This window comes from Tetrao urogallus, assembly GCF_951394365.1.
Source record: "Tetrao urogallus genome assembly, chromosome: 2".
Classification (NCBI taxonomy): Eukaryota; Metazoa; Chordata; class Aves; order Galliformes; family Phasianidae; genus Tetrao; species Tetrao urogallus.
In genome coordinates, this window is record NC_136814.1 from 587,744 (window position 1) to 731,922 (window position 144,179).

At 39.9% G+C, this 144,179-nt stretch overlaps 5 protein-coding genes across 5 annotated transcripts; 1 reads left to right on the forward strand and 4 right to left on the reverse strand.

The window, feature by feature from the left end:
• Positions 1-9,863: 9,863 nt before the first annotated feature.
• Positions 9,864-28,801, reverse strand: SANBR (SANT and BTB domain regulator of CSR; the record flags this gene model as incomplete). Its single annotated transcript, XM_079532700.1, has 20 exons — positions 9,864-9,900; positions 10,444-10,535; positions 10,921-11,009; positions 12,081-12,154; positions 12,252-12,280; positions 12,379-12,470; positions 13,393-13,492; positions 14,919-14,951; positions 16,004-16,103; positions 16,442-16,587; positions 17,015-17,167; positions 17,610-17,733; positions 19,465-19,575; positions 19,672-19,758; positions 20,655-20,815; positions 21,559-21,617; positions 22,438-22,676; positions 23,632-23,725; positions 27,594-27,780; positions 28,652-28,801. The coding sequence occupies 20 exons, from the start codon at positions 28,799-28,801 to the stop codon at positions 9,864-9,866; spliced, it is 2,157 nt and encodes a 718-aa protein (XP_079388826.1).
• A 7,724-nt stretch (positions 28,802-36,525) lies between these two features.
• Positions 36,526-40,798, reverse strand: PEX13 (peroxisomal biogenesis factor 13; the record flags this gene model as incomplete). The annotated part of the gene is made up of 4 exons (XM_079532777.1): positions 36,526-36,821; positions 37,393-37,518; positions 38,248-38,945; positions 40,725-40,798. The coding sequence occupies 4 exons, from the start codon at positions 40,796-40,798 to the stop codon at positions 36,526-36,528; spliced, it is 1,194 nt and encodes a 397-aa protein (XP_079388903.1).
• Positions 40,799-41,189: 391 nt separating this feature from the next.
• On the forward strand, positions 41,190-69,874 carry PUS10 (pseudouridine synthase 10; the record flags this gene model as incomplete). Its single annotated transcript, XM_079532776.1, has 17 exons — positions 41,190-41,315; positions 42,828-43,094; positions 44,746-44,832; positions 52,121-52,155; positions 53,680-53,791; positions 55,140-55,201; positions 57,664-57,709; positions 59,698-59,762; positions 60,812-60,897; positions 62,563-62,688; positions 65,336-65,392; positions 66,307-66,383; positions 66,489-66,544; positions 66,670-66,787; positions 67,951-68,093; positions 68,707-68,806; positions 69,836-69,874. 17 exons carry the CDS (start codon positions 41,190-41,192, stop codon positions 69,872-69,874), a joined length of 1,602 nt encoding a protein of 533 aa, XP_079388902.1.
• A 3,811-nt stretch (positions 69,875-73,685) lies between these two features.
• REL (REL proto-oncogene, NF-kB subunit) lies at positions 73,686-100,954 on the reverse strand (the record flags this gene model as incomplete). Its single annotated transcript, XM_079550500.1, has 9 exons — positions 100,817-100,954; positions 97,987-98,135; positions 93,595-93,686; positions 81,037-81,177; positions 76,245-76,349; positions 75,732-75,944; positions 75,302-75,370; positions 75,106-75,180; positions 73,686-74,488 (listed from the first exon to the last, which is right to left on the reverse strand). Exons 1-9 carry the CDS (start codon positions 100,907-100,909, stop codon positions 73,686-73,688), a joined length of 1,740 nt encoding a protein of 579 aa, XP_079406626.1. The 5' UTR covers positions 100,910-100,954.
• A 26,881-nt stretch (positions 100,955-127,835) lies between these two features.
• Positions 127,836-143,824, reverse strand: PAPOLG (poly(A) polymerase gamma; the record flags this gene model as incomplete). Its single annotated transcript, XM_079532455.1, has 21 exons — positions 127,836-127,934; positions 128,686-128,742; positions 130,048-130,271; positions 130,348-130,454; positions 131,272-131,438; positions 131,525-131,646; positions 133,362-133,471; positions 133,778-133,897; positions 135,190-135,243; positions 135,646-135,730; positions 136,024-136,144; positions 136,227-136,299; positions 136,461-136,599; positions 137,131-137,220; positions 137,856-137,967; positions 138,884-138,937; positions 140,935-141,044; positions 141,128-141,209; positions 141,836-141,902; positions 141,991-142,149; positions 143,808-143,824. 21 exons carry the CDS (start codon positions 143,822-143,824, stop codon positions 127,836-127,838), a joined length of 2,169 nt encoding a protein of 722 aa, XP_079388581.1.
• Positions 143,825-144,179: the final 355 nt, after the last annotated feature.

Here is a 144,179-nt window from a genome sequence, read left to right on the forward strand (position 1 = left end):
TGACAAAAGGTCCATGGCCTCGCAAAATGTTTTCTACTCTCAAGGAAGCTATAAACACAAATCTATTCACCACCAAATTGTTAAGCAATTCAGGCACATTGATTTGCCTGAATATATTCACTTGAGTTGGCATTTTAAAGTGTGATTTCATACAGAGTAGTAGCTTTCATGTTCTACACTACAACTCAGTGACATCCCTCTACATTTTCTCTCTATGATAAAAAGGGATGGTTTTTTGAGATTGTTTTTTTCTTTTTTCCTGTATCTACAAACATGCACAGAGAAGTCACACAGATTTTTCTCTTCCTTTCCTGAATAGAATTACTCAGCAAAGCCGCCAGAACACATCTGTTGCAGAGGCAATGCAACACACATCCATATTCTTACGGACATTTTTGATCTCACATGGCTTTGTATCGATGCCAAGAATGTCCCAGTCTTTTCCTTGTCATTCTCACTGCATATTCAAATTGGCAAAAGTAATAGTGAGCTAATTTTACATGTGAGGCTGATGTCTTTGTATTTGTCCCACCCTACAGAATCTCATTTATAAAGAAGCAGTGGAGAAATTTTTACACAAGTAACTCTTAAAAAATACTGCAGTGAACTGCTGCTGGTTATGCCTCCACCTCCAAGTATTCAAAAGTCTACTTGGGAAAAGAAGGTTCTGTATTATTGAAGAAGATTAGAAAGGCAGAAGCTTGAAATTGGCTTAAACATTACAGTAGAGTTCAATAGAGGAAATTAAATGATTAAACAAAACCTCTTGTTTTTCTTCTCCAAGAAGAAAAAAATTTGCTCAGATTTTCCTGGCAATTCTCTGGAGCCAGCAGAAACAAAGAATCATAGAATATCCTGAACGGAAAAGGACCCACAAGAATCATCAAGTCCAGCTCTTAACCAGCATAGAACAACCCCAAATCCAAAACCCTATGTCTGAGAACACTGTCCAAATGCTTCTTCAACTCTATGGCCACTGCCCTGGAGTGCTTGTAGTAGTGCACAACCACCTTCTTGGTGAAGGAGCTTTTCCAAATATGCAGCCTGAATTTCCCCTGCAGAGGGGAGGATGTTTCAGCACTTTCACTGTTGTGAAATTTCCAGAGAAAGTCTAGGACTAAAGAGTCCTAAAGTCCTTAGAAGGACTAAAATTATGCTTAGGTACCCCAATGCTCCTTCTATGCCCAGATTTATCTAGTGAATGACTGTTCTCAGTTTCTGGAAGAGAATTTCTAAAGAAGTCATTACCAGTACAAAGAAGATCAGACATGAAAATGGTAACTACTTCAACTAAATTAACAGAATAGCATAAAGAAATACAAGCAATCCCAACTTCAGATCTAAATGTTGCCATATCTATCTTCAGTCTAGAAATGTTACTCAGTGTCTGCTGCAGATACAAACTAAAAACTTAGGAGTTCAATGAGAACTGGTTAGAATTCAAGAGCAGTGGTTTTCAACACATGATTACAGAGCTTCTTTGTATCTATAGATCACCTCCATTGATACCAAGAAGATTGGTTGTTCAGATATTATTTTATCAGTCCAAAAAATAAATGAGTTTTAAACCCCAAGGATTGTAATTGATGTGAATGTAATAAGCTGTTCTATTTCATTAAAAGCAAGACTAGAACCAAAGACATTAATAAAAATGATATTACTTACTTTGTGCATCAAGACAGATGAACATAAGCCAACTAATCAATGCAAAACCCACAGATCCTGAATACGCCATGAGCGCTGCAGAAAAAATACACTACCACAGGCAAAAAAGATGGTTGTTTCTCATATGCAGTATTTTCAAAGATCTACTTCATAGTTTGCAGCTATCAACGAATACTCCAGTGATGAGGAAAGAAACGTGCCAAGCCTTTGATAAAAGTCCACAGACTATATAACCTGCTTATCATTTTCACCTCATGTGATCAAAGTCCATTTTGGGCAGTAAAAATAAACCAACAAGGAAATACTGTTGCGTTATAGCAAAAAAAAAAACAAAAAACAAAAAACAAAAACAAACCACCCAAAAAACATAAGCTATTTAAAAAATTATTATTTAACATACAGATGGAAATAAATAAATTAGTAACTTAGAACCTGTAAGATGTTCTGACCAACAGCAGAGAGATCTACATATTCTCTGGAAAGGAAAACTAAATGGAGTGTGAAAGAGCAAAGGAACCACGTTATCCCTTTTGATTCTATTATACTGAAAGAGTATCTTCTTACAACTCTGTTCCACAAGAAAGAAATACTAGTGTTGTAAGAACAATAGTTCCTATTTTTTGTGATGAGAACAGACACTCCTGAAATGTACCTAAGATTTTACAGCTGGTGTATGTTCAGAATAAGTTTAGCAGGCAGTTAAAACATTTTACTTCAGTGAAGGTACCTCCAAAAAAAGGACAGAAAGTTTGCAGAAGATTTTCAGGGATGACAAATGATTTCTCTGAGCATGAAGTTTGTTTGAAACACCCAGAGGTAACTGAAATCTAGAGGTTGTTTCTTTAATTGAAAGCAACAACCAATTACTCAGAAATGAAACAACTGCCAAAGGTTCATATCTGTTTGCATCAACACTTTTTTGTCACCACGGATACAAAAGTAATCCCTATAGCTTCAGTGAAAACACGAAACAATAAAACTGCACTTAACTGAATAGCAAATCATTATTACACTTTCCTAGCCTTAAGTAACTGAAATGGAAATGTGGGAACAATTCAATCAGGAGGGTTTAAAAGTATGAAAAGAAGTTTGATCTCTGTTACTCTTTTGAAGAAACGCCACATCCAACCATGATTGTCCATTTATTCAGTTATGTCATTACTAGAGCATATCAGAGTCATTTTTTTTCTTGCATGATTGCTACCTGCATCCACGATGACCAGGTCTTAGCAAGACTGTTTGGTGAACTTCACAATGCAGATCTGTGCACAGCATACTTCCTTGAAAGTGTAGGGAGGCAAAAAGACAGATGGAGAAAGAAGGCTAGAGATTTTTCAGTGAGATAAACTTCCTCTAGCTTCCAGTGAACAGCATAACATATATCTCAATGCCACAATACCACATCAGAGGCTATATAACCTCATGTTTATGTAAAAAAAAATTGTTCTAGCAACAAATCCTCCTGACCACCAGAAATATTTCAGTGCTGGAATCTTAACCCATTAATGAAGATCTACTGTTAGATATTCCAAGTCACAGCAAAGGCAGAGCAGCCTCAGTATTTTCTAGTAACTTCTGATAGAAAGGTCAATGATAAATCATACTAGACCATAAAGGGTTAAATTCCAGAAAGATCTCCCTCAGTATCTTCAGAGACAGCTATAAGCTATAGGAGGCAGGCCATTCTTGTACATAAACCCAGTGCAAAAAAAAAAAAAAAAAAAAGATAACTGAAGGTCACCTACACGTGGGCATAGAACTCAGGCCAAGAACATAGAACAAGTATAGCTCAGGCCTTTTCAGCAGCTTCTTAGCTGAGATGTTCCTAGTCCAAAGCTGACATATAAGATGCTTTCTTCCAGCTCAGTTACTCTTCTATGTGATCAGGGCTCTAAGGTCAGTCAAAGAGAGGCATCGTGACAGTCCCTGATGAAAAGAAGAATGAGAGCGAGAATATTCTCCTTGGCCTCTCAGAAAAACATGGTGTCAGAGCTGTGGGGATGGAGTGGGCACAGAATATTTGGTCCAACTTAGAAGGAGTCTCAGATCATATGAATTCCCTCCACAACGATGCCCATATGATGGAGGGGAATGGAAAAATAAATCATTCCAGGAGCTGCCCTTACTGCTGCCGTACAATTCTGTGAACGACAAACTCAAATTATTCAATAGCTGGAAAAGTTGGTTGAAAACCTTCAAGATCGACAGAAGTTTGTAGACAGAAGATCTTAGGGGGCAGTTAGAGGAAGGAAAACATTCAGCAGTCCTCTTCTAATGAGCCCTTAGAAAACAGTTGATAAATGAGATGGCATTCCCCAGGGATCCAAAAGAAAGCCTGGATAATGTGAGAGTCCAAACAAAGAAGTTAGAAAACTCAATGACCCCTCCACACCTTCTGATAAAAACTGAGTATAAGCATGGAGATGACAAAGATGATTATTACTAATGTTTGGTTCACAGACACATCTGCCCAACACAAAGGAAAAGTATGAAAATATCATGCTATGGTCCTAGAGATAAGGATCAATTTCATTAACGTCACTAAGGGATAGGGGAGTGCTCAGGTCAGGGAGTGCATTCCAGCATGAATCAGAGTCCACTGAACACGTGCAAATTTATACTGGTTGGTATGCTGTCCTCAAGTTTGCACAGTGTAGTTCCCTTTCTGGGAGCAAAACGATTGGAAAGTTAACTGTACCCTCATAGGGCAGAAGGATAAATGGCAAGAGATTCTTGCTATTGCCAAACACGGTCTATTTTCTGTGTGTGAGTCACATCCCACCCAGATAACAGGATTCCAGCGAGTCACTGAAACAATATGGCAGACAAACTAGCCAGGATTTCCCCCTCAAGACAGAGAGAACCAGATGGTGACAACTAGGAGAGACTTGTGGAAAGGGGGCATAGCAGTGCTCACAATCTGCATTGGGAGGGCCAAGCTCAAGGCTGGTCCGTTAGCAGGGAGAAATGTCACACTTGCATTTCTGCTTGTGAACTGTGCTGCACCTGCTCAGACAAACATCCCTTACAGGAAGCCCTTCTCCACTTAAGGGAAGGAAAGCACCTATGGGAGATGTGGCAGGCTGATTATATTGGTCCTTTTCATAAATCTGAAGGCAAACAACATTAACAAGTCTAAGCAGAAATAGTCTCTGGCCTACTACAGGCCAAACCTTTCGCTTGAGCAACATGGGAAAACACTGTTAAGGCCCTTAAGAATCCTCCCAAAACCCAATTCAGTACCATCAGACAATGGTTCTCATTTCACCTCAGGGACAGTATAGGAATGGGCACAGGAGGAAGGTATTTGATGGGTTTTTCACATCTTTTTACCCACAGGTACTGTGGAACAATTCAATGGTCTCCCCAAGAAGTTCCTAAAACTGGGGAAGCACAGTTGGGCTTCCTGACTGTCTGAGGCTGCTGCAATAGTCAGTGACCACTGAGGGGTACGTGAGTGTCCCAGTTTTAATGCCTTCTATCCCAATGTCCCTTTACTTTTGCCTGTAACTACGTTTGAGAGTTCATGTAACAGAACACAGCTACTCCTCAGGCCAACCAGTATTCATTAATCTGCCCAACATCAGGCCTGTCCCTTTGACCCTCACCGAACCTCTGCACAAATAAACTGGAAGGCTTGAGATCATTGAGGAAAATGTACAAAATTAAGCACTGCTGGATTTCACCTATACTCTATCCTTGGTTCCTCTGGGACCAGGAAGTTCTCTCTCTTTCGTTTTTCATATGCTAACAAATGCTGATTCTACCACCGTACCCCACAAGTTCCCTTCTCACCTTGTTCCTTTTTCTAAGATGCCTGTGGCATCGTCAATGCCACTATTCTGGGCAGACATCTTTGGATTGATATTTGTAATCACTTATGCTGATCCTTTTGTGCACATTGGGTAACTGTAGTCCCATTCCTGTGTCAGGTGTTCCAGAAGGATGGAACCAAATTCTAATTATAATGAAATGAAATTATAATGAAATGAAATATACTTTAAAAATGAATGTAGCTGGCACATGCTCTGAATACATGACTCCCCAGCTCCTGGGAAATGCAAGAACTAAAGATAGGATGTTGGTGAACAAAGGGTGCAACCATGAGAAAGTATCTCAAATCTCTGTGATTGATGTCAAAACAGGAGCAAGAGGTAGAAAAGTAACAGTGCCACAGAAAGGTGGGAGTGTTAGTACCACTTTACTTTAATGCAACCTGTTAATGTAGCTTGTCTCTGGCTAGCAGTGGTCTGGGACGATCACTTAAATTTAAAAATGTTATCAAACACAGAACAAGCGCCCTGCCTACATTGACTCCTCCCAGTCACCCCACTACTGAGTAGTAGAGGATGGGGAAAAGGCTTTGTCCTCACAGCATTATGAGATTGAAACATGCAAGCAGAAATAGAAGATAACAATGGATATTGTTTAACCCATCCTGGTCTCTTAAAAGGTCAAGTTGTTGATGAAAACCAGTATCGCAGCAATCAAACCAACCTGCTCACCATTTCTAAATGCATCCTGTGCAGCATGGCTAATGTGGCTACACAAGTGAGCACTTCCCCTGACTAAATGAGCGTGTGACTGGCATAACAGGAGCAGGACTAGGAGTAGTAAGTAGTACAGATACTGAAATGCTCATAAGTAAAGCACACCAACAAGTGACCTGCACGTATTACAGCACCGCTTGCAGTCTTCCCTATCAGCACTGGGAACCAACCAGAGGCTCTTATCTATTACCTCAAAGGGAGAGGACTCATATGAAAGACCAACAATTAATTGTAGATTCACTTGCCATAATCCAAGGAAATGTTTTTGTAGCTCTTAGTTATATCCAAGCTCAAATATGGATGCAATCTACAGTAGCAGCAATTGTAAGAGAAGGTGAAGGAGGTACTTCGCACACTGAAATTCAAAAGGTGATTTGGGTAACACAAATAAATTTGAAAGAGAATTTCAATCCTGGTGGCATCTATGGTGTTTTACTCATGATCCTGTTAAAAACCATGCTGCAGCCTTTGTCCGAATGATATGCAATGCTTCAGTATATACCATATACCCAATCGTTGTGTTGAAATTTATTCACAGTGGGGCTACACTCTGTCCATTAGAACACAGAGTATGGGCTCAACAAAATGGAAATGAATGGCAAACTGCTGATGTTGGTGCATGTGCTCTAAGGGAAAAACAAGGGTTTATTTGTGAGTTATACTGTCAAAGCTCAAGGCATTTGTCTCAACAAAGCTTATAAACAAGAGGGCGTACATCTGTGTATGGAGGAAGATACTGATAGGACAAGGGGAATGGTTTTAAACTGAGACAGGGGAGGTTTAGGTTGGATATTAGGAGGAAGTTTTTCCCCACAGAGGGTGGTGAGGCACTGGAACAGGTTGCCCAAGGAGGCTGTGGATGCTCCATCCCTGCAGGCATTCAAGGCCAGGCTGGATGTGGCTCTGGTCAGCCTGGGCTGCTGGTTGGTGACCTGAACACAGCAGGGGGTTGGAACTCGATGAGCATTGTGGTCTTTTGTAACCCAGGCCATTCTGTGATTCTATAACACTGAACATAATACCTGCCATTTTTAAGTGTATCCTGATGAGACTCCTGAAACTGTGCTTATCTACACTGGAAAATGATGTGTCCGTGCAAGAACCTCTTGTAATTTTATACTCATAGGTAATACTAATAAAGATCCAAGCAATTACTCAAATATTCATGTTTCAACTTTATCATGTAAAACATGCTCATACTATTCAGGTTTTATGATTGCTTACTGGGATAACTGTACATTCATGTTTCTTTTCTTCTACATCTTTTTTGTTCTGAAGCCATCTCTGTGGCTAAAATTAATATTCTGTCCCTTTCCCCAACATTTTGAGACATTAAGCAAACAGGCACAGCTCCACAGAACAGCAAGCAAGTTTAAACACACATGTATGTGACATGCTGTATTCTTTCCTATATACCAACTGCACATAAAATGGATCTACATCTCGCAATTTCTACAAACAAATAATGGAAAATAATCCTAATTCATGGATCTATCAGACTATTTAAATAGTAAGATCAGGACTGCAGCAGTGGGATGCAAAATTAAGGATGTTTTTAAGCATAGCTCAATCCGACATTTTGCTCACTTAAGCAATCTACTGGGCAGGTTGCTCCAGAACCAAAAACTTAATGCAGATAAGTATTTTCAGGTTCCTGTATATTTGGGATAGCTCAGCCTTCAATTATATCCTTTTCTTTACAGATGAACCATCCGTATCATGATGCTGCAACTAATCAAAAACACACAAGCATGACCAAAGTTGCAATATTTATGCACTTCTTACAAGTATCCATAGAATACCCACACATCTCTTAAATTAATTACTTTTATTTCCATTAACCAAGACAATTTCAAAATTAATACAAAATTAAAAACAAAACAAAACCAATGTGGTTGGCAAGCAGGGAAAAAGGGCTGCACACAATGCATGTTGTTGTTATATGCTCAAAATACTTTTGAAAAAATGTAACAACATTGGCACATAAAACCAGCATTTTCCCTATACAACAAAACCAGCAGCATTTTCCCTCCATTTTTGGTTAGCTGTTCTAAGAAAAATAAGCATACATATACACACTCTTCCAGTGTTCACTACAAGTGTTTAAAGCTGCTTTACTACTCGCAAACAGACACAGCACAATAACAAGGCCTTGTTTATTTAATACAGATTGGAGCACACCTGCAAAGGTTCCTGCCCAAAAATCAAAGCCAGTGAAATCCACAGCTTTGCCTGTTAGTTTTATTGGGCTCTGAATTTGCATTGGACAAAATACAGAAATAAACAGAATTTACTCATTTTAAATTTTAATTAAAAATCTTCCATCTGGAAAGCAGTATTTTCAAGCACTGGTATCCCAGTCTTCTAATGCCCGCTGAAAACCCACAAAACACACAAAAAAGCCTGAATGGAGAGAAGAATGATTACAGTCACGTTCTCCCTCTCCTTGTTCCAGCCTGAACTCTGTGCCCCACTTCCCACTATCTTGCAGACCTAACTCCAAATTCACATTTTGCAGCTCTGGTCCAGAACAAACTTTCCCTGAGTGCTCTTACTATTTGTCTCAAAAAGGTCAGAATATGTTTACTGGAATTCAGCCACTATTACTGCCATCCTCTTTGCTAATACGTGAACTATTTTCTAGGCAAATTAGTTCATTTTGGTAGCCCTGGATTTTACATACACACAGACTTGTATTCTGTTGTTCCAATTACAGAATTTGAAAGTGCCTTCTAAACAGTACTGTTAAGGCAGGTTTCAGAAAAAAAAATTAGACCCGAAACATCTATATGGACAACTCTTCATAATGATGCCTTTCAACTGAAAGATGCCTAATTAATAGTATATCCTCCCAGTAATTTAGTGGTATGGCATTGAGAGTTGGAACAGCTGTGCCTGGGCATTAGAAGGGAACCAAACGCGGTACCATGCAAGAGGAAACAGATATGGTATGGGAGTAAGTGTGAACTTCACTTACAGGTAAATCCAGTGTTTCACATGCAAGATCTGAATCAGTGAGGCACTTAAATGATCTCTTAAGGTCTAGTTTCCATCTGTTAGCCACCTTCACATGAATGTGAGTTCTGTAGACGTATGGAAGGAAGCCTCAGAACTGCATTAAAACTCCGCATTAACTAGTCTAATTCACAGCTATTGTACTGTCACTGACTTCAAATGCAAATCCCTAGAGGACAGGCCTAAAATGTCCTATCAAATACAACATAACATATACATACATTCCACGTGACTTATGTTAACATTGCTGAATGCATTCAGAATTCAGTAGTCTTGCTTTTTCATTTCCAGTATCTCTCATACTGGAAGGCATATTTATGTCTTCCCCTATAGAAAGTTAGTTGAATAAGTTAACCGCGCAGGTTTATAAAATATTTTCTATGCGTCTCAAAACAACAGCCCAAAAAGCAACTAAACTTAAATTTAAGAAATAGTATATTTACAATTAAAATAAGTACAGACCTTATTGGACTTATGTTCATTTATCATACACAATAATGTACAAGGCTTAAAGACATAAGTGATTGCTTATCAAGTCAAGGCTTTTGGAGATGCATATTCTCCATATATCAAGAGTGCCATACAATTTCAGGAAGTAGTAATGTATTCTGGCTACAATTTTTTCATGAGTCTTTATGTTGGACGACCTTGACCAAAACGGGATTTTGACCTGGATTAAGAGCACAGAAAAAACATATGCAGGTTATCATACCTAGAATGCTTTACTTATTACAGAGTCAGCTCTCTGGTTTAGTACCTGTTAGAAACTACTTTCAGGCTAAAGTGTAATCTGAGAAAAAAAGAAAGGAAATCTCACAATTGTATTGAGAAAGCTGCATTTCTGTCAATGTACTTGCAGCCATAAACTGTACATTCATACAAAGGTATGCAATGAATCCAACAATTCAAAGAATTGTTATGTCAAATAACTTTTTATGAAATCATTAATTCTGCAGTAGTAGTCACATGCATGCTTTGAACATCCACAAGATATTTGAAGCACCCAATGTATTCTTAAAAGTTTGTCAGCATCTAGAGACTCACCTGCTGGCCACATAATTTTACAAAGGAAGCTTTCACATCATATATATTTAGCCTGCTAGAAGAGATATTGATGCAAGAAAGTGTATGAAATGAAGCATACTTAAATTAAAACAGTGTCCACCCCCAGCCCTCCCAGAAATTCATATCCTGCTTTTTCATTTTGTCTTACCTGGCATTCTTCTCAGTGCTGATTTGTCGTGCATTGACCTGTGCTGAGGCCTTTATTTGAGCTTCAAGTCTCGAATAAATACCTCCCGCATACTGAAATGCAAAAAAACAAAACAAAACAAAACCCCAAAAAACACAAGTTGTGACATTATTCCAATCTAATTGGTGTCCTTTCATGAAAATAATTAATATTCAGGAGAACCTATAGCATACTTTCTTTTCATTAGCACAACCCAGTACTGAAACATTTTTAAACCATCCTATTTTCCATGTTTAATTTTTAAAGGCAGTGAACTTCAATAATTGTTATTTAACTCCTTTACAAAAAAAAAAAAAAAAAAAAATCATGCTCAGAAGGAAATGAAGATTAAACTCAATTCTTTGTAAGTAATTGAAAGCATGCTGTTTTCACTTGTGTTACACATTTGTTACAAAGGCCTGCTTCAATTCAATAATCACTACATTATGACAGTCTTACTTCTTTGCTGTCTCTTGACTTGATTCGACCAAAGTCTCCCAGTCTGATTTTTATCAAGTGTCCTGTAATCTCAGACATTCTCCTCTGGTCTGCCAGAAAAAAATACTATTTTAGAACAGAGGTTTTTCATACTACTGAGTACAAAGAGATCGATACACAAAACACACTTTAGTTGCATCCTATTTGCAAGAAGTAATTTTTTGTTTCTCAGCTCATATAGAAGTCTTGAACAACAATGTATTCTGATGAATAATCTGGCTTCACAGCATTCTGGGCAGAGAGCAGAATCAGCCTAAGGAATTACACTGAGATAGAAAAAATATACGGAAACAGTTTTAAGGAAAAGACTTTCAAAACAGTAAAAACAGATAGAAATCTCAAAGATATAAAAAGCTGTATGAATTAATATAATTCTGAATATTAGAATTCTGAAGACAGGGAAGAAGATAAAAGTAAATGCATGTATCACTTTTTATACATCCAGGCGATAAATAACACAAGGATGCAAGAAAAAAATCTTTGCTTACTTGTATAATCATCAGAGGACAGAATTAGAATCTCTGCAGGTTATTGCAGACTTTCCAAATACAGAATGTAAATGATGCTAACACAATTTGAATGGAATATTTTTTTCTGTAAACTTGGAATTCCTTCCAAATATTTTCTTAGTCTGAGGGTCCAAAGATGCCCACTTCTATTTCAGCCTGTACGCAAGACTATAATGTAGTTTACAATAGGTTTTCTTTCCACCTTCCTGACACAGGTTTTTGAGTCCTGTAGAATAGATGAGATTGCTAATAAATGCCAATCAAATTCTGAACTAATATTTTCAGGAGCTCCCAGCTACATATACATCTATCTACACAGATATTTTATTTATTTATTTATTGTTATTTTTTTGAAGAATCTGAAATTGCTGTATGGCTTGGATAAAGCCGATTACTAACAAGTAGCTGAAATCTGTTTTCCTACATATGAGCACTACAATTTAGCTTGAGTTTTATCTCAGATAAAATGAAGTTTTTTCTTTATTGTTGTTTTCTTCATTATTTACAATGTTGTGAATTGTTGTATTTTTAAAAAAATAGCCATTTTAAATGTGAAATAATGATTTTCTTTGTATAGCATTAACATAACAGCTAGATCATGCAAGAACAGACCGTCTTCTCTTTGAGCATCTTGGTTGAATCTCAGTGACCTGGAGGCATCCCATTTGTTCTGCTGCACACTTACACTGATTAAAAAAGAAAGATACATGCAGTGTTGTCAGTAACCATTTGCGAGAAAGGATATACTACCACCTGTTATCAAGGACTTTGAAAATTACTTACGTGAACGGAGATGCATCCCGGGAACCTGGCTATAAAACAAATAAAAATATATTAAGTAAGACATGATCTTAAAACATAAAAAAAAACATTCTCACAGCACAGGCTGTGTTCACAGCTCTGGTTTTACCTTGTCAGATGGCTTCTCCTTTTTCTGAATACTAGGTGAAGAAGCCCCTTTCTTTGGGTGTTTATAGAACTTCTTTAGTTTCTCCTTTCTCCCTGCAAATTGAAGAAATATCTGACTGACACAATCACAGATACTCTGAATTTTACAACTACATAGCTACAAAAGGATTTCCCTCCCCTATTCCTTTACAGTAAAAATTAAATGAACAATTTGTTTTTAATTTGTTAGTACTGCAGGCAGGTTAAAACACATGGGTTACTCTTTTCCAGTAGAAGCATACATTAACTCTAATACACATTTAAAATATAAGATGATGACACAACCACACTTTCAATTTTAGATTGTAAATTTAAAATCAAGAGCACATACAACCTACATCTCTGACCACATTGCTTGCATCAACAATCTGAAGGATATCAGATCAAGTAAGTTTAAAGTCAGGCTGCAAAAAAGTTGGCACTTAAAAAAAAAACTAAATTTGCATTAAGATAAAAAAAGAATCCCTTCAAAGTATCAAAAACCAAAGTGCTCGAGTTCAAATGTTACTAGTATGTACAGGAGAGGTGGCCTTTTGCTTCGCACATTCCTAAACTTTCCAGTATAACAAGAAAAGAAACACAGAAATAATTTTAGAATATACAGCTAATTTTCAGTGCAGACAAAATTCCAGCCACGTCTATCAATCATGTAGTCACTACATTTTTTTCTTCCAAAATTTACCTAGGAAAAAACGTCAAGTCCTCTGACAATCTGCCCTACAAAATAAGCCCTGAATCAACTTTGAGGACATCCTGGATGAGAACAGTTGCCACTCTGCTTTTGCCAATGTTTTTGCATGACCCTAAGCAACTGGGTATTAATTTGTAGCTACACAAAGAAAACTGTGGAAATAAAATGGAAATTAAAGAAGTATTTCCTAACATCTAAAGCTTTCTTACAGAAGAAATCTACTACCTTGAGTCTTTATCTTTAAATTCCGTGGAGGACAACTACAATACCTTTGTATTGTTGTACCTGGTTTCCTGCATACTTCTTCTTCATCCCCCACTTCATCCTCAGTGACTTCAGAACCAGTGGTATACTCCTCTTCTTCAGATAACAATGACTGCTGTTTCTAATTGACAGAAGCAGAATGCCACATGTTATGTGAGGCTTGATTCCTACTTAGTAGTTCACTAAATCTGTCCCAAATGAGTTGCCTTCAAATCTTGCTTCACATCTTAGTGAGGTAACTCACTAATGTGTGTGAGAAGCTAAGTCTGAAAACCTAACTTTCTTAACTGTTCTCAAATGTTAAGAAAGTAATTTCAAATCTTTGTGTTTTGGCAAATACCTGTATTTAGATTTCTTCCAGAAAATATAACATCATAGCAGGTTGCCCAGAGAGGCTGTGGTCTCTCCATCTTCAGAGAAACCAAAGATTTGTCTGGATATGAGCAAAGTGTTAAACTTTGAAGTTGAATTTAACTTTAAGAGTGGGAGGAAATATCTGAGATGACTACCAGAGATCCCTTCCAGCCCGTATTATTGTATGAATCCACATTTATCATTCATCATATTGCTGGAAATATTAATTAATATATTAAGAAAAATAAGAAAGTTCAAGTTTCAATAGCGAAACTTTGAGCTAGCCATGTAAATCATAGAACAAACTACAGGGTTTACTGAGGGATGGCTCTCCCAAGATTTGCTCTATATTGCTAACTGTGTGATACTGCTGTCTCAGCAGTAATCAAGTAACACAGAACACACATCTATTTATTCACTATTTCTTAAAACATCTCTGCACATCATAACAAATCACTGACTCCAATACTGCAAGAGATGGCACCACAATGGCAAGAGGTACTAGTATCAGTACAGTATAAGAAATATATTAAGGAATGTGATGTTCACATTGTTTGGAAATAAACACACATTTTTAAGTGATCACGATTGCCTAGTAATGCATGAGAAACAACAAGGGCTGACATGACCTGCAAATTCAAAAAGATTATTGCAGGACAATAGGAACATGAGACTGCAGAACAGATCATCAGGAGTGACAGAAGTAAACTGCTATTTCTCAAGCATTTGCATATCAAAATAGACACGACTCACTATGACCAGTGCTATACGGCTGGAAGAGCAACTACACACCTTCTGTATCTGGCTAGTCATTCAACTCTGATAGAAGATTTTTTGTAACAAAGCAGCATCAAGCTGAAGCATCTCTGACAAGCCATGAGAGAGACAGGCAATCAAAAATCCGTTTTTAAGATCTGCATTACTGTCAGCCTAGTGAACTACGAGGAACACGTGTGCATTGCTGGTCTGTTGTTTGTTGTCATTTGTAAAAGTATTTTAAAGGACATTTTTATTTCTATTCAGACCAAATTAGCACTTCACACACACTTCATAGCTCCTCGTAAGAAAATTTTGCTACAATGCAACCTCCACATTGTAAAAGCAGATGAACTTCTGTCTAAATTACTCAGAAAACAAGACAAAAAAAAGATCAAGGTTAACTAGAGCAAACATGAACAAAACGTTTTACTGACCAGTTGTAAAGTCCAGTTCTTCAGAGAAAGAAACTAGTGAATAAGAGGAAGAAACGGAGAGACATAAAAATTAACAGCAATTATTAGAAGAGAAAAAAGTAAGTGGAATCCTAAAAACAGGAGTGGAATGCTAACATACAACAATCTACACTGGTAACTCCTAGAAGACCTACTCGCATTTTTTACTTACTTTTGATTTTCATGAAATGATAAATTAGGCAAACAGGTTGTGAACAACTAATCAATTAAATGCAGTCAATTTAGAGTCACATTTCCATTTGCTAAACTTTGCATTAAAAATATTTACAGGTCATTGTAACAAAAAGAAATAGTCTAGAGCTGAAAGGACAGTCCTGCGTCACAATGGTATAGAGTTAAGATTTAATAGCTTCCTGCATTTGCTGCTGGAAAGTTAGTTAACTTTGTTAACTGGAAAGTTAGAACACCATATAAAGGTTTCACACTCAGCATCATGCTACAATAAAGACTGCTGAGTTACCAGAAGTTCTACAATGAGTGCAGATCTTCAAAACCTTATCTTGGCATGAAAGGCTTCTTCAACTCAAGAGATATACAATCTACTTAAACTTGGCTTAGAAAACATCTCTATTGATCTGACATCAGCATGACAACAAATGGAATTATATTTCTGGAAGGTAAGATCATTCACATTTTTGAAACAAACAAACAAAAATCTCAGATTACTGCTAGTTTATGAGTTTATAAAAGCCACGTGGACATACTCAGATACCTCTGTAATAAACGAAGGTGGCAAATATTTAAATAACTTCTACCATGTGAGGTATATGACTGGTTCCTCAAATACAATCAGATTATAAAAGGGCTGTTACATAGGATAATTACTTCTGCTTTACAGAAATATTTCTGGTAACGCAGGTGAAGGTTTTGCCTTTTTGCCAAATAGGCATTTTATACGTCCACAAGCCAATGCCACTCTGCAATGCTCAGTACTGCATCTCTTCCTCCTGCAACGTACTTAAAGTTGTCTAATGAATCCTTCAAAGTACTCTTGTAGGATTCTTCATTATCAGTAAAAATGGGAAATAATATCAGCAGTCACTCACAGCATTGATTTCTCCAGTTTTGGGGCCCCACGGTGTATTTGGTTCTACGAGCACATCACATTCAATGCCTTTTTCATCACAGAGCCCAATACCAGAGTCACTTAGGGAAAGATGTGGGACAAAAATAACATTTTTTTTTCCATTTCACAATTTGGAATCAATCTGTTTTTACTCATTATGTACCAAAAGAAAAAAACCTCCAAGTAAGCCGCGTAACATTTTGATAACAATCCATTAAAATGCAAATAAGTAGAGGAATGAATGGTGAAGGAGGGTGAATGTAAAAAGCAACAGCATTTGTTCTTCCTTTTCCAAATAAAGTCACCTTTACCAAGCACCGTGTCACTCATTTAAAAAGAGAGAAACTTACTCAAGTGTACCATGAACACGTTAAGCTTTCAAGACGAAGTTATTTCAGTAACAATACAACACCCTTACCTACTCTCATCCTTAGTAAAAGGAACAACAATAACATCTCTGTGATGGAGCAGGTCATTCAATATTTTAGTGGTCTGAGATGGCAAAGAATCCCCATCTTCATTTCCAGAAGGTAAACTAGTCACGTGATCTCTCACCTTACAGCCCTGCAATATACATACAACATAAAAATGAATAAATGGCTATATTTGGGAATTACAGTAACGAAAATTAAGCTTTCTAGAAACATCTTATCTGAAAACTCAGAAGTTTTCTCATGGTATAAACCATACAGATGATCTTTTGATTCTATAGATGATACCAATTCTGTTCTTGCTGAAGTTAAGAGAAAATTATAGAAGAGATTCTGAGAAGCACTGTACTGTTTAGATAGGGCTAATAATATTTAGAGAACAGTTTCACTACCAATTTTAGCATTAAACATTGTAAAACTGTATGGAGACAGAATAGATGGTAACCCTTGCTTGCACTGATGACTTGCACTATGCACGCTGTTATTGCACTGGAAAATAAAAATGTCTTTCAGACATTACTCTCTTATGTTCTTTAAAAAGTGAACCAGTACTGACGTACCTTTGGGAGGGTAGTAGGATCAAATCGAAGTACTTTTTGGTTGCAACATGGATATACTCCTGTCCCAGTTGACCCCAGAGCACTTGCTACACCTGGATAAAGAACTGGCTGTGGATGGTACTGGCAATGGGAGAATTCAGTACACAGGAAAGACTGAACAAGAGTAAGAAGAGACATAATGAGAAGTGAGATGACCTCAGAAGTCAGTTTGGACCTACATTCTTTGTAGTGTAAACTTTATTGTCATGCACCCAGAAATGCAAAAACTCTATAATCATAGAATGTCTCAGTAGAACCTGAGAAATCAGAGGATATACATTCTAATTTAGTGTCATTTTGCTTTTAGTGGCTAGAACAAAAAGGAAAGAGCTAATGATGGGAAAAAGTAGTATTCTGAAGTAATGAATCAGGATCTATAATTCCCATAAAGTAACCACATCTCCCAGCAATAAAACAAAAATCACTGATCGTTATCTGGTGACAAAATTAGTGAAAGAGAAGGAAGCAATAACAGTTTTAATCTCTGACGCAGTCTCAAAGCTCACCCACAACAAACAAGTTACCAACAAACAAGTGAAAATGGAAAGATACTCACCTGGTTACATCTTGAGCAGGTCAACCAATTGACAGTCCCCCAGAGACGCCAATAAACATCCTGCCAAGATTTCAGTTCTTCGTGAAGGCCAATTAGGTATTCATGGACTTCCCAGGCTTTATCTCTGAAAAAGTACAGTGTCAGGTTGCACGCAGATAATAAAACTGTTTTGATTCAGCCACCAGGAAGGTGGGGTAGAAAAGGTGCAGAACAAAACGCCAACTAGTGAAAATTCTACATAAGAGTTTGGAACAGGAAGGACACACTGTGGGACAATCGTTACATTCAGATTACGACAAAAATGCCTGTGTTCTTTCACAACCTCCTAAGCTTACTAATAACAAGGAATTACAGCTTGTTTCATCTCAAGTGCTACATACAGCAAATCTGTATGCTAAGAGAAATATTGAGCCTTTTAGAAATCAAGAAAACCATAAAACAGAAGAAACTAAATATAGAGAGGAGAATAAGTCAAAACATGCACGTGCAAACAAGCCCAAGGATATTGCAGTTCTCTGCCTTTAAATAATGTTGTGCACTAGAAATGTAGTACTTCCATTCTATTTTAAGACATAGAATACACTTGCATACACAATGTGAGAGGAATCAGTTAAGAATTAAAGTTTGAAAATAGGAGATTTTAAAAAAAAAAAATGCAGCTGAGACTTCCAGACTTAAAAAATAGTGTGTATTATAGACATTGCTCCTTCCCAGTAATACAATGACAAATATAATTTATAATTTAAAAAGAAAAAACAACCAGCACTGGCATGTTATTTTCAGAAAGATCAGATATTGTTTTCGCACAGTTTTAAGTCCTGGCCAGAACCATTTTTTGTTATATATACACTCATCTAACCAAGACTAAGCAAGCAGTACTTCCAGCTGGATGTTATCTCTAGGTACCACTAGAGGACCCATTTTTAAAACCTTAAAGATGGGATTCTGTCTTAGGCTTGAGTTTATCAGTAGTGAGCTTTACTCATCTAAGGGTCAGTAGATGAATTTCTAATAGAAAATAAGTTGCATGTACCACAAGGCAAATAATTAGAATCTAAATAATCCTCTGAGTAACTTTTAAAATGTGTACTGTACCTGTGTGCTAGGAATTGCAGAGTGACTACATAGCATCAACTTAAGCAAAGTACTACAATTTTAACAGTCTAATTACCAAAGATCCTAATATGTGCCAGGGCATAAAGGTCACAAATTTGGTACTATTTGGACTGTTAGGTGGAACTCGAAATTGCTTATGGGAGATAAAACTAAATGAGTATGTTATGTAGAGAGCTGACAGTGAAACATTTTGGTTGTTCAGAAACAAATAGATAGGTTGAGAAAGATCTCCTGCTACTAATTTCCTACTATTTTACTTAAACAGCATATGTGGAGATGGAGGGAAGGAAAACTCTAGCTCATTATGCACTGATCTTCATTAAGAGACTCCAGCTGAAGGCTCAAACAGATGGAGTTAAATAATTGTGCCAAACAATCAAGGCACACTTACAGAACAGGTCCTGGACGCTCCTTTGATAAATGCTGTTTCAACAGGAAAACAATTGGCAACAATTACTTATGGTAGTCTTTTTGCAAGCTGAATATTTGATTGGACAGTAGAAAGCCAGTCTAGAATATAATCTTCAGCATTTCTTTGCTTTCACAGACTGGACTAGATGATCTTAGAGGTCTTTTCCAACCTTAAATATTCTATCCAGCATTCCACAATTAGTCTGTTCTACATGCAACTTTGACTTTCTTTTGTAACACAAATATCTGATCCTAAACATACAGTATTTGGTATAATCACTCAAAATAACACATATATATATTTATAGTCATTTTTTTTTCCCACTACCTTATATGAACATAGACAATATTCCCATGTTGATCTATGTTGATTTTTCCTGGTACACACGGAATTCTTCTTTCAGTTTCTTTAGTTAACAGCTTCTTACATAAACAACATCTATATTTAAAAATAAAATAAAATATTGGCTTAAGAGCAGGACTTCAAATAGCAGGTACTGTTCTTGCAATTGAAATAACAAAAGTAAGACCACACCTGTATAAGGTAGCTGCATTTCCTCGAGAATCTGGATTTATGTAGTCTGGATCAAACAGTCTCTCAATCTTCTTGCAGAAAAGTTTACTATTAGCGACAGCAACACAGATTACTCATTAGAAAAAAAACCTGAAAATTCTTTTATGCAGGGAGACTTACATTCTGATGATTTGCAAAAGTCTTCATGTTTCTTTCAGAATCCAGCTTTTAATGTGGTTTTCCTTTAAAATAATCTGTTTAAATAACTGCTCTGGTCATCTCTTATTTTTATGAAGATATGAGGAAACAGATCCCTTATTTTTTTTCCTTTATTAAGTTTTCTTGTCTTTATTTTTATTTTTATTTTTATTTTTTTTTTCCAATCTAAGCTACCAGCATCTACCCTGAACAGAAGATCTTTACTGTAAAACTACAGTTAACTTCAGTTCTGATAGATGTAAAGTTGAAAGTTGTTACTGATTAAAGTAAGTTTTTACTTCCATTTTGCTTGTCTGTCACTCTGCCCTCCAATAATTGGCCCTTTTCTTGACAGTGACTAGGCCAGAGTCCTTAGCATATGCTTTCTGAAAAGATACTCCATCACAGCTCTTCAAGATTCCAGCCATCCTAAGTTATATTTTCCTCAATAGAGATTGCAGGATGCTGAAACCAAATTACAGAATTGAGGACCATGCCATATGATAAAGGGCTCCTTACCCTAATCCTAGCTTCCATGTGAGAATTCATGAATGATTTATCCATTTCATACTCCTAGTGCAGCCTTTTCTTTTGCTTGTCTCCTACAAAAACTCTTTTCTTTTGCTCAGAATTTTTAATATTAAACTCTGAAGTCCCTTCTTCATATTCTGCGTTAAAGATACACACACACACAGAGATACATACTCTCATATATCACTCCAACTTCACACTGTCATAGATATTCTGGAAAAATGATTCAAAAGTACTATGGCACTTCAGTAGTGTATTTCAGAGCAAAAGGTTACCTTTTAAATTTATCTCTCTTGTCCTTCAGCTCTTCCAGTTCATTGTGAGTAAAGAGATCAGCAATATGTGCAACAAGATTAGCATTGATACAATTCATGTTACAAGGCGTGGCTACAATGGCATTCATATTTTTGTGACAATAATGAATACATTTTTCTACCTAGGAAAAACAGAAATGTTAAAAATAACATATGGAATTCTAAACAAAGATATCTCAACAGAAGTGCACTAATTACTTCAGGTTCTTCTTTCTTTCTTTTTTTTTTTTTATAGCATCTAGTATTTTAAACAACTATTTCAGTTACACCTAAAAAACTGAAAGCAAGTCTCAGATTCACCTTAAAGAGACTATGAATTAACTTGAGTGAGTCAGTTTTTGCATTCTCCTCCTAAAGATTTCTACAGAAATCTCTACAGATGTTTCATTTTCAGTAACAACTTTCACTTGCTTGCAAAGGAGAACCATAGTATGCATTATATATAGTATTGCCTGGATCTCAATTTAAATAGCTAGACTTGCTATGTATTTAATTGTAGGTCACCTTAATGACAGATCCTGACAGAAGTATTAACAAACAAGCCAACAGACAAATTACACAGAGCTGAAGCAGATTGTAAGTTGCAGAAGTGTCTTATTGTAAATCGGATTCTGATGTTGTTTCAATCAGCCATCAAAAGGGAAATCCAGGACTCCACTCCCACATTTGGAAAGTTTGCAGAAGTTATTTCTATGTTCTCACTGAGATTCTGCAAATATTAGATGTTTTAAATGAGAAAGGTGACAAAAATCTCAAAATGCTCTTACTGCATCTCTCATCATCTGTTTATACAACAGCAAGAGCACAGGTACTTGGATTTTACTTGCATCCTTAAGGCACAGAATCCTTCTTTCTTAATACTTACTAATGAATCCATCTTCAAAAACTCAGAAGAAATGAGAATTGATATGACATTTGCTGGTTCTAAAAGGCAACAAACAAAAAAGTTTCCTTTTTTTACATGAATTCTTTTGATGATATCACATCCCTCCCTTGGCATAGCTACAATTTATCTGTGAAGAGTTTTCTACCAATCAACCCATTATTACCTCTTCCAATTTGTAGAATGTTTCCCATCTTATGAAATAAATTTTTGTTTAACATCCAGGTGGCCAGAACACAACTATAACTGCAATTTACTAAGACTGCAAAAAGTGCATCACAAGGATACAGTGACTAAGCAATTAGACAGAAAGATTAACTTCCATCACTAGCCACCATATCCAGGTGAGATTTTGCTCTCTGTAACTGCATTTATTGCGACAATATTCCAGTTTTGTTCATAGTTCTTAAGAAATGTTAATGAAAGGTTTGTATATTAAAAACATGCCCAAAATTAATGCAGGAAAAATTATTCTACTGTTTTACCAGACTGCATTGAAAATTTAAAAAATACTGCAGCTGTACAACTGGGAAGCAGAAGGGAAAAAAAACAAAACCTAAGCAAACAATCATCTCTGTTGTAAGACTCCCACTCTGTTTTTTTTCAGAAGAGGTCTGAAGAGCCTTGATTAAAACCATCAGATCCCACACCACATCAGATCTTTTTCACCACTTCAGCCATCAGGATGTTTCCTCAAAAGTGTCAGCATTAAGGGCTGCTTTTGCAACATTTTTCTAATAACTGAAAAGTTCTGCTTGTTAGAAACAAGAGACTGTGTCTGAACTGCAGCAAAAACATTATGGTCTGCACTAATGGAAGATAAATGATTCTGTAACAAATGCTCTACATATTTTATTTTACCTAAAGCAGGGATTTCATAAGGTTCACCATCTTTGGTGTTTCTTTTAACATATCTTATCAACCAGTCAAAGATGTGAACGTCACAGTGCACTGAAATGTCCACTTCTTCCCAGCGCTGGGCATCCACTGATAGATATTCAGCAAAGTATTTCATTTCGGAAATCAAAAGATCTCGAGGACAAACAAAATCTTCTTTGAGGTTTTTTGCTTCATCACACACGTGTATCACCATATTTGGCCTCAAAAGGAAAGTAAGCCACAAAACAAATTAGGACCGTAAGACACGTAAGGACCAATTAGAAAGCTAAAACTCAAAAGACCTCACTTCCAAATCTGGATCACGCATTGCAATACTGATGTCACTGCTTTTATTAACAGATGGAATACAAATTGCAGTTATTAATTATTAATAGAAAGTACCGTCAGACACTAGGTGAAAAACAGAAACGTGTTCCCTGACATGTGATCCATTTAGCAGAGCCATTTAAAAGTTCAGGATCAGCAGAAAAAAGTTTGAGCTCAGTTCCCCTAATTTGTCTCTAGTTTGTTATAGGATGCTACTTGAATTATATGAAGAGTTTATTTGTTCTCACTTCTTTATTTTAGTGAAAAAATACACAGATAACACTAAAGCTGCTTTATTTTATATTAAAGTGACTATTATGGTAAAAGCTAGAATCAGTCTACGCTGCCTCCAGAAAAAGATGGCCATGCTTATGCATGACTCAAACATCTTACTCTTAAACATCTCATACAGTAAGGAAAATGGCTATTTGAATGGGTAGTAAAATTGTTCATTTGCATTTTTCAGTTACAGTTTTCTTCTCCATCTGTCCCATGAATAGGACAAACCCATGTTCACAGAATGTAACTATTTTCTGAATAAATGCCATTCAGCATCAATCTTTATTTACTGCTTTTTAAAAATCAGGTTGTTTCCTATTCTTACCACTGCAATGATCAATCATTTTCAGGCAAACACTGGGGACAAATTCATAAACAAGTCACCCCCCAGCACATAAGTGCTCAAGACAATCCCTAATGTTTCTGCTGCCAGAGAAAGCTTCAACATTTCTTACAGATCTTTCCAGGATGCTCCTAGTTATTTTCACTGTGATAGTAAAACAGAACTTTAGATAACTTTCTGTCAGCATTATAATCTTCCAAATAACAAATACACAAGGACCTTCTTACCCCTGGCTCTCATCAGTGCTTTCTTCACTCTTATGCACAGGACCTTTGTCAGATTCTGAAGAACAATTCCTTGTGGAGGTTGTGCTGGGCCTTCCTTAAGAGATAGGAGAAAAAGGCTGCATTAGATAAAAAATGCCTGACCTGCTTTTCAATATCTTGGAAATCCAATGTAAGTACAGCTTCCGTTGCAGAGCAATGTTAAGTACAGAGCAATAGATCTGTGCTACCACAGGGGTTACTAGATAATCCAAATCCCTCCTCTGAGCACTGTGAAACAGAAATCTAGATCAGCAGCATTGCTGGGATGCCCAGACACTTGGCTGTGAACTCAGATCAATCCTGTCTCAATGCTTCTTATGCATACTTATTTTTTTTTAAAGCTCTGAAAAAAAGCTGCTTCCAAACAAAAGCATAGAAGTCTCTGTAAATGTGTTTTTGGTAGGTTTCATAAATACGTGGATTAAAGCAACCAACAGGATAAAACAATGCTCATAAAAAGCTGAGCATTAAATCTCTCTCTTCCTAGAACGCCATTATGCAGCTTATAGCTGAGTTCTATTTCAAATGTTTTCCTCACAAACACACTCAGGCAACGTAACAGGTACAAAAAACTGAAGGCTAGCAGGTCTAGTCAATAATAATAAATGAATAAATAATAAATCAAGAGCTAAGATACCCCAGCTTCACACTTTGGATAACTTTTCCTACTGTGATAGCTTAGTTTGGACAGGACCTTAAAGATCATATGGTTCCAGAAGCATCTTCTCCCTCTCAAGTAATAGAGGAGGCCGAACTATTCTGAAGACTAAGATAGCTCTTCTTATCTCATGACTACATTACAACAGCAGAATGATAACACATGATTTCGAAGCTCTATGCAGTTCAGAATGCAACAGTTATACCTTCTGGAAAATTAGGTATCACACCAAATGGAGAACAAAGCTTTCTCCAAAGATATAGCCTACCATCTTGGACAGCCAAGCCTCAGTAAGGCCATAATCAAAGAAAGGTAGTCAATAAAGTGGCAAATTTATAGGACAGACCCTAGGAGAACCTTGGAAAAGTCAGCCACAGCCTTCAGTGTAGCCATTCAACTGCAGGCATGTGACCCATGCTAGCAGAAATACTGCCAAGGTAGAAGTCAGTATTTTGAACACAAGGTAAGATGAATATTTTAAAAGGAAAGGTCTGTGGAAAAAATTACATGGAAGAGTTTTGTCCATAAATATTAAGAAATTATTTCGGACACCGTGAAGTTATCTAATGAAGAAAAGGAAATAATGCTGTCAAGAATATGCAACAGTCAGATTAACTAAATTTCACTATGTGTTTCTACTTTGTTTTTTCTTCCCCATCTTCTCTCAGAGCTTATAGATGGCTCGAAGTTTGAAAGCTACTAACTTAGGCAAGTCTGTCCCATATGTTTACTGCCATTCAGAAGGACTTAGCAGCAATCTGCCTTGTAATTAGCAAGTAGTAAACAATGTTTTATCACTCAAACAAGAACAAAACCCAATTCAAAATGAATTTGGTTTGATTAATTTACTTGCTATTACCCACATCTACAAGCAAATCCAAACAGGTCCAAGATTTTTGTCCATATAAATATGTATATGTGAATACACAAGGAAGTAATTAAATGAAAAAACAATTTGCAAATGGACTTCTCTCAAATCCTTAATTCTGAAATATATGAGTACCCCACAAATATTAAGAAAGTGAATTCACTACAAACCTGTGAGAAAAAAATACCTTAATATTAAGAAGTTATATATAAACAAAAAATAATTTATTCCAGTCACAAAAAATGTGGTAGACAAAGCAATACAGAATCTCTCTCATGCTACTATTATCTTTCGATTAGGAAACTTTAGGGCACTTAACTACATTAATACTTAATAATAACTTAAACAGTTAAAAAGAAAATATGCACTAGATGTCTAAAGAGCTCTATGAGCAGAGTTAACTACCTATTGGGAAGCTAATAATCTTCTAAGCAGCCACCTGTAGGCGCAAGAATTTGTTCCAGGTATTGTGTTTAGCAAGTAAAAAGTTGAAAGCTGATAAAAGCAATCCTGGTCTATGTATTTTATTTATAGTTTTCATATGTCATCTCTATTAGCTATAATAAAAACATTTGTTCTCCAGCGAAGGTCAAACAGCTGCATTTCTTCTGCAAAAAAAAAAAAAAAAAAAAAAGTAACCAGAAACCAATGCTAAAAGACATTATAAGAGAGAGCGTTTTATTTGATACTTCACCAGTTTTTCAGCTTGCAACACAAAAATAGTTGACTCATTACTCCAGCAAAGCAAGTTTCTCCTGCAACACATTTGCCTGGTTCTAGAACATGCTGAAAACATCTAAAACATCTCAGAACACACCGAAATCCAGAGAATAACTATCGTATAGTTAATTACAGTAGAAATACTTAATGAGATATTTCAATAAGTGCATAACTATTATGAATGATATCCTCTTCTGTCAAAATATTACTGAGATACATAATTGACTAAGATACATTGTATGGCACTGCAAAACTATCCAGCATCAAAAAGTAATCAGACTATGTTCTTAACTCCTTCGTGTCCTTCTTGCCGTTAAGTACCATAGCAGGCACTAAAAAGGGCCTTTTGCTGGGAGAGTTTGACCTCAAGGGTCTTTGCAGCTTTTCTACACAAAGCTTTCAAGTTATTTTAATAACACAGCTTACTGTGATCACAAATGTTCGCAGAGTTAACAATGCACCACTGGGGATTCAAAACAAAATAAATCTTCCTTCTACCAAAAATCCTAAATAGAAAGGTTTAGCCAAAGGGTTTGATGGATGGACTGTTCAACGGATGAAGAACTGGCAGCAGTATTGAGTCCAGAGAGTAGTGGTCAATGGCTCAATATCTGGATGGAGATCAGTGATGAGCAGTGGGTCCCACAGGGGTCGGCGATGACCCATAATCTTTAATTTTTCGATCAACGACACTGACAATGGGGTTGAATGCACCCTCAGTCCAGAGAGCCAAAAATATCCTGGGCTGCATCAAAAGCAGCGTGGCGAGCAGGGTGATCCTGCCCCTCTGCTCTGTGCTGGTGAGGCCTCACCTGCAGTACTGAGTCTAGATGTGGAGTCCTCAGTACGAGAGAGACATAGACCTGTTGGACCATGTCCAGGAGGGCCACAAAAACGATCCAAGGGACAGAACAACTCTCCTACAAGGACAGGCTGACAGAGCTGGGGCTGTTCAGCCTGGAGAAGAAAGGCTGCAAGGTGACCTCTCAATATCTAAAGGGGACCCTACAGGAAAGAAGGGGACAGATTCTTCAGCAGGGTCTGTGGTGACAGAAATGGATTCAAGATTAAAGAGGGAAGATTTAGGTTAGATATAAGGAAAAAGTCTTTTACAGTGAAGGTGGTAAGGCACTGGAACATTATTAAAAATACTGTGAGATAACATAATAATATAATATATATAATATGTATATATTGATAGATTAGTATATTGTATTATATATATATATATATACACACACATACACACACACACATATATATATATATATAATAGAATAATAGAGATGGGGTTGATGTCCTGTCCCTAGAGACTTTCAAGGCAAGGATGGATCAGGGACTGGGTAACCTGATCTAGCTGTGCACGTCTCTATTCACTGCGGGGGAGCTGGGCTAGATAACCTTTAAAGGTCCCTTCCAACTCTAAGGATTCCGCGATTCCATCTTTTATGTGCTCCCACAAAAAATACCTTTCAGAAAGGCAAGCTATTGAAAATATCCACTGCCTCAATGTAAACTAACTGAAAGAGACTTTGAGTACACACTATTAATTATGCTTAACTTTTCTCTTTCTAAGACAAAGACTACTCCTGGGTGGACCTACCACTCAAGACAGAAAAGCATGCACACACTGACTATAACCCCAAGCCAATATATTTCAGAACAACTAAAACATACCAGTTATAGTAATGGAATCCTGCCCAATAGCAGTGTCCTGAAACTCTGTCTGTGTGTCGAGCAAGGAGGATTTGATGTACACAGCTAAAGTTTCCACAGGATTCTCACCAACAGCCATCAAGGGATTATACTGGTTGTCAACAGGTGAACTTCCAGTGCTTTTTAGTTCATCAAACCTTTTTGCACACTGTCACAAGATAAAATGATAGGACAACGAAGCAGTAGCTTTTGGTACATTTTTAATAATTCTAAATTGAGGCAGATACTGTATTTTGTATTACCTTGTGCACATGAACAGTTTGGTCATACTCTAACAGAAAAAAAAAATATATATGATGAAGCCTGTTCCAATCTTTATTTTTATAAGGCATACAATTTTAAGCCTAATCTTCAAAAGGGAGATTAAGGGAGTGCTTAAATTCTCTTTTTGAAGCTAGTTGGGTTGTTTTTTTTTTTGTTTTTTTTTTTTTTTTTCTTCATCAAAAGCATTGTGCATCAAAGCATTAATTAAAAGTAGCCATAATTTCTTCATAATTCCTATTATTTTACTTTATGATTTCCATCCAACCAAAGAATGAACAGTCCATATCTTCTAAGACCAAGCAAGAAAGACATCTGCACTCCTTCACAATAAGAACTCTTACCTAGAATTACAATGTCAATGAGAAATTCGTAACCCACAAGCTACAAGTTAGTAGGTACTGCCACCCTTTCCATGAAAATAATCTTAGCCAGGTACATTTAAATACATCATAAGTTTTCACTTGCTATTCCAATTTCAATTCCTACTTTCCAAAAATTTTTATTTTTATTCTGTACCAGCCTTAGTGAAAGAAAATGCAGAATGTACTTCTTAAACTCAGTGTTCTGTACAAACAGATTTTTTCTTCAATCTACTGCTCGAAGTTTTCAGTTCTCCTGATTACAAATTAATTAAAAAAAAACAAAAAAACAAAAACCCACCCTCCCTTAAATTCAATTTTCCTCCCTCCCAAAGAAGCTATCTTCTTCATCATATACTGCTTGAAGTATACAGACTCCTTTATTAGTAAATTCACCTCTTTGGATGTATATCCAGGAACTAGCCTTGCCACGCTGTCCCAGTTGATAGGCTGAGAAACACCAAGTAGGGAACACAGGATCATATCCAAAACCATTTGATTGTTGTCATACGGAAAGTTATTGTTTTCTGAAAAACCACGACTCATCTTTCGCTGCTTATACCTAGAAGAGAAAATGCTATTATCACATCTCATTGCAACGATTGCTAAAGATTAACTTTCAGAAGGTAATGGGAAGTGCAGAAGGTAATGCATGTTACTGTGGGAAACATCACAGTATTACAATCCTCATAGCAGTAACACTTGCCAGCGTTTCTGTCACAGTCTTATCTCTAGATCTGTATCCACAATAGGGAAACAGCAGTCCCCACAGGGCTTGAAAAAAGTTGAAAAAAGGGAGGAAAAGGGAATGAAAGGGAAACAATAACAGCAGTAATGATCCGAGGAGGAAAACAAACTTGGCTTACTAATTATAACAGCAAAAAAAAAAACAACCCAAAAACAAACAAACAAACAAAAACAACAACCAAGTTAATCAGGATTTAAGCTAATAAATCAAATAAATGAGAGAGTTTCTGAAAAGCAAGGTTCTTAGTTTGATCTTCCAGGGAGCAAAGAGAGCTAGTCTGGTGACATCAAGTCACCAGAGCTGTAGTACATCTGAGATTCCCAGTGCACTACACGATGTGATGATGGGGAATACTGCTAACAGAAATCATAAAACCATGACAATTTCATATCCGCATACTCAAATTCTATGAGGGAAAGGAGAGAAAGTGTACAACACATCAAATCAGACTCAGTTACAGCATGTCACTCCTTTGAATTGCTTCAACACAAAGGAACAGAAAAATCCACTTGTATGTAAATTTACGAAGCTTTATTTAAAGAAAAAAAAAAAGGGGGGGGGGGGGGGGAGGATGGAAAAGGAAGCCACAAACAGTTGCTCCAAGAGACAGATGTTCCTAGAAGCAACAGTTTTTAGAAGTGCAGACTAAATACAGTCTAGAAGAAAGTCTACTCTTGAATGAGATGCTGTAGAGTTTCTCTTTCCCTAACTTATGAATGGAAGTGCAAGTCAGAACAGGACAATAAGGAAAATACAGTGCAGTGTCAAGAGCTGCTGTTTCCAGGTCCAAGTTACTAACACATAGCAGAACCTGATCACCTCTTTGCTGAGCCAAGATAAAACTAAAGATTCCACAAAAGTATCCGCAACTGGAAAAAAACAAACAAACAAACAAACCAACCAACCTAAAACCACTGTGTAAAAGACCACACAATAACAACCTAGTCAATCAAAAATATTACTAGATTCCTTCTTTGGTCTCTTCCCTTCCTTGTATGCACACTAACTAGACCATTAGTCCTACTGACTTGCTGCTGTTGCTCTACCATTGTGCTCTAGCAAGCACACTATTTTATCCCAAGTGCTAGTCATACGCTTTGGCTAGATGCTTCTACTCCTACAGTCAACTACACAGAAGATGCCCATCCACCAACCACTGGACATCACAGTCCTATGTATTAGCATGAAATCATTACGAATGGTGGTTAAAAAACAACGTCCGCTCTAGTTAAAGAATGGTATGAATTATACGAACTTGTATTGTGTTGCATCTGCTCTCAAGATTGCATCTCTAACTCCGTCAAAACCTTGGAGCTATACAGCAGGTGTTGTATGAGCCAGAATGAAAAGAAACGCGTGTGAAATGCTTTGCTTCCCTCAGTTGCTAAATACTTGGAACAAAAGGACTCTATCAGAACTCTAAAATACGAATTTTTAATTCCCTCCCCTGAAGAAGGAACAGAAAATAAAGGATCCAGGGCCCAGATAGGTTCTCGAATCCAAAGGTGAGAATAATTTTCAGAGTACTACAGGCTCTGTAGTACTCTGTACAGGCTGTGCAAGGAATTGGTATTTAACTGTTCAGGATATACCCCCAAACTACCTCCCCTTTCAGCAGCTTGGAAGGGAACTACCCAGAGTCTATTTTCAGAGGGATTCATGACACTGAGCTCTTCAGTGCCTCCTGCAGGGCCTCCTTCAGTCTCAGAAGAAACAGCCTAAACTACAGAGGGGCTCTTTTATTTAAGTTTACTTGCACTTACATACACTTTCTCTGCCTTTCTCCAAACTTTCTATGTCGGCCTCCTCTTGCTCTGCTTTTTGTTTTATAAATCTGACTCCCATCTAATAGAGGTCAACTCAGGCATCCAGCTAAGGGGCAATTGCTAAAATTTCAGAACACGGCAACTAAGCGTCCCTCATCCTGAACACTTGAGTTTTGAGTTGTCCTAAAGCATTCACAACACCCAGTTATTGGGATTATTAGTGTTGAAGAACCTTGTTCTTCCAGTTTCAAGTTAAACAACAGATCAAACATCAGAACAAGCATAAGCACTGAATACTTCTAAAATGCAGACCAAGTAATTGGAAAACAAAACAAACAAAAAAAAACAACAACAAAAATTATTTAAACGCATTTTACATTTAAGAAAAGGGAACACAGTAGAAGTTCAAAGCACTTGCTTTAGTATACTCTGAGAAAACTGCTGGCATTAACCAACACTTCCATAATTAACTAGCACCCAGCCAGAGAGCTTAGTAAGGACCCGTATTTGGAGATTGCTTTAGACTTTTTCTGAAGTACCTTATGCAGATCACATAAATAGCAGAATCTAAAAGTCAGTTGAATTTTAATGTATGAAGCAAGGATCATAGAGTATTTCAGGGAAAATACATCTGGACCATAGCAGTCTTAACTAACTCCCTGTTACTAAAGGAATAATATAGGCATTTCTTTTGCATAGCTTTCTATCCATATAGCTAAAAGACAAGACAAATACATTAAAAAAGCACTAATTTTTTTTCTGACTGTAGAATCCATTCCAGAAGGTGTTTTTTGTTATTGCTATTACTAGAAACAAAATTTGCAGATAATTATAAGCCTTCATTCTCTCAAAAGGGCAGCGAAATGAAACAATCAAAAATTTGAAGAAATGAGAGCATGCTAAGATAATGCTTAGGTTCCCCATGTTCATGATATCTAAACAAAGCAAAAAAACAACACAAACTACAGCACCAGGTTGAAGGCCTTCCTTTTAGAAAGATAAGTCAAACAGATAAAAGTCACAGCAGCTTGGCAATTCCATCTAAATGAAATCTACTGCAAAGCATTTCAAACAGCTGAAGAATAAAGGCATACAAGCTCCAAATTCCAACTAATATAGATGCTGCTATGAAGTACAGGTAGATCAGTCCTCACATTTGAGTCCTTAAGCCCTTATCACGATGGCAGTATTAGATGATGCCACTACGGTAATTTGGAAACTCCTCTCCAGCACTGTACAGACACACAAAAATCAGAGTTAAGCCACTGAATATCTGCAATATCTGGTGTACGGAATTCAAGGCATGGACAGGTCTGCACCAGAGGTAAACTTCTGTGGTTATAGGACACAAAGCCCATTTCTTACACTGATTTCTGTGCATATTGCACCTGGTTTGCAAATCCATGGAAATGAATCAGTGATGGAGAACCAAGAACCCCCTGGTCTCGAGATACAGAATAAACTTGAGTAAAGGTACTAATAATACCAATATTGCATATACCACCTCTTCCTTCAACAGGATCATATGGGATAACCAAAAAGAGAAAAGCAGTTATTTTGCCATAGTGAGAGTTTATCATTTAAACGAACAAACACAGTAACTTTAAGCACTTTGCTGGTAACAAAATCACGTACACATCACTATGCAGTGATACGAATCACTCAGAAACATCATGAAACTCTCAAACCTAATCGCACTCCAAATAACGTTTTACCCACTCATTCCATACAGAATAACAGCAGCAGCGAGGAGCTCTGCGATAAAACCAAGGCATCTTTCCATGGATAACAACGAGGGTTCCGTCGGGGGCAGCCCGCCCGCTGACGGACCCGGCCCTCTCCGGCCGCGGTGGGGCACTGTTACCTGGGGGGCTCCCAGGCCGGCGCCAAGCAGCGGGGCAGTGGGCGCAAAGACGGAGAGCGGGCGGACGGAGCCGCTTCCCGAGGAGCTGGGAGGGGCAGCAGCGGCAGCAGCGGCAGCAGCGGCAGCAGCGGCGGCGGCGGCAGCAGCGGCGGCGGCGGCAGCGGCAGCAGCAGCAGCAGCAGCAGCAGCAGCCCGCGGCGCAATCAGCCGCAGAGCCGAGCCGTACGACGGCCACTTCAGACGCCAGCACCGCCCAGCGCCACCTTCTCAGAGCGAGGAGGCGGGGTGCGTCATGAGGGACAGCTCACAGCCAACCGGCGCCTGGCGGGTGATGAAACTCCGCTCCCCTCCGCCGGTGACGACCAATAGCGCGCCCGGGAGGAGCGCGGCAGGAGCTCTTCCCGCGATGTGTCGCGGCGGAGGAACCGCCCTTCCCGGCGGCCCCACCTTGTCGCAGTGCAGCGGCAGCGCCCTCTCCAACCCCGCGTCCAGTCGCCTGGCTACGCGCCCCCCAGGCCTTCTCGTCATCGACGCTGTCCCGCTTCCGCCCCGCAGCGCCGCCACGGGCTCAGCAGGGGCGGAACGGAGCAACGAAGCGGAAGGCGAGAGCTTCGCGGGGAGGAAGTTTTGTAGCGAGTACACGGCGCGCAAAACAGCAGAAGCAGCGTCAGGAGGCAAGCGGAAGGAGCGCACGTTATCGCTTGTGGACATAGCGACAACCCCACTGCCACAAGTGTTGGCAAAGCCCAACGCGCAGCCACACCAGCGCCTACGAAAATGGCTTAATGTCACTTATGTTGTGAAAAATGAAGCGTTCCTCTGCTGTCACCAACAAGAATTTCTAAGCAATGTTATGCATTTCTTTACAATGTTGATAGTGCATTCTGGAAATTGGTGTGGTTGTTTCTTGTTGGTGTGTTGATACCTCCTCTGGAAAATTTTCACTGAACAGGTTTATAAGAAACAATTTGCTCCGTATTTACCCAACTAGGACGTTTCAGCAAAATGACCAAATATGCCAACACAATCTTACTGGCTCAGATGTTCCACAGAAGACACAGTATTTGAACCTGTGCAAAAGGAGCAGAAAATTTTAGAAACTTACACTAGACGAGGAATATTTTTAATTTATTCTTCAGAAACCTGAGCAAAGCGGTTGAACATGTGCATATTCGCATCCTGCCAGCACCCAGAGAACTAGCCGAAACTGGCAACTGTCATTAGCTCATATAGTATTCAAGCATAAAATGGCTGGCATACTAAACTGAGTATCAATGACACTAAAGAAAGAATAAACTAAAATGATATATATGCAAATGTCATAGGTCTGTTACAGCCTTCTATGCCTATATGGTACAGGTATATAAACAATTTCAAAGAATAACATAAGAATAACATAGAATGTAGAGGTCTTAGGATCTAAGAATCAACTGCTTTCCCAATCTTCTCTTCCACCCACTCCTGTTGGAGCCACACCCGCTCCTTCCAGTCTGCTCACTTTGCTAAAGTTGGGCAAGTCGTGGGAGCATGGTTGACAGGCTGCTCTTTTTCAATCAGCATTCATTTAGATGATTTTTTTCTCTGGAGGTTGACATACAGCCAGATATGCAATGTCTGGGGGCTGTGTGGGATTGTACGACTCAGGCCTTTTCCTGACATTAGTTTGTACATGTAAAAAACAAAATTTAAATCTTGAAACAAACATGCACTTTACTTAATTTTAACAGCCTTCTGCACCTAAATAACTTAGTTCATTGCTTTATCTTTCTTTTCCCATTAATCATAAGACTGAAAGAATCAAAACCTCTGCCAACATTTAGCTGGTAGTTATGAGAACTAGTGATCGGTAGACAAAAGTTGAACTGTTGTACAGACAAATTATTAATAACCTATTTTTCTACTAACTGTTTTAAAATAGTATGTCTTACAATGTGAAAAATTGAATTTATCTTAGAATTAGTAGTTTGAAAGATTCTAACAAACACCAAAGCACTATCTACTAAACTTCCTGTGAACAAGTAAATAGAAGTCAACTTGAATGGACACTACAAAAAGTTTGGGTTGTTCATTTATGTAAACCCTTCCTCTGACTGAAATCTTACCCTGCCATGGAAGACTGATACCCCATTAAGCAAAACTTACAACAGTAAATAATTCCTCCCATGAATACACACTGTAAGCAAAACCGTGCACACTAACCCTTTCCCCTCCACCCCCCAACTTTTCTTGTCTATGTATTTCAGATGTTCTGTTTTAAATACAGTTTCACATTTGTTTTTTAAACTATTTCTTTCTCTCCACTTGAAGATCTAACAATCTAATAAAAATGGTATCTCCCAACACCTGACCACAGCCATTTATTCTTGCTATATCAAATAGGCACCCAGAGGTTACTTTAAAATCCGAGGATTCAGCATAAGATGCATCTTCTCAGTCACTCTACCTCAACAAAACTATGCTCTCCTCTCATGTCCATTTTGTTGATAATTCTAAGAAGGCCAGCAAATGCAATTAAAGTGTAAATACTGAAAGCTTTGCTTAAATACATAATGGCTGTTGAAGATCTTTACAGAAACAAACTGAAACTTCTGGATCAGCTAAGCAAATGCCTGTATCCTACCTTTTCTATCTTCGAAATAAAAACTGTTTTTTAACCATAAAAACAAGTTTTAATAAGTTTATCTACTCCTCTAACTTTTAGAATGGGTGTATATATATATATATTCTACAAGAAAAAAGTTTTCTCTCTCCTTCATTAAGAAAAATTGTATTTCAATACAGAATTCTCAAACATCAATATGAATAAAATACTACACACTCTGAACAGTCTTAATGCACTTATGGCTCTTGATAAATCAGAGCTCTCAAATTTATGGGCTGATGTAACATTTACCACCTGAATGGCAGTGTTCCTCCAAGAACTTAGCTAACTGGGACAACTAAGTACGAAACTTTACATTTTCTTTGCCGCTCAATGGAATTCTGTAAACTCCTGCCTCTCCACTGCATTACTATTATGCAAGATATTTTGACATTCTTTTAAAACAAATATAAACAAAAAAAAATGGAAATGAGATGTGGTAGTTGATAGGTGACTGACAGGCAGTTAATAGGCTGCAACACAAAATGGCTAGAGGTGATGCTAAATTAGCATACCATAGAAGGAAGTAAAAATAAACAACATGGGAAGTGCGTGACTAGATGATGCCCTTTACTCTAATGTTATTTTAATAAGCAAAGATGCATTGCTTTTTTTTTTTTTTTTTTTTTTTGAATTTCTATCTCCTTCCCTTACTGTACCCCCTTCTCTTTCTCATAAGTCACTATTTTTATGAGAAAGAGCAATCTAAGTCTTTATGACAGAAGCCCTACTTCTTACAAAAGCAAACAATTGAGAACTTGTAATGGTTTGACTGTGTCACCTAAATCTCTCACAATTCTTAGAGGGAAACAAAGTACTATTACTAGAGTATTGTCCTCAGCCTCCAGTTCCGGACAACCTTTCACAGAAATTTACTTTCTCTTTGCACATCAGCTGAAGTGGCATCCTGTCAAGCTGACATTCCAACGAAGACTGGACATTAATTCTAGACTTTATCAACAGTTTCTCTACTTAATCAGAACAGACCAGCACTTATTACTTTGTTTGTTTGCTTTGTTATAAACACCTCAATTCTTCCTGGCTCCAGATCTTATAGCTGCTGCAAGGTGGTTAGGTAATATGCGGCCTTAGGTAAATTAAAAAGAAATAATACAAATTTGAGCAAGAATTTCTCCATCTTTTTACCAGTCTGGTACAGGCCCATCAGTGTTCTACTACAACATAGATTTTAAACATACCCTAAGTTTTATCAATAAAACACCATTCAGTTGCTTTGTTGAGGAAAGTGCATTAGAGTTCCTGTTTCTCTCCACTAACTGCAGTGGAGTCAGATGCAACAGGAACTTTATTACTTCCTGCAAAAACAGAATCAAAAGCAGCTTCCTGTTCCTCCAAAGTCACAGCAGCAGTGGATCCTCTAGCAGGCATCCCAGTGAAAGATGGACGTTGCTCTGTAATCCTTTCCAGGTCCACTGTTTTCCTGCCTTTTCTTTTGCCCAGTATTCTGATATAATTAGCTGGTACAAGTCCTGTTGTTTGACCATCATAACTAGCCAGAAGCCAGCCACGGATTTTGGGTTGTTGGTCTGAAAAAGAAAACGCAAGAGCATTAGGTTACAAAGCAATTCAAAGTATTTTGCAGTTGAGGCACAAATACACAAGAAGGCAGAGCACAATTGATCACACAGAAAATAACTCTGTAATAAAAGGGAAATACAAATTACTACGCAAGAGAAATAACAAGGATCTGCATTGAAGAGGTGTTCTGAAGTGTACTATGAAGCTGAAATTGTTGACACCACCATACTGCAAACGCCTAAGGATCTTCACAGCTGGACAAGGAATATGAAAAAAGGATAGCCACAAAGGTAACCACAAAGTATACTCTGAGTAATACTTTTAGCCTGTGTTATGCTTCAGGGAAATTGAACAAAACTGTTTAGTAAGTTTTATTACAGTGCATATAATGAAAAATAATTAAAAAAAATAATCAGTAGGTCTGAGAAATTGCGTCAAAAAAGGTGTTTTGTTTTTACAATCTCACTTTCTCCCCGTGCTCCTTGCTCCCTTCTTTTCCCCCCTACACACAATTCAGACTCAAACTACACAACTTATTTCACATACAATTAGAAAACAAGTTGAAAGTTAAAAGCTTACCTTTGGGTGCTAATTTTAGAATGTCACCAGCACGGAAGGATATTTCCTCTTCTGAAAGAGCACTGAAGTCATATTCTGCTCTTCCAACTACATGATCATCTTCTCCACTTGCCCAGTTACTAGATACTGTTTCCAAAAAGAAATTAAGAAGTTACTTGCTTTGAATTTCAAGGATGAGAAGTTTTTGGTTGGTTGGTTTTGGTTTTTTAATAAAAGAAAAATGGAGAAGACACCTTAACTTTCTTGCTTCTCTAGCAGAGAACCAACAGGACTAACAAAGACAACATTTTTAACCTTTTAAGTTGAGGGAGGGGAGATTTAGGTTGGATGTCAGGGGGAAATTCTTTACAGAGAGAGTGGTGAGGTGCTGGAACAGCTGCCCAGAGAGGCTGTGGATGCCCTGTTCCTAGAGGTGTTCAAGGCCAGGTTGAATGGGGCCCTGGGCAGCCTGGGCTGCTAAGAAATGTGGAGGTTGGCGGCCCTGCATGTGGCAGGGGGTTGGAGATTCATGACCCTTGAGCTCCTTCCAACCCTGGCCATTCTGTGATTCTGCGATTTGGTGAGTAAACCTAACCAACAGCTTTTCCTTCTTCTCCACCTGCCACATTTAAATAGAAAGGAATCATGATTTTGCAATCACATAAAGTGTACCATGAAACTGAATCTCAGTTCAACAGCAGGCTATTTATACAAGCTATTACTTGTACCATACCACGTGCTTAAAATTCAGTGTTGTACCCCAGAATCTATAGATTTCCATTGCTGAAGTGTAAGGTTAATCTCTATACACGATAACTAAATGAACAATATCATCTGTACTTCTCATGATTCTCCCATGCTGCAGATCATCTTTACCTGATTCTTCATCACTGTATGTAGAAAGCAGTTTCCAAATCAGATATGGACCTCCCATAATAACAGCAAAGAACAAGAAAATAGGCCAGGATTTTGCCGAGTTAGCTGCCTTGTCTTCAAGACCAACACGAGCTACTGTCCCCTGACTTTCAGCCCACAAATCCTCATTCTCAGAGCTCTTCCGCAGACCCAGTAATCGCTGTAGACGTTGGTAGAGATATCTTATAGTTCTCACTAAAGCAAAAGCTGAAAACACCTTTGTGAAGTGTACTTTGAGGCGGGAGAAGTGGTTGGCTACATCCAACACAGCTCTGAAGCTGTTGTACACAGCTGAAAAGGTAGCATCCATCATCATGCTGACTGAGGCAAATGCATGCACGATACTTTCAATGGACTGAAATGCACCTCTGCTGCTTTCTTCAGCTTGTTGAACAAACCTGCTGGGAGGAATATCATCTGTACGAAAGCGGTTATAGCCCAAGCCACCATATCCATAACTGTAAGGACTGTAGCTTCCATAAAAAGAATTTCCATATGAACCATAGCCTGTAGTAAAAGAACTGCTATATGCTGGCCTTAAAATACTGAGACTACTGCTTCCTGTTTGCTGTGATGGTCTTGGCAAAACAGGTGGAGGTATTCGTGCAACTGTGGGTTGTCCAGGTCTGGTCAGCAAGTTGTCACTCAAGTCAGGAGACCTAAACAAATTCAGACAACCAAGATCAGTACTCAGAATGAGTTATGTTTTTATTTTCTCCAGCATTCTTGAATAGCTATCAATATGATCTTGTGTTTTGGCAGTGCCAGGTTGAGGAACCTGGTTGCCAAATACTTGTATTGTTGCACAGTGTTAGTAGGAAGTAAAAATTTCTGTCAAGAAATACAAGCCTTTCACTAAAAAAAAAAAAAAAAAAAAAAAAAAAAATCAGTGTAAGTGTTGAATTGCAGCATAACTGAAACATATATAAACTGTTTTTATCGTACAGACTAAAAGCACAAAATGCTATGGCTAGACCCATCCAACCTGATGCTCATTCAACTCCTAAGTCATTTGCATGTGCAAAAGAGCATCTCATACACACTACCAAGAATATTTTGCAATTTGAAAGCTTTAATTCCTGCATTTGTTCTCGTTTCTTCTAGATAATGGTATAGCCAATGGTACAGCAAGAAGGAAGGTAGACAGCTCCTCTGAAGTCACCCTGGGAGAAACCGCTGGTGGAACCTAACTGAAAATTCAAATGACTATACAGCACACACAAGAGAGTAGGGCTCCCTGCTTTCCCTTAGTGAACTGGGATTGAATCTAAAACTGTTAACACTTGGCAGAAAGAGCTCATTTACTTTTTTTTTTTTTTTAATTTAATGAACTTCTAGCCCTTTGCATTGCCTGTAAGTTTCAGCCAGTTTACCTATGCCCTTTCTAATAGGTCTCTGCAAGTTCTAGGTTGGCACCTGAATTCTATTAAGTAGCTGTCCAACATCTGCTGTTTTCCATATTGAAGCAATCTGCTATACTACTTACATATATGATAGGCAACAACTTTTCCCACAGCAAAACCTGTAGGTTTACTTAAAGCAAAGTATAATATTTGTATCTTGATACTGTTTGTTTCTTCCAATCTTGACTTCAAGTTAAAAGCAGATGTAAAAATAAGTTACTACTACAGAAGATGAGGACACCTGCCCAAAAGCCACCTTAGGACAGCTCACTTTTAAGATACTTGGAGTAAATTAAAATGAAGTAGATAACTTCACGAAAAAAACATTACACATCTTGCTCAGCAAGCTTCAGCCTATAGTGAAAACATGGTTTTTCTTGAAAGTTCAGTTTGCAGGTGACCTTTTACCCAGTTTCAGCTCACCATAATTGCAATCAACAGCACCAAGCGGAAGAACTAGGCTGATCTCCAGCCATCAAGCTTTCCTTGATTTCTGATTTAAATGAGCTCGCCAACCCTTTCTGCACGGCATCCTTCCCAGTGCGTATGCTGCTTTCTGGAGGAGCCCAGCCCCAGGTCAGCACAGCGGTAACAAACACACGTTCATCTTCTCCACCGCCAGGAATGCCCGCACACAGCCCCACTCCCACGGCGAGCACGGCTCCGCGGTGCCGCAACCCTCAGCTACGAACGGCAGCGCTTTTTCCACTCGTGGCAACACACCCAGCTTTGCTAACACGTCCGCCTCCACCTCGTTAAATCCTCGGCTTTCCACAGCCTGGCTTGGAGCCCACAACACCCTTCGTGCCGACGAAGGGTTCCCCCCACACCCCTACACACTCCCCACGAAGCGGGCTGAACGGCCGCCCAGCGCACAACCCGCCCTGCACCTCCCTGCCCGACCAAAGCCTTCGGGCCTCGCTGGGCCGGCGCCGCGCGGACGGGTAGGCCCGACCTTTGAGCTCGGCCGCCCGCAGGGAGCGAAGGCCGACCCCGCCGTGCGCGGAGAGACCCGGGCTCGGGGCTCACACTCACTGGAAGGCGGGCGCCACGCCACCTGCTAATCGCCGGTTCTCCCAGGGCTTGGGAGGCGGCGGCTGCGAAGTCATCTCCGCCTCGCCGCAGCCCCGCTCTAGCACCGACCCGCTCCGGCCCGCCGCGCTCCTCCGCCCGCCCCCGGCAGGCGGGACGCCGCAGCGCCGAGCGATCGAACCGGCGGCCTTCCGGCACCGCGTTCCACATTCCGCCCCTATCGACGCGCTCCGCCCCGCGCCGCAGTGGCTGCTTGGCGCGGCCCTGCGCGCAGTGCTGTGTGTGATTGAGGGCCGTGCGGCGGCCTGCGGTGCCGTGCCGGGATACCGGGTTCCCTGGCTCCTCTGGCACCACGGCTGCCTCCTTGGGAGGTGAATTAATTCTTTCATTGTTTGCTGAGTTGCGTTTATCGTTAGCCTCTTCCTTTTTATTTTATTTTTTTTTAAGTATATATTAGTGTTGTCTAGCATGCCTCCTCTAACAGAAAAGGACAGACCGATTGTTCAGCTGTTACTGGGCGCTGGCACGTGCCCACGATGTATTTTCAGGTTCTGCCGTGTGGGATCGCAGACGCTTTATAGACATCCATACAAGGTTTGTTTTTTGTTTTCCTAATTAGAACGTGCAACCGCATGAATGCAGTATTATTTGCACACTCCTTAGAGGAGAAGGATGTTGTTTGTATTCTTGGTCAAGAGAAGTGACTGCAGAACTGTGCAAATTTGAGAAATTACAGTAATGCTGTAGTATAAGAATTCCTATGATTTTGGCGTTAGGTTTATTAAGTTGCTGTGCGTTCCTCGAAAACCCCTGTAAACAGGACAGAGCAACTTCTGCACAGCATGGTTCTATCATTCTTGCAGTGTAGCTATGACAGTTCCCTCCTTTCATGCAGTAAGCAGCAAAGGGGCTATGGGTCACTGAAGCTGATTCAGGACCTTCCCTTTTTGCTTCATATTTCTTCCATCTTCCAGGAGAATTGGTTGAGGGATGTAGCTAAGAATGGTACAGGTGAAGGATAGGTCCTCCACTTTCATTCAAACAGTGCTGTTAGGCACTCTGTTTAGTTTCACCTTCCTGCTGAAATTCAGTGTTCTTAATTTTTTTTTCCCAGTTGTGCACAGTCTTCCTGTTTTCTTGTATTATGCACTTGTCAAATTGTTTTTGGCTATTTGTTCTTCCACCATGTTGATTTTTAGAGTTCTCATTGTGTAGGCCCATTATTTCTGTGTATTTGCCCTAACGTGTTGTCTTTATGTTTGTGTGTTACAGTGTTTGCCTTCATTATTTCACTTTCACTCAAGTTTAGACTCTCCAGAATTCTTCTTCCACATCTTTCTTCCTTATCCTTTTTTCATTTTTAATCAACTCTCTCTGTTGAGAAGTTGTATTGTTGTGTGTGGTTTATCATTCTTTTGCAGCTGTACCCAATTTTCATCTAAGTTGCAACAACACAGTAACTGCTGTTATTGAAGATGTTTTAATAAATCTTTTTTTTCTGACCAGTGTATTACCTCTACCTTTTATCCTTCTTAAATTTCAGATATATGGTTAGTTCTCTCTCCTCACCACCACACTTGGGAATATTCCTAAATTTCTCATTACATGAATGATTGAGACATGTACTTTGTCATGTGTGTTTAATTTCACCATCACATTTATCTGCTCTAATTTTCTTCTCATACTCTGGTAGCCAACTGTCTTCATTGTGTGGGCTAATCGTGTTGGAGGAGTTAAAGTCTTAGGTTATCTGAACGGCAAAAAGGAAATAAACATCTGTTTTCCTTGAGCAGTGATGAGGCTGAAGATAAATGCAGTTGTGCAAGTCAGTCTGTAAAATGTTTCCAGTGTTCTTGGACAGTAAAGTAGTCTGTTCAGCAAAAATCTTTTTTTTTTTTTTTTTTTTTTGTAACATTTTGACAGAAGTTTATTTTTTATTGTGATAGTGTCTTTTGGTATATTTTACAAGTTGTTAGTTACATACACAAAGACTAAAGCTACAGGTGGTTTCTTCTGTTTCTTTAAACCCGTGTTTGTTAGTGCTTTTTACAGCACTGAATTAAAGAGGAATAGTCAACAACAGTAAAATCCCTCTGTTTGTGTTAGGAGTTGATGAAGGATATGAAACAATTCCTGAAAGGTAATCAAGAAAAAGAAGATACAGCTTGCTTTGATGTAGCTGATCCGCCTTGTAAGCGATTCAGACGTGGACATGCAGAAGAAGGGCCTGATGATCTGAACCAGAATGGAGTGCTCAGTCAGATTCCTTTGGTTAATGATGATAATGCTGCTGTGGAGAACTCAGCTGAGGAGGTTTGCAATGTGTGTTTGGGAATTCTTCAAGAGTTCTGCGAGATCAACTTTGTTAAAAAGGTAAATTATCAGTTCTTAATCTAGGTACTTTTTAGGAGCTTTTGTACTTCAGGGTCTGCAGTATAGATCTGGTGATCAGAAACACTGTACAGTTAAACAATTGAGAGGGAGCAAACCAAACTGAAACATTTACTTGTGTTGAATATTTGAGTTGTAGATGGCGCCATTCAGCTACATACTGCTCACTGACATAGTGCTTGCATACCTATTTTGCAGCTGGAAAATAAAATTGTTTGTGTGACCGTGTTTTATCCAAGGTTTGTTATAATATAACTTCAGAAAGAGAAGTATAAGTGCAATGGAATGACAGACAGGAGCATATTCTTGTAATCAGTTTAGGAGCTTAGAGTACAAGTGAAACCTCACTGTAAATGATTCTCCCCTTTTTGCTATGTAAGGGCAAAATGAGGAGGCATCAAATGCTGTGCTATTCAGTTTAACTGTGTGTTTCTAATATAGGAGTGTTTCTTTACCATATGGGACTTTTTAGAAAGCCACAAAGGAAAAAATGTGTTTGGTGGTACAACAGATTGCAGATAATAAAGAAAAAAGGAGTTAAGAGAGAGCATGGACATAACGCATGTTGCAGATATCATCTCTGAGCAGTACAATTGCTTATGTGACAAACTAAAATATTAGCTAAAAATGCCACTTGCACTTGAGATGTTTGACTGAGTTTTTATAGAAACAGATTTGGTTTAGTGATGTTAATATATCTAAAAATAGGGCCATGGGAACATACTACATAGATTCTGTTGAATTGTTGGATGCTTCTTTCCTTTTGTCTCCATTGAAAGAGTATATATATTTTAATTGAACCTACTTTTAAGACTTGTTTCAGAGTTATGCTCTTTTGTAACAGTAGAAAATCACATAACATGCTCTTGCGCACAGGCACATTTATTAAGGCACCGCAAAATCTGATTCTCTCACAAGGAAATTTCCTTATCAGAGTTGCTGATTTCATCCTGGAACCTCATAATTGGTCTTTGTCCCTTCTGGTAGAAACAGCTAGCCATCAGCTTTCACTAACTTACTTTAAAACATTTGATGCATGTTTGGGTTCTTGCTGTAGTTCCAGTGACTAACATGGTTTTTATATCGAAGAACAGTAAAAGACTAGATGATATTTCTGCTTATTTGTAATAACTGTATACTAATCCTGAGAAAATTCTGTCATAAACTGAAAGATGAAATGTTCCATTGTCTTCTGTTATTTTGAAGATTGACTGAATTATTACTGTGAATACTTTTTTGTTACTTTCTTATGACAGGAACTTAAAAGTTTTTATTGTCATAGAATTGTATCTGTGCCATGAAGAAAAATATCACGAGTCAACTCTTCTAGCATGTGGTCTCTGTGGTATAATTTCCTGCATCAACATTTGTGTATATGATTTTGGCCTTAAAAGAATGTGTTTTCTTATTTCATAATGTCACACACCAGTAAGAATAGGAGTCATTAATAAGGTCTTTTTTCAGGCTTGTATTTCAGTAAGTTGTCAGGGGCTAATCTAGTTCGTATGTTTGGCATCTATCTGAATGTGTACTAATATGGATTTACAATGATTATGCTAGATAAAGAAAACCTAAAAAAATTATCAACTTAGTTCCATTGCTGTAGTTCAATATTAATGTTCTTTTTTTCCAGATGTGTGAAAAGGTTAATTCTTCTGACTACCAGTTCACCAGTTTTGTATTTTCTGTGTCACTACCACCACAGCTGTCTGTCAGGGAGGTGAGTTTTGCAGATACTCCTTCATAAATTAAACACGTATTAAAGAAGGTAACTGTGGAAGGTACAGACTGGAGGTAGTTTGATTTTTAATTGCTATCGTTCAAAAAAAAAAACAACCCCAAACCTTGCTGCAAGTGTAGTCTGCTTTCCCTTTCCTTTTTGCTAAGTACTGTCATAATTAGTAAGGTGTCTGAGTCACTTCAGTTTTCATTTAGCCTGGGAGCTACTTTACATCTGAAAAAGTAAAGAGGATCTTCTCAGAGAAGGAACAGCACAGCTGGTGCCTTTCCTGAAATAAATGATAATTGGTAGTTCAGAGTAGAAGTGAAGAAGTTTGAATTTAAGCTCTTTAACTTGGCAGCATTTTAAAAGCTGTAAAAAGACATCTTTTGGTAGTCACCTGTCTTGAGCGTTGCTGAAAGTCTGGATTTTTGCAGTTGTAGTCGCAAAACTACTTTTTTGATAGCAGTTCTTATCTTGAATTGTTAAGAATTGTTGACTTAAATTTAAAACTTAAATTATTTACATTTTAGTCATTTAATTACATAAGATAATGATAGCATGGACACAATATATATCTGATAATTCTTTTGAAGATCGAGGGAGAATATTAGGCATATTATAACTTGACCAGTAAAGTGACTATTATGTGATGTTTTACAATGTTGCCTTGTTTTCTAATGAAGTGATGAATTGATTCAAAAATTTTGTTGTAAAAAGCGACTTGTAACTCTTTAAGATAGGTGCCTCTGGATCTAGTATAAACTTGAGTGCATGTGGCAGAAAGTAGTATTGATCCTCTTGGATTTGTGTATGAATCTGTGACGAGGTTTGCTCTCATTCTGCAGTTTTTAGTGTTCAGTAGTATTATTAGTTCTTATATCTTCAGCAAATGCCAGTGTAGGAACGTGTGCTGATATATGCTCTAAGTCTGATTCCACATCAGACTACCTGCTTCCTATCCAAATCTAAGCCTAGTTGTGCTGGTCACTTCAGCTGCCACTGTGTCTAGTAAAATAATGCCAGAGCAAATTACTTTTTGCTTTGTGTCCGGATAAACACTTACTACTCTCCTTTCATTTTATGGTCATCCAAGAAATGAGATTTATTAAAAACAAAACCCCCAAAAATCCACCCAGAAACCCAACACTTTTAGGCCAGTTAAGTATATGGACATAGAATTCCAAATGTTGGTCAAAATTACCCCAGATTTGTGCTTAGAGTTAACCAAAGAAGTGTTACCTTTAAAATAAAAGAGGAGCCCTATTATATCCAGGGTGCCAGTGATAGAGGCTTTTCAATTGCCAGTTCCAGAAGGGAATTTCAATCTTTGTAGTGTCTGTGAGTGGAAAAGAAAATAATGAACTCAGTCTTTTGCCTTGAGTCTCAACTGCACTTCTCATGTTATCAAGTTTTTAATTCATTTTCATTATGCATATTTGGCTTGACAGTTATAGTTTATCTATCTTGAAGACATGTATTTTTCCTCATAGCTTATGTGTATAACTAAGAGGCGAGGCAAGAAAAATTTGCTGCTGCTGTGAAGCAACCTGTTTATGGGTCTTTACCATAATACCTCGGTAGGGGGTGTTCTTGCATTGCAGTTCTAGCTCACTGGTGTTCTCCTGCTGGTCTGAACAAGTAGGGCGATTCTGTCTGCTTTGAGGCAGTGGAAACAAAAAAGAATAATTTGCTTCAAAGAATTCCTCTTGGTGATTGAAATCTTGATGATGCCCTGAGATTATGGAATGGGAAAACTATCTTGGCAAATGTAGTTAGTAGATTTATTATTTTATAGTAACTGTCTTCTAAGTGCAGTAAATTATTAACTTGATAAAAAGAGTGAGATGATGCAATTCTTAACCTGTCCATCTGCTCCATCTGAGATTTCTGGTTGTTATGTTCAAGCAAACAAACATTACGTGCTTGGTACAACCGAGGCAATAAAAGATATGATTTGGGTCCAGAGGTGAGCAAGAGGAATGAGATGAATGAATGGGAAGCTCCAAAAATATGTATGTTCTCTTTGGAAACAGTTTTGATTCTTCTGGGACCTGCATTAGAAGGTTTCTACTGTCATTTCTATTCTACACCTTCAGTGCCAAATGCTAACTCAGCTGTTTGTAGAACTGTGCTCTAACTGAGGAGATGAAAATGATTGATAGTGGTGGTGAGAAAGAACTTGCTTAAAACCATGGGATTTTGTTTACCACTTCAAAAATTGTTGAAAACAGTTCCACTTTATAGTTACAGAAAAGCAGCAAGTGATAGAAGTGGGTGTATTTCGAGATGTTCTGTGTTGAGGTTATGATCTTTTGTTGAATCTTGCTTTTAATTTTTTAAGTTGCACTCCGCAAGAACATACATAATGTTATAATAAAAGGATAACCCAAAGACAGCCTTCCTTGTCCCAGTGACCTTTTGTATGACATGCAGATTTTCTCAGACTTACTTTAAAAAAAAAATCAGAAACTGTCTTTTAATATTACCTTCAACTGATTTTATTGTAACAGTTGTTATCCTGCTAATCCTAAAATGTAGGAATGAACTGAAGAAGAGGAAGACATAAAATTAACGTTTGCGTAGTATTTGTATCTGTAATGCACAGAAGCTGTCACCTCTTTCTAGAAGTAGGATATTTGATTGAAATAAATCATAAATGCAGCAGTTCCAAGTTTATATTAGGCAACGATATAATATGAAGCGAGTCATGCCCTTCAAAAATGTGACTATTAGCAGTGTCTGTAGTCTCTGTTGTGATCCATCATCCTGATACTTGCTATAAGGACGTTGATGCAAATAGCATGTATAGTCATTACTCCCTGTAGGGCTGTGTATACCTCATCATGGAATTCCCCATTTCTGAGCTCTAATACAGAGAAAAAGTGCGATGGCTGGAATTGCACGTGGTATTTCAACAGTTGCCACTGTGATTCCTCAGATAGCATTAGAATAATATCCTGCAGCTTGTAATCAATACAATGCCTGTGCTAGTGTATTTCAGAAATATGTTAGGTTTTAAGTATTGCCCTGCAGGCTTGAGCTCTGTAATGAGCATCTTTCATTTTCAAACCACTTCTCAAACATAGCGTAATTATGAAATAGAAGGGTCTGATCCCTTGCTTTGCATACAATTGGGAAAGGGCAGAGCTGGGGAATTAAGGCAAGAGTAGAGGGATTGTTTGAATCTGATTTATAATTTGGGGTCTTCTGACTTATGTGCTCACTACAGCCTAATCTACTGTTTCCTCTTAACTGAAGGGGAAAAGTAATTTAAAACCCCTTTAATTATCTTTAACTTTGCAGTCAGTAGAGAGAAGGTGAAATTTGTCCTGCGGACCTATTTTAGCAGTTAGTAACACACAGAAGTTTTCTCGAGTTTCTGATTCTACTCCCATAAAACAGGGAAAGGGGGTGAGATCGGCCACCCAACTGATTACCAAACATACAGTGTGCCTTAAATCAAGACATATGATTGTTTAAATTGGCACTTTTGGATGCAGACTTCTTTCTAGGCATGGTCATACACTCTAGTTTGGATGTGTGTTGAGTGTGTGTTCAAGGAAATTCAATTTGAAGCTAATTTTATTTATGATTTTATTTGGGTTATTATGCAAACAGGATTATAGTATACCTCAAGTATTTTGTGAAGGAGTCTTACTCATACTGTCTACATATGCAGTGTAATGAATCACTGAATTTGAGTAAACAGTATTCCGTCAATACAATTATATTTATTTTGGTCAGTAACGAGCTGATTTGTGTATTATGTATCTAACAAAGGCTGCATGGTTCCTTCACCATATCTCTTTCCCCCTACTACTTCTAGCACTGCTTTTAAGATTGCCTCATTCTTTTAGATGTACCAAAGGAAGACGAATTTTTGACTGAGTTCCTCTGTCAGCATATAAAAGTGATATATGGTATGTTTTGTTCTGATTTTAACCAAAAGATGATGCAACCGTGCCTGTGCTCTGAAAAGTTTGATACATGTTTTCCAACCTCTTCATTATTTCCTTGACAAAAGATATTATTATGACGTGATTTAGACTAGAGGAAGATCATTTGATGTCAGAGTTAGAATTTTGGTTAACTTCAGTTTAGTAAAGTGTGTTTTCAGTGTGATGCAGAGAACTCCTCGAGAGTAGCTCTGCTGAGAAGGACAAGGGAGTAGCTCTGCCGAGAAGGACAAGGTAGAGGAAAAAACTTGACGTGAGCCAGCAGCGTGCACTTGCAGCCTTGAAGACCAATGGTATGCTGGGTTCCATCAGAAGAGGCGGGGGGGCAGCAGGGTGAGGGATTGTCCCTCGTGAGGTCCCTCTCAGTACTGCATCTAGGTCTGGGTCCCTCAGCAGAGGAAAATTATAGAGGAGAACCGTGAAGATCATCACAGGACTGGAGCGCCTGCTCTGTGAAGAAAGGCTGAGGGAGCTGGGCTTGTTCACTGTGGAGGAGAGAAGGCTCCAGGGAGACCTCATTAACAGTATTTAAAGGAAAATTATAAATAGGAAGGAAATCAACTTTTTACATGACTAGATAGTAATAGGACAAGGGGAACGGTTTTAAACTAAAAGAGGGGTTTAGTTTAGATGTTGGGAAAGTTTTTCTCTGAGAGGGCGGTGAGATGCTGGAACAAGCTGCCCAGAGAGGTGGTGGATATTGAGTCCTTGGATTAGATGGGGCCCTGGGCAATGTGATATAGTGTTTGATCTAGTGGTTTGGCAACCCTGGCTGTGGCAGAGGGGTTGGATGGTCTTTGAGGTCCCTTTCAATCCAAGCCATTCTGTGAATGGCAGTAACTCTTAACGCATTGCAGAGTGAAAAACATAAAGCTTAAATCACTGTAAAATTACTAGAAAGAAGCAAGAGATCATCATATGGGATTAATATGTCGATACAAAGAGAAGTGATTGGGTCTGCAAAGGGATGCACCTTTAAAATGTCAAGCTTCCCAGAGCAAAGTTTTGGAAAGGTATGCTTTTGGAAGCTTTTGACATAAACAGTGTACACTAGAAGTCTTTGATTTCTTGGTCCCTTTAAATTTTGTTTAAATCTGATAGCATTGCACTGATATGAAGGCTGTGGCTTCTTGTGCTTTCTTTTGTGTTTTTCTGCTATCATTTTTTATCAGCAGTCATTTTAATTCTGCTTTTGACTTTTGTTACAACTAATATTAAATGTTGCACTGCTGAGTTCCACTTGTTGAGTTGATTGTGACACCTAAGTTCAGGATCTTCTATCTTGGGCACTATCATGTTAAAGAAGCCTGCCATATTATATTTCGTTAGCTATGTAAGGCTGCTGCAGGTGGGCAGCAGTGTATGATGAAGTATTTATAAAGGATGGACTGAAGACAATCAATCATTAGAGGAGGTTGCTCAAAGAAGTGGAGAAGTCTTCGTTACTGGAAGCTTTCAAGACCTAATTGGATAAGACCCCGAGCAATCTGGTTTCATAACTGTTCGTGCTTTAAGCACAAGGTTGGATAAAGACCTTGTGACATCCCTGAACTTTGTTATGGTCTCTCATGTAAATCAAATATTCATGGAACCTCCATTCAAAGTAGTGTATCTGGAGCTGCAGAAGCTGGTATTCACAAAGGATTTGTAAAAAACAACAGAGGGTCAGCTGGGAAATGAAGAGGAGAATATGAAGTTAAGTCTGCTCGAATAAGCAATTGTTAGTGAATTCCAGTGTTTGTACCAACAGCTCTTTCAGCTTTCTGATAGTATATTGTTCTGTTCTTTGCTTTTCCATATTCAGTGTGCGTTTCCTTAACTAAGTGGTGTAAATGAGTGGTTCATGATTACCCTAAGTATGTCTTCTAGTTAGTGTTTTTATTTATTATGGATGCCAACTCTGTTTTGTTGTTATTGTTTGTGTGTTTATTTTTTTAAAGTATGCCAGATCAATTTTCAAATACCATCTTAGACATTTGTTTTAATTTCTCTGTACGTGCTGGCTGCACTTGAATTAGGTTATCAGTTCTCCTAGTTATAGTGTTAATAGCAAGTTTGGAAGTGCTTTTATTGCAGCCTGATCTGTTTTTAAAGATAGATGAGATTCGAGGTGTCTTGGTTGTCCATTTGTAAACTGAAAATTTAATTTATAAACTTAGAAATTTATGCAGTTTATTGCAGAGATCTGGGACTTCCCATTGCCTTTTGTGTCATTTCCATGGTCTCTCTGGTAGCAGACTGAATGCTCATTAGTGCTTGGTAATACTAATTTGGTTTTCGTTTAGTCAGATGTGTGAGTATATTCAGTATCACTAGGAAAGTAAAAACTGAACTAGTGTTATCAGCAGGGGAAGCCTGATTTTTTTTTTTTTTGTCAGTGTGGAACAAAAATGATCCTTAGCTTTTCCTGTATTCGGGATTTAAACTTTTAGTGTCTATAGATACTGCAATCACAACTTCAACTTTGTCTGCTTATCTTCAGTTATTTCTGAAATGGAAGAGCTGTTCTGCAGTAAGTAAATAAATAAAAGTGGGCAGTTCTTTCGTATTTGACCTTGTAAGACACATGCACTTGTTCTTTCAAACTGTATCAGGAGTGATAAATGGAGACGTATAGGAAGGAGCGCATAAAAGTGAAAGCTTTTTCAAAGAGTTAGAGAACAGGGAGAATGTTATGACAGAACAGCTTTGAAAGGACTGTGTTGACTGACACTTTAAAAATCAGCAAGTGGAAGAGAAAAGCAGCAGAATATTCAAATATTAGTGAAATACGAAAATGTAGCTTAGCATAATGGGGAAAAAGAAATCATTTATCTTCAAGTCTTTTCCTTTGCTTTTTGTTGCCCCCAGTTCCACATATGTCAGATTGTCCTAGGAACTGATTTAAATTACTTAGGGTGTCCCATGTGGGGGTAGCACACTCTCTCTGCCATGTAATCAATTATTTGTTCTGCAAACGTGTTAAGCTTCCAATTGATGTGATGGAAAATTGATTAATTTTTCTGCTTCCCAAAAGCCTACCTATGTTTCTGTGAGTGCAGTGATGGGAGAATGAGCAATAAAGTAAGGAAGAGCTCACGCATGCAGAGTGAGTCTCTGAGGAAAAGAACAAACACTAATTCTGTCTTTTTACTCCTAAAGCAAAAGCTGACTTAAAATCCTAATGCTTCCTTACTGACGTGAGTTTTTTTTAAACTTTAAATTATTATTATTGTTATTGTTGTTGTTATTATTTTTCTTGCACTTTTTCAAACAGTTGAAGTTTTGACCTTTAATTTCACTTGCGTTTTTTTTCTCTCTTCTTCCTGGGCTTGGCTGATGACATATAGCATGCTGCTTGGCTGCTGGTAAAACAGGAAATGGGGTGAGTAGTTTATTTTGGCAGTTCTCACGTCATGTCTACTAAGTGTCCCGAAGAATTAGAGAAAGGAGAGATACTCTTACTACAACTTTTTTTTTTTTTCAGCATAGCTGAAATGAGACATCACTTAATGCAATGGACCTGCTGAGATATTTATTCAAGAAAAAATTTTGAGAAAGGAATTAATACCATATTTTCAAGATCAAAACAGTTACTTTCATTTAAAGGTGCTTCAACTAACAGTTGTGGAATATGTAGAATTGCTTTCCTATGAAAGAGTCGGAGTAAAAGATAAATCACTTCTTATTTTGAGACTAATTTTAAAGCCATTGTTTCATTAATTTGCTTCAGAGAAGATTAACCTGTATAGAGCAGATATTGTCATTGGGTCTGTTCATGCAGAAGGACGTATGCTTTGCTCTGCAGGTTCCCTAATGAGGGGTTTGAAATCATGTGCTGGCATTCTTACTGGCAACTGCTCCTTTTAACTCTTCTCTGCATAGGCAAGACATAGGAATCAAAGCTTGGTCTTGTACCTACAGAGTCAGTTGAGCTCTCCCAGCAAGGTCAACTGAGATTGTTATCTGGACTTTTCCCCTCTGGAAATTGTCTGTTGAAGTTCATGTCCTTCCTTTAATGAAGGAGTGAATCATTCCTTTAACAACAGGAAAATGTCTTACATTAGTGTTGTGGCTTTGTTTGTTTTGCTTTAAAACAAAGGATTTTTTCTGACAGTCTCTAACCTCTTCTCCATGTAGACTCTGAAAAGGTTTTGGTAACTTTTGATCTACCATGAAACTATAGTGCGTTCTCTTGCACAGGAAAGAAAAGAACCTGTTCTTAAGCTGTTAATTAAAGAAACATTAGCAAATAGAAACAGGACAAAACGTGGTATTATCTTATCTGGAACCTTTATGAGAGGATACTGTGCAAGTGGCTAGGGTGCTGAGAACAACAAGATCTAGATAGAAAATTTTTACTGAAGTTGAACTTGAATCTTGAAGTTGATTTAAGAAGGATGTTGATATAATAAGGATCCCAGCTCCATCTGCATGTACCTTCTGTCTTTCTTGTATTAACATAAATACTTTTATGTGACCACCCACCCATAGAGCTGATCATCTCACTGGTCTGTCTGGAGGAAAAAACAGTAACTGTTCCTTTTAATGGATTTAGATTTACCCTAAATGGGATCAGTGTATTGGTATGATTTATCATGCTGAGTGGTGTCAGCATGCACACGAGTATTTGTTTACTGGAAAGCATCTTACCTGAAATCCTGGTCCGGCGTTAATGCTTCCTCAACACCTTTTTTGCTGATTCAAAACAAAGATTCATTGCAATTATAAGAACACTTGCAACAGCCTTTCTTTCATGCTGTGCTCTGTATGCTTAGCACGTTTGTCCTTTTTATTTGTGCAGTGCTTGTTCACCTGCAACTAGTTACTTAAGTTTGTCTTGAAATATCGTATGGTATCTATCTTTGACTCCTGTGCAAGTTATTATTTCTTTACATATATTATTCAGAAAACTGGGCCTTTCCTTGGCAAAGGATGACATTGTTCAGCTGAAAGAAGCTTATAAGTGGATTATTCATCCCCAGTTGTCAGAGGAGTTGGGTGTTCCCACTGATGGAAAGGTATTGTGTTGTATAAATAAGAAAATACTTCTTTCCTGTGTGTTTTTTTTGTTTGTTTGTTTTCACATATGCGTATATAGATGTGAGATAAATCGTATAGGTTATTAGCATGTTAAGTTCACTGGATAGAATATATTTCTGAAACATTCTGAAGGAGGAAAAACTAGTGTTTGTTCATTGTAATGACTGCTAGAGATAGGCACGTGGGAACTTGTAGTGCTAGTGAACAACCAGTAGGACATAATTTTTTTCAAACCCTAGTTTAACTTTTGAATTCTGCCAAACATTTCTGAAATGCATTGACTGGATGGAACATTGAGAAGTTGTCAGACAAATCCAGAAATGCTATCATCTTGACTGTAATCAATCTCTGCAAACATGGCTAAAAGTCCTGCTGCGGGCAAAGCAGTCTGTAGTTATTTTCATCAGCTATAGGACTGATGCCACGACTATACTCATTCAGTCTTTAAGTTGATTTGTCAACTTCCAGAGTAGTTACAGATTGTCTTTTCCCAGGAGTACTAATTGAAAGCATCCGTTTTGTCTTAGTGAAGCAAGAATCATGCAGTCACTCTGAAGGTAATCCAAAAAGAAACAAACTTCTTATGTACCAAGTTAGCAAACACCCTGCAGGGCTTAGGCACTAAACACTTCAGACTCCATTGTACCGTAAAAGTTACTTTTCTAGTGCTCTTTATCTACAAGCCACTTGAATATTAGCCAATCTTTCCAATAGCCCTCTTGAGATATACTGGTATCTGAAGAACAGAAGTAATGAGTGTTGTTTGCCCAAGGCCAAAGAGGGAATTGGGGATAGAATTGAGATTACAGTGGTTTCTAGTCTAGCTGTTAGTCCACTAGGACATGTTGCCTTTCTTTGCCCCAAGGCCATCCAGTCACTGCAAACGAAGCCCCTGACAAAATTCTACAGTGATGAGCGCTACAGGGTTTTTATCTTTATTCCACACTAAGCACTGCTTTCCCAGAAGGTGTGTTAAGTTTAGTGACCATAATAGGCTTTGAGTATATACTGTCTCTGACTCAGTTCTCCCTGTACAGAATGGGGCCACTATCTATGATGTATAGGTCACTCATGCCTTTGAAGTGTTCTGAGATCATCTTTGAGTACTTCAGAAATGCAAATAGTGTCACGGCTCAAGTTTTAATGTATTTCTTTGTATTATATTGTAGAATATATATTCGGAATATATTATATTGTAGAATAAGTGTATTACTTCCTCTTTTGTCTGCCTCTTTACTGTTTTCCTATCATTACAGTATATGGGAATATCCTCCTGGCTTGTTTAACAGAGTATTATACCCCATCCATTTTTTTTTTTTCATCTAGAGTTTGTTTGAAGTTAGCGTGGTCTTTGCTCACCCAGAAACAGATGAGGAGTGCCATTTCCTGTAAGTTTCGATGTAAATAACATAAGATCTTTTATCTAAATATTGTACAACTTCATTGGTTTGGATTTGCTACAGATGAGAATATGCAGTGTTTGTAAGCTAGCATGGTGTTTAAACTTCCTTGTATTTAGATAAAGCTGCAGAGCTTAAAGTTACTCCATTTCTTCTGGTTAATTCTGTGCTTTAAATCTGCTGAAGAAAATAATTCTGAATTTTGATTCGAGCTGGAAGGAGAACGTTCAAACCAGCTGTTGAATTTCAGCCCTTTTCAAACTCATTACCCTTTTCAGTTTAGCTTGTATCATTTGAAAATAAATAAATTCAAATCAGATCATTTAGGGCAAGGGCATCTTTTGAGGTCATGCCTAGGTTTTCCTGCTCTCATCCTTCTCATGGATGGATAGGAAGAAACAGAAATTTCCTGGCCACTTCACAGTCTGTTGGCTCACTCTGTGGAGTATCTGCTATATAAATCTTTTTTTAACACAAAGAAGCAAAATATTTCTGTGAATTTAGTTAAACATTTAGTCTGATTTCTCAAAATCTAGCAGTTGTTATATTCTGGATAATTAGATTCAATCTTCCTGTTTGCTAATGCTTCCTGGAAAATTTGTGTTTCCACTCTTGTGCTCCTAGAGCAAGTTAAACCTAGCATAGAAGGAGGCTCCCCTTCAGATTTCTGCGTTGCATAGTGACTTCATCTCTGGAAACCAGGAATTTCCTTTGCAGTATTTAATAGATTTGCCTGGTTTTATCTCATCCAGCAACTCGTGAATGCCTGATCTGCCACCTTCTTGGTTTTCAGCAACTGCATCCTTCTTATCTGTTGTGTAGGGGCACGGTGATGAGGTAATGCATGCTTGATGACCTGGTACTAGGAAGAAATGATTATCAGCATTTGCTGAACTTCTTTCCCTTCCAGCATCTTCAAGACAAGGCAGAAATGAGATAAAGTGGTGTGGCTGAACTACCATTTTACCTGCAGTCCTGTAAAAACTCCACGTTTTCTGAATTGATCATACTTCTGTTCTTATTTATTTCACTTTATTTGATTAATTCTGGTTTCCTTCAGTGGTCTTCCTTCCTCTGAAACCTGGCAGCTCTTATTTTCAACTCATCCTTTCACTACCATTTTGTGGCAGTTCAAAAATGTTGATGCCAAGCCTGTTATAGTGCCAAAGTTGGTGCACCTGTAGAGTAGAAAACTGTAAAGAAGTACTCAGATCTGTTCTGTGTGACTTGACAATATCCCTGTATTTGCTTTCTCTTTCTGGGATAATTAGTTAATGATCAGACATTTTTCTGAAGTAACAGCATATTGCCTAGCTTACTTACCTGATAATTTCTCAGGCATTCTCCGTATGTGGAAGTATTTCTGAGGTTTTATTTAAGGTTTAATGTAAATAAGGAAATTTGGCAGTTATCAGGATGTTAGTAATGACAGTCATATGGAAGCAAAGTAAGGGGTTGTCCGAACTTGGAAAAGTCTCCCATACTCCAGGTATGGTTTTGAATGGGATTTCCAGGTATGGCATCTGCAGTTTCTCTTCTCTCAAGCCCTTTTTACATAGTTGTGCACAGGTGGATGTGCTAAAATAACCCTTGGTGTGATATGGAAGATCGATTGGCTTTTGATATATTGTTTATATTTGTTTATGTTTTGTTATATATGTTTATATTTGGAAATTTGTATTTAAATTCTGGAAGAAGGGATTTGTGTCCCAAACTGCCCAGGAAGTTGTTTGTATAAAAACTGCAAGAGGACAGACCTACGTCTTTACGGTCTGCTATAGTATATAGAATTGTTAAACTGTGTTGCAGGCTAGAAATCATCTCTAACTGTATACATAGAAATCCACTAATAGGAGCAGCAACTTCCTCTACAGTACTCAGGAAAAAAAGTTTAACTGAGTTGGCTTTCACCTTTGTGAAACAGCCAAGAAATTCCTTTTGAAGCAGCAAAGCACAAATGGTACCAAACAGCGAGGGATTTTTTTTTTCCATAGTAAGTTGAATTTTCCTATCCAGAAGCACCAACTTGAGTCTCTAATTTTGAAATGCCTAATTTACAGTGTGCATTTCAAGATGTCAGCATACCTTGTGCGGAACATTAATCGTAACCTTTACTGAGAAGGACTGCAAAGGACTGAAGATAAACTTAGGTGCTTTTCCATTCTATTTCAAAAGTGAAATGCATTTGGTTCAGTCAGAGCAGAAAAGGCTTACAATGCTTTATGATTTATCTCTAGATCAAGCAATGCGCAGTTTCCCCCATTTGTGGTTTAGTATAAAATTGATTTAGAAATCTGCTCTTTGCTAAGCTGTGGAAGTGAGGTGTTGGATATATTGGTAAAAAGGCCATTAAGTGTTATGCTTCTAAGTATGACTGTCTCTGTTTTTTGTTTTGTTTGTTTTTTGCATTTTCTGTAAGATTATCAGCTAATTTTCATTTCTGTATTTAGAGCCACAGTCTGTCCAGATTGTTTCAAGCCAGCAAAGAACAAACAGGTAGGATCTCATCACTGCTGTATTTCCTTTTTGACATTCAGATTCTCACACTAAAAGCTACAACAAAAAACTTCCATGGCTATTTTTCATCACTGTTTAATGTCTGCTTTTCCTGCATCAGAAATCTCTCAGAATTTTTACTGATCTGAAAATAGTCATCTCATTTTACTCACTAAACATTTCTCTGCTTAGGAAAATGATGAACTCAGTGCTTTTTTTTAGCTCATTTGTTTTCCAGATTGTCCAAACGAATACTTTAAGGAACGTTCTCTATAAATACAGCCTTTAAGAGGAAGAATTTGAGTGTCTTGCATTAAAAGTAACACATAAAACATGATCTCCAGTTTCTCTGTGAATGAAACAATTCAGATAAGCTGCACTCTGAAAAGGAGACTCTGCAGCTGAAGGAGAATGATGTGACAGATTCATGTAACATCATTCATACAGATGTTACAGATTTCATGTCCTGTGATCCAAATGAAAGGCACAATACCTCCAGGATGATTTTATCCTGTCCACTTCTGGAGTGGGGAAAAAAGAAAAGAGACCTTGCCACTTGCTGCAGACCCTGAACGCACACGTAATCATTATGAGAAAAGAGGGTGTTTAAGAATAAAAAACAGTTGGAGATAAACTGATGTGACCAGGACAGTAGGTGTGCTCAGAGGGAGAAAAGTAATTTCTGTCTGTAGGAGACCTGTTGTTCTTTCTCATGAATGGTCTTAGCAACATTTGGTATGACCCTTGAATTTTGTATACTGTACTCCACTGCACAAATAAATACAAACTTTTTTATTTTTTTTTTTTTAGAAGCTTTGTACTGTGATAACCTGCTGGTTGCTGCACTGCTTTCATGTAAAAGTGGGGAAATCTCCCGTAAAAAGCTAAACCAGCAGGGCCTGTTGAAACCACACAGGCAACAAGATGTAACAAAATGTAAAGGAAGAAATACAGTTTATGAATCAGAGGCTCTTCCTTAAAGAGAAGCTGTGCTTGAAGTTAGTATCAAGGGCTGTGTTAATCAGAAGTGGAGTAAAAGCTGGATTCTGAGTAAAAATGTCTGAAGCCTATTGCTAGTTTAAGGGTTTTCCATCTCATATTCCTATGAGTCTGTCCTGGGATCCCTGCTATGTTGCATCTTTGTCAGAAGCCTGGAGGAGCGTGTGGAGACCATTCTCAACAAGTGTGCTGATGACAACAAATTGTAAGGGCCAGTAGGTACGCTTGAGGGAAGAGCTGCCATGCAGAGTGATCTAGGAAGGCTGAAGGAATGGCTGGATGGGAACCGTGTGAAATTTGGCTGCAATGAATACACAATAGTTGGACACCTGAGAAGGAATAATGTCTGGCAGTAACGTGGTCTGAGGACTGCCAGGCTGGGAAGCAGTTTTTTTAAAGACGCCCTGGGAGTTGTGGCAGGCGGACAGCAAGCTGAGAAAGAGCACTGATCTCTGGCAGCAGTGGAGGCCAGCAGCATCCTGGCCTTTAATAATGGAAATGTATCATGTAGACTGAGAGACAATATTATATTCCTCAGCTGTATGGAGATCACATCCAGGTTTAGGCCCTCAGTGGAAAAAAGACATCATTAAATTGGGAATCCAGCAGAGGACCTAGAAAGATAGAGTTGGAATACCTGCCCTGTGAGGAGAGGCTGAGGAACTTGGTCTTGTTCAGCCTGAAGAAGGCGTTTGAGAGAGCTCGACAGAAGCGCCCCTGGTACTACAGAGATGTTGAGGGAACTAGGCTTTTCACTGCACTGCTTTTAGAAAGATAGACAATGGGCATGAGTTGAAATGATAAGCTTCAGAGAAGATATAAGAACAAAGGAGGAGTTAAAATCCTATCCTGCTGAACTGGTAGTAGGTATAAGAAAACACAGAACGTAAGTGAAAAAACTGTATTGTGAGAAGTGCGTGGTGTATATGTTTTAAGATTTTCTTTCTTTTTTAGCTTATCTTCCTGACTTTTTTTATTTCGCTGTGCAGTCTGTTTTCACTAGAATGGCAGTTATAAAAGCCCTAGAGAAGATAAAAGAAGAAGATTTTCTCAAGTAAGTATACACTGAAACTATTTATTAATATTGTTTTTTTGTAAAGAATTAGGATGGGCAGGTCAGTAGTAGAAAGGAATCTAAAAAAAAAAAAGTAGTTTTAATTCTGCTAGTTTGTTAGTTAAAACATGTTGCATTTTAGGCTTCTGATGCTAACGTACATTCTATTTTTTTAATTTAAAGAGTAATGTTAGAATGGAAAATTAGACATGATGCAAATAATGGTCTTTTTCCTATTAGGAAAAGTGCTTCATTGGTTTATTATGCCAGGAGCACTGCAGAGGAGAAACTGCAGGTAAGAGATCTGCAGTCCTGCTCTGCAGTCCCAGCAGCATGTCACTGCAGGTCTCTGGGCTGGCACAGGGTTTATAATGGTCAGAAGTGAAAACAATTTATTGTAGCATTGCCAATCACGTACATTAAAAAGTCTTCATGTATATCCTCAAAACCACAGGAGAGATTTAGAAATCATGCAACTTTCATACGAATTTTGAACCTTAGAATTTGTAAGGCAAACTCCTCTTTACATGAATTTTTTCCCCCGTATTTCCAAATATTAGGAGTTGAGTTTTAAGAAAACACCAAGCACTGTAAAGTGGTAGAAAAAAAGATCACTGTCAGGGGGAAGATATAAGCAGACTTTTTCTCACTAGTGCACTATGTTTAATTGCACTAAATCTTTGCAGCTCTTTTTCTGGATTCCCAGCAAAGATTTAGTGATGGATAGTGAAGCTGGTTTTCACTCAGTGTTTGGTTTCATTATTTCTATATCTGTGATATGGTATCTCTTATTAGCACACTTTGGAGTGTTACACATTCATAATGATGGATGATAGATTAACAGAAGTATATTTTGCAATACACTTTTCTTGATTTTCTTAGTGTTTATTCATTTCTTTGTGTTCTAGTTGTTAAAGTGAATATTTTATATTTATATTGTGGGTGTGTGTTTTTCTAACTGAAGCCATTGTCTTTCATGTCATTGTTGCTATGGTGATACTCTGTTATATCTTGATATTCCTAGTTTTTTCTCATCTTTTCTTATACAGGCATTTTCCATGTCCCCCAAGTTCACCGAAGAACCTCTGTGTTGCTCTGGAAATTCAGTGCAATAATGGTGCAGTTTTTGTGGCTGGTAAAGTGATCTGTTTATTTCTGCTGCTGTGTTCTCTTAACCATAAACGTACATTTTCACAGACTGGAGATATGCAGTGCTTTTTAGCATTTTCCAAACACGCTGCTTTATTTCAGCTTACTTTGTTGCATGGTGATTTAATTTTGTTTCTGTGATTCACAGTTTATAGATTGAGATGAATGTTCTTGTATGACTGTATGTTGTCTTTAGTTTATGAAGAATTAAATCCAGAAGAATTTCTTCAATGCAGTGCAGTTTGTTTGCCATTACAGAAGTTTAATCAGGATCTTAATTTTTTAATCACAGTTTTAGTTTTTACTGCCCCCTTGACCTTATTGCTGGTGCTTACTGATCCCTTCTCCATGGGACTCATTTTTTATTGTTTAATAATAAAAAGATATATATTTAGGTATTCAAGAGAAGCTGTCAAACTGAGAAACACTAGTTTTGCTTTTAGATCCCTCTTGTTCAAATCAAAAGCTAAAATTACAGAATGGGAGTTGAAAGAAAAAGAAGAAAGTATTATTTTCCTATTTCTGTTTTATGAAAAGAGAATTAAGCAGTATGAAGCTGACTTCTCAATGGTTATTCATAGTACTTTCATGATCTGCCCCAGTGAAACAATGTTAGTCAATTTCCCCATCTTTTTATGTGGTTTTTTTTTTTTTGGCAGATCAAAATGCAGGAAGAAAACGTGGCTAGATATAGGAAAATATGATACTGAAAGTTAAAAAAAAAAAAAAAAAAAAAAAGGTGACAGAGATACAGGTACAAGTACAATATGCACAGCTACTTTGAAAGCCTTTTTAAATTTAATAAATGCACGGTTTCAGTTATTTGGTAGCATAGGTTACTCATTGTTCTTTATGAGTAAGCTCCCTATTTTGCGAACATTTTCACTTGTTATAAAACCTATCAGTAGGAGAGCTCTTGTTCACCTGTGTCAGACTGGTTCTTGGTTGAGGTAGTCCTTGGGTCATGAGAGATTGCGTAATAGCATGACACAATATGAGGTTTGACAAATTGATCAGAGGATGGCAATCTCGTTACATAGCAACTTGTCAGAGTTTCTAAAATATGCAATAGTTTATTCTTGAGAGATTGTGCGAGCATGATTTTCCTTGTGATAAGCCAAAGCATTCTGATTCGGGTTTCTTTTGTTAAACATTCGTGCAGTGGCAGAACTTGGGATTGAAGCCTGAACTACTTGATACAAGGGTGTATGAGAACTTCTTTACTTAGGAGATGTAAGTTGGTGGGCAGGCATAAATATAGCAGAAGTTTGGTGTAGGGGAGACTGGCTTGATGCCATGTTCTGGTTCCACGAATAATTCCTCAACTTAGTTTACTCAGCCTGGGTACATGGGCCTCTTCTTTTTCATTCCAAGTTGTGTCAGGCTTCATACAGTTTTCTTTGTGTGGTTTTACCTGAAGGTTTGACTACAGTAGTAGGCTCTCCAAGTCTCCTTTCAAGCTGGCTATCTTGGATACTGAAACTCTTGTAGGTCCAGGAGCATGAATTTGGTGTAGAACAAGTATGAGCAAGTATAAGTATGTTTATTTTCATGAGGCTCCTATGAAAGTTAAATGAGTTATGATATGGAAGGCTGAAGCTTTCATCCATTGCTTCAGAACAATTATAGGTACCACACTTGCTGTTTACAGGAAGGTACAATAAATATTCAAGGAATTTACCTCAAACTCCCTGGATTATTGATGGAGAGCGGAAGCTGGAATCTTCAGTGGAAGAACTGATTTCAGAGCATCTAATGGCAGAATTTAAAGCAGATAGTAAGTATCCAGGAGATCTTTTGCTGTATATATTTTTAATTGCTACTCAGTTAATACAGCAGTGTAACAGAAAATGTTTTGTTTCTTTTTTCCTCTTTTACCCATCTAAGTCAAAGCGTCTACACAGTTGTGCTCTGTGAGAAGTCATATAACTTTGGTTTATACAGTATTTTTTATCATTGTAAAGTATCTCCTCAGCTGAGCTGATGTAAACATGGTTTTATGCAGTAGTATTTTTGCCTAGCCATACTCCACAACAGTTGGTAATTCATTAAATGCCTCCTAATGCTGATGGTTTTTGCCGTCGGCATTCCATAATACTTGCTTAGTTTTCAGCCATTTCATGTTTCTTACCTTGATTAATTTTATTTTCTGCAGTGTGTAGAGTTCTAAATGCTTATCCAGGGATTATCCAGATGAAATAATCATTTGTTGTATACTACGCTTGAAATTACAGACATAGAAATCCGAAGGGCAAACTACATTACATATTGGTTTAGAACTACTTTCCCCTCCTTTTCTTTCTTGCTTAAGTTGGTATGTTAGCTTGAATACTGGAAAAATCCTCAAACTTTTTCTTCAATATAAGAACTGATTTCAGCGTGCAGAATTATGACAAGTGAATATGAGAAATATATGTAAATAATGTTGAGAAGCATTATAACCATACAGGACAGGCATATCCAACCCACAGCCTGCAGGCCACATGCAGCCCAACGTGGCTCACAGTGCAGCCCACCACCATCACCACCACACTGTAAAGGCAATGGCTCTTCTCCCCAGAGTGGCCCATGCATGGCTCAGCAGCAGCCAAACCTCAGCACAGTATTAACCGTGTGTTGACTGAAAGCAAGGCTCAGGAGGGCAGTGCTGTGCAGCGCTAACTGAAGTGATGGCAAACAGCTGTATGCCTTGTGATGCATTGGCTAAACGCAGGGCTCTGAAAAGTGGAGAACACACAGCCGTGCTTTCTGTTTTGATGAAAGAGTTGGAAAATAAAATAATAGAATCCTTAGAGAGAGTGGGAAGGGATCTTTAAAGGTCATCTTGTCCAACTCCCTTGCAATGAACAAGGACATCCACAGCTAGATCAGGTTGCTCAGAGTCCCATCCAGCCTGACTTGAATGTCTCCAGGGAGGGGGCTTCCGCCACATCTCTGGGCAACCTGAGCCAGTGTCTCACCACCCTCACTGTAAAAGACTTATTCCTTATATCTAACCTAAATCTCCCATCTTTAAATTTGAAAGCATTTCCCCTTGTCCCATCACAACAGACCCATAAAGAATCTGTCCCCTTCCTTCTTAAAGCCTCCATTTAGATACTGAAAGGCTGCTCTGAGGTCTTGTTGGAGCCTTCTCTTCTCCAGGCTGAACAGCCCTAGCTCTTAGCCTGTCCTTATAGTGGAGGTACTCCATCCTTTGGATGGCTCTCCTCTGGATGTGCTCCAATAGGTCCACATCTCTCCTGTACTGAGGATTCCACATCTGGTCAAGGTACTCCAGGTGAGGTTTCACAACACAGAGCTGAAGGGCAGGATCTGCTCTCTTGCCCTGTTGGCCACGCTGCTTTGGTTGCAGCCCAGGATACAGTTGGCTTTCTGGGATTCGAGAGCACCCTGCTGGCTCATGTCAAGCTTCTCATCCACAAGTACTCCCAAGTCCTTTTTGACAGTGCTGTGCTTCATCCTTTCATCTCCCAGCTTCTATTAATAGTGAGGTTTGCCTTGACCCAGGTGCTATAGACCTTCCCCTTGGCTTTGCTGAACCTCATGAGGTTCACTTGGGCCTACTGCTCACGCCTGTCTAGCTCTCTCTGGATGGCATCCCATCCATAATTAAGGGTCTGGAACATGTTTTGTACAAGAAAGTCCCAACTCAGAAAATTCTGCTAGTGTTACAGACGTAACCAAGAGCATGGGAGAATTTTCTCACTGTTGTTTCATTGCCACAGCGTGATTGGAGAAGTGAGGGATAACAAAAAATAGGAGATCTTCATGTGCTCTTGTATGTTCCGTGTGGGGGAAAGAAGTGAAACAGGTTTTCAAAGACCCTTTGGAGCAGAGCTGCGAAGCTACTTTCTAGTTCAGAGTTTGGTGTTCCCCTTCACTCCTTCAGGCAAAGCTTAAAGGTAGAAGGGATTTGACAAAGGAAACTAAATATGCAGCAATTCATAGATTGAATACGGGAAAGAAATACACAGAGGTTATCTTTCTGTCTGAGTTTTCTTCTGTCCAGGTGCATATGACTAGCAGAAATTTCTCTGAAACCCATGGGTGTATTTAGGATAAAAAGTTGTGTTTTGGATGAAGACAGCTTAGTTTGATTTTATTCATAGAGTTGAAGTATCTGGGTTAGACACGAACAAAATTAGTTAGTAAGTGGAACTCCTTTAGGATGGTCCTGCTTTGTTGGGCGGATTCAGGTTTGTCACATTCAGGCCAAAGAATTAGGAGTTCTTCAAGAAATTTGTGAACCTGAAGAAATAAACAGTAACTGTTCCCTGATTTGTTCTAATACAGTACAGGCTTCATTTTATTAACGTAACTATTTCTAGTATATTTTAAAGTAGTTTAGAATATCTCACCTTTTCAAAGCTGTGGTGGGTATTAAAATGTAAAATAAACTTCCCTGTTCAAATCTGTTATAGGCTTTAATTTTTCTTCCTCTGGAAGAGAAGACGTGGATGTGAGAACACTAGGCAATGGTAAGGCTAGAAACATCCTCAGTAGAGCACGCCAACAAACAAAATGGTTAACTGAATTAACTTAATAGACCTTGCTGAAGGCTAAGTGCTTAAGTTGACTAGACATACTTTGAAATTTTATCTTGGATACATTTTAGTGATGTTTATGTATTTGTTCCTAATGACTGAACCGTTTCACAAAAAGAACTGAAAAAGTAGACCTTTTTCACTGTCCTGGCTACACAGATGCATGGAAAAGCACAACTGGTTAGAAGTATTTTATTTGCTTCCTATTTCTATATCTTTTGTGTCAGACAGATTCCTGTCTTGTTTTCTGTTGAGCCCCTGTACTTTGCTTCACTGTCACTGGGGAAGACTCTATTTTTTTGAACTTGGCTGCTTTTCTAAAGGTTGGTATTGAAAAATATGCTGAATCTACAATCCAGAGGAGAGAAGAAAAAGTGAAGACTAACAATGATGTGTTCTAGTTGCTGACTGATTTGTAGTGCAGTTGTTGGCACTGCTTATAGTGGGGATCATCCCTGGCCCTGAGCATAGAAAGTGCAGCTCTTGCAACAGATGTTTAGCTGAGGGAGTGGGATTTAACATCATCTTGTGCCTGGGCATTGCTATAGGTGACAGAAAATAAGCTAATTAACTTTTTTTCTTATTTTATTTTTTAATTAGCACAGACTTCTACAAGATGCCTTCTGGGAAGTAGTAATTTGCACTTATTGCTGATACTATGGTTTAATAGCCAAAAAAGTCCCTTAGTTTCTTTCCTTCCATCTGATGCTACATCCCTAAACCCACAAGTTCTTATCCCTCTTTGCATAACAGCAGACAATTTTCACACCTTCTGACCTTACTGCATAAATTCAAACATTAATTTAGAACAATATGTTTTTATATTTTATGATTGTGCATGTTTCCAGGAAGGCCTTTTGCAATTGAGCTTGTGAATCCTCATAGAATACATTTTACTGCTGAGGAAATGAAGGGACTTCAGCAGGTAAATAATTTGCACCTTGTGGAATTCATAGAGTATGTATTTCTTCTCTAGCTGAGCAGTTTTCCTAACTGATTCTTTTTTTTTTTTTTTTTTTAAATCTCACAGACAATTAATAACTCTTCAGACAAAATACAGGTCCGAGATTTACAACTTGTCACCAGGTCAGTATTTATCATCACTGGCAAGGGATTTTAGTGTGATGCTTTGGGAGTTTTGCAAGCATTCTTGCTCACATCATTATAAGATTATTTGTATAGTATGTGAGCAATTCATTTCTTTTGTTTAGAGAGGCAATTGGTCGTATGAAGGAGGGTGAAGAGGAAAAAACAAAGACCTATAGCGCCTTAATATGGACAGACAAAACAATACAGAAAGAACATATTGCATTTCTAGATAATATCAAGGTATGTGTAGCTCTTTTTGGTAATTTATGTAGTGCCTTTCCTGGTATCTTAGAGGAGAGTTTATATGAATGCACTCATGGATGTATTTCTTTCTCTGTTGCTTGTTTTTGATCAAGATTCTAGGACTTTTGTACCTCTTTTCACTTCCCCCTTCTCACTCATTTCGTCATTGCCATGTCAGTGCTACAGTTGTTTGTTAGCCAAGACAAATTACCGTATAACGTTGGCCTTTCAGTAGACCAGTTAGTAAAAAATAATGGAAGAGGGGGAATTCTGGCACTCCTATCTTTCTCTCAAATTGTGTGTTAAGTAAAAGGAATGGTGATGGTCTTGTTCTGCATGTTCTAAAGCTGTTCTTTCACAGCTGCAGCAGTTAGGAGTTTGTAAGGTCTATGGAAAAAGACCTAACCAAGTGCTCAGTGTGACAGGTGGGCTTTGCCAATAAGAACTTCCTCCAAATGTAGGTCAGAGAGGTGATGCTGGTGAAGGAATGTCGTCAGTTTTTGTAGCATTGCACTGTTGCCTACAGGCTTTGGCCATGAAATGATTCTCAGCTGTGGGCTAAAAACACTACAGTTCAGGATAACAACTGTTGTGAGCTGTTTCTGGTGGTGGTTCGTTGTTTTTTTTAAGCATGCCTACCCACTTCCTGAAAGGTTACTTTTCAAACTGCATCTCATCTGGGGAAGCGGATGAGAATAGGGAATGAGCTTTTAAAAAGTCTATTATGAGATCATATTTCAGTTTGTTTCTTCTAGCTCTCTCTGTTGTTTCTAAAGCTGTGCTTTAGATAATGCATTTTGTGTGGGGGATTTTTATTTTATTTTAGATTGCCTGAGGCACTCAGTGTGACTTTAAATCCTGGAGTTATTCCAACAAATGACCATTGAGATTGCAAGATTACTCTGTATTTGTGATTCCATTACACTGTCTTTATATGAGACCTTCTCATATAGCTTTTGAGATGGCTGTTCTTTTTTCCTTTGGTAAACAGAAACGAATAAATAAATAAATAAAAAATTAGTCCTTCCTTGAGGAGATTTCTCAACTTAACACAGAGTAAGAAGAGATGTGATTGCCTAATGCTCCATGTGCCTTTACCTCAGTCTGTGCAGGATGTTGCATGCTTCCTTCCTCAGTTATTTTCTTACCTCTTGTAATAGGAATTAAAACTTGACCAGAAGACACCACTCCGGGTTCTTCATAGAAGGCCTCTGGCTTTAAGATGTCGAATCATTCACACCATGAAGTCTGAGTACATAGATGAGCATCACTTTCGCCTGCATCTGAAAACACAAGCAGGAACGTATCTTCAGTGCTGTTACTCAACACATCAATGTTGGTTGTTGATTAGGTATTGCAAGCAGTGGGAAGTTTCTTGCTTTTACCTTTGCAATGTTTCTAAATCTGCTCTTCAGCAGTCTCATGTTGCTGATGTTTGTTTTTATGTCAGAATTTCACATTCAGTTGTGGGGTGGGTTTTTTTTTTGTTTTTTTTTTTTTATGACTACTCTGATAGCTCTAAAGTGTGTGATATCTATATAAATGTATTGGTTAAAGGTACACTTAAGCCCCTTTTAATTCAAGTGGAAAATTTTTACCTTAGAAAATAACTTTTCCACAGTACTTAATGCCCTGTAATGCATATTGTGGATTGATTATACTCAGAAGCTTAGCCATAGCTGCCACACACTTTGGAACAGAACATAAAATAGAGACTGATAATACAATTTTTGGCAGCGGAGTCAGAAGCCCAGAATGAGCAGTCTTTTAAGGCGGGCATGGACTTAGCGGATGTCCATTCTCCTCTCCCCTCCTCTCTTCTTCCCTCTCTTTTTTTTTTCTTTCTTTTTCTTTTTTTTTTTTTTTTTTTGAGTTCTTAGTGGTGAAACAGACCTTTCCTTAACTGCTATTGTTAGCTATGTTAAAGAATTTGTGCATGGAGACTTCGGAAGAACAAAGCCAAATATTGGCTCCCTGCTGAACAGAACCACGGACATTCTGGAGTTGGATGTAGAAGTGAGTTGTTCATTCTTTTTCACTTTCCTGGAAATCAGTGATGTAATTGCATTTGTGAGGCTCTTTCAGTGAATTTAGTCTAACTAAATCAACATTTCTTACCACAGTTAATAGAAAATTTGACATTTATGCAAAGACTGTGGTTTGTACCGTGCTGCCACGTGCTTTTGTCATGTGGGATTTCCTCTGCTGAGAAAGGGGAAGGATGAGAGGATGTACCTTGAATTCATGACACTTATTATTAGTATCCATTGGAACAGAACCTTTTCTTTTCGTATTATGTTTACATCATTTCTTTTGAAAAAGGAGTTGGATGAAAAATAGGAAACAGTTGACTTCCTCTTTTACCACTGGTTCAAACTAAATATAAGTGTTCACTTAGCAGAGTCAGATTGGGTAGATAATAACCTGTAACTACAATATGTATTTTGATTAAAAGAATGTATGTTGTGATTTGAATTTAATATTGAACCTGGTGGTTTGGCAAGGTCAATTTAAAACATAAGTTTTCACTTCTGGTAGCCAGTTATCAACATGCTTGTTTTAATATATTTCCAGAATACTGTCTAAATGTTACTTCTTGCAGAACAGACTTGCAGATTTTTGTGTATCTTTGGTAGGATAATACAGAAAGAGAGCTTGCAGAGGACACTTCAGTTAGCTCTGAAAGCAGGAGTGCCTAACTTGGCCAAGGCTGATAAGCATTGCTCTCACACGGCTCACACTTTGAACTAGCAGCTTTGCACACTCAGCAATGCCGCCCGACATGCTGGGCAGCTGTAGTACGAGTAGTTGCAATTCTGCTTTGTAAAAAAAGCCTTGCTCCCAGAAAATGCTCTACAGACACTCCTGAGGCCACTGGAAGAAGGTGGCTGTTTCCTGCCACTTTCTCCTCCTTGTCACATCATGTCTGTTTACTGTTGCTTTCCAGCATTAACCTGTAGCTGACAAGCACAAAGATGGTATTCTATCAATAGGAAGAGACTTGCCGAATCTGCTGATCTTTACCTTCTTTTCCTGCTCTTCTAGTCTGTGGACATTGACTGGCCTCCAGCCCTGGAGAATTAGCTTCACGAGTTGGGATGTCACACAGCAGCTCCCCGGTCAGCAGCAGTTTACTGAAGGCTGTACAGTACTACAACTTGGTTACAAAGTATTTTTGTTGAACATTTGGATCATGTTGATCTGCCAAAGGACACTGCTCCTTTGATCAACTCACTCAGGTGGTGGTCATTTAATATCTAGCTTTTTAAAAATGTTCTTCTCTGCATACAGCGATTTTGGCAAGCTAATGTATTGATAACAAATCTTTTAAAAATATGCGAAGAAAAACAAATGGTGTGCTGAGTAGGTACAACAAATGTGCTTAATGCAGTACTGTTTGAAATGTTTAATTAAAAAAAGTTAACCAATACAGCTAGATTTTTTAATTATTATTATTGCTTTTATATTTAATGCTGCAGCTTTCTGATCTGGGTGCGAACAGCACTGAATCACCTGAAATGCAGCTCTAACACTTTCTGAGCACTACTCGTGCAGGGCTGTTAACCAAGCCCACAGGACAGTGCCTGAAGGAGGTGTTCTGCCCTGTGCCAGCTGCTTTTTGATCAGCGTTGGTTTCAGAGATGGGCAGATGTGCTTCTCATAGCACTTTTCAAAGCAAGAAGAGTTTCCAGATAAGAACTTTGCACTTAAAATCAAGTGTCTCTCATTTAAAAACACCAGTGATGTTTTGTAGAAACTCCATTTGAGGTGTTTGCCTCCTCAGCAGCTCTTTAGCTGAATTACAGGCCTCTTCAAGCATAGGATTTCCCTGAGTCACCATCAGGCTGGGGATTCCTGGCAAAAGTGCGTGGTGGAATCCTAGAGAAAAATAGGGATACCAAGAAACTCAGGAAATTAAGGTTTGGACTTTAAGGGCTCTTCATTAATGAACATTTCAGAAATAAAGGGTGATTATTTTTCAGGGAAAACAGTGGAGGCAGTGAAAGATTACGGAGATGTTACTGTGAAGTCAGTGGTGCCAGGACCTCACAGAACAGCTAGGTGTTAACTGCAGGTGAAGGCTCAAAAGGCCCATGTAAAAACTCATCTTGAAAAATTACCCTGAATTTTACATACTCTGTCATGGGCTGTCAAAACTTTCCTCGTTTGTTTTCCTAGTCCACAGTGACATAAGAAAGCATAGGAGTTGTTCAGAAGGTCCCATGTTTTAAATGCAAAAATGAACCATGATTCAGACAGCAAGATTCTCTCAATTTCAGTCATAGGGCTGTTATGAGAACTGATCCTAGGAGTAGTTGTCTCATACATAAATCTTTGCCCAGAATGGAACTGTTGTGAACGATGGATAGCTTCAGAAACTATTCAGGAAAGAAGGAAAAGAAAACTTCAGGCTACTGTGTTATTTCTTGACACAGATGGTGTATAAGTTCTATACACTGGAAACACACGTAGGCTGGACAAAACAGACATTAGAAGAGGTGTCCCAAAGGGGAAATGGTGCTAACTGGGATTTCTGCTCCTGTTACAGTTCAGAGACACTTCATCTTGTTTTCAAATGTAAAATACCTACTTGTGAATACTCCAGTAGGACATTTCCTAAGAGTACTAAGAGCAAGATTTAATTTTGTTCTTGTGGTAAACGTGAAACAGTAGATGTTTTCTAGCAGATTACGTGTAAATGCTAAAATCTAAGAGCCAGTGTTCCTTATCATATTTCTTCATACCAGAAGGACTTGGATGAAGCTGTTGTATTTCTCCAAGTAGCTGCTCACCCAAAGCAAACCCCCTGCTGCACGAAGCTGTGCCAGTAGCACAGCCTTGGCTGAACATGAGTGCCTCTGTCCTCCCTGTCCGTCAGTCATGCTACTGTGCCACAAAGAACTGCCAAGTGCTGAGGATTCCTTACTGCACCATGGCCAGCAGCAGTTGTGAATGTAACGTAAAATATTCTAGGAAGACCCAGGACAAGCAACCCAAATCCCAGCAGCTCTCCATGGCTTCTCTAACTACATGTCTTGTAGTGTTGCAAGGCTGAGAAGGCTGAAGAAGCTCAGGACTCAGTATAACCAGTTCTTTAATTACCAAACCAACTTGTTTACAAAGGAAAACAGAATTTTGAAAATATTTAATTATACTGTAAAAACAAATTGTGCTATAAAGAGCATTCTATAAAGAAAATGTTTACATTCAATAAACTTAAACATTGAGAACTTAAAAAGGAAGAACTGAATAAATGACACATTGCAAGCGTTCTTTGTATCTCTTTCATGCTCCCGGAAAGGTGTGTTGCAGGAGTGAGAAAAACTGCTGTAAGTATGGAGTTGGGTACATGGGGTGACAGGGAGCAGTTTTCCAGACTTCATTTGTACACTGTGGAAGAGCCCCTTCTGTCAGACCCGTGAAACTGATGTAATGCCTTTCAGCTGCAGCACCTCATGGCTCTGCACGCAGTGAATTACTGCACTAAGTAATTGCTGCTTTCCCTTAAACCATGGAGGTTTTTGGAGTTCCTTTCTATCTGGTTTGTGACTGTACATCTCAAGTGGCTTTTTGTCTTGTGGTTGTGGTTTCTGTTCCCTACATATCCAAGCGTGCTATTTATTGCTTTTTCCCATGGTGCACTTTTAGATAACCAAACAGTAAAAATTAGGTTCTTAAGCCCTATCTGCCACAATAACCAGCCGTATAAATAAATACACTGATATATTTCTTGCTGTGATGCTTCGTACATCAGTAGTAAAATAGCAAAGCCCTAACACAGACCTGAGTGCCTTACCTAGCCAGATAGCTACGCGAGGTGCCACTGGACATCTCGTGCCTCAGGCCTCGGAGTGGAGACAGGGAAGCTAGCAGAAGAGAGGAAGCTCTGGTTCTCGATACCGCAGACTGAAGGCTGTTTTAATTGACACTGATTGGAAGGGCCTCGCATTGTTCATACAGCACGTTTGGGTGGGCTGCATTTCACCTCTTCCCATGAGGGCTGGTAGGGAGCCAGACCTGAGCCTTTCAGCAGTCACTTGCATAGCAGGAAACTGCTGGGCCGTCTGAGGAAGGAACGGGCAGGTGCTTTGACTGCATTTCTGTAGTTCAAAACAAAATGCGCATCGTGGCTACACACACACACACACCAAACAAATTCCGGAGAAATAACAGCATGCTCCATTCCTAAAGCAACAGGGATTTGTCATTTAAAATAGTGCACTCGGGATGAAGTGCAGAGAAGTCCTTACTTTCTGCTCATTCTTCTGTGCAGTGATGCATTTACAACAGAGCTGGACTATTTAAAAACTCAAACCTTCCGGTCTTTAAAACATATCTAACAATGACATAGTCATTAAATTTCTTTAGAGTAAATTTGCCTTGAAAGCAAATGGAATGTGGTGAAACATGGAAAAATGATTTTGTTTTAGGAGAAAAATATTTTATGGGAAAGAGGGTAAGAAACCTAAATCTTTCAAGCAAGATGAATAAAATATGTTAGGTGAGTCTGAACTAGAGTGCCCACGTGCAGTTTTTTCCTAGCTTGTCCTTCTGAAATGTTAATTTAATTTCTGTAGCAAAATGTTTTATTTTTAGAAAGTATTAACCCTGTGAATTATTGGAAATCTGACCCTTCTGAAGATATCAGCTTTTCTTCCCAATGCTTTAAGTATTAGTAATTCCTTTTTCCAACACCATACAAATGTTTAAGAAGAGCTTTGAAGGTACAGCACCCCAAATGCTTCTTCATGGGCACCAGTCTTTGGGCTGATCGATATATGTATAACTTTAAGTTGTGTCATGAGGTTTGCACAGTAGCATTCTGAAAGAGAAAGCAGAAGGGTGAGTTACTCCTTGGAAAAGCTCTATGTGCCTGCCTCAGCCTGCTGCTGGCTCAATGGTTATAGCTTTGTAGCATGTTGGTGTCTAACTGGAAAGACTGATAGAGCTCATCGGTGTGGACACCATCGGTGTCGTAGAACTGGTCATCTGTAAGGGTGAGGCTGTTCTGATGGTTCTGGAGAGGGTTGGTTGATAGTCTTGAATCACTTAAAACTTCTTGGTCTAGAAAGCTGCTGTAAACTGCTGTATCAGCTAAATTTGGTTGTGAACTGAAGGCAGTGCTGCCAGGGGCTGCCACAGGTGGGCATGTTGCAGGCACCTGATGGAGCTGCTGCCTGTGGTTGCTTACGTTTAACACCTGAGTATACTTTTCAAAGTTGAGACTGGTGCAGTTCATGTCACTGGTCTCCATGTTGATGATGCTTGCAGCAGTGGCACTGGCCTGGTGACCGGCGTGGACGATGCTGCTACTGGAAGCACTCTGCATGTCTGCAGCTGACACCATCGCTGCTCCCATCCCATTTGTGCTGCCAAAATTCCTGTAAAAACTGGAATCCTTCTCATCGGGCCAGTTCAGTGGGTAATCGTGGAAAGCCGGGACAGAGCTACTGCCCTGAGCACCAGGCTGAGGCACTTCTGCTGTGAAGCTGTTGTGCGGGTGCATGCTGAGCAGGCTGCTGGCTGAAGGGGACGGGCTGTACAGCTGCTGCCAGCAGGAAGGGAGTGTGTCCTGCTTCCCAGGGCCAAGCTGCGCAGGCTGGGTGGGCATCTGGCTGCACTCAGGGTACATCTGACTGGAGTTCCCCAGCGTTCCTAGCCCAGGCAGCATCAGCGTAGGTGAGAACATATTTGGCTCTGTGAAAAGGAAAGATATTACTGAATTCTTATACCATTTCTTATGTTAAGTTACAGATGGTTAAAAAAAAAAAAAAGCAAAACCAGTGCTAGCTCAATGTGATTACATGTGGACCAGCACTTGCTTTAATGCTGTCCAGGCGCACTGTACTTCTAGACAGCTGCCTTGTTCCCCTTCTAACAGAACAGCTTACATTTAAATAAAGAATGGTAGGCTTACTTTACAGGAAGAAAAACCTTGAGAAAATATTACAGGTTCCAAGCAAAGAGATGGGGAGGCCTCATGTCTGAGCCTTATGTCTGAAAGAAAGTGTCTGAACCTAGCGAAAATCAGCACTTAACTAAAGCTACATTTAAGTAGCAACTAAAGCAAGTAATCCTTAAATAGGCTTCTAATGTAATTTTGATTTCATTTAAATTTAATCTTTATGTTGAAAGCACTATAGTGCTCTCCTGGGGAAAGAGAAAGTTCCAGCTGAGGAGTAGTGAGAGACTGTACTGCTGCTGCCTTGGGAACTTCAGTGCTCCCTCCTGAAAGCGCCACCCTCTCCCCTCAGCAGTCAGACACTGCTGGCTTTCATCTGCTGCTGGATTGGGACACGCGAGCAGAAATTTACCTTTCTTAATCAGCTTTCCTTCAGGGTTGACAGTGGGGATAGGAGCTGCTTTTTGCCTCTCTGTCACAGCTGATCCTGTGACAGAAGAAAGCATGAATTCACTTTGAAGGTTTGCTTCTAAACAAAATGATTCTTCGTAACTGTTAAGTTCACTCAGACCAAAAAAAAAAAAAAAGAGGCTGAGTATTTTCCTTACCACAGTCCTGTATGAGCTTTTGCCAAGCCAGCGTTGATCTCTGCCTTTTTGCTTTGTTACCATACGGATCTACAATGAAAGGAGCAGGATGAGAAACTGTTAATTAAAATACCTTTGGAAATAATTTGTGAAAAGAAGTTTCTAAAACTTGACTAGTGGCTCCCTATTGTAGTAAAATGTATTTAAAGAGAAATATTTGAGATATGGCTATACTCCAAAAAACCGAAGAAGTGTTATTAACCATAACTCTTGATATTTTCACTGAAAAAGAGAGCAAATTGGCTACTGTTAGTTTTAGAAAAAACTCCAAAATCTATGTTGTAATAATAGTATAGATTTTTTTTTTAAACTCAGTAGGTTACTGTTCATTGTCAACAAGAATTCTGCACTGAAAACAACCTTTAAGGAAGCCAGCTAATGGGACCCATACCCTTTTCATCTGGTAAATATCTGAAATCCATTGGCTCACTGACTTCCTGGTCTGAAGGTCTTCGCAACTGCATCTTCACCGTGATGGGTTCTGTGATGTCTCTGAGGAACGGCGGTGTTCTGAACACAATTGCGACCTGGCGATGAACATCAGCTTGGGAGAAGGAGCCTTTTGCCTCCCAGTTGTCCAAGACAAATCTGACTTCTATGTCATCTAATTCATTAGAAATAAGATCCTTGTTAAGCTGAAGAAAACAGAAAACTTGCAGCAGCAGCAAAGGTGGGAAGGGGAACAAAGAAAGGAATCAGACTCCAAACTCAGAGCCAAATTAAATAGTTTGACTTTAAAGCATAGAATATTTTTCAGAGGTATTTAGAGCTCCTGATCCTGGAATTGATTCTGCTCAGCTAAAAGCAGTCCACTTACATAGGAGTACAGTGGAGAGTTTCAGTTCCTCAGCTAGAAAGTGGAGTGTTAGCCATTTGGAGTAAGGGAAGTCCTAGCCAAGGTTACCTTTTTGAACTTTGTCACACAGAAGAAAAATTTCATCTCCTCCCTTTACACTTCCACAGTTCTTATTCACACGACAAATTCTCAGTTCTGCTGTGTTGGGAGCTCCTGGAAACAAACAGACAAGTTGATCATAAATAATCACTATAACTTTGTCACTATTGAAGGGGAGGTGCTGGTAATTAAGTGTACATAAAGGGAACACAGCAGCTGGAGGAGCGTAAATCCACACCAAAAATGTCAGTCCAGCAGGGCTTGATGTTCCATGCAAATACAGTGACAGCAAGGAAACGTGGCTCTTACTGCTCTTGATCACTTATCTCAAACAGAGATTCCAGCACAGCTGTGCCGCTCACTCTCTGTAAAGGGCCACCTTCCTTCCCCTTAAGTGGGGATGTGACACTCCCTAACTGTTCTAGAATAGTCTCAAAGTATTTTCCCACATGACAAAGTTGTGCTCAGCACTTCTGCCCTTCTTCAAGCTGTAGAATCAGAGCAGTTTTCTGAGTGACTGGTTACAAGTTGCAGTCACACTTCTCTGGAAAATGCTGGGCTAGCAAGTCAAGAAAATCCCCTCAAGTGTGCAGTTGTAGTTCTATTCACAGCTTTATCTGGCAATCAAAACTCTCCTCTCTTACCCCATCTAGGCACTTGAAAACAGATCTAGGAGCCTAACATTCAAAACTGCTGGAAGTTGAACCCCAGACTCACAGCATAGTTCTGGCAGAGCACTGCCCTCTGCACAGCCTCTGATAGCACTGCAGATTGCAACAAATGAAACACAACCAAAGTTTGCACACTGTGTCTTGAACAGCCTGGTTGCTACACCAAAGCCCTGACCAGTACAACTCCTGTGTCTGGCTCAGGTCAACAACAGCAGTCTGCAGGGTAAATGCAGACAAAAAACTGAACGAAGGAACAACAGGTCCCTCACCATTTTGTGGGTGGTGTCACAATTTATTTAAAAGGGCACTAATGTCACAGTATAATGATTCATAAGTGTTAAAAAAAATAAAAAAAGCCAGAGTGAAAGAACTCCTCAGACCTTCAAGTAAACCTCCTGTGCATATATGTTCTGTTGGTGCTTTCAAGTATATGAGCACATACCCATTTTAAGACCCCCTATCCATTTAACATACAAAGTAACTGCTATCACAAGTGACCATATTCCTTATTTCCTGAATCATTTCCTGCTCTCTAATCCCAACAGAACGAAACTACACTGTCCTGCAATGTTCTCCAGTTTCATTACATCAAAACTCCCAACTCCAGATGTACTTAAATGCCCTTCATCTGATGCTGCAAGGTAGGCCCTGTCTGGCTCCCTGCTCCACGCACAGAGATGAAACACAGAACTCAAGGTGTCACACTCAAAAAATGGAAAATCTACTTTGGAAGATCAGTTTAAGTCAATCCTTGCCTGACATTACTTGGCCCTGTGTAGGGAACCTGCAGCACCATACAGGCTATGTTCAGAACAGAGCTCCTGGTAACCTTGGGCCAGAGCCCAGGGACACAGTTGCTGCCTGCACTATTATCATCATCCTCATCAACAGAAGTGGGTGCTACAGCCTCACTGACCACACGACACTTCATTTCTGTATGAATCAGAAACTTCGAAGGGAGGGGAAAGAAAACCATACCAGAAGCAGTACAGGATCATATGACTGGCAGTGTAGTTGTTCGTTTTTCAAAGGAAGAGTAAATTAAGAATTGCGAGGAGAAGCTTAATTTTACCTTGGTTTCACTTCGGTAAGCTTGAACAGCACTCTGTGCTTTCTAACAGGCTTTAGGGAAGGGGTTCTAACCTGTGGTTGCTGGTTTTTGTTTGTTTGTTTGTTTGTTTCTGTTAACTACTGTAGTGGAATCTAGAAGGGAAAAGGAAAGAAACCCCAACACTGGCAGACGCCCCGCTGCGTCAGCCTGAGCGCTGGGAAGGACAGTGAGGGAGGTGGGAGCCCAGAGGGAAGCTGCCTGCGGGGCCACTTGTGCCACCCTGCTCCCACGCCCGCCTCCCCACCTCTTCAGCTCTGCTCAGTTCCTGTTCCTTAACCCCCGACAGCATGTCCTCAGCAAGTACATGCAACTTGTCACAGACAAACTACCATTTTCAACAACAGCATGAGAACACGCTCTTCCCAACTTCTCAGAAACAGTAAGCTGCTTTCTATGACTCTTCCCAAGAGTTTTGGGGGTGGTAAGACAGACAACTTGGGAGATTTTTGTTCAAAAGCAGCTAACATTATAAAATAACTGAAAACAGAAACTGCCTATCATAATGGACTTTGTAAACTTTCAGTCTCTGCTGACATCACTGCTTCTACATTATATTCCGATTATTCTTATTCGTGTCTGCTACCCAGACTGGTGATAGAGAATAAAGAAAAGACTGGATTTAAAATCTGAACGTGATTTTCGGAGAAGCTCTAAGTATGTTTTTGCTTCTGATCTCAACAGGGCTGCAAAAGCTTGAAATAATAACACAGGATTCCCAAGCCCAATGTACTGTACATTTTTATCACTTATCCAAAGTGGTAACCTGAGTTTACTCAGTATTCTATGACAGAGCTGATTTACAAAGGCTTTCTTTATTTGTTTTTTTTTTCAAGAAATTCTGCTCATTTCAGACAAGAGCAGCATAACTTTTGTGATTTCGTGGATGCAGTTATGCACTATTTACACTGCTGCTATGTTACATGGAGGATTTTAGATACCTACAGTGAATCAGAATCTGCCCACATATACCCACATTAAAACCCAAGCTTCCCCTCTGTGCAGCTGCCATTTCAGCAGCTTAGCAAAGAATGACGTCAATCAACACAGACGACTAATTGTGATTTGGCATTTTTTTAAATGGCATCTGAGATGTAGCTGCAAATTCTGTGTATTGACTCTTTCTCAACCCAAATTATTACTACAAGTGTTCTCAGCCAATTTCAACTTCTAGGTAATTCTAGATACACAAAAAATGCTTGAGTTCATGTTAAACATTTTCATAAAATAAAAGACAAAGGGTGGTGATCAACGGCTCTGTGTCCAGGTGAAGGCCAGTAGTGAGTGGCGTCCCCCAGGGGTCTGTTTGAGACCAGTGCTCTTCAACATCTTTATCAATGACATCAGTGATGGAATCGAGTCCACCCTCAGCAATTTGCTGATGACACCAAGCTGAGCAGTGCAGTCGACACAATGGAAGGAAGGGAAGCCATTCAGAGGGACCTCGACAAGCTAGAAAGGTGGGCCTGGGTGAACCCGATGAGGTTCAACACAGCAGAGTGCAGGGTTTGGCACTTGGTCCGGAGGAATCCCAGGCATCCATACAGACTGGGAGGAGCAGTCCTTGAGAGCAGCCCTGCAGAGGAGGACCTGGGGGTTCTGATAGATGAAAAACTTAACGTATGGGAACTGCTGAGTCACAGCCTGAACCTCTGATTGATCACCTGAGGCGAGCAATGAGTCAGCCAGAGGAGCACAGGTGAAGGCAATTCACCTGTGCTGCCTGGCTCCACCCCTCCTAGACCTATTTAAGAGCTGGATACCAGTGGGGGAAGGAGCTCTACTGGAGATCTGCTCTGCTGGAGTTTTGTGAGCCCAGGATACAGGTAAGCTTTCTATCTATTCACTTTTTGTTATCATAATCTGCTTTGCCTAACCCTCTTGTTGATTTTGTAATTATAACATCTTAATAGTCATTGATTATACATTCAACATGAGCCACCAGTGTGCTCTTGCAGCTCGGAAAGCAAATGGTGTCCTGGGATCCTTCAGAAGAGGGGTGGCCAGCAGGGACAGGGAGGTGATTGTTTCTCTCTACTCTGCTCTTTTGAAGCCCCTGTGTCCAGGTCTGGGGACCACAATACAAGAAAGACTGGGAGCCATTGGAGAAGGTCCAAAGGAGAGCCACAGAGATGTTTACAGGGCTGGAGCACCTCCCCTATGAAGGCAGGCTGAGGGAGCTGAGCTTCTTCAGCCTGGAGAAGAGAAGGCTGCGGGGTGACCTCATTGCAACCTTCCAGTACCTGAAGGGAGCATACAAAGAGGAGGGGAAATGGTTTTAAGCTGAGGGAGGGAAAATTTAGGTTGGATATCAAGAAAAAGTTCTTCTCTAATAGAGTGGTAAAGTGCTGGAACAGACTCGTCAAGGGAGGCTGTAGGTGCCCCGTCCTGGAGATGTTCAAGGCCAGGTTGGATGGGGCCCTGGGTAGCCTGCTCTGATATTAGGTATGGAGGTTGGTGGCCCTGCCTATGGCAGGGGGGCTGGAGCTTGATGATCTTTGGGGTTCCTTCCAACCCAAGCTATTCTATGATAATGGTTATGTGCACCTCACTGAAATTCTGCATGTCAATAGTATAAAATGCAGATCTCAGATTAAGCTGTATCTTCCACTAAATAACAAATCTTCACCTTAACACAGGAGTACTTTCACTGCAGAAATAAAAATCAATGCAAAAAAAAAAAATTTTGTTGATCATTAGCTCCTCTGCTATTCTTCTCCAAAAGAAATCCAACGAACACTGGAAGCCAAAATCCTCAACTGAAGTCATACGGAAGTCAAGTCTTACAGAATGTGGAAACTGGTATTAGGAAGAGGTGTGTTGTACTTCTGCATCCTTCTAGATCACAGCCAAACATTCTCTACTTAGTCTGTCTACATTGAAAATAGCAATAGGATACAAAAGTGCCTCCGAGGGCTAGTGAAGAGCTCAAAAGCTCAGACTCTGTCCTGGTGTTTTTCATCTCAAAGTGAGGGGGAGGGAAACATGAGAGGGGAGCACATTTGACTGAGTTGTTACTTACTGTTGTCATAGATAGGGTTGGAAATCAAAGGAGGAAGAGCTAATGTGTAGTTGCCATGTTCATCAGGGAGGAAAGCTTGGAAACAGAGGCGGACAACGTTGAGATCGTATTCATCGATGTTATGCAGCTGCTCCTCAGGCACTGAATAGCAAAAAGAAACACATGACTGAGAAATAGTCTTCAAAAACAACAATTAAACAAAGTAATTCTTTAAGAATCTAGTTATGTCTCCACCAGTAAAAGAAATTATCCAATTTCTAGTTGTTGCCAAAGCAAAGGAAGTGCGTCCATAGCATTCTACAGTACTATGCATGAATAAATTCCTTGTATACAAAAAACACTACAAAAAAAGTCTTAATACTTTTTTTTGATCGAGCAAGACTAAATCTGAAGTAAGCAATAAAAACTTTCCTTCAAAGAAGTCAGTCGTCATGTTTCTACAAAGGTTTGTTCTTTGACTGCATTATCCCATGGGTGAGTTCAGATGAGACAAACAGCCTCAGCACAGCTGCCCCTGAGCAGCAGGCACCAACCAAGATCCTCCACCTTCACTTTCGTCCTCTTTTCCTGGTCGTAAACTTGTTCCTTGTGTCCTCCTTGCCTACCAGTTTCTTTACCTCGCCTTCCAGACCGGTTTCGTGTATTTATAGTTTTGAAGTCATTCTCTGGATACATCTCTGACTTGTGCATAATGATATTTAAAAAAGGAATGCCCCTGGAGAAAGAAGTACTTCAGCACAAAGAAGTCCTAGGATCTAGCTAAAAATTTGCAGCAAGTGAGAGATTTCTGCTGTGTGACAACGGTTATTTTCCTCTAGAGACTGAGATGGAAAATAATCCAGTTCTTGGGACAAGGATGAAGGTTAAACAATACAGGCTATCTACACTTTCCCAGCAAAACCAGTATCACTCTTGAACCTGGGTACAGTGATTAGTGATGTCTTTATGATATCCTTCTCTAATCCAATGAGCAAACCCTAGCTGGAAATAATGTTTCCTCATAAATTCCTTTCAGTGTAAAACACAGTAATAACCCCAGCTCAGCATATCAGTTTTGTTCATGGGTTTACTTATTTTTATTTCAAAACACAGGACCTAGGATATAATCATCAAACATTCAATGTACTCCCAGTTTCATGGGTAATTGGCAGAATAAACATATCTGAAATCAATGTTTTTCTGTAAGGCCTGACATTAAATTATTGTGTTAACACCCAATGGTAGCAAAATGAGAATCTGATTTAATTTCATTTAAGTAGAAGCACTAGTAATTAAAATCACTTGAAGCAGTTTTCTTTTCCAAAATTGCTCAATGCAGCAGTCCAACATACTCATACTCTTTATAATTGCCTAAAGTGAATGTGCATCGAGTCAGCAGATCACAGCTTCTGAAGTTCACTCCCTCTCCAGCCCTTTCAAAGGCCTCTTGAAGAAAAAAAAATTAAATGTGTTTTTGATAAGAAGCCCGTGGATCACATTATAGTGATTAGACTGCAATGTTCTGACCTTTAGCATTTATCACTGGGTTGGTCTCCACCCTGCCATGAGTGGGATTCCACAGTGCCCACTCAAGTGATTTCTTCCTTTCACCTTTTGATAGTGTGAAACAACCAATGCTGAGCTCAGAATACTTTCCACTGGCATTTTTAGTCTTTCTTGTGTTCTGAATATCTCCGTTTCTCAGTAAAAAGAAATCAAATCACCTTTCTGTTTTACAAGCTTGCAATCAGCCGTCTTAACACAAATACTGGTCAGTTCAAAATTAAGCAGCGACTATGTATGTAGTCCCAAAAATGCTGGGACCCAGGGAAGTTCTGTCTGCATGAGCTCTGCAGGTTTCTGTTCGGCCCTGTTACCAGATATGCAGAGTGAAGTTTTGTAATCTCACGTACTTCATTAGCTGAGCTACTAACTTACTTAATATAACAGCATTTGTAGAAAGCAAGTTTTCTCCGCTGCTACAGTTTTTTAAGTTCTGTGCTTTTAGACATAAATGGTGACAAACTGTGACAGAAGCCCATCTCAACCCCCAGCCCTGCACTGCGCCATGGATCCCACCACAGAGGTATCACTGGGAACATGGCAACCAGTGCTGCCTCACTGGGGGCAAAACACCCAACACATGCACTTACTCCAGAAAGCCAGTGAGTCAGTCATTACTGTGTCATTACACAGCAGCTGTGATGTTCACCCCCTGTCATTCTGTTGACCTTTCCCCTTCAAACGAATATTCAAGCTCTAATGATTTTACTCCACAGCATTTGCTCTCAAAGATGCTACAGGCAAGCCAGTTCCTGGTGTAGGTTCTGGTGATTTCTCCCTTCAGGTGCTCACAGCTGTGGAGAAGGTAGCCAAAACACACCTGATGATGGCTATCAGCAAACTTATGTTAAAAATACACTTGATAATATCTTCACATTTAGATGAGTTAATAGGTAGTTAGGAGGTCTCTGAACATCAACACTGCTGAAACAGTTCAGCACGTTGTACCCCAACTGCCTCTTGACACACTCTGATTTAGGGGGGGAAAAAAACGTGTTCTCTACATCAGAGCTTGCACAGGGCATTATCAGATGTTTAATGTTAATTTGTTCCCAGCAGCTCAGATGACTCTGATCCATGCTTAAACACTGTGCCAGTAAGCAATTAGCTTGCAGGGACACACAGGCTTAACGGCTTGTGTTAGTGAATTTTACCAGCCATTATTGAGCCACAGAGCCCAAGCTGTAGTCAAATTTCAAACCTCTTAAAAATGAAATTAAGTTCCCAACAAATCTGTTTGACTGCTTGATTCTGGAAAGGTGAAACATCCCAAAAATTTCAAGATATAGAGCTACAGAATCATTAAGATTGGGAAAGACCTCTGAGACCATCAAGCCTGACCATCAACCCATCACCACTAAGCCATGTCCCTACATGTCATCTATAAGTTCCTTATGCCATCAGAGATGGTGACTCCACCACCTCCCTGGGCAGCCTGTTCCAATGCCTCATCACTCATTTCTGAGAATAAACGTTTCCTAATATCCAACCTGAATCTCTTGTGGCTGTTCCGTCTCATCTTCTCACTAGTTGGGAGAAAAGGCTGACTCCTACCTCACTAAAATCTCCTGTCAGGGTGTAGAGAGCAGTGAGGTCTTCCCTAAGCCCCTTCTTCTCCACATCAAACAATCCCAGCTCCCTCAGCCGCTCCCCATCACACTTGAGCTCCAGAACCCTCACCAGCTTTGCTGCCCTTTCTCTAGTTGTGCTCCATGGCCTCAATGTCTTTCTTGTCATGAGGGGCCGAACCCTAACACAGCATTTGAGGTGTGTCCTCACCAGTGCCAGTACAGAGGTGCTGGTCTTGCTGACTGCAATACTGTTGACACAAGCCAGGTACACAGAGTTGCTGTGACCAAACTGCAAGACCTGGCACTTAATCTTGTTGAAGTTCATACGACTGGCCTCAGCCCATTGATTCATCCTGTCCACATCCCTTCATATGGCCTTCCTGGTTGAGAGGACAACCAGGTATGTAAACTGAAAACTTACTGAGGGTGCGATCAGTTCTCTCGTCCAGGTCGTCAATAAAGACATTAAACAGGACTGTAAACAGATTTACTGTAAACAGTTCCTTGTATTGAAGCAAAACACATGGCTCTTAATTTGCATGTCTTTATAAATGACTTCATAAATTATAAAAACCTGCAATTTCAGAGAGGAAGTGCTCAGTCAAGACTGATTCCTCTTGGGCTATTTTTGCTCAGATGAGAAGAACATAACAGAAAAAAAAAAGGAGAACAAGACAGCTGTGACTCCATCTTGTGATGACACACTTAAAAATACAGAGGCTAAATTCCATGCTTGTATAAAGATGCACACAGCTTTCATCAATTTCAAAACATATTTTGTTCACGCCTAAAAGATAATCATCCAAAGAAAATAAAATGTTGTTATTTTTAATGAACGTCTAATTCTGCTCCCTCTGAAGTCTATTTGAGAGTAACCACAGACTTGACCGTATGCTGGCTTACATCTTGAGAATATTAAAAACAAACAAAAATGAGGCAGACGAACACAATGACTAATGCCTGGAGTATGGCCATACAGAGGATGGTCGTGCCATTCGGGTTATTTCATTAACTTCCACACCAAAGGAGAATGGACAGCATTAAACCAGACAAACCTAAATTTATTCAAGTTAAGAAATGCTGCTAAAGGTTTGTGGAGGAAACCAACTGTGCAAGCTTCACATATGTAGCTTTACTGAGATCTGTGGCACTACACACGTCAAGCAGAATGACTGCAAAACGCAGCACATTTAGAACAGATGCAGCAGAGAAGGCTCAAACACAGCACATGGATAAAAGGAAGAAGTACTCTGCTTTTGGCAGGAGTTCAGCAGTTCCTCTTCTGACTTCTAGCTGTGTAGTACCACACCTTATTATCTTGGTATGAATCCACAAAAGAGCTGCGGTCCAACCTGCAATCTAGGCTTGTTTCAGTGATGGCCCTAACAAAAAAAAATATCCTTTATCTGGCTAGAATTCATCTTCTGTAGTTATCCATGCAAACAGAAGTGAATGAAATAATGTTTGTAAATACAGCTATTTTACAGGGGGAATTAAAACTTTCAAAATTATTGCTTCACAAATCAAACACATTGAAACGAAAATAATAATATTAAGAAGATTTGAAAAGAAATGAAACTGTCTAAGGCAATTAGGGGGCTTGATACCACAAAATCCACAAAACCACAACCAGCACAATGATAAAAGAAAACTAACATCACTCACCAAGATTCTGGCAACAGGATTTATAAAATAGTACCTAAAGGCACAGGCAGACCTGGGCAGAACTGGCTGTCCAACCAGCAACGAGGTACAATAACTAGCAGATCCTTTCTTTACAAATTTGTGCACAGCTTCTCTAGGAGAGATCGTGATTCCCCAACCTAACAAATCATTGCCTTTAAAATGATTCTTTACTCTCTTACCTAATAGCAAAAAGAGAAACCCAGTACAGCCCCACTGCAGGCACAAATCATGAACTCCTTCCAACCCAGCTGGCCAAGCCAAGCAGCTCATGCTACACCAGAGCTAGGGCTGTCCTGGACTCACAGATCTTTGTTGCTGAAATCAAGGCGCCTCACTGGGTTTCTGCTGAATAAGAGAAGAACTTGTGTTTGCTTCTATAGCACAACACTGAAGACTTCAGAGTCCAATTCACCAATAGGCAATTCCAAATTCTGGCACAAAATTAAAGATGACAACAGCTTCAGGCCTCCTATTTATGGATTCCCAGTGCTTCTTGTTACTTCAACATCCAAAAAGACCAGTAAAGTACCATTTATCTGACGAAATTACTAGAGAATTAAAGGTTCTGATGTTTACTCATGAGGTGATGATACAGAGAAAGTGAAAGTTTATTTTGAGAAATGACACTGTGTTTGGTTTTGACCTAAAATGCGATAACTGCTTGGACAGGAGATTCTTCTTCTATAGCCCTTCATCCAGCTTCTAGACTAATGATGCCAGAAGCTTCTGCAGTGGGTGGAGATGGAAGCACTGCAGCATCTAAGTGTAACTTACACGGAAACTTCCAGGGCAAATGACATGGTGTGACACATTTAGAGAGGGCTGCGCTGAGAACACCAGTTCAAACTGCCTAGGACATCGTGTGACCTTCACTTTCAAGTGGGGGCTGCGGGGGAGTATGAGCAACGCTAGAGCTCAGCCAAGGTGAATGACCTCCTGCAAACGAAAGTACCTCACCACAGAGACTGCTCAGGAACCAACATCATTCATGATCACGATGAGCTGTATTCTACCTCTTTTCTTACACACGCAGTGCTTTTTAATTTAGAGATATGCAGGGAGTTCAGTTTCATATCAGTGATGACACACAGGTGGCCTACTCATGTGTTCTGTTCCTCAAACGAGCTGGGGGCACACAGACACTCCATTGCCCCGATACGTTCCCGTCAGTTTGAGCCAGCCAACATCAAGGATTTTGCTGCAGCAGGGTGGCTCTGCCTGACCTCCATTTCCAGCACTAACTTTATGCTGGGACTAGCTTTTAGGAGGTGAATCAGATCAAAGAACTGGCATGGCTCAAAACTAGACTGCCAGAAGAGAAAAATGTTTGCATTCAGTCAGCCAGTTCACGTGAACACTAGACCTGGCAGAAGGTAGAAGCAGACACAGCAGAGGAAGGACTGCCTCTTTCGCTGCTAGAGCAGATTTGTGCCAGACTCAGATGGCCAGAGGAACTGGATGTGAGCAGCACTGGGAGGCATGCTTCAGACTGTACTCGCTCTCCCCAGCCCATGCTCACGCAGCAGCTACAGCTCCGGCTGAGGCCTACCTGTGTGGCAGCCACCTTCAGAACAGCCACAGCAGGCAGGGAATGGCACACGTGGAATTGCCTTGGCATTTGACACATATCTCCCAAAGATGAATTATATACAACTAAAAAGAACCTTGCCAGCTCGTTTTACGCTACATTTGCTATTTCCAAATGAACCACAGCCATGCTGGTATAAAAGGAAGAGTAGAGAGTCCTGATGTACTATTTAACTCTTGCTGGCAAAAGCTGAATATTACCCTCTCTTCTTTGCACCTGACTTCACCAACTGGATACACAGCATTAGGTAAACACAGGCGATTAGCTGTTTAGATACACCTTTGGGGGCACAGCAGCATCTGCAACTTGTTAAGCGGGAGAAGCTGGGAACAGTGAGAGAAAAGGGCTGTGACAGAACTGTTCCTTCTGGTCAGTGCATGCCTGGTCTGTACCTCTGTGATGACCAAGGAAGTAAGTTTCAACCAGCTCCACAGGAAAAGTACATAATTATGAAGAAAATACACACCTGCAGCAATCAATAATTCAAAAAAAGTAAGCAAACAGAACACAAACGACTAAAATTCAGATGATCACCAACAGTCAAAATCTCATACCACTACTGTGGTTACATTTTCCGCATGCATCTTTCAAGCTGATTTAGTGTAAGGGGCATTTTTTGTTTCACAGAGGAAAGAAGCACAGAGAAAACAAATGTCCTGGCTTGATAAAAAAAGCCAAGGAGAAAAACAGAAATGAAAACATCTGAGTTTCAAAAGTTTCATCCAAGCACTACTTCCCTGAATCTGTTGGTTTTGGTTTTCTCTCTCTCTTTTTTTTTTTTTTTTTTTTTTTTTTTTAAAAGCCCACCGTAACAGAGAATAAAATTTGAACAGATTGAAACAGAGATTGCTGGATGTAAGACATACATTTAGCAACTTTTGTTTACAGCATAGAAAAAAGAAGTCAGCATTTTTTGTGCCTCTATTTAGTAATTTTCCTTATCATTTTTAGACAATTTGAAGAGAGGCAGTCCTTCAAGCTAATGTACAAACTTCAGCAATAAACACATGTATGAGGGACAGAAAAACTTTCCAAAGGGAAAGCTACAGTGATGGGATGATCAGGACATTTAGCCTAAGTGGATCTGCTATGCACCTCTTAAAAAGCTGGCTGCTCTCACTCACCAGTGCTTTCAGCTTGAGAATCTGGCTGGCGGTGGGGACAGTTACGCACTTGTTTTAATTTAAGGACAATACATGTAAATTTCTACACCTCAGACATTCCTTACAAAAGAGTCCGATGCTTTTCACTTTCTCAAACCACTCCAAACTCTCAAACCCTTGCTAGGAGTCACCTTTGGCAGATGAGACGGGTGGTGCCACAAGACACAGCACACAGCGGACCCTGGGGAACCCGGCTGGCACAGGCAGGTGGTGTCAGAGCAGGGAGTCTTATGAACAGCGCTCGCAAGGCCAGCAAGGAAGCTGCGGAGAGCTGTGCGTGGGCAGGAAGTGAGTGCGACAGCGTGGGGACGAGCCCAGCACGGCACGGAGGCGTGCAGGGGTGTCATGGAGACTGTGACGAGCACAAGTGAATGCAGGGTCAGCTGCTCGCAGGCAGAAAGGGGAAACAGCAAAAGGAAAGATTGCGGAGGCAAGCGGGGCTGAAATAGTTTTGGGGCACAAGGCAGGGCCTAAAAGTTAACTAAATGGGTATTAGCAAGAGCAATTACAAAGAAGCAGAAATCTTGCAGAAACATCAAGTTCTCTTAATCAACTGCCTGGAACTTGGCAATTCTCTGTGTTTCTCAAGCTGAGCCAAGTCTAGGATTTTCATGCTAGAAAAAGGCTACTGCTCTGCAAGAGCTCAACAAGTAGTTTTCCCTTAAATTTGAAAAAACATAATTAGGTATTTTCCTCACTGATAATTAACTAAGGTAATAATTAAGTCAATTGTTGTCTCTGCTTCATGTCACACCCACCCACAAAAGCTCTTAACTCAAGACTAGCTCTTCTTTTAATTTGTGCTGGCTGAACATCAGACAGTGCATCGGAAGACAAGGATACAGCACAACTCAACCACTACTAAAAGAAAACACACACCCTAGAAAGCAGACATGGACCAGCTCCACTGGAGGAGTAACTCTGCTCTTTCGAAGCTGTGCCCTTTGCAGCATCATCATGCCTAGAAGCTCCCATTAGGCTGCCACTGCATACAATTTTCCTGGTGTGTTCAGGGATAACAGATGAGAGATTCCTGTAATAGTTTAGCTCTTTAGAGGGCAAAAATATGTGTGATATTGCTTTGTGACCAAGACAGATTGCAAACAGATCCAGTGATGGTATAGAAACAATTCTCTCTCAAACAAGGCCAAGTCGAGAGCAGAAACTTGAGGGGACATCATCTGACTGGCATCATAGTGAATGCACACAATTTGCACAGAAGATGCTGAAAGCATTAACAATGGACAAATGCTGCCAGCTAACAGCAGGGATTTCAGATTCAAACAGCCTTCCAGATACACTTCAGAATGACTCCAGTGTCATCAGATCCAGCTAGGTACAAGGCACCACCTGCAAACATAGATCTCCTACCATCCCATCCAGGAGTTTGGAGGATACATCAGTTCCCCTAACAGTACAGATGAGCATGCCAGAGAAAGTTATCTTAAACATGCATCTTTACTGAGCAAGTTCCTCCTGCTGCCTGTTACAACCATGCGCTGTACGGTGCGGAAGAGGAACGACACCACTAGAGAATTTGCATTCGATTCACTCTCCCTTTGCCACCCCAGGCACCTGTGGCAATTTGCCTTCCCTGGAAGACTCTCTTTAAGGTCTCTTTACACAAGGAAGTTTGGACAGCAACCTCACAAGCTAACACTTTGCTATTACTTCTGCCTTTACAGCAAGTAAAGTTTTCAGCCTATACAGCAAGTCATACATATGCTGGTAAGCTGCAGACACATTTTGTCTGTTAGGAGGGCCAGCCTTCATTCCCAATGGGTACAGAGGTCTGGGATTGTTTCAGAAGATGGAAAAGAAAACAAAAACAACTGGCCCACAGACACCCTGAAGTTTTCAACTCCATGAAAACCTGCCTAACATATTTTCCACACAGCTGAAAAACACTAGTAATCCTGCAGAACTTGATGTTCATAGAAGAAGTGAGTAGTGCTAACTTGCAACCTGCTTCCAGGACGCACCTAACTCTGTGACTCTTCCCTAAATAGGAAAGTTAGATACTATTCTGGAGGCAAATAAATAAATGCACAAAATAGGATGGATACAGTACCACCCATATTCTCTTGGAGAATACAGTGATACTATCTGACCTTAAAAAAAGAAAGAAAAGCCCATATATATAAGTTTCAATCTCACCAAGCTGCAAACGTTATGGTGACTGCTGCTACCAAAACCTGTTTTGATCAACGAAGCACGCACAAAAGTACTTGTCACTAATCCTGTTTTACGTTGGCCCTATGCCTCTCAGGGCTCAGCTCAGCATGGGACTGCCCTGCAGCTGCTAGAGACAAACCCCATGGCAGCTCTGCCCATGCTGACACATTATCAAGTGCAGTAAGGCAGCTACACGGCCTGAGGATGCCAGCACCCCCTTGGCAGTGCACAGCCTGCAAGAGCAGGAGGCAGCCCTGAGCATCACCCACGCCAGGAGCTCCCACTGCCACGACAGGGCTGCAGTCTCTTCTGCTGCTGGGCTACTGGCAGAAGGGAGCCCAGGATATGACCCAGTGCTGCCAGGTTGTAATTGCCTCAAAAATGTATAGTGGATTTGCAGCTATGTGTCAAACACAGCAACAGTCTATTCCCTAATGATTTTAGTTGCACTCTGCTAGGATGTGATCACTAAAGTTTCTTTGGTGAAATAGACCTACGTAAGAGGATTTTTATTATATTCTTTTAATTCACAACATCAAGATAAAAACAGAAACTCATTTTTTACTTATTGATTAAAAGAAAGCAAGGTAAGAAGGCTGAACAATGAGCTCTTTATTGTCTTGTCTGAAATCAAGATAGAGTAGGCTGACCCAAAGTAAACCACTGAACTTTAGTTTACACTGCGTGTTGAATGACTGCAGTAATCTAAAAACATGCTGCTGTGTGCGTGAGTTACTAGAGCTAGGGCAATTGTTTTGATGGACTTGGCTGACTACAAACAGCTGTCCTGAAATAAAGACAATAATTTAAAACATTTCTGGTTCTATAGTAAGTTCAGCATGGTTGTTTTTTTTTTTTCCTTAAATTCAGGATTAAAGCATGGCATGTATTTTGAAGCTTGCTAGAAATCCAGTTCTCAGCCTCTAATGAGGGTCTTACATGAATTTAGCATGACTCCTGTAGGCATTAAAAAAGCATCTGAAACGTCTCCAGGCTTTTGCCACACATAAATGTTTACAAATCCTTATTTGCAGAGTTACTATTTGTGCTTGAAATCAGAGAAGCACAGAAGAGTCTACACATTCTTTTTTTTAGTTCTGTAATTACAGCAGATTATTCATAAGAAAGTCACTGCTGAAACAATACAACTTTGAAGTAACTGTATGAATTTAGAGTTAGTCTGAATGACTTATTTTAAATACATAGTCAAAAACTGTGGGCTTTTAGGTGTTAAAAACATCACCTTCCTTGATCTGTAGAAGCTCAGTATGTCAGTAAGCGATAAAGGTGCTGTTTGCAATAGGTCATTTACTTAGCAATCGCACTGCTGTGTGCATTGGCTTCAATACGAGGAAGTCAAAAAGTCTGGGATGTGTTTTTTTCACAACACGTTTCAGTTTTGAAACTCTTTGATACAGTTACTGACAAAAAACATAGTTTTTCTTGTAGCTACAAGAAGTACAAAATACATATACCACCAGTTGATGAATTTTGACAAGAACTTGGAGAAATTGAAAGGTGTAGATTAAATTATTTCATTCTCTTCCTATTTGTTATAGCACAATCCTTCCGTGCAGTGGATTCAGATGTCAAAGAACCCTTTCTCTACAGAACGACCAGTAGCAAAAAAGAGCAACAAGTAGGAAATGCTTAAACATAATTCCTTCCCAGACAGCTACTGGTAGAAAAAGAAAAAAGCAATAAGAAAAAAACAACTGGAATATTGACATGGTGTTTACCACACAGTACTGCTTTTTGAGGACAGTGACTCCACCTTACCATACCAACTTAGAACAACCAGCTTACCAGTAAGATGGTTAAGCAGTTAAGAGCTAGTAGTTCCTGGATACTTAAGTTTTTCATCTAAGTAGTGTCTGTATGCTGAAAATTTGGTCACACTTTGGTTGACCCTACAACTTGTAGAGTGTTCAGCAACAAATCTGTGCACTGAACATAGCATTTACGTGGCTGTGAGGCCATGTTCAGCAAGTTGATCTGAGGAAAGCTTTTTTTTTTTTTTTCCCCTGCAGGCTGGTTTTCCACTGGAGCAACTTGCTGAGTTCGTTCACCATGGCAACACAAGGCCTCCCTATCTGATGCAAAGGAAGTGGTAAGAGTGCGTGACCAGGGATGGAGGGAAGGGCAGGATGACTCTTCTCGAGAGCAGCCCACAGCTAAGTCAGATCAGCTATCATGTCAAACTACAGCCCAGGGGTAGGTGGGGCAACTCTGCAGCAACAACTTGACTGACACCCCAATTGCCTGTATCAGTCCCATGCTTCAAAATTAAGGAAGGAGCAGCATAGTTTACCTATGGGCTCAGCTCCTTGAAGTAGCTGGCTGAGAGGTCACATGAACGTTGGTCTTTCAACAAGAGAAGGAGTGGGGCTGTAGCAAGCCAGATTTACATCTGTTGTGGAACTGCACTAATTTAGTCTTCCTCCATAGTCGCCAAAATTAGGGAAATCTGATTTCTGAGATACTTGTAGACATTTCCAGGGAAAGCTTCTGTTGCTATCCCACAGCCTCTTAAATTTGCATGATGGCACTGTCCAGGCTATGTGGTCAAAAAGACACAGCCAACTTACATTGCTACTGTAGGGGAGGAGAAAAACAGCAACCTTCCAAACAGATTAATCATGTGATGCCAGTGAGGAAAGACTACAAGAGGCACAGAGGGGGAAAGAGTGTTTCTCCAAAAAACTGAAATGAAAAACTGAAAAATATAGCTCCACCACAAAAGCAAAGGCAAGACAGAAAACAAAACCAGCCAACCAGCAACAATCTTGCAAAGGGAACTTTTGTTTCAGGCAATCAGATAAGTTCTACTCACCATTAAAGGGATTGATTTTCTTTGAGATTCGCAAAGAAATTGATTCTTTCAGGTCTTTCTTCTTCACACACTGAATTCCCAAATTCTGAAAACTGAAGTACACATGATAGGATTTCAGCAAGTAATAGAATTGTGTAGAATACTAGAAAAATCATTTGCTGAGCAATACTGTGATAACATATGGTTTAAGAAATGAAAAAAATGCTTCCTTTGACAAAGGCGTTAACAGGTCTCAAAGTAAGGATATAATTTTTCTAAAATAAGAGCAAAACCAGAATTGAAAAAAACTACTAAAATGCAGTTCTAAGGAGGAATATATATTTCTGTATTAAAACAGGTAAATCTGCAGTAAACCCACAGTGATTAAAAATTAAAATACAGTCAGCCTCAGGTAACTGAAAGTGAGAAGTATTTAAAGCAAACCTTCTTGTTTGCATTAGTTAAGAACTTGTGCTCTTGCTTTTATCAGGCAATGTAAATCTTACACACAGTTTTTAAGATTTTTGATTCAAATAAAAGCACTTTCTAAAATCTCATGTAGCTACGGAAAAGTTCTGAAGAGCTGCAGCTCTCCTTTATTTGCATAAGAGTATAGGTCACCCCAATGAAGAAGGTGGGGGGAGTCCCAGGCAAGATGACTGTTTCCCACATGGAAAAACCATGACATCATCAAAGCTGAGTGGATGTAAAACAGGAAGTTAGAAAATAAAAATATTTTAAAAAATTCATGTTTCACAATGTTACAATAAGCTCAGAAGACAAACCATGGCAATACACTCTAACCATCCCTCTCCAGAACCAGCAGCATTCCTTCCTTCGAAACACAACAGAAGTTCTTTACTTTAATTATACCTAAAAATCAACTTGATCCACCTTCCTGCCACATCTCTCAAGAATAGTGCTACGTTTTCCTGCTCTGAAAAGACTATCCAAGTTTAATTCCCCTAAAGCACTTTGCCTGTGCCCTATACACTCTGTTCATTGATTCCCAAATTCACTGCAATCAGGCTCCACTTCCAGAGCTTTCACTGCCTGGAAAAATGCTTAAGCTTCCCTCTGAACTTGACACAGTGACCCAAAAACGAAAACAAACCACATCAGCATGTCATAGCTCAGTAGATCGCTTGGGTTTCATATGTGACTACTGACACTGGAGGTTTGTACTTCACAATCCTTTTTGTAGATACTACTCTTCTGGTGCTTGATGACAACACACAACTTAGTTCTTTCCTCTGCTAATTCAGTTTGAAGCATACTTCAAGTCTACAGAAAGACCTGGTTCCATCTTACAGCCCCAAACTGCCATATAAAAGGCCCAGACTCTCCAGCAATTCACCTTAAGTCACAGACATCAGCTGAGCACAGATACAGAACTGGCCGCACAAAAGCTGTACGCAGCTTTGCAAGGACCAAGAACATTCATACTGCCTCCTCCAACCACTGTGAAGGAAACCTCTTGGGCAAAGAAACCAGACTTTTAAGTGCCCCGTAATTTCCGGATTATAAATGTTTTCTAAAACATGAACCACAACAGTGCAAGTGCCTATTTAACTACTGACAAACAAGGACAGGGTCAGAGAAGAAACAATCAAAAACCTCAGGAAGCCTGCAGGGTTTCACATAAACACTTGCTGACAAGATGCAAGCAAGATAACAAGAAGAGAGCAAGAAATAGGAAGAGGAAAAAAAAAAAAAAAAAAAAAAGACAAACAAAAAAAAAAACATTAAAAAAAGTGACCAAACATTAAATCTATCATCCATGATATCATCCACGTAGAGAGATGTGAGCTAGGAAGTGAAAGTCTTAGTATGCAGGCAATCATTTGAGCTTCAACACTGATACTTTTACTTTGATATATGGGACAGAGGGACGTGAATAATGGAGTTCGTTATTCAGGCAGCAGCACAAAGATCAGTCAACAAGCAATACAGAAGGTTTTGTTCAACTACAACTACACAGGGAACTTAAGTAAGTAGAATACAGTCCAAAATCTGGGTATGATAATTCCAGTTACACAAAATAACTGGGAGTTCTTCTGAGATGCCCAGCAAGAGTAAAGAGTTAGAACCACCAAGAGAGGACATCTCCTGCTCACTTGTATTGTAGGAGGCTTTTCTCTAACATGGATGCAAAGAGAATGTGAGGACTGAGTCACCAGCCACAAAAATGAAAATGACTTGAATTGCTCCTTCATCTTATGGCAACCAATGATTTTCTATTTCTTTCTTTCTTTATTTATTAAGAAGCGTACCAAACGCTGGAAACTATTCAAAAAGAGCATCTTCCCATCAGGATCTTGAATTTCATGCCGAACTGAAGCTCAGTTTCATTTCAGTACATAGGGAAAGTATTAGTACATAGTAAAGGGAAAGTTACGTGTCAGCTACATATCAGCTACGTAGTAATGGGGAAGTAGCCTGGATACTGGTTTGTTAGATTGTTAACTTGCTAGCTTTTAAAACTATTGATAAAAATAATGAAATCCACTATTTCAAACAATCATGAATGCCTTAAATGAAATAGAAACAGCATTACATCAAATAAAATGATTTGATACATGCATATAATAGACATGAAATAAATACAAATTTTGCAAAGCATCTCAGTGCTTTTGGCATTACAGCTTATGGCTAATAAATTCAGGATCTCTAAGGGCTTAAACTTGTGCAATGAAGTGCCAAGAGAAAAAACAATCATCAGGGTCTTCCTGTGCCCAGTAGATGTAATACATAACCAGAAAAGGTGCTAAGCAATTGGGCTTTACTGCTTCAGATCAGAAGCCCTGGAGATGAGAACAGCAAGCAGGATGGGGAAGAACAGCAAGCACTGTTTGAACTTGTGTAAGAAAACATGATTTGAGAAGACACGAGGCATGGTAGTGAATGGATGGTCCTGGAAGGTGAAAGGTCTCTTAGCAATTTAAGATATCTATGATGGCCACATAGACAAGATGAACTCTTTGCAGAGAGGCCAATGAAGATAATGTTAGAATAATCAAAGTGGAAGATAAGTATCTGAAGAGACAGTTCTATCTTTCTATTATGGTGGAAAAAAATAAATAGGGAAATGGCATTAACTTTTTTCTACCATTTATCAATTAGGACAAAGTTGAGAACAATGCTAAGAACAACAACAACAAAAAAACAATAGTAAAATCTTTTTTATCTGTAACAGCAAAAGTCAGATAACAGCTGAATATGTTCACTATGCATTCATGATCACTTGAGCCTGAGCTGTATGTTGTAGAAGTATCTCCACTATTAAAACTGTTTATTGCACCACCAGGCAATTATTATCATTAGACAGACTGTGTGTCTTCAGTTCCCTCTAATAGTATTCTAGTGACTAAACCCACATAAATACAAAGTAATTTTGCTGATATTAACAGCATCACACCAGACTTAAAGTCCTAAGTAAAAGCTACTTACACACTAAAATATTTACCTTCCTTTCTTCCCAGCTCAGCTCTGTTTACTAGAAAGAATTAGCCTACTTCCAAATCTTCTACAACACAAGCCATGAACTACATGCTCGTCAATTTTAAACTTCTCTCTACAGCTATAATCAGTCTATATTTGTTGCAATTTACTCTGCTTTCACTTTATTACATAAGACTTGGTAGACTTGAGGGAAATATACTACATACAACTGTAGTCTAGACATTCCTAATATCCCTCTGAACAGCACTGAGAAATATATTTTATACAAAGCCTTAATTCTTCTTTACTACTTCCATAAATAGGTCATTTCCCAGCAAGGCTGAGTAGAATCTGTATTTTCACCAAAAAGAAAAAGACACCACCACCAAAAAAAACAAACCCACAATATTTAGCAATTGTTGCTGCTGTTTCTATTTGCTAACACATTTCTAAACAGCTGACAATCATCACCATCTAAACATGATATTCAGTGCAAGCTTTCCAAGCTTTCTCCTCCAGTTTCCAGAAAGTCCAAATACAATTCCTGTGGAAACATGAATTACCTAAATCTAGGTAATTTATAGGCATTAATTCAAGTGTTGTCATTAACAACTCTATTAGTCATTATTTTTGTACACTGAGTGCAGGAGAGATTGTCAAGCTCAAGTGCTACTGCCCAGGACTAAAGAAGCAAACAAGTGGGAGAAAGAAAATGGAGACTGGCACACAGAGAATGAACAAAGAGAAAAAGGGAGGTGGGAGAAGAACAGAACAGAAAAAAAAGGAGCACGTGAAACACTGTTAAAGGAAATAGCTCCAAGAACCTTTGGACTCATCTCCGAGATGCATCAGCATGTTGTCTTTGCTGAAGCTTACTAACTGCCCTCTTAATCATAATTAAATGCTTTAAGAGATAAGATGAGCATATCACTTGCATAATTAATCAAATTCCCGAACACCACCACTACTCACGACAAGACTCGCCGTTCGGGCCCAAACTCTGCTTCATAGTAGCCGTCTCTGCAGTCTTTTCCAACTAGATCGTGAGGGTGTGGCTTGTAGGGTTCATTCTTTGTTACCAATGTAGTTCTTATTTTGACCTTTCCAAAATAGTTCAGAATCTAGAAGAATAAGAGAGATTTTCTAGATTCAGATATCAGGACTAGCGAAGTGTGAGCACGTAACAAAAAAATACATCTAATCCTAAAATACCGTATGGAAGAAACACCACAACTAAAAGAAAAAGCTGTGAAAGAAAAGCCAAGACCATCCAGACCATTCATTCTATTCCAGTTCTTTACTGGAAAGTAAAACAGCTTTGGTGTAAGACCAAAAGAAGACATATTTCACATCTGGTGTTACAGTGTAAGATGCAAAATTCCACCCAGCAACTGTACACAAATGTTTACTTAAGGGCAGTTCTAGCTCCAAAGATTTTTAGGAAGAAGCTTCTAGAGCCTCAGGGATATTTCCTGTGAATGGAACACGAAGCAGTCAGTGAGGATCTTATAAAATAGAGCATGGCATAAGCCCCTGCAAAGTCTTCCTCCTTAATTTGCAGGTGAGTATTCGGTCTTACATTTAAGAAGAGGGGCACTGCATTCTCAAGCCATACTGTTGCCTTCAAAGAAGTCAGACTCAGCTCACATCTCAGGTGAGCAAGTCTTCCTTCATACTGACAGCTAGCAGTGAAGTCAGCAAGCTTTGCGTGGGAGAGGCTTAAAAAACAGTTTGGCCTAAATTGTTTGAAGTATAGCAACTTGAAAGCACACGCAAGATTTGCACCAGCACAGGTTGTGCAGAGGCGTGGTCTCCACCTCCACTTCCTCCATCCTGTAACTGTTTTTCTTCCTTCAGCCCTTTCTTACCTCTTCCAAGATACTCCATGGATCCATCATGTTTTTCCACTCAGCACCTCAACCTCTGACTTGACCTACACTCTTCTAACTTCCATCAGTATTCATACACACTATTTATCCTTCAATGAAGCTTCCATCGCTCTTTCAGCTTCTTCAAACATTACATAACTTCTCCCTCATTGCATACCTAGTCCCCTGAACACGAGGACTGATTTAGCCACTTCAGTTCTCTAGTTCCTCCTTAATGTTTTCCACCTCACCCAAAACATGAAATTTAGTATCATCCTCGCCTCTCTTTTCTCATCCTCACTGACACTGCCATCTCTGGAGGGGACTCCCCTAGCAGCTAAATCAACACCAAAGCCTCATACAGGCTTCAGGGAGGCAGGAATTCACCCTGAAATCACCTACTATCAGTATCCATCAGCTCTGTTATCAATAGTCATCTTTAGAAAAGAAGAAACTAAGCCAGGATTGCATAGTCATCTACTGAGTTCAACCTTCCCTTTAGGTTCTGGATGACCTTCACATACACAGCACAGTCAAGGATGAGAGGAATCAAGGGCTCATACTACTCAGTAACTTCTGTCAAAGTATTTATTTCTGTTAGCATACATACAGACCTTGCCAGATTGGTTTTTTTCAGCACTTTACCAATTCAACAAGGAATTACTTTCTGCATTCCTGATTCAACTCAGGTGCTATAATCCTGAAAAGGGGTCCTTCTTGTTTGCTTCCCCCTTAGGAATTCTGGCTTCAGGGGAAGAGCAGCTTTCTCAGCAGCACAGTTGCTTTATCTAGCAGAGGCTCTCTATGCTGCTCAACATACAACTGCCAATACTACCTTTCTCCACTATCCCTCTTCTCAAGGAATTTTTATGTCTCAGTCTAAAACTTCTCATTTTTCAGATTTCACATTTTCTGTACCTATTCTTTTATCTCTGTGATTCCAGATACTCCAACATTGGCTCCATTTTATCTTTTAAATATTGCACTGTAATAGCATATATCAAGATGGCAGGTACTCATTTCCTTCCATTCACATGCGAGTTTCTATTATAATCTCATCTCTGAAGATATCCAGACTTCTCCAGACTGAAGGAGACCATTACTAAGGAAATACTGCCAACCTAAACATCAAATAGGAAACCAGAAACTCTTCTACTTCACCCAACCTGTCTAGCATCTCTTACATTCCTCAGTTCTGCATATGAAAGAAAACGACAGACAAGATATGTACTGTCCATGTCTTTGTCCCTGCTTTGATCAAAGATTAGTATGAATCCCTTCATTCTGGATTTCCCAACCTAACCATAACGCAGTCATCCGACTAGTCTTCATTGCAGGTGCTCTGGCTGCTCATTTCCCCTTTCTCAGATCCTTTTAAAATTCTGTATCCCCTTCTGAACTCATATACTTCACAGTAGTTTCTTTTGCAGAGCCTTATCACTAAATCACCTGCAGCAAGTCACTCTCTTACTTCGTGCACTTGTACAAAGTGCCTCTTCCCATGTTATATCCAGCACCTAGACTGGCCTTTTCGAAATTTGTAAGCAGACAACTTCCTTCAAAACTCTCCCAAAATTCACATTATGATCAAAATAGTAAACACAAGCCCAAATCACATAACTAAGAAACTAGAACAAATGTAAATGCAGAAAGTTAATTAGTTAATAACTGAGTGATTCCTAGACAAATTCACCGAGTTCCTTTTCTACTGGCACTTTGCTACATATCACCATGCCTTCTTCTCTGGTAAATGGGAACAAAACGACTAGGAGCAAAGAACTCTTCCGCACTGTGTTGCGACTACATTTGCGTGCCAAGGAAAGAACAACAGAATATGTAATGAAAACCATTTTATTTACTACACTAAGGATAACACACAGCTACAGCACAATAAAAATATAGGCACTGGTAACTTACGGATAAATTAGTATTACCTGTATAGATGGGAATGTCTTGTTGTTGTCAGTACTGTGTTCTCCTGGAATGCTACCTGCTGATCTTCCTTCACATTTGTATCTGAACCGCATGCCCCTTTGCCTGGGTTGTTCAAATATTTCAATGTAGGGCTCTGAGATACCTTAAAACAAAACAAAACCTTTTTAATTTAGAGCTTAAAAAGAAGCAGAAGGCAGGCTACGTGGTTAGGTGCTCCATGAGAACTGTGAGGTCCAGACTCTTTGATTGATATCATTCACTTGATTTGCCTTCTCATATGATGAACTTTCTTTAAAACATGCATGCACACGATGGGGGTAAGCGGTGTTAACAGACATAAAATGAAATCTCCTTTTATCATTGCCATATTAGTAATTAGCAGAGGACTCCCTCCCCTCCATCTCACCTAGAATGTTAGATTCTTTTAGGGTATATATCTGATACATCTCTTATACAACAGAAAACACTATTTCAAGGGAATGGTTAATATTCTTAATTACAATACAGTTGTCTCCTCAAAGTTCAGGTACCATTATGTTTGCTTGAATGCCCTCTGGAAGCAAAGACCTTTTCTCAGAATTGATTGATTTAGTTCCTATTATACTGAAGCAGAAAGTACACAAGTCAAGAAAGAAAAAAACAGTTCTATTGGTTTGAATAGCATCACTGTGGGCTCAGAAAATACCTGATGGCTAGTATTGAACTCTACAGCTCGAGCTGCCCACGTCCCACAGGGCCTGTTATTAATTGCAGTATTTCTCCAGATCACCTACTGAAAACTATTGGGTCTCATGATGTTTTCAAGGAAACTTGACTTACGGACAAGAATGGCAGACAACAAACCTCTTCAATGAAAGGTTTAGAAAGACATTACTTTAGCAAGAGTATCACTACTTTTATAGCAGTGTGACTGCCGGACAGTAACTATTTAATGTATCTCAGTGAGAACATCAAACAGGAGAGTCAATCAAATAGTGACAACAGCGAGATGGCATGTGAAAAACAAACAGCAGAGGATAAGTAAATATTGTAGGGGTTGAATCATCACGGCTCTGGCATGATCAGAAGAACACAGCTTATGGAAACATCTACCGAGCTCTCTGTCATCTTTGTATAATAGCATCCTACTCAGGCAAGGCTTGTGAACATCAGAAACACAACAGGCTGTGTGAAAACAGCAATCAGACTTCAACATAAAAAACAAAATAGTTATTAAATATATTGAAAGCATTAAAAGGGTAAAAGATTCTGTACTTCCTTTCGCCCAAGGTCTAGTCAGCCTAAGGTACTTAGTACATGAATTTGCCCAAGAAGAGCATTACAGTCTTAGCTCCGTAATAAAAACCTTCCTGTTTGTTGCACCTACAATAACTTAAGTATATTTGCCAACACAAAACTTGAACTTTACAACTGGAATTTGCTGATTTGTAGAAGACTTATGGTGCTTCAGCAGTTCATACCCAAATTAGAGAAATATTACAAAGTAATCAAGAAAAGTAGAGAATGGAAGGAGAAGCACATTTCTGAGATGTTAGCTTGGTTTTATTTGAACACGTTTCAGCTGTAATGCACAGACAGCTGTGCAATAGCAGAGCATGAATGCTGCTCTGACGTTAAAACTGTCCCCAGTATGTGCCTCTTCAAAAGGCACACTTTTTAAAAAGGGCATAAAGCATTTCAACTCCAGGCCGCATTTCGTGCCAAACATTAAAGAACAACAGTTTAAGACTCTGTATGTTCTTTTCCAACAATTTAGCAAAATGCAGTATCTCAGCTGATCATCTACCACTGATTTTAAATCAGCGTCTGAAAACAAACAAGGAGCTGTCACATTGAGCAAGCACAGACACTGCTCAAGGGCCAGTTCCTTATAGGTACGTTCTCTTCCCTAGGCATTTTCCAGATCTTTTCTAGTCTTCCCTGTAGGTAAGCTTTGTTCCTTTTCTCTTTCTGGAAAATTAACAATGCCAGCAAAAGGTGGGATGGTGGACAATAGTAACAAAAAAGCCAAGACCTGATGTAAAGCTGGTTTCAGAAAGAGATCAGAAGTCTGCGTTCCCAGAGCCAAGCTCGCGCCCCAGCATACAGCCTTCTAACTGCCACACTCACATTTACTTATGTTATCCTTTTCAGGACAACCCAGTGGACAAGGCAACAGACAACTTCTGCCAGCAGTGAGGAGTGATGGCGGTGTACCAGTCAGCCTCCCATTTCCATCACGTAATTGAGGAGGGAAAAGAACCTCACTTCTCCATTCCTACGTAACACTGAACCACAAGCATAGACACATATCCATCTACTAAATTAAAAATCTATTTTAGACATTATAATGACAAAATTGTAGCAAAGTACCTACTAATCATCTTTCTTTGGAGGTACACATGCTTACATAGCTGCTAACCAGACGCACCATACACCCACGTGTATGATGTGTTTGCCAAAACCAGGTAGAGCCTTTCTGTTAGAAATTACTAGAGAACAGAATCACTTCAAGTCTTTAATCCTCTCTGCTTTAACCATCAATTTCCCATCGTGCTCTACTAATGCTTGCTTATGAGGACTTTCTTTTCTTCACTATTAAGAGCACTTTATTTTAAAACTCCATGCTCAACGACTGTGATGGGACTGTGGTTGAAACAAGTGCCATTGAGAGCAAACCCACTGCTTAACAGCAGGTGTGTTTGTGGGAAAGCAAATCTCAGTAACATGGTAGCCTCCAGAGATTAAACATTAAAATTCATTTCAATCTTGGTTCTCGCTCTCTCTAAGTATCACACTATCATCTCTACCACAATTGTCACTGTCATTATATTTTGTGCATAGAGGAAACGCATGCGAGTATCAGTGTGAGCCAAAGCTATTATCAGCACTCTGAAGAGAAGTGGAGGTCTGTTCGGCGTTCCCTATTTCTGTAAATGAGCAATGTGCTTGTGAAGTGATGTGGTTTAACTATTTCACAATCTACACTCACACAGAGAGCTGTCAGTTCCTACAGGGAACCAGCTCCTTTCCAGACATTTGTCAAACCAGTATGAGCCATGTCTAAGGCTCCTTCACTAGTTTTCAAAGAAATGCACAGCTACCTATATTATTACCTACTTGCTTGTTCCCCCCACGCTCTGAATACTATGATAAACAATTTTAAAGGAAATACAAGAGACCAACTCTCTCGACTACATAAAGAGACTAAGTAAGGCCAGCACCAAGAACACAGCCACCTCATGCTTGCATTTAAGCATAGAAGGTTGTTAAATCTGTTAGAGTAATACGAAAAGACTCCAAACTTCAGACCTCTTCACGATGAGACACCTGAGGCTAAGCATGACTGTGCCACCAGGAAGAAACACGGCTGTAACACGCTGCCACCAGAAGGACAACGGGTCCAGTGCGCCCTGCGTTACTCCTTGGCTCAAAGATAAATAAAAAATAGTGCTTCTGGAAGGCTAGCTGATTTGCAATTCTCCTGCACAGCCAGGAGTAGTAAGTACCCTGTGAACATACTCTCCAGTAATCACCAAGCTTGAAAGCAAAGCAGCTGTGGGTCTTTGTGGAAGATGTGGAAGATGTGAAAGTATCACCCGAAACTCTGATGCTCTCAGGTGACAGCAGTGAAACACAGAAGCAAGAAGTGATGCCCTTCAGCTTTGATGTCACATCTCCTTACGTATTACTGGTGACCTTCCGTCCTCCACAGCAACAGCCAGTTCTGAGCAGTAGCAGCCGACTGTCTACATGCTCCCACCCTACTTGCGCTCAGCCTCTTGGAGGAGCTCAGGAAAAAGAGACACTGGCAGATTTGTTACAATCTCCTTCAAAACTAATATGACCCAAAGTGCACTCATTATTTTATTTTAGAGCAGTAATCTACTTTGGAACCCATGAAACACACAGATTTTAACAGGGCAACAAAACTGCTCACAAACTTCCTCTTTACTGTCGTATGACCTTACAGAACAACAGCCAAAAGAAAAAAAAAAACACAATGACAAAAGCTAGCTGTACCAGGAAGTTGTAAACTTCCCCTGCTGAAAAAAATCCTTATCTGGTTCCTAATTACACTGAAAACACATTCAAGGTGAGGAAAAAAGCACTCTCTCTCACTTCAGTTCAGCCTTCTCAAATAGAAAATGTAGAGCAAGCATACACTTGACAGGAGTGAAAGTTTGTACTGCGCTAAAGGCAGCAGAGCAGAGTCTGGTACTAAGGGTAGAGAGCCTCCTTCCAAACACCAATTAATGCTAAAACTGGCCTCTTTTAAATCCCCAAAAGAGATTTTGGTTTTAAATGCAATTACCCAATATAAGAGCTCATATCCCCGCGTTACTTTGCATTTATGACATCTGTTCCTTATGCACCTACATCCTCCCGGCAGCCAGAGCCCTTGGGACCGGCACCCTGACGGCTCTGTCCCGCACAGCCACCCGAGCACTTACTGAACGCCCACAGCACAGACTGAACCTGAGACACGAGGCTTCGGGAGGCACAGCTGCCACCGGTCTGAACACCCTCGCGCTGTTCCTTCGCTGGCCTCGGCCGGAAGCCTCCTGAACAAGGCGCACCGCACGGAGCTTCAAGCAACGCAGGGCGGCGCGGTGAAAGCACGGAGCTGCCGCTCAGCCCGCCCGCCCGCCACCCGCGCCGCGCCCGCCGGCGGGATTCGCTCGGACGCGGCGGAAGAAGAGCGGCCAACAGCAGCTCGCGGCAAACGGGACGGCAGCCGGCCTCAGCGCTTCCCCGCGCCCCGAACGAGGACGCCGCGCCAGGCGGGAGGAAGGAAGGGCACCGGCCGCCGCGCGGCACGGCGAGAGGCGCTGCCCGCCGCCGCGCTTCTCCCGCCGCCCGCCCCACTCGTCGCCGCCCCGCCGCTCACCCGCCATGCCGACAGCTCCGGCCGCCGCTCGGGCCCTGCCGCCGCGGACTGCCTCCGGGCCCGCACCTCACACGAACGGGCGCGGCCCTGCCTCTCCGCCCGCTCGCCGCTCTACTCGGGGGGAATTTCCCGACCTCGCGCGGCCCGCCCCCCGCCCGCCCCCGCAGCGCCTGGGCCTGCGCGGGACGGCGGCTCGGCCCGGGCGCGGCGGAGAAGCGGTGCGATCCGAGGGCTGGGGCGGCGGTTCCGCACGGCCGCGCTTTCCTTTCCCTTCCTTTCCTTCTTTCCGTCCGGCCTGGTTCGCTCGATTTCAGACTGTAAGCTGCAGGCTTTCCGGAAGGCCAAACCTTGTTGCTTCCCCAGGCGCGGCTGACAGCTGTGCCGCGGCGCTACTGGATAGGGCCAGACAGAGGCACCTGGGGAGCTCTGTGCCTCGCAGCGCAAGCCCTCTTCATAAGGAAAATGTTGTAAGGTGCGCGGCGTATGCTGGTGCGGAAGGCAATATTCCAAGCATACATCCACCATCTGTTTGACTAAAACATCAGCACCCAGTCCTTTTGATGTGTAAGTCTTCAGGCCTGCAGAAACGGGCTACCCAGAGGTATTCCTTAGGACCGTTTCAGAAACTGAGGAATTAACGACGCACATCGATGTCTGTGATGCACGCTTTATGGTTTGTTGGTTTTGGGTTTTTTTTGAGAAAAAGTTAAGTGAGGTGTACTTCTTGTAGCGTCCAAAAGACTTCTATCTATACTCCTCCTCTAAAGTGAAAAGAAGCTTTAATAAAGCAACAGTAAAGCCAATGATAGAAGTGCTTCATGTGGCAGATTTATTTGCACCGATGGAATACAGGATAGATTTGGCTCAGGAGATCTCTGAACAAAGTGATTGGAGAAAGAACAGTGTGAGTGGAAATTTCTTGCCCATTTCCCTCTGTGCAGCAGTAGACACAAGCAGAGGCATAGCAAAGAACATATTTCTGGGACAAAACAAACCCAACGTAACTCTTTTGTCATATACTCATTTTCCTAAACTAGGGAAAAGTTGCACAGCAAGAGAGAAGCCTTCTAAGGCCAAAGACCAATACCAAACCAAATAAATGAAAAGCCCTATTCAAAACCATGAAAGTATATGGTGCTCTATTCCAGTGACTGCCCTGTATGCAGCTTTACTCTGCCTCAAGCTGAATTTATGGCATGGGATCATCCCCATGTGAGTGATGCAAACTTGAGAAGTGCAGGATAGTGCTAGCAATCACAGAAACCCAGTCAGCAACTGACACAGAGTTTAAGAACATGTCATAACTTCGGGCATGTGCAGATCTTTGCAAATAGGGCGGAATTCCCCTCTTGTAACATTGCATAACAGAAGCCAGGTGCATCACTTATTTTTGTCAGCTGGCTATTGTGTAGCCAGAGGCAAGATACCAGAATTCTTAAACCAGTTTGATCCAGTGCTTCACTTCCTGTCTTCCAGTTAAAGTTGTTTAAGATCCCATTTTTCTCCACTTATCCAAAGACAAGTCCTTGCTCCTCCTTTTTTGCTTGACATCAGCTGCCACGCTGGCCCTGTTAACACCTAGACTGCTGTAAGAAATTCTGTAAGGAATTCAGCTTCCTAATCTGGCAGAGAATCATAGAACGTCTCAAGGTTTATCAGATTCCAACCCCCTTGCCACAGGCAAGTTTGCCACAGGCAAACTTGATTTAGCCACTAGATCAAGTACTTGATCAGATTGCCCAGAGCCCCATCCAGCCTGGCCTTGAACAGGGACAGGGCATTCACATCCTCTGTGGGCAGGCTGTTGAAGTGCCTCACCACTCAGTTAAAAACCTCCCCCTGACATCTAATCATCTAGATCTCCCTTCCTTTAGTTCAAAACCATTTCCCCTCATCTTATCACTATCTACCTGTGTAAGCAGTTGATTACCCTCGTGTCTATAAACTCCTTTTAAATATTGGAAGGCTGCAATGAAGTCTCCTTGCAGCCTTTTTCTTCCAGGCTGAACAACCCCACAATGTCATGGGGCAGCAACAGAAAAGGACAGAGTGGGGGGAAAAAAAAAAAGAAAAATAAAAACCACCCCCAAAACAAAAAAACACTCAATTCCTACAGCAAAAGAAAACAGAGTGACTGACAGGATACTTGTCAACATGATAGCCTTTAGTGGTGCTTAGCACAAGCATTGCCCAATCAAGTCTGCTGAAGCCTGCTCTGCAATGCAGCAGCAAAGGCAAACTTCAGTCTTTATTTTCTCTTCCCAGCTATCTGACATGTCAAAGATAAGCCCCTTGTCACCAGCCTGATTAAGTAGGCAAGCAGGCATTAAGGTACTTACAGAACTAGGCTCTCCTGGTACCACTGTACTATGAATAAAAATCACAAATTAAAAAATATATGTACCTTGACCACTTATGGAACAAAATTGAAGTCCTGCTTTCTTGACCACCGCATTTCATGTCTCACACACTCCCCTGAATAGTAATTTCCAATCTCCCGTGCCTTTTGAAAAGTTTTTATTGTTTTAAGTACGTGTTGAGTGGTTTTGTTATTTTTTTTACTTGTTTTTAATTTTTTTTTCTTTTTTTTTTTTAATCTCAAAAGCCTCTTATTTAAAGACAGGTCTTTTGGTGGTTGAAGCTTTTGTGGTTATTGCTCCTGCTGAGGAGGGTTCCAATGCAGAAGCCATTCCAAGAAAAGTCATGGCTTCCAAATTAATGATAAACTCAAAAGTTGTCCCAGCCGTTCTCCTGTATTATGCTTTAAATTTGTTTGACATAGAACAATGCTACTGTTCCTTCCCTCAAAACAGGGTGGAGAGAAAGGAAATGCTACAAGGGAAAGGTTGGTCTTGTGGATAAGGCACAAGGCCCTGACTCAGGAGACTGGAATCTGGCTCTTGGCAAGTCAGCCCTCCTGCTCTTAGGCAAGTTGTTTAATTCTGAGCCTCAGCTTCCCCAGCAGAAAACAGAAAATACTTCCTTGCTCTCACACCATCTTATTCATTTATGATGCAATCTCACAAGGAGTGAACTGTTTATTATAGAATCATAGGATCCTTAGAGCTGCTAGTTCAATTCCCCTGCAATGCACAGGGACACCACAGCTCCATCAGGATGCTCAGGGCCTGATCCAGACTTGCCTTGAAAGTCTCCAGGGACAGGCGTCAACCACATCACTGGGCAACCCGTTCCAGTGCCTCACCACCCTCACTGTAGAAGATTTTTTCCTTATATCTGCCCTTTTTGAGCTTGAAACCATTTCCCCTTGCTCTATCACCACAGACCCTGATAAAGAGTCTTCCCCTTCTTTCCTGTTGCTCCCTGTTAGACACCAACAGGCCGCTCTCAGGTCACCTCACAGCTTCTCTTCTCCATGCTGAACCCAGCTCTCTCAGCCTGTCCTCATAGGAGAGGTGTTCCATTCTGTGGAGCATCTTTGTAGCCATTCTCTGGACGCTCTCCAAGAGGCCCACATCTCTCCTGCACTGAGCACTCCACACCTGGACACAGTGCTCCAGGTGAAGTCTCACAGCACAGAGCAGAGAGGCGGGATCCCCTCCCTCAGCCTGCTGGCCGAGCTGCTTTTGATGCAGCCCAGGATACAGTTGGCTCTGGGCTGGGAGGGCACACTGCTGGCTCGTGTCCAGCTTCCCATCCACCAGTACCACCAGGTCCAGGGCTGTGCTTCATCTTTTCACCCCCCAGTTTGTATTGGTAATGAGGGTTGCATCGACCCAAGTGCATGATCTTTCATTTGCATTTGATGAATCTCACTTGGGCCCACTGCTCAGCCTGTCTCTCTGAATGGCATCCTATCCCTCTGGTGTGTCATCACCAAACTTGCTGAGGGTGCACTCAACCCCACTGTCAATGTCACTGACGAAGATATTAAGAGTATCAGGCCCACCACTGCCCCCTTGGGGGGGATCTTCACCCAAGACATTGAGCCAGTGACCACCACTCTCTGAGCTTGGTCCTGCAGCTGGTTCTTCACCCATTGAACAGTCCATCCACCAAAACTCTCATCTTTTTTATATGTGCGCACTGAGCACGACTACACTACACTTCCACGAACATTTCTAGACTGTGGTGGTGTCAGAAAAGCACTGGGTTCACCTGCAGAGGATAACAATCACTCATTCAAAACTTTACTACAAGCCTTTTTTTTTCTCTCCAGGGCTTGCAGGAAGTGTAAGCCACTTAACATCAGCTTTGGAATACAAAATATACAGCCAGAATTATAAAAGAAAAATGAACTGTTTCAATATATAGAACAGCTAGATACATCTTTCGATTTGAAGTCTTCCATGACTTATTTTTAAATCCCTGGTCCATTGACTTACGCACTGTATAGTTCAAGGATTACACCTAGGAATCACAGAAAGAACACCATTCTTCAGGCTGAACATAAACATATTTTAGGAAAAAAATTGTGCATAAATATCCAAACGTAATCCTCAGCTCAAAATATTACTGTGCCTTAGGTATAGTGTATGTATAGGTCACTGTAAGACTCAAAGCATTTTCAGATATTTCAGATGCCTGGAAAAACTGCTTTCCTCTACATGAATAAAGAATATACATATCGACCTTGTAACTTATTTTTGATTAAAAGAAACAATAAGAAAGGGCAAACAATAATTCCTCAAGATATCTGTTGCAGAATACATCTTGATAAAAAGGAACTGAACAGACTCTTTGTGCAGTATAAAAAGCACATCTAGACAGTCTGCTGAATGGAAACAAACCAGACATATGAAGGGAAAATTAGGACAAGTTTCTTCTGTCATCTAAGCACAGGAGCTAAAGAAAGGAGACCAAGAAAAAGATGAAATAAGTGGCAGTGTTATACAGAAAGGTGGATGTAAAAAAGAGATAACTGCTTAACACACAGGTGTAGAAAAAAATGAGTATGATACTAGAGCCACTGATGTCCCGGCTCCAGCTCTGATCAACTCCAGTAAGACTCTGGACTACAAGCCAAGCCAGCAGTGCTGAAGGTCATCCCCCCCTGAATGATCTGTTTCACAGAGACTGAAACATGTAACTGCTAGCCAGCGCCTACCACTGCCAGTAGACCATTAGTATTTATCTTCCACAAGCTCCTTTTGGAAAACATGACATGAAAGCATAGAATGACAGTCGTAATAAAAGGATGGACTAGAACTGACAATGTTGCAGTTAAAGTTTAGATGACAAGAAAATAACTAAAATTAAAAGTGAAGGGATTTTATCCTGTTTGGCAGAGGTAGGCTAAGAGTTATCACACTGGACCATGTGTAAATTACAAAAATCAAAGATAAACATGTGCAAACCAGAGGGGAATGATCTCATCATTTACTCTGGGAGAAGTAACAACCTATTGTTACCATTTCTTTTTAAATTCCAAACCCTGATCCAAAAACCTTACTCCAGCTGGAAAAGACAAGAGCAGTTTGAAGTTTGAAGTATCTAGAGAGAAACTGCTGTTTGCAAAGCACCATTCAGATGACCAAGAGACAATCTGCAAAAAGGAATGAAGTCAGGGATCAGTTATGTTTCATTTCTCCTTACTTTAGCTTCCTTTAAAAAAACATAAAAAACAGTTGGCAGCACAAGACAGATAAAAAAGAAACAAATAAGGAATCTGGAGCATTAGAACTGGGTCCCAGAAGAGCCCCGAACACACTGACTAGTAAAGCAAGAGCACCTCAGCAACACAGTAAAGAGAAGGATGGCTGAGTAGAGTCATCACCCCATAGGTGCACGGTATGAGGAGCACGGTAGGCTCCAGAGCTCCTGGAGATGGGCTGAAAGATGCACTATGAGGTTGCAGCCAGCAATAATATTCTGAAGTTGCGCCAGGGCTCCGGCCACAGCAACAACGGCCAAAAGCAACAAGCACCTCTTCCCAGAGCTTCTGTGGGACTAGCAAGACTCTAAAAAAAAGCAAGGCCAGTTTAGTGAGAGCTGGCTTTGCTGCTCAGAGCAGCAGCTAGGCTAACCGACCCTACAAAGCACAAGGTAGAACAGGCATCTCAGCACAAAATCTTACTGAGTTTGGAAGAAATGGCAATCTGCATGAAAACTATAATTTTTCAGCAAGCCCTGAGTTTGGCAATGCTCAGCTTGAGGAAAGATGACTTATCTGCCAGATAAAGTAAAGAGAAAGCAGCCCTCCAGAACACACCAGCCTTCCGGAAGGCTGCTCACGAGACTGACAGCTTCGCTCTGACTTCCAGCAAAGTGCAGGACAACATGAAGCAGTTCTGCTTTGGCACAAGGCAGCCAAACCTTGAAACCAGTCAGACATACAAAGACGGACCCAACAACAGAGTCTGCCAATAGCAAATTACTGAGACCCAGGGCATCTGAACTGGCGAAAAGAATTGCAAACCACTGGCTACATAGGTGACTGATTCAAGTGTGACAATCAAACTGCACGTGGATTCCAGTCGGCCAGCAAGTGCCACAGAGAGCAATGTTGTGCTTCTCAAAGTTAGAGATGAAAACGGGAGGAAGGGCAAACAGCTGCCAAAGACTCAGAAGTCTGCAGATGCAGCCAGACGCACAGTGAAAACTTGAAAGGAAGCAGTGGAAAGAAGCCAAAGCCTGTCACTCTGGAAGATACCACTGCTGACCAGAATGACAATTACAGATGTAGTTTTGCTAGTACAGAAAACAACCAAGGTGCTTTATTGGAACTCTGGAGAAAAATATCTCCCAAGTGAGAAATTTTATTTAGAAAGACATTCTACATATGAAAAAGTAGAAGGACAGCCAACACAAGATATTGGCCAACATCCATCCATCCGTCCATTGCCCGTATCTGTACAAGAAGTATAAACAGTCTGTTGAGAGTGCAAAACAGTGGCAGCCAAAGTGAGAATTTTGTGGACAAACTGAAAGATAACTTTATGTGAAAGGCAAAAAAGAAGAGTTACAAATGCTTGACCATATTCCCAGTGTCTCTGCACATGAAGAGCCTTTTATGCACCAATGCAGATGGGCCTTTCTTGACGAGTTACAACATTCAAGTGCGTCCCTCTCAGGCACTGCAGAACTGACTCCTGCTCTCAGATGTGATGAAGAGGCTAAAAATGTCATCTCACAGCTTCCACTGCAATCTGGAAATCACAGTATCGCTGAGGCGGAGTTTTTAAACGTACTTCTCTCAGCCAATTGTTCTCTCGTGCGACAGATCTTGAAGCATTTAACCCAGAAAGCAAAGAGCTGTTGGATTTGGTAGAGCTCACAAGTGAACTCCAGGCTTTGCTGGTCTACTCACTTTATGAGTTGCACCTACACAAGGACTCTCCCTTCATCAACTTCTGGTGAACCAACAGGCCACTTTACATGCAGCAATATATGCAGTTACTTCTTTATGCATATGTATTCAAATGCAGTTGTTTCTGTAAAGAAAGGACACTATTAAACATGAAAATATATTTCTTTTATATAAGAAATCTGAAGTTGGACAGATTTCAGATTTTTTAAAAGTTTTTAACTCCGGTCAGTTTTTTAGTTTTTACAAAGTTGTTATGTTTCTTTAAAGCATACAGGCTTTGGGACAAGTTTGTTATTACTTGGTAATATGGTTTTGGGTTGGTTTTTTTTTTTGTTTGTTTGTTTTTGTTGGGTTTATTTTTTAATAAAAATTGAAGACAGTTGTGCTGTGGTCTTTTCCAACCGTAATGCTTTGACGATTTTCCTTTGCACTAGCTTCAGCATTACAAGTTTGTGTGTCGATGTAAGTAAGAACTGGGGGAGGGTCGGGGGGGGGGGAGGGAAGGAAGGGAGTAGATTTGAATAAAGTGCCCGACGATTTCTGCTGCCTTATCCCTGCCATCACATCTTGCTCTGTAAGGGCCTTGACGCCACTCTCCCACCGATCGTTGGCAACTGCGCTGCGTTCGTCGTATGTTGGTAAAATGCCCCCTAGTGTTCAGTGGGAAGATTTCCTAGAAGGATGTGCAAACGATCACTTCCTCCCTAAATTTCACTAAATCTGCTTCTAATAGCTTGTTGTGCTTGCGTGGTTTCATGCTCCTTCCAGCACAAGAGAGTAAAAAGATCTTGGTGAATAACGCAGAGAACTTCAATCTTTGCAGTATCTCCAGTTCTCATAGACAGAGAAAGCAGTGAAAGATGGCTAACAGCGCCTTTTCCAAGAGCTACCATCAGAGAAGCCTGCATAAACAACAACCTGCCTAACAAAATAAAGCAAGACCAAAGTTACCACTGGAGTTTATAAAGCATTTCAGTGAATCTCCATAATCTTTTGTTTAAAAAGCAAAATCAGTCAGCAAAGCTAATTCTAAATCTGCTTTGAAAGGTGTAACTTTTAAAGATGATTAAAAAACAGCTAGTTTTGTTACCTTTTCTTAACCTCTGAGAGAAGAAATGAATGAGAACCAATTCAGAACCAATACAACTTCAAAGCTGTTGAGAGACTAGAGACTCTTGCTTCACACGGTCAGCTATGTCTATACAAAATAAGATTTAAACTTAGGTAAGCTTTTCTATTTGGCACCCTTTTTCAAAACAATTAGAAGAATAAGGCAGAAAAGGTTCAGTTTGGGAGCTCAGACTTAGCCAGAGCCTCAAGATTGGACAGAATTCTGGAGACATTTTTATTTGTTAAGTAGGCTTGCTGTCTGATCTGACAAATAGCTGGAATAAACACAAAATTATTCAAATTGTCTACTTGATCAAACAAAGCAGCAATTAAAAACTGTTACTAGCTTGTATATTGTTAGTGCTACCTCATTTCACTATCTTCACATGTTCTCGTATTCTGTTTTTAGGCTTCTAGGGCTTTCAAGCTTTTGGGGTGATTTATTACCTTGACTCTGCAGCACAGAGTGATCTAAGACAGCTCTTCATCTGCATGACAACCCCATTAAATGATAACTGTGCTCATCACGGAGTTGCTTGGGTTGGAAGGAACGTTAAAGCTGCCCCGGCACTTAGCTGTAAGACGGGCTGCTTGCCCCCCACTAGATCAAGCTGCCTAGGGCCCCATTCAGCCTAGCCTTGGGCACCCTCCAGACATGGGACATCCACAGCTTCTTTGGGCAGTCGGTGCCAGCGCCTCACCACCCACTGACTGAAAAATCTCTCCCCTAATATCTAAGCCAAGTCTCCCCTCTTTTTGTTTAAAACCATTCCCCCTTGTTTTATCACTATTAAACTGCATAAGAAGATGGTTTCCCTCCTGTTTATAAGCTCCTCTCAAGTACTGAAAAGCTGCTATGAGGTCTTCCCAGAGCCTTCTCCAGACTGAACAAGCCCAGCTCTCTCAGCCTGTTCTCACAGGAGAGGTGCTCCAGCTAAGTTCTCTTTTGAATATCCTCTGCCCCTTATAAGCCTCTCACTCACAAACTTTTCAACTTTGCAAAAGATACTGGCTGTTTTCCAGCCCAGAGCTATCTAATGCAGTGTGTAGCAATGTTTCACGAACAGGAGTTTGGTAGTTTGTATAAATTCTGTTCTGGCAGAGTGAGGTGGAGGGGAGCCAGAATTCTGATCTTCTTTGCATATAAAATACTAAAGCAGCAGAGACCAATGAACAACTTTATCCAGGAAAAAGTAGGAAAAATCACACTCCTAAAGACATAGAGAAGGGGTATGTCAGCTTCCCTTGACTGGATTTGAACAGTTGTAATCAATAATGCATTCTTAGGCTTGTTCACAGAACGAGCTTTGATTACAACAGTAAGCTTAGTAAGTTTTTGGGACATGCAACAATAGATTAGCAATATATTTGAAGTGTCATGAACCCAAACATACTTTTATCAATTATTTATTTTTACGGGCAAAACTTCCACTTGGGTTGTCTGGAACTTTGTCTGAGCGATAAAAAACATGCAGCCATACAGACTTACTATTCATTTAAGTACTGCAAGAGAGATTTACCCAACAACTTGTTGTAAGCTCTCATTCATTCAGAAAGACATAACACACCAGTTCATATGTATAACATTCATAACTATACCTACCCTACTCAGTAGTTACAATCCTTTCCCCATGAAGATATGTAGTTTTGCTGAAGCCAGCAGTCATTTTAAATATTGAATCTCAAGAGAGATAGCTCTGGGTCTAAAATGCATGACAACAAAATCAAGTCTCATATCAGGGCTGTGTGTTGGAGGCAAACCCATGGCAAAACCTAGCTGCTATGCTACTTAGTATTGCAGTACTTAACACACAGCTTGGGAATTAATATCACCAAGCAGCAACCTCTCCAATTCATTCAGTTCCACAACATCATTATGTGATGCTTAATGTCTCTGTGACTTTGATGCATGACCTTAAGCAAGTAATCTCTCATATTAAGTGCTCCTCTGTGATAGACAATTTTCCACAAAAGATGAAAGTACTGTAATGATTTACTCATTGAAAGGCTACATTCGTTCTTCGTACAGAAGCCAGGGCTGTATGGTACAACAAACAGCATCAGTGAAAGACATCTCTAGCAGTACCTAGATCAGAATCTCAGAGACCAGGTAAAAAGCCATCTACAATTTGGACAATCAGTACTCTGGAATTTTTTCACAACTCTGCTATCAGGAACTACTGGGATTCCTCCTAAACAATCTCATCAATCATATAACTAGCAGCCTAAAAATCAACAGGTGGTTAGTTACAACCCCTAGAGGTAGTCACTACAGCCTTTCTTAGTGGGATACAGTAATGATGTGGACTGGGAACCCCCATTGCAGGCACAGACGACATGTCTTTAAAGGGTAAGGATCAAACACCATGATCTCACACATTCAGAAAATTTGGCTTCAGTTTCTAGTATTGCCACAAACTTTTGACATCTCAAGTTATTAATTTCTGTAACAGATTCCTCCTATGTTAAAGCAGAGATTCAAGAAAAATTCTCATAAATACTGTAAAGAATCAAGTGTTGAAAAATAATCTGACATACTGTCAGGATCAGCCTAGAAGAAAGCACACAACGGTACTAAACCTTAATACAAAATGTTATGGAAAATTTGGTGGACACTCTGGTTCATCCTCTCTCAAACTAGTTAGTGGCATCCATCACTTATCAAACAGAAGAACAACAACAGCTTCCCCTAACAAGCAGCTGAAAAAGAAAACAAACTAAGTGAAAGAAACAGTAACTGAGAAAAAAAAAACAAGTTCACATACAAGCAAGAGCTGATGAAATAACACGGTTTTGGTTAGGAGTCACTAAGAACCTGTGGGTAATTTCTAAGTTTTCTAAGGCTAAGAAGCCTTTTCTAAGTTTTCTAAGTGTTTTGCTTTTATTTGACGTTTGAGACCTTTGCACAAGAACAGAAAAGTGCAGCCGGGTTTCCCCACTGACATCACAACCACTGAAATAAGGGATGACCTTTAAGGCTGAGAAAATGCAAGATTAAGTCTGAACAGCCCCATCTGAGCTCCACAGCCAGCCTTCTAGCCAATGTTACTAAAAAGTGAACTGAAAACGTATTTAAATAAGCAGAGCCTGGAAAGCACTGAGATACTACCCTGACTGAATTTTCCCCCGGTGAAGTAATAACATGGGAGATACAATCAACTTCATTACTTATTTCTGTTAGAGGAGTAATTTAGTAAATAGATTTACAGTTTTACAGTCTTGGGCCAAATATTTACCTTGGATTACAGAAAAGTAAATATCTCTGTACTTACACAGTTTATCATTTAGTGTAACACAATGATTTATTTATTGGGAGAGCAGGAGCACAGGGGATTCCCTTGCTTTTTCATTGCTAACAATTGATGGCAACAGACTCATTTTCCTCAAAATGCAACTCCCAGAGATATATTTTTGTCTCAACTGATTTTCTTAACTAAACTGTAGCATTTTCTATAAAGTGGCTGCCCACAGTATCTATCGTATTCCTATTGCTCATGATTTAACAGATTGGATTTGTTTTGTAAATACAAAGCCTATGCTGGTTTGTGTCCAAACTCTAACATAGCTGTTATTCTATGCAGTAACAGGCACAGTATTAGTAAAGACCTGTAAAAACACCTACAGTAAGTTGGAAAAACTAATGCATGCTATGCCACCCAGACAAAAACAGAAGTGAACGTAATGACCAAGTACAAGTCTTGCAATAAGTACTTACAAACTTCTGGTTTCATGTATAAGAATCAGAGGCAGGATAAACATTCAGTTTCCTGAAGTTCTAATGCTTGCCTTGCTTAGAGGAGGGGAAAAAAAAAAAGCAAAACTCAAAATAATAGTTATTTTTTTAGCTTAGTTATTAGGAATCTGTGGTATTGCTCACAATGACAAGTTTATTCCCTTCTGCTTAAGTAGTGTACGGCTGTAGTAGTGTAGGCTGTACGTAAAATGTAAATTCAGCATCTAATGCATAAGAGAAAAAGAAATCTGAAAAAAAATTCAAAAAGGCAAGAGTAGTGCTAGAGAAACAAAGCCAGGTGCTTGTAAGAGCGATGTGCGTATGCACTTGGTTACAGTGTTTATAGGATCTCTTTCTGTTCATGTCCACTGAGCACACAGGAAAATACTACAAGTTGAAGAACAAAATTAATTCTAGCAATTTCTGGCTCTCGTACCTACTGGCTGTTTTCCCACTCATACTGCCATCAATGCACTTTGTTAGTTACTGCAAGTCAACACTTCCTGTTTTAAGACCACATTTTCAGTTACTTCCAAGTTTGCAAAAAAAAAAAAACAAAAAAAACACAAATTCTTTGGAGTATGACTGCACACACTGCTCCCACCTGATTTTTTGGAAAAAAGATGACTCAGTTGTTTCCAAGAAGAACACATGGGGAAAACATGATCCTTAATTATATTCAAAGAATTCTAAAAATTTTCAAGAAACTCTTCTTCACATTTCAGAAACAAGGACATGAAATTCAGTATGGAAGTTGTGCTGGTGTCACTATTGAACTTTTTACTGTTCCTTTGTAAAACCACACAAATCTGAGCACACGTTGAGCCTTTGAGAAGTCTGAACCTACACACGCTTGCCAGATTTGCTTAGGAACAGAAAATATTCAGATTTCTCTCTATTGCACACTCTGCAGAGCCTGCTGGATGTTTCCTGCAGTAGGCTGCCCAGCTGCCCCAAACTGAAACTGAAAGAAGGTAGGTTATTTCTCCTCTGATTTCAAGGCTATCAGGATTTTCTGCCCATCAGCACAGAAAGAAGTACCGCCCATTTCACATGTAATAAAAGCAAGATTTATTTGGGTGGAAAAATAAGACAGCAAAGTAGACAAAAGTCTCAGATGAGACAAAGTAAAAAGGTATGGATAAGAAACAAGGACGGGTGAATGCAGCAGGATGAGTCAGACAGGGTCTTCCCTGCAAAGAGGAACTGCACAGAAGACAAGCTGACTCAGTTTGATTTCTATCAGTTTCTTGAATGTCAGACTGCTGAGAGCTCAACAAGTTGCATCTCCTGCAATAATAGAAGAAACACTCCCCTAGCTACTGTTTTGTTAGTATTCCTCATCCTCTACAAAAAATACACCAGGTCCAGCAGCTCCAGCCCTTGAGCTGCACCTACAGTGCCAGGCCAGTCAAAGGTGCAGACAGCAGCTGAAGAGACAGCCACAGATGGAGCCATGCCAACCAGTGAGCTCACAGTCCACGATTCCCCTTTCTTATCAGCTCCAGAAGCTGGAAAACATCCCTACTACATTCCGCTGAGCCCAAAGCAGAAAGCAAGGCAGAGTAACAAAAGAGCTGGCCAGTCAGCAGTAGATGGTCCCCACAACCCCTGCAGGCTGGTCAGGGAATTGGGCAGCAATGCTCTCCAGCCACACGTCCCCCATATGCTGCACTGCAATGACGTGCCAGCCTTGTCCCAGCAGCTCTTGTCCCCACCCCCCACACAGGCCTTATAGCAGGAAACCTGCAGCATAGGAAGTTGGACCCTCATTGCTAACTCTTTCAATCACAGGAAGTGCACACTTCTACAGCAACCTTGCAGTGGGCAGGCAGAGATCATAGAATCATAGAATTGCTCAGGTTGGAAAAGACATTAAAGATCATCAAGCCCAACTGCAATCTAACCATACTACCCTAAAAACCCTCTGCTAAATCATGTCCCTGAGCACCACATCCAGATGGTTTTTAAACACATCCAGGGATGGTGACTCAACCACCTCCCTGGGCAGCCCATTACAGTGCTTAACAACCCTTTCTGCAAAGTTGTTTTTCGTGATATTCAACCTAAACCTCCCCTGGTGCAACTTGAGGCCATTTCCCCTCATCCTGTCACCAATGAGACAAGACCAGCCCTGCTCTGCTGCAATCACCATTCATGTATTTGAGAGAGCAATCAGGTCTCCCCTCAGCCTCCTTTTCTCCAGACTGAACAGCCCCAGTTCCTTCAGTCTCTCCTTATAGGCCATATTCTCCAAGCCCTTCCCCATCCTTGTTGCCTTTCTTTGGACCTGCTCCAGCACCTCCATGTCCTTTCTGTACTGAGGTGCCCAAAACTGAACACAGCACTCGAGGTGAGGCCTCACCAGTGCTGATTACAGGGGCAGGATGACTTCCCTGGTGCTGCTCACCACACCATTCGTGATCCAAGCCAGGATGCCATTGGCCTTCTTGGCCACCTGCGCACACTGCTGGCTCACATTCAGCCCACTGCCCATCAGCACACCAAGGTCCTGTTCCATCAGGCAGCTTCCCAGCCACTCCTCCCAAAGCCTGTGGGATCACCTGGGATTGTTGTGACCAAAATGCAGGACCCGACACTTGGCCCTATTGAAACTCACACAGTTAACCTTGGCCCATCGATACAGTCTATCCAGGTCCTTCTGTAGTACCCTTTTCCCCTCTGGCAGACCAACACTCCCTCCCAACTTGGTGTTGTCTGCAAACTTACTGAGGGTGCATTCAATCCCCTCATCAAGATTGTTAATAAAGATGTTAAACAGTACCGAGCCCTGGGGGACACTGCTCGTTACCAGCACCAACTGGATGTAACTCCACTGACCACAGCTCTTTGTGCCCAGCCATCCAGCCAGTGCTTCACCCAGCAGGGTGTACACCCATCCAAACCATGGGCAGCCAGCTTCTCCGTGAGAATGTTGTGGGGGACAGTGTCAAAGGCTTTCCTGAAGTCCAGGACATCAACATCCAGGACATCCTGAAGTCCACCACATCGACAGCCACTACTTCATCCACTACGCAGGTCACCTTGTCATAAACAAAATCAGGTTTGTCAGGTAGGATGCACCATTCATGAACCCATTCACATGCCTGATCCCCTGGTTGACCTTCAATTGGTTCATGATGGCTCCTGAGATTATCCGTTCCCTAACCTTCCCAGGCACCAAGGTGAGATTGATAGGTCTGTACCTACCAGGATCATCTTTCCAGCCCTTTTTGAAGACAGGTGTCGCATTTGCCAGTCTCCAATCTGTCGGACATCCCCATAGCCAGGACTGACAAAGGATGATGGAGAGTGGCTTGGCAACCACATCTGCCACGTTGCACTCTAGGGTGCAATCCATTTGGTCCCATGGATTTGTGGGTGTCCAGCTTTCAGAGCAGGTCCAAAACCATCTCATCATGGGTTATGCAGGGCCTATTCTGTTCCCCAGCGTAGGGGCCTGTGTGCCCAGGGAGTAACTAGTCTTACTACTGAAGATTGAGGCAAAGAAGGCATAAAGTACCTCAGCCTTATCCTGATCCTTGGTGACCATGTTGCCCTTGGCGTCCAAAAAGAGACAGAGATTCTCTCTAGCCCTCCTCTTACCACTGATGTATTTATGAAATATTTATTGTTGTCCTTCAACTTAGTTGCCAAGTTTAGTTCCAGCTGGGCTTCAGCTTTTCTGATTTTCTTCCTGCACAGCTTCACTACGTAATTGTGATTGTCACAAGTAGCTTGCCCACTCTTCCGAAGACATAAACTTTCCTTTTGTTCCTGAGATAGCAGCCTAGAGCCCTCTTGGGGGAGAGGAAGGGGCCTGTTTTCACAGAACATTGCCAGCACGCCCCCTGCAGCAGTTTGATTTCCTTTGGCTCTAGGGCCCTGGTACCTGTTGCCCAAGATGGGCATAAGTCCCTTGTAGTGGAAATGGCTGTCACGGCTTGAAACAGTGCTTGAGCACTTGGTGGGAAGGCAAGGCTAACCCAGGGGAGCTCAGGTGCATGAGTTCAGACCTCATTTAAGAACTGGCTGTGCAGGTGAGGGCATCCCTCTGGAGTTTCCTGCATACTTGAGGCTTTCCAAAGGTTACCAGTTTCTTTCCTTTATTTCTGTGCCCCCTGCTGTTGTGTTTGAGTGAATCCTCACTTGCTGCAGCCTGATGCTTTGCTGTCATTGTTGCACTTTCCACTGTGTAACACCCCTCGACTGCAGGCAGATGCCTAACGTGACAACCATGGCCTTTTGTTTACTGGAATAATTCACAGGATCAGGCTCTTTTTATAAAGTGCAATGAGGTAATAGCAAAAACACAACTAGGGGTTTTTGCTTGTGTTAAAGCTAAGCAGCCTGTTCCACTGAGTATCACAAAAGCAGTGAGCCTCCTCCTTCCCTCAACCAAATGTACCAGTTTCAAGATGATGGATTATTTCCTTTGATTTCTGTATTTGCTAAGGCAGCCACGTCCAACCCACAGCCCACACGCAGTCTGACACAGCTCTGTCCTGCACACACTCCTTGCCCCACACCGTCAGGGCAGAAGCTCTTCCCCACCGAGCAGCCCTGCCCCAGGCACGCATCCACTGCTTACAATAACCAAACTGCTGTGGTGTTAACTCTGCTTCAGCTAAAAGCAGGGCACAGGGAGGCTGCAGAGCAATGCTACCTCATGCCGTGGGAAATAATTCCATATATTTTGATATCTTGGCCAACCACAGTCCTGCAAACCAAAAAATATTTAGCCATGCTTTCCATTTTGATAAAGTGATCTTGATACGTACTCTCAAATTCTAAAACAAAAAAATGAGCAATTTTTTGTATATTTGTGATTCTACTTTCAGTTGACCTGAAAATTATCAAATTTAATGTACGGAGCTGCAATCAGATATTCAGCTCAAAAATTTGATCATGTCTCTCAGCCCTCTTACCAGACAAATTATTCCTCACTTCACAATAATGCCTCATTCACGTCACCACTTTTTGGTAGTAGGTACCAGTTGTGAACAACTGTTTTCAAAGATGAAGCACAAGAAGAGTAAAACTTCATTCAAAATCTGATGAGCACCTTGGAAAAGCTCACTAAGAGCGGCAATCACTTCCATGAACCACACTGATGCATCAATTTCACAAAAACAAGGTCAAATATCCCAGTAACTTTATTATTTTGTTGCCCTCTTTATTTTGTTGTTTGTTTTAATTAAAAAATGAAAGATTTAAATAAGTTTTGTTACTGACATGAATTAACTATAATGCTAGAGTTTTGGGGTTTTTTTTACCATGTGGCAGTTTACTCAGCAGCTGGCCCGATGGCCGTGGATGTGTCTCACCTGTTTCAAAGGGTGAAACAGACCTTAGCCCAGGAGTTGGCAGCGCTCGTTGGGTAGGCTTTAAACAAGACACAAAGGATAAAGGCTGCCTAACCACAATGAAGAGATGGATAAGCTGTTCTATAAACAGCTAGTGGAAGCTGTGTGATCACCTGCCCTTGTTCTCATGGGGGACTTGAACTTCTCTGATATATGCTGGCAATACAGCACAGAAGCAGCAGTCTAGGTTTCTCAAGTGTACAGAAGACAACTTCCTGATGTAGCTGGTAAGAGAGCCTACCAGGGGAGGCGCCCTGCTAGACTTGCTGTTCACAGAGAAGGACAGGTGGCAGATGTGAAGGTTGGGAGCTGACTTGGACAGAGTGACACAAAATGACAGAGTTCTCGATTCCTGGTGAAGTCAAGAGGAGGAGCAGCAAAACTGCTCCCTTGGACTTCTGGAGGGTAGACTTCAAAGCGGTCAGGATGCTAGTAGGGAAAGGCCCTTGGGATTTTGTCCTGAGGGGTAGAGGGGTCCAGGAATGCTGGTCACTCCTCAAGAAGAAGTCACAGGAGCAGGCTATCTTCCTGTGCTGCAAGGTATGCCAGCGGGGAAGAAGAGGGAGCTTTTGCTGAGGCTCCAGGAGAAAAAGAGAATCTTCCTCCTCTGGAAGAAGGGACGGGCAACTCAAGGAGAGTACAAGGAAGTTATGAGGATGTGCAGGGAGAGAGTCAGAAAGGCAAAAGCCCAGCTTCAACTCAACTTGGCTATTGGGGTAAAAAAGAACAAAAAAATTCTTTTTTTTATATACAGTACATAGTGACAGTAAGAGCAGGTCTAAGAAGAATTACCATCCTTTACTGGATGTGGCAGGGAATGTGACCGATGAGGATAAGGAAAAGGTTGAGGTTCTCAATGCCTTCTTTATGCCCGCCTTTAAAAGTCAAACCAGTTATTCTTGTGGTACCCGACCCCTGATCTGAATGTCTCAGAGGGGGAGCAGAATAAACCACCCATGATTCAGGTGGAAACTGTTCGAGATCTATTACTCCACCTGACTGCCACAAGTCCATGGGGACAGATAGGATCCACCTGAGGATCCATTCCTGGTCCTCTGGAGAGGTCCCAGAAGATTGAAGGCTTGCCAATGTGACTCCTATCTAATAGAAGCATCATAAAGAGAATCTGGAGAACTACAGCCCTGTTAATTGACCTTGGTGCCAGGAAAGGTTATGGAACAGATCATCTTGAGGGGGAGCACACAGCATATGCAGGATAACCAGGGGATCAGGCCTAGCCTGCAGGTGTTCACAAAAGGCAGGTCCTGCTTGGCCAATCTGATCTCCTATGATGAGGTGACCCTCCTGGTGACTGAGGGAAAGGCTGTTGACATAGTCTACCTAGACTTCAACAAAGCCTTTGCCACTGTGCCACAGTGCACACATCCAGCTGGTCATGAGTGGTCTTTTCCAGGGGTTGTTGTACTAAGGGGCGTGAGCTAGTGGGAAATATTAGAGACTGGATTATCTCGGAGGTCTTTTTCAACCTTAGCGATTCTGTGATTATATATTTTGGGGGCTACTCCAAAAGCAATGCCTCCTGATTTAGCAGAAGAAAATAGTGGTGGTACAGCAGCAGAGGTTGAACCTTTCCACTAATATTGTTTTGTTACTGCGTGACAAATGACAGAAGAGGGACATACTGACAAAATGGCATCTGACAGGGAAGTATGTATGAAGCAAAAGCGTCACTGAACTGCACCATGGAGAAAAAATGGCACCCACTGACATTCATCAATGCTTGACGTACATTTTTGGAGACCAAACAGTGGATATAAGCACAGAGAGGCGGTGGGTGGTGCACAGCAGCAGCGGTAGGTCACCTCTACTGGTACAGAGTTAAGCCAGTACAGCATGCAGGCTCTTGTTAATTGTTGGTAAAAATGCATGACAATGAATATGTTGAAACACTATTTGCTCTATCAAATAGTGTTATTGTGTTCCTCATATCTGGTGTAGTTTCCAGGGAAATAACTAGGAGATGTTGCACCAAAAGTAACACATGTATACGCAGCACAATATCTCTTCACTCAGTGGGGCCAAGGAAAGCCAAAAGGTTGGACACTCATGCACTAGCGCAAGAAATATTCTACTAGCTGTTCCTAGCTGCTGCAGGGTCCTGCATTACAAAGGAAGTGTAGGTAACTTACAGCAACTGTCTCCTTGCTAATATTAAGCAAACAAAACTACAGTATACGTTAATTCCTTACACACTGTTAGTAACTGGGAATAGTTTCCAATACAAGCATAATTCATCTCCTTAAAAAACTGCATCCTTCATCCCCTTTCACCTCAATCTCCAAGCCACACACTCAACAGTCAGCTAAGACAGCAGATAAACAATACTTGCAGGAAGAGAGGCTCAACAAGTCTTTATGCATGAGTAACTTTCAGTCACTCTAACAAAGGACTTGCTCAATAAACAAAGGAAAACCATTTACATTTCTGCAATTTGAACGTTAGTCAAAAATCGCTGAATTCCAATCATTAACTCACCAAAGACCAAGAGAGCAACTGAGAACACCAGATAACTCTGCAGTATTGCACATCTGCAATAGCCAGTGAAAGCACAGAACAACGGGACACTGCGCACTGCACTAAGTGTTAAACCAGGGTATATGAAGAGAATCTGTGATCCCATCTATTTTGGATCAAGTCTCAAAAACTAGTAACCTAGATCCTTCCTAAGCATTTTTCTTCACTCTAGCCATAAAGAAAAATGGTGTAATAGTGACTAGAAGCTAACTGCACAGGAGAGTATGAAAAAAAAAAAAAAAAAAAAAAAAAAAGAACAACTGAAGGCATTCATCAATAACCATTAGCAAAGTCAAAGACTGTTTGAATAAATCTGTGCGCTGATGAAGGGGCTTAAGGGCAAGGCAGCCCCTAATGCTCCTGTAATACTGAAAGGGAAACTGTTTAAGCAGCACTGTATTACAGAGTTGTACACTACTGTAAGAAGTTTTCCTATTAGAAAAAAAAGGCAAGCCTATCTACTTTAGCTTTAATTCCTTCAAACTCATGGCAAACTTTTATCTACACAAGCGTTGAAGTTATATGTAAGTACAGTAGCTAATAACAGGATATTTAAATATTGCCTATGTGAAAACAACAGTCACAAAGTATCATTTTTACAATCCCACTTTGTACTCAGCTCCTTCCTTTCAACTTGTGATTAAATGCAAGCCTTGCAGTGAAGGCTGGGTGGGCTTTTTTGTTTTTGAGAGCAGAGGTTGTATAAAAAGTGACCTCTCAAACCCAGCCAAGCTTTTTAAAAGAAAAAGGTGCATGAAGAAAGGGTGAAGCCAAGTGTAATATGGGTGAACTAAGTATGTACTTTAAGTATGGTCATGCTCTCTCCACAAGTTTGGAAAACTAGCAGTAGGGATAATATTAGAGAAGGAAGATTTCACAAGATTCGTAGGATCCTTCAGTTTTGTTACTGGGACTTCATGCAGATGCTAAAGATGATCAAAGCTCAGAACTGCTGTAAGACAAGCACTCATTTTAAGAGGAGCATCTACTGCCTAAATAGCAAACTGGAACATCAGCTGTCAACTCACTTTACCAACTGCACTATTCACTCAGGGTATGTTAACTCAAGACAAGGAAGCATCAGCAGCAGTGCAGCAGCACTGTTGGCTCAGGTTGCCTGTAGCACGGCTGTCATTTTGCAGAACATTGTTTGTCCCCGCCCACACCTCTGGCTTGACATTTTTAAAAAGAACTTTTCATTTTCATAAAAATGGAAACAAGAGACTGAAGTTTTTGATTTCTTTGGAAGATAGTATTTACAATACATACAAAAATACTCTGGAAAAGACATTCAACTTCATTTACAAAAAATACCAGATTATAAAGAAATTGCAGTAGAAACATAGCATAAGATTGTTGTTCTTTTTTAATCAATAGTTATTTCTTTCCACCCCCCCAAAAAACTCTAATGCACTTAACTGGGTAAGAAGTGTTATAAATGTTTATAGAGCCAGATATAAGACTGCTACATGTAACTATTTAGAGTCCTATTGCACTTTCTTCAATAGTGAAGATTATTTATGGGCCTCTATGAGAGACAATAGGTGCGTAGTACACAGCTGTGCTAGACAGTTGAAAACTACTGCCTGTACAAAACTGAACATCATTGTGACAAATGCACAGGGTGTGTGTGCCAAACTGGAAGATACTTTAAGATAAGAACAATAATCCACATCAACTAGGAAAGCACACATGAATAAGCACATACCTACATACTTGAAGCCACAATGTGGTTGCAGTGACTAGTCAACCCTGTTTACATACATCCTGAATCCAAGTCACAAGACAAGTTGATTGTGGTTTTTTCAAAAAGCTGTTTCAGCTAGTGATTAAGACTTTTAAAAAGGCTTAAGTACAGCTACTGCAAGGGTACACATGAAGCAGTTCCAAAGGAAGCAAGTGCCTAAACTAGTACTACTTAAAAATAGCAGTATGATTTCCATAGCCAGTGACTCAGCAGCAAATGATCTCGTAAAAACTACACAGAGGAGTTTCTTACAATACCTGCAAGTCAAAAAACACAAGTGTTTAACTAGGTAACATTGCAGCACGACAACAGTAACCCTCCATTTATTGTTGGGAGCCACAAAATAATATGAAACAAAGGAATATCATCTTTACCTGAAGATGCTGGTCACTGGTTAAGGGTGAGTCTGATGGATCTTTTAATAATACGAATACCATTTGTTGGAACAGGAGATGAAGAATCTGGTAGTTCTTCACTGCAGAGCCTCTACAACACACAGAAAGATGCCACAAGGAAAAAAAATAAGTGCATTAAGAAGTAGCAGATAAAAGTTTCCTAGCTGAATAGTTTATCTCTTATATCTGAAACCAGTATAGCTCAAAATAAACATTCACAGAAAAGGATATTTTTCACTTTTCACACTTATTTAGTTACCATTTTGCAGCATTTTCCTCTCCGCACACTTAATTCCTGAGAGAAAAAAAAACATCTCCTGCCAGAAAAGAAGTAGCTCAAAGGCATAATAGAAGCAGCTACTGTTCCTCTTGGATCCACTGATCCGGAATACAATGTCTCTACTGTCCAGTGTACTTCCACTCTTATAACCCCCCAGTTCTTCAACATTCCACTTGACTCAAGAATTTGATTTATTTGAACACTTTGAAGCTTCCAGCCCTGTCACTGAAGTCAGTATACAAATATTTAAAAGTAGCTGGAGCTCAGAGCACCTTACAAAAGGTCTGCAAGGAACATACACATCACTTTAATATAAAAATAAGAAAGCAAACTGGAAATAATCTGTCATTTTGGGGATGGGAGATGTCAAATGGCGACAGGGATCTCGAAGCGTAAGTTCTTGGAATCTTTGATTTCTCTTTGCAAATGTGGATTTCTGTTTGCAACTCAATTCAGAAGCATGAAAGGTAAAGGCTTACCACTTACTAGAAGAATCAGTTTCAGAGGTTAGTACGTAAGCCTTTGCACATACAAGGAAAAATCTAATTTTGCTTCCCAATACCTGTGACCTCGATGTGTCAATACTTGCAATCAGCCTGTTTTTTCCTCCAAGGCCAACCTAAACAGCAAAAAAGGATATATTAGGTACTATTCTCAAATTTGTTACTTAACAGAGAGCAAAGCTAAATACACATGTGCATTGACATCCTCCACCTTTTAGATAAATACTACACTTTCATTAAGTTCCTATAAGCATACATGCGATGTTTCAGGTATTTCAACTTCCAATCTACCAACAAGACCATATCCTGATTTGAGAACGTGCCCTCAAGAGTTCATAGAAAGCAGGAATAAATACAGGGTTCTGTATCTTCCTTTGAAGGGTTAAATGCTTCAGTCTTTATAGCAGTTTAGTCTTTAACAACTTGATTTGCTGATACAGAAAAATCTATTTAATGCATGACAAGCATAGACTACGCAGCATACTTTTGTTTACATCAGTAAGTGTAGAGTATGTCATGAATTCTCAGCATTAGAACACTTCATTTACTCTACTTTGAATAAAGCCACCCGAAATTACATTTTCTGTAGATCTTCTCTTTACATCTTCCGGATTACCATCATCTTTGAAGGCTGAATCCTGGCCAATTAACTAAAAACAAAATATACAGGACTCAATTCCTAAAGTTACCTTCATACCCAGATAACAGCATTCAGTCATATTAGCCATTCTTATAATAACATTTAGACACTGAGAACATTAACAGAAATCTCAGATCACTTAGAACTCTTACTATTCTTCCTTTACATTTTTACACTTGAAATATTCAATACTAGTTAATAATTCCAAAGGTTGGTGGTGCTTTTCAAGATGCAAAATTGAGTTGAATTGTTCTTGATTTCTGCCTCAAAGCAAAGGTTAAAGCTCAAAAAGCAGCCCTCAAAGGAGATTTTTTTCTATAATAGAACTAACCAAGCATGAATCTAAAGCTTTCATGAAAGCAAGATTTAACAAGCAACTTCACGCTCTCTTCCATAGCACAAGAAGATCTGTGTTTGTAAGATGCTATCTCCTTCGGTTAGAGACAGTTATAATGTTTTCTAAATTGTTTTAAGAACTGCTCCCAAATGAGCTATTTCCTTTGGTAGTTGGCTGGAGCATGAACAAAAATAGTAGCATTTAGATATGATGTCATCAGACTAGAAACAGTCAGTGTCAGATCATGAAAAGAACTGCTCACCAGACACATACTATATCCAAGACAATTTTTAATACTTGCATTAGTAAAACCATCCTTATACTTAAGTTTAGACTCCTGAATCTGTTAGGGATGTACATACATATTTCTTATCAGTTATCCGATTCATTCTGTATCAATAACTACTACTTCAAATCCTCCTCAGGCTAACCCCTCTTCTCTACCTTTTCTCTGTCTTTTGATCTCTTGGAGCATTCTTTTGAGGCAGGTGAATGAGGCCGTTTAGGTGCAGCACTCTTTGAAGCTGTAATTTGAGTCCCACTTAGTTCATGATGTCCTTGGACAAAACGCGTTTTAAGTTGAGAAACAGCGTTATGTCCTATAGCTGTAGGAATGGTGCAGTCAGATGGAGGTCCTGATGTTCTTATGGCAACTGCAGCCTCCATTTCTGCAGGAAACATCAAACTTTTAGATCTGGGTCATGAAGTTAAAGACTGCATTCCACCTACCACCTTAATACGTACTTGAACCAATAACTGGAATGGAGATTCCCTTGGACACTGGTGACACAGCTACATGAGTCATCTTCTCTCTATTGTTAGCACCATTCGTTCTCCAAACTGTGGCATTTCTGTAAAAATGTTTTTCCACAATGCTGGTGTAATAAAATACTAGTTCAAAATATTGTACATCAGTTGTAGAATGTTCATGCACAACAAAAACAGTCTACTCCCTAGCTCTATTAAGCAGCTCAGGCACACTGACAATCTGGCAGATCGTTCCACTGAATTTCAGACTAAGGATGAATATTTTCTTTAGGTGAGCCTCCATATACTAGCACTTTTTTCCAGCTTTGCATACATAGTGCTCCATGCTACTTTCTTCATTGAAAGCATCTGTTCTTCTAACAGGTGCCACCCTTTTTTTTTTTTTTTTTTTTTTTTTTTTTTTTTTAAATGCTACTTCTACAATACCAAACTAAGCCTAAATACAGCTGGCAATACACTGAAGAATCTTACGTCCAAGTTCTTACAGAGCCCCACTAATTCAGTAGCAGCTCTGGAGTTTTTATGATCAAGATCAGTGCTGGTAATAGAACTCAACTCTGCTTGGCATTAACCATGCTTTGTTAGAAAGATCAGTTACCTACGTATAAAATACTCCAGCTTCAGAAAGTTGTATTCTAAACTAAAATTATTTATACTCCAAACCAAATAATTGCTCTACTACCAAATTCTACTCTATTCTTACATACTGATGTGTATGAAGTTATTGTAACAATTTCCCTTTGATCCACTCCCAAAGAAGGTTCCACCTTTGTTCCCAAAGCCATTGGGGTATCCCACATTCTCATGATCTTCATAGATTCAAACATGAAGTCCTAGACCTTGTTCTTATTATGAGTCAGTTAACAGCAGCTTTCTCAGTTCTAAGGTTATCATACTAACCTTTCCATCTCTGCTGTAGAAGTGTCCAATTTAGATATCATACTTAATGAAGAGGAATTATATGGTGTTCTGGAGTTGTCATCTCTGGAACTGTTCAAGCTTTCATTTGAAGAGGCCCTTTTGCACCGAAGCCCAGTAGCATTTTGACTAATATTTAGCATGCTTTGCTGAAACAAATTGGAAGTTTTCATTTTCCAAACAAGTAGTAAGCATGATAAAGTTTGCAAAAGAGTCACATTATTTGTAATCATACCTTCTTTCTTTTTTGTAAGGTTCCTGCAGGCAAAAAATAGTGGAGATGCTTTCTCTTCACATAAGCTGTCTCAATCTTCATACCTTCCTTCAGCATGTTAATGTTGTTTGCTTGCCTGTAAACTAACACGGAATTTGGTATCGTAGCTTAATGATAACATTTGCATTACATATTTATCAAAGCTACACGGTTTATTTGGAAAGAAGCAACTTTTGAATCTGTTCTGCCTAAATGAAGAACAAGAAGTTTCTCGCCCAACTAACCACCAAATGCAACTCCAGTCCTCCACACAGCACATCAGCTCACTTGTCTTCTCAAGACCGTTTCACATCCAGTACAGACCAGACACGTAACAGATATTTAAGTTCAAATGTGTTTATGTACTTGGTTATAGCTGACTCTGCAGGTTGTATCTGACTGATTTTAAGTTAAAGGAAATAGTATTCCATTGCCATTAGTTTTCTGATTCAGAACAGAGAAGGTATCCAGTTCATTTTCCAGAACCCCTATTAGTGCACAGCTGAAAAGACATCAGATGCCTTATTCAAGATTCAGACTAGTTTCATATTTAAGGCGCAACTGTGTTGCGTTTCCCTCCCCCCCATAACAGTTCTGCAATATCATCCAACCTCCCAGCAGTTCAGATTCAATAATTCAGTCTTCCAGAAAAGTCAAAAACTAGATCCGAGGTACATCTGACTTACCAGAATTGCAATTTAAGACAGTTCTCTTTAACTGCCTGCATTTTTATTATTTTTCTTTAATGCAAGTTAACTGTTACACTAGCTCAGCAGAATTAGTACATATTAGACAACAGCATGAGTCTGAGGAAGGAAGTCTCATTAGCTTAGAAATTCAGATGAGTTCAGATGCATTCTTCTAGGTCTTACATCTCAAAGCATGAGGTAAGGCGCTCAGCTTTTACCACATTTTTAAGTGGAAATCTAAGCTTATTCTGTTGATAAACTCTCCATCAGCATAATAAACATTTAAGGAAGTTCACAGTTCAAAATTATTTGTCCTAACACCACTTCAGAAGATCAACCTGATTTCTTTAGCAAATTATAAGGCCACGAGCTTAACAGCATACGTGTTTCTGAGAAACTCACGAGTAGTCAGGTCAGGAGCTAGTAGGCTACAGAAAAAAGTAGCTTCAAATGACTCCTTCCCCTGCTTTCTCTTTATTTTAGCCTTACCTGACAATACATACAATGTTACTGTTACATCTATCAAAAGTAATGATAGGAGATGAATATGAAGTTAAACATGCAAGACTGCATGCAATTAACAACATGACAGATCACCGGCTTATGAACTTTTAAGGTTATCATACACAAACATATCAGAAAAATATTATAAGTCTTTAGAATCTGATGCAGCTGACCTCCTGTTTCAGAGCAACTCACAACTGACTCCTTTTTAACAACTGTAGATATATCCAATCAACACCTACAAGATTCATATCTGACCGCCTGCTTCATGAAATGCAGTTCTTCCACCAACAAACTCAGCATGATCTTCACTCACCCACTAGAACAGTGGGATTTTTAGGCTTACAGTAGCACTACCATTTTCTTGTTGAATACTATAGTCCAGACCTATCTGTTCTATGTCCCTTGCTTCTGGTATAGCATCTGGAAGCATCTCATCATTTTGTATATGACCAATACACACCCATTTTAAGTTTAAAGTGCCAGAACTGGAAGATTTTAAAGATACCCTTTATGTTGGTCCCTAGATAATAATTAACAGGGGGAAGTACATTTCACTCCAGGATGCAACTTCCAGTAGAACCAAAAAAGAAACGAGACTAGAGCAAAATAAAACATAGGCTTACCTGCATCTGTGAATGACTGTATATCATATGTTAAATCAATCTTAGTACTTTCTGCGCTTTCCAATTTCTTAAATATGATTCCCAGAAACCACATTGACACATAGCGACTCCTAGAGAGACAGATTCAGAAATCTATTATTTATGCAGACATGCCAAGTATGCTGATGAGTAGCCTCAACAAAGGACTGAGACAACAGCTTGGCTGTACACAGCAATTAAATACTGAAGTCAGCCCTTACTTAAGCTCCAAGTACTTTTCTTGGAAGTTTGCCCTTCTTGAAAAAATCCAAAGTGTTCAGAATCTTGCACCTACAGAGCAGTAGGTACATAGCAGAACATGCTGGACAAGTTGAGATAAATGAATGTAAACAAGTTAATACAATGGCTAAACTGTATTTAAGAGTAACGACACTCACTGTTTACAGTGTTCTTGGTTGCCAGGGAAAGACTGCGGATTTACGTGTGCGATATTTATAAATTCATTCCTTTCCAAGTTCCCAACAAGCACGCGAATTTTAGATTCAACGAGGCCAACCCTAAGAACAAGAAACATTGGCTCAGCTTTACTGTGCCCAAAAGAGTAATTATGTCTTTTTATAACGTAATGCTAATCAACCAAAAAGGAATAAGCTCCTTCCAGCTGAAAAGACAGGAGATCACACACTGCAGTTTGAGACTAACCCAGTGGTAGCCGAGCTTTAGAGTTTCCGAAGACCAAAGTTTACCTACTTGTTTTTATTTTCATCACAGACTACATTTCATCAGAATTGTGGGAGTATAGTCAGCACATCCCAGCATCTCTACCTGCATCTCAAAGTAGGCAAAACCCTAAAGATCATCAGGATGAGCAGTTCAGAAAGAAAATCAAGGACAATCACATTTGTGTGAAGATGGAATTCCTACAGATTAAACATAGAAGTTTACCCTCCTCAAACCAAACAGAAAATGTAGTTCCTATAATTAAGATACAAGTCACTAACTTCAAGACACAAACCATGCCCACAGAGTAATGCCACTTCACCCTTTTACCCAAGAACACCACTAACATTGAAAGCAGTTAAAAATCTACAGGAAATAAACTAGTGAACAACAGATGTGTTGGCTACTCCCAAATCCAACCAAGAGGCAGATGCCTCACTCAGATGAAACAGTATTGTTTGACTTCACTGGAGGAAAAAGCAGGCTCTGAAGTTAGGTGACTACCAAGCTGGAGCAAATTAGCATTCAAGAACAATTTCATTGTAAATCACGTATTACATCTAATAAACAAGCTATAAATTAATTCTTTCAAGGTTACAGAGTGGTTGTATTGAAAGCTGGAATTGTGCACAAGACAATCCATTAATACACAGAAAGAAAATTAGAATTTCAGTAAAGTGTAACTTGAAAATAATACATATATTGGGGGTGCACTGACCACTGCTCTTCAAGTCTGTAAAATACCTGGCTCTCCAGTGGCTGTTACAGATCTGGTCACATCAAGTAATCCCTGTTTGATAGAGCCTTTGCAACAAGGAACCTCCTAACTGAAGATGTGTTGATGTTTGTAAGGAGACACATCTGCTGTTCCAGATGACGCAGAACACCTGACCTTCACGTATATTGCACACTAGTGCTGCTCTCCCTCATTGTGACTCAGATGTTCACGATAACTCCACAAAACAGTAAGATTTACACTAGTCTTCTTTTACAAGATAGATAGTTTTTCATTTAGTAGATGATGCCACACTTCACAGTTTAATATTAAATTTGTTAATACAGTTAACAGTAAAGTGCAACAATTACTTGTATTTCAATTGTGTACCAAACCCAAATTCTCAAGCCTTACCATTCTAAGTGATGCTCCTCAGTACAGGTGCTAGCAGTCAGTACAATATAATGCCTACAATAAGAAGAGAAATATACTGGCTGAGGACTTTATTCCTTGAAACAAAGTCAAAACTTAAACTATAGATAACATGACATCTAGATAAGACAGTAATGTAAGTATGTAAGGTTATATCCTGTATTCAGCACAGTATTAACTGTGAAATGAAAAAGTTACCACATTCTTTAGAGTCACATTCTGTTATTACATTCAAAACACTGCAATTGATCTTCTAATTAGAAAATCAGCTGGTAACACAACAGTTTCTGCATCTCCCCTGCGTTCATCCTTATTACAAATCTAATACCAGTTCCAGTAGGTAAAAAGTAAACATTAACGTCATCTATTTAGATAACGTTCCAATCTTTTACCAGTAACCAAATCATTCCAAGTTCAGAAAACAGATTTCATACATACTTGTATTTCTGAAAGAAGTTTGGTTGTTCAAAGAGCTTTGGCCAATCTGACTTTCCTTGGAGAATCTCATTTGTAACTGCGAGACCTACAGTTGACATTGCAAAAATATGATAAAAACATGATATAAACTCTACAAAATGAAAGTTTTGAACATTAATAGATGAAAAGCAAGAATTCCCTTGACACAAAGCAAGCGTACTACAATGTTTTGTTGTAAAACTGGGTTGGTCAGCAATTCAAGATCTTTTCCCTGTGGTCCATCCTACCTGAAGGAGCAGGACATTTCATGAAACATAACCAACTCAAATAATGCTTCCACACAGTAAACATTATACTTTTTTAATCAGTTAATAAGCACAGAAAGAACTTTATTTTTACCATGTTTGAGCTCCTCTACCACTACAGCTCGTGTTGATGTAGATACATTGTATGTAGAGTTCTGCTGTGGGTAGGCTGGGGTGATGATTGGCATTACATGGTACCTGTCTGATGGGTTGACCTAAGGTGTTAAAACAGTTCCGTTCAGCATCAGTTTAATCCACAAGAAAGTTTTAAGGCTTTCGTATTTAATTTCTGCATACCCTAGGATCCCATACTGGTAAATTAAGATTATTCTCTTCAGGTTGTTTCAGCAGTACAGGATTTGGCCATTCCCTATAAAAGATAACCCATTAACTGATAAACAACTGTCCATTTTAAAACTCAGACATGTAATTCAGGCTAGGACTGAATGTTGTTAATACCATTTTTAAGGAACTAGCTTTAAAAAGGTTACTACTTTATAGACCGTAACTGGCATAAGCAATAGCTCTTACCATTTTGAAAAAATCAAGAAGAACTTGTTCACAAGAGTAGAAGCCAATGCATTTGGATGGAGTTGACACGTTCTTGCTACTAGCATTGCCCAAGAAACCCCACCAAGAAATCCCAGCATGTTGGAATAAATACCACGTCCTAGAAAGGATACTTTGCAGTTAGCCTATTCTTACATCCCTTCAAATTTACAGCACAGACTTCACAAGACCATGTAGCACAGAGAAAAAAAAAAGCAGCTAAGAAGTGTTGGTTCTTACATTGATAAATAATCATTACTACACCATTTCCCAAAATATTACTGCTCTGAAATCTGCTTATACTGTTACAGATATTGTTTTGCCCCGATTTCTTTTCCAGGAGGGTGAAGAGGTACAAAAAAAAAAAAAAAAAGTTCTTCCATTGCTCCAGCACTTGCTATAACTACACTCCCACAAGATATTAAGATATTTCCCAATTCACTATTTATCAAGGATTCTGGATAAACTTGGCTTCCTTTTTACCATTTGTAGTCAGGTTCGCAATAAGAATCTTATCTTGTTATGTCTATTGCCCAGAAAAAAAACCTAACATTTAAAAGAATTGTCTGAAGTATTTCTAATGATTTTTAACTTCCTTTCCAGCATGAAGCTCCCCCAAAAATTTCAAAGATCATAAAATCACATTGCTCACGTTTTGCCCACAGTTTAATTGCACGAAGTGTGAGCTGGAAGTTCTCTTTATTTGGTACTAGATGCAGTATTTCATCAGTAACTCTGCACCCTGTTAAAAAAAAAAAAAAAAGTTAAGTTTGCAGTAACAGCTACAGGTCCATTTCATGTTTGATACAATTCATATGTATCACATGATTTTGTTATTTTGGATCAATTGCTTACAACTTAATACTCAAGTTTAAAAACAACTCTGGATCACTTGTTTTGCATTACCTGGATTACACCTAACATTCAGGATCACTTTGGATAACTGATACAACTGAGCTTTTTTTTTTTTTTAAGACTCCAGCCAGTAAATTTTAATATGACCTTTCTACACTTATTCTGAAAGCTAGCTTTCTTTCAACAGCTATATCTGTTGGTATTGGTGAGGATTCAGGTATCCTCAATATCTTTATTTTTAGTAATCACAATGCCTCTTTCTCTATCAAGTGCTTCACGTATTCACTTGGAGAAACCCTGTGGTACACTGTAAGAATGCACATCACAACCAATGGAACAGGAGATACAGGCTTACCTACTCACTACTAAGGAAAGCATTTAAATTTAAAGCCCACCGTCACCCCCTCAGATTTTAGGTATACTGAGATCAGTTTCTGCATCTCACACAAGCGCTTGAAGTAACATGCGTTCCATACCAGTTTTAGTAGCATCTTCTTTCTGAAGATGCACGAACACACTTACCATTTAGGCTCCGTATACATCTTATATCCAGGCTTCTGAGACGCGAGTCATCTCTGAGATCAAGATTATCAGAAACAGTTTGCACAGGCAGTCTTGCAAACACGAGATCAATCTTAAAGAAGTATCAAACAAAAAAACTGCTTGAAACTTATTTACAAATTCTACAATGCATCACTTCTTTCTAGCTTACATAAAAGAGTTTGGGATAGATTTTCGGGGGGTTTTTTGATTTTTTTTTTTTAATTGGGATGTTTTAAGACTCTGAACTTAGATTTCCCTTTAAAAAGCAAAGTTGCACCTTAACTCCATGACCTCAACTACAGCAGACAGCATTATGTGTGGTAACCCCTTCTGAGCCTATGTTATTCAGTACAACCTGAGTTAAGAAAATGTCTTTACATGACAAAAGCCACGAGAAGATGATAAAAAACTATTATTTAATGATAGTGATATCAAGCAGTAACATGCTTGGGTACCTCAACACACACATGCCTTCATTTAATGGAAAACATTTATTCAAGATACAAGGATTCCTACAACCAACAAATGTAGGCAGAAATCAAGCAAATACTTCCTCATTTTGTCCTGTTGCATGTATTTGTTACTTTTTTCCCCCATTTGCAATAGCATGTTTATTACTGTGCCCACAACTCATAAAGTGAAATACACAACACACAGCCTTTTGAAGAAAGCTAGCTTGTCACAGCCAAGAAGAATTAGCAAAGCCTTAGCCTTTATTTCCAGTCTGCACAGTCCTTGTGAGATGGAAATAATTCAAGCAGGCAAACCTGGCCTGCAGCACACATCTAGAACAAAACATCCTTGATTTTCTCATGTGTGCCAGGCTTCCTAAGGACTTACTTTTCTCCAAACTCCATTTCAGCTGTAATGTCTTCCCCTGGATTGTGGTACAGCTGTTCTCCTACAGCTTTCTAAAAACCCTAAGGTACCAAAACCCTGGTAAAATTTTCAGAGACCTGTGATGATGCTAAGTTATCCTATTGCAAAGGACAAAAAAGAATTCTTACCTCAATGCCATCAAACTCAAACTTAACAACAGGTACATATGCATCTTCTACTGCCTAGGAAGGAGAGGATAATTAAAAACCCCTTTTGCTACTTTGTCATTTTTCTCAGACTACAAAGAAATAAAGAATTTATAGTACTCATATAAGTACTGAGTTGCCTCTGAACCAACAAAATTGGATAAGCTGCAGGCAGTATTGTACTGATACTAAAGTTATTTAAGCTCATTGCTTATACATATGAAGTTTTTCCAATGTGACTGCCAGAGGAAAACTAAGGTAGGGAAGCACTTCTCCATTCCTAAGGTTTGGACAGCAAAAAAACTATCGCATAGATTGTCCCCATAACTTAAAGCAGGAGGCCACATATGCTAGCACTTTTGCTAAATAAGAAGCTTGGCCTCAACTGACTCAAACTGACTTTGATCAAACTGACTCAACTGACTTTTTCCAAGAAAAATGTCAACTTATAATAAAGATTAGAAAGCTTACAACTTGAATTTGTTTTTAAGAACAGAGCAGACAAGAATGAACAAGCATAGCCTCCAATCTTAATGTAAGCATAAGAGCTATGCTTATTAGCTCATGTTTCTAGGAGAAACAACTGAAGGACAGCCATTCCAGGTGCTTAGTGCCTGGCCCCCACAGGAACAAAGCCTCTCTTTCCTTCTGTGTTAAGCTAGAGTCAGACTGCAAGCAGCATTCAGATAAGACTGCTACATCTAGGGATAAGCAATTCAGGCATCCTGCAAACAAAACAAGTGACATGAAAATAAAAGGATGCATGAAATATTTGATTGAATTCTAACATATAAAAAAAATAGGTAAGAAAACATCCAGCAGCCTGCAGGGAAAGTGACCAGTGCAAAACAAGCTAGCCTCTGCTCAGCAAAAGGCCACGTGACTGCTGGCCTACAGTGGAGACCAAAGGCTAGCACCAGAGTAGAACTCATAAGGGCAAAATTCCCCGCCTTCTCAAAAGCGTTCACACATTCACTTCTCTTCTCAAAATAATGACCCGAAATATCCTTCAAATCTTATTACAGCACTCAAAAACATGGACTTCTTGGAGACTTAGTACCAGGAATCACTAACCCAACAAGTGAAGCACAAACTGATGTCAAAAATTTAACTCTGGTGACAATCAATGCTAAATGGCTGTTCTAGAAGCACCTTTGGTATTATCCACTAGATCTGCCAAAGCAAACAGCTGTTTTTAAAAATAAGTTTTTACAGCTTAGCTGTGAAATAGTATCATGATATTTTGAGTAAAGATCGTATCTGTGTTGATTAGCCATACAGACAGAAGTCTGAAGATCTTTCACCTCCTATAGAAGATACACACCATCACAGCACAACACCTTCCCTAGATACTTGAGTAATACATACCTTAAGGCCTTGATTAGAATAACATTTGTAGTATTTTCACTTCCCTCCCCCAAGGAAGATGGTATTACCCCTGCTCAGAAGTTGGCAGGTCAGGAGTTCAGTTTTATACGTAAGACATGCAACATTCTGGAAGTGATTTTACAAAGCAGCAATGTTTACATACACTTACATATGCCCCCATGAGCGTTATATACAGCTGTTCATATGCATCACTGCTGCAAAATCTCAAGCTAAGTACCCAGAAAACAAAAGGAGACAAATGATTTGAAAATACTGAAGCAAATCCAGCCCTATGAAGTACTGACAGAAGCCTGTCTACATCATATTCATCTACCTTAAATTTAAGCTGACCCTTCTGCTTTCTACGTGCAAGTAACAACCTCATTTCCAAGCCCCTCACAGCATCTAAAATTAAAGCAAAACCCTTAGTGGCAAATTCAGTGTTTGCTAAAGCTGGGTATATGGACAAGTGTACCACAAAAATCCCCATTATGTACAGCCACTGGGGAAAGGAACCAAAAGCTTGGCTTCAACATTTTCACACCACAAAAAATATTGTTTAAAATGGTCAAGAACTTGAAATATATTCACTACTAATGTGAATATCAAACACAACTGTTCCTATTTGTAGAAGTAACACAGTCTATGAGGAAGAGCTTACTTACTCTTAGATTTTTTATCTCTTCCTGATGCTTTAGTTTTTCAAAGAATGACTGAAAGAAATCTGATCTTTCCACATGTCTAGGAGCAACACAAAGAGCATCTATGTCAGCACCTGCAGAGAGATTCAATTTCTCCTATTACTGTTGGTAGCCACTATCAATCATTAGAACTACGATCAGATAATTAGAACTTTACCTTTGGTGTGTACTCCAAGCCTGTAAGAACCAAATGTAAATATTCTGCCACCAACATTTTCTACCACCGAAGGGGGAAGGTTCTGCAGGTAGAAGAAAGTTCTCTTTAGAATATAATACTTACTGAACTATGTGCAAGTTTAATTAGAATGAGTTACTTTGAATACATCCTTAAACGTGGCTTTCCACTCCTGTACTGCATTGTCAGTCAAGTCTCCAACAGACTAATACTTTTTTTTCTAAAGTAAGCACCTGCAACTCAGAAAAGCATGAGCAATGCAGCAGTCCTTTAATTATTTTTATTCAAATTAAGACCTACTATTAGCCTTTCCTGCAGAAGAAGCACTTTAATTAACATTATCTTACAAAATAGGCAAGTCTAGCATGATTTCATATTAGATTGAGTTCTTCAAGCTGTTTGGGGCAAAAATTGGTGCCCATTTAACTTCCATTTGACTCCCCAAAAACGTTCATCTTTGTTAACTGCTACTACCAATTGATACAGCTGCTTCACAAGTTTATTCACTGCCTCAAAGACTTCAAGATCTTGATATGAATAATCTTTTCCACCATATTTCAGTGCCAGTTACCATAGCTCTGCTTGACACTTAAGAGTAAAGACGTAAGTTTAGCATAAGTCAGTAGTGTGACATCAGTAGAAACAACGAGGCTTCAGTTTTTTCAATAAGAGCATAATAAGAATTCCTACCTTGCTCTCACCAAGTTCAAAAATCCATTCTTTGACCAAGTTATTCAGTTTACAAAGAACCACCAGCCTGCAAATAAAACTCACATTAAATCTGTTCTAAAAAAAAAAAAAACAAAAAAACACCAAGAGATTAACTAATATTTGTGTTTTTATACCTGTGATTCAATTCCTCCTCATCTTCAAATACTCCAAATGACTCCATTGCTTCAACTAGCTTCTGAGTATGAATATAATCTACATCCTTTGGAGGAGCCAAGCTAATTGGAGAGGTAATTCCATAGTGCCTGTGTGGCTGGTTCTGCAGCATAGAAGTACTATGGGAGAAAAAAAAAATACTGAAGACGTCACAGAAGCAAAACATACAAAAAGAAACAAACCAAAACCTCACTAATATCTTCCACCTTACAGATTTCCAAATCAATTTCTGCTCGCCATTAATATCGATAAGAAAACCATTTAGAATGAGTTTTTAAGGTGCTCTGATTGCAAGTGTTAAGTTATTAATACTGAGAGTCAAAACCATTAAAGAAACCACAGTTATGAATATTAAATACATCCTAAGTTACTTCGACCTTAATGCATTTTATATGGATCGTCGTAAACAGAACAAATCACTAGGAAATAAGATCTGATATCCATGAAGGGCAACCCTGTCTACAGCAGAAGTTCTAGATACACTTCTGTTTCACACTGTTTAACTTAAGCTACTCCCACCAGATTCCTGCTAACATTAATCAAAACAATTTACGACAAACTCCTTGTAGTCACATTGAAGCATGATACCACAATAGCAAACTGCAAGATAGAAAAAACCAGATTTGCCATGCTTCTACTGATGTTGAAAGGGTATTACACTTCAGTGTAAAGGAGGACAGAAAATGGCATGGTCTACTCAACAGAGTCGATGCTGAAGATTCAGTGCTCTCTTATTTTGTTCAGGGAAGAACATGAATGAAAACTATCAACCAATCTGCAGCTTATGCAGAGCCTTATGCTCTTAACAATGTCCAACTTCTATAGTTCAGAAGTCTTAGCTATACGTGCACAGACATTTATATTATATATGTAAAATATCAGCTGGGTTAGTCAACAAGTTGTGAAAACATTAAGGTACCCAATACGTTCAGCTGACACGGGAAGACCCACAAGACAATTTCAATGGCTGACCTAAAGAAGCCATAGAAACTGATTGCTTGCTTTTAAATTTTCAATCATTGTCTTCACTCCTCCACTGAGGGAACAAGGATTTATCTCAGTGTAGCTTTATCTAACTGTAGCTGCAGCTTTTAGTTGTGGACACTTTCTGGTGGCTTTTTTTTTTTTTTAAACTCTTTCCCTCACTCTTTCTCGTGGCCTTGTTTCTCAAATGAAGTGTCTGCTACTATGTTTTTAAAAAGCTCAGAGACTTTGCCAATTTCCAGCTTATAAGTGAGGGCAACCATAATGAATATCGTTCTCCTCATGACACCATTCTCACAGGAGACTGAAGAAGAGCCTGTGTTGCTTCTACTGTTTGCTGCGCATCACACCTAAGCAAAAACACACCGGCAGCCCATCAGCGAACAGGAGCGCACAGCCTGCCCCAGCGCTTCCTTCAGAGAACGCGAAGAGCGACACCACTCAGACACACCACACACCCTTGCTCCAATGATCCCTTCTGGTAGGCTCTAGTTTTACCCAGGAACGTAACTTAAAGCAATCCATTCCCCGAGCCACACGGATCCGGGACTAACAACACCAACTCACTTCTTTTTCCTTTTTTTTAACCTCACGGAGCCCTTAACCCACTCTACCGCCCTTCGCGCCCCTCACAGGGGGTTCTCCTACGCTTTTAGAGGGCCTCCCCGAACCAGGCAGCTTTCCCACCCATCAGCCGCTCACACGAGGCATCAAAGACCGCGGCGAAAAACAAGCCTCAAAGAAAGGCGCGGGGAAGAGGAGGAACGGCCCAAAAGTCCCGCCGCCACCTCACCCGCCCGTCTCCCTCATGGCGCACGCCGCACACCGCGCTGCCGAACCCACCGCAGCCCGCAGCCCGCGCCCCGCTCCCTCCTATACCGCGCGCCGCCCGCGCCTCCTTCCCGCTCACCAGCGGGCGGGGCTTGGCGCGGGGCACGCCCCCACGGCCGGGCCGCACCTCGTCTGCGAGCTTCTGCTCTGGAGCTCCGCTTAGCGGCTGCGGGAAGGCCACTGAGTGAGACGCGGCACGTTTCGCTACCTCACCTGTAACGCTTAACGGGGCGTCGGGTTTTTCTTCAGGTGTAACAGGGAAGAAAAACTCTCGTGTTAAATGCAAATGATGGTTAATTAAGCTGAATTTGACTGCTGAAAGCAAGTAGACTGA